Raw genomic sequence first — 144,179 nt, 5'->3', positions numbered from 1 at the left:
AGGGACCTGAGATTCTGTGGCTGAGAAATGTGATGCAGTTGGCTGTTTTCAGTAACTTGCGGGGGGAGGGGGGACTGGTTTCTCCATCATTTTTAGGACTATCAGGATGAAACCTGCTACACTTGTAGAACACATTAACTATCGTAACACCCCATCCCAAGTTTCAGAATGTTTTACTCACCCACTGATTTTTTGGAATCTCTTAAAGTTTTTACTAATAACAAAATACTTTTTAAAAACCTTCATACAACAGGGATTTCTAACTATTTCTGGAATTTTGGGAGGTGCCTGTTTAGTTCTATCTAGATTTGGGGGCCCTCAAATTCAGGTTCATAAGTCATGTCATAAAGACAAATTTTGCCAAAATTACAAGGGTTGAATGAAAAGTAATGCCTCCACCTTCGTTACTCCTCAACAGATGGCAGTACTGGTATGCGACAGATACTGGCTTGTTCAGTAGACTCTCCTCTACAGTTCCATTTGGCAGGAAGCCTTAGCATTGAACAGTTGTGTTGTTAAAATACAAAATATGGAACCCTGCGCAGTCGGCCAATGCGACTTAAGCAATGTGCAGTTATTGAATTCTAGACAGCAGAAGGTGTCACCCCAAAGGAGATTCATGAGAGAATGCAGGCTGTTTATGATGATTGTGTTGATGTGAGTACTGTGCGTCATTGGGTAAGTAAGTTTAAAGATGTTGAGGTGGGAACATCTGACTTGCATGACAAACAAAGAGTTGGACGTCCAGTGACAGCAACCACCGAGTTTTACAAGCAAAAGGTTGACAGATTGATTCAGGATGATTGTCGTATCAATCAGAGAAAAATTTCAAGCATAATCGGCATTTCACAAGAACATGTGGGTCACATTATTGCTTTGCTTGGCTATTGGAAGATCTCTCACGATGGGTACTGTGAGAAGCTGGTTGCGGAAACAGAATGTCGACTTCTTCTGTGACGGCTTCAGAAAATTTGTTCATTATTGGCAGAAAGTATCCAATTGTCTGGTGAGTATGTGGAAAAGTGAATAGTGGTAGTTAACGAGCACATTCTAAGGATTATTTCTGCATTTGATTTATTAAAATATTTTCATCCAAGTAATGAAGGTGGATGCATTACTTTTCATTCAACCCTCATATTATGACTTACAAACCCTGTCCAAAAATTTGCACAGCTCTAATGGAAAACCTCTGTGAGACCTTAGCTAATCAGGCTCTCTCAGAGGAAGGCACAGCAAACCCAGTTTAAACAAATGTTTCCAAGAAAACCCTGTAATAAGTTTACCTTAGGGTCTCCATAAGTCAGAAATTAATTGCAGATACATAGCTTTTTTTGGAAAAATCTTTCTGACAGTACTTATTGGGTGCTTTCGAGTCTTATGGTGGAAGCAGCCAATGAGAAGGTGTCCTCACCAGGTGAACTTGTCATGGTGGTGGGATTGATAGAATTATTATTTTTATTTTTATGTTTATTTATACCCCACTTTTTCTGAGTGGGGGTAATCTGAGTATATTCGGTTTACTCCAAGTTTAAGAGGATTAGCCTGTAATGTCATCTGGACGCCTCAGGCTAATCCATTTTTTATCCCGAATTTTAGGGCTGTGTAAAAGGTCCCTAAATGGTGTGTTTACAATATTGCCTTTAACATTGAAACATAAAATATAAATACAGTAGAATCTCGCTTATCCAGCCTTCACTTATCCAATGTTCTGTATTATCCAACGCAGTCTGCCTTTTAGTAGTCAATTTTTTTGTAGTCAATGTTTCCAATACATTGTGATGTTTTGGTGCTAAATTCATAAATACAGTAATTACTACATAACGTTACCATGTATTGAACTGCTTTTCTGTCCATTTGTTTTAAAACATGATGTTTTGGTGCTTAGTTTGTAAAATCATAACGTGATTTGACATTTAATAGGCTTTTCCTTAATCCCTCCTTATTATCCAACACTTTCGCTTATCCAACGTTCTGCCGTCCCATTTATGTTGGATAAGTGAGACTCTACTGTAGATACATTCCAAAGTAAGGTTTGTTTGTTTTTTAACAAAATGGATAGATCTTACTGCCTATTCTGTTTTGCATTTATCCTGATTTAATTCTACTAGCTTCTGTTTTCCATGCCTACAGAAAACCAGTAACCCTCCCCTACAATTGTTTCTCTCCAAATTTGCTATATTTTTATGTATTAAAATGGTTTATGTAATATAGGCTAAATACTTTCTTTCTTCCTTTTGGGGAGGGGGCATCAGGTTTTGTAACTTGTTATTCCTAATCCATAAGGATATGATGACTAGGAAAAGCTCTGTGAACAAATGAATTCTATTACTCATGCCTTTTTGGGCCCAAATGTTAAATTGTTTTCTTTCTTTTATTGAAATGCTAAAACAAACTAAAGGAAAGAGACCCAGAATTTAAAAGTCATAATTATAACTGATGCCAACTTTACCATGGGAAGTACATTGTTTATTAAAATAATGTAAGGTTTTGCTTTAGTGGTGCAGCTATTAAAGACTTCAAGACAATTCTTTATTATACCTTGCGATGGGTGGTCATTTGGAGGCAATTTAAGTATTAATGTCCAACTGATCTTAAGGCATATCTTGAGAATGGATGCATTCCCCCAGTGCTATTTTGAATCAAGTGTGGACAACAATGTAAGACTTATTCAAACAATTTTCAGAACGTTGTGTTTCCACCCAGTGTGAAAGAAAAAAGAGAAAGTGGGGAAATTGTCATCAATTGCCCAATTGCTTTGGGAATAATTTTACATTGAAAAGCAGGCTACTAACATAGATAAGATAGCACCTATGAGCTAAGTCTATAGGCTTAGCTCATATCTGCCTTCTCCTGTGTCTTTCTAAGAGTTTGCTTACTGCTCTAGCATTTAATGACAACAATTTGGATCACTAAAACTCAAACTGGGTGCTTTTCCTGATGAAATTAAGAATGCAAATGTGAGGACTTCCTCAGTTAGTAATCCCATTTTTCACATATGTTCCCAAAATAGGTTTGAATTGCATGAAATGTGTAATCTTTTGTTACTGTGTGTATAATTAATTATCTGTCTGTTATCTGTGGATTTTGATAAGAAATAAATAGCTGGATAGCTAGACAGACAGACAGACACATAGACAAATGGGCAGACAGACATTATTCATCCTCTTCCATTCTTTGTAAAATGCAATATACATTAACAATACAATTTCACAAATATTAAGACATTTATAGAAATTTGTTATTATAATTCATTAGATGAATTTGAATGCACCCTTTTTCCATTTTGAATTGGATTGACTGGAAGACATTCAGAACTAAATCCATCAAAGAAGTAGTCCCCTGAAGTGGACTGAATCAGCATCCAAGCATCTCTAAGTTGAAATTTGAAAGCACTGGGAAGACAAAAACAGTATGTTTGCAGAATTTGATACTGGAAGGAAAATAACAATTTGGCATGAGGTGGGAAGAGAAGAGAGCTGTAGTGTTGTGACTGGCATGTCCAACTTTAGTAACAGTTAATAGTTTTACTAGAACTATAGTTTTCTGACTGACAGTTTTAGCTTCCAGTCACACTAAATATTTTTAACCCAGTCTTTCCAATCTGAATTTAGTGTGTTTTGTTATTTATCTTATACAAGAGCAGGATTTTTTTTTTTAAAAAAAAATGTTGACACCTATTTGGCAAGACGTAGAAGTGGAAAATATTCAGTTGCATCAACCTCTGCCACCATGTGCTCCACCTTCTGCGACTTTGATGCTAAACTGTCAGAAAGCAAAACCAAATAAGAATTCATAATTTGTTTTGTATTCATTATAACATCAACACTTCCTATTATTATTTTTTTTATCAGGAGCGACTTGAGAAACTGCAAGTCACTTCTGGTGTAAGAGAATTAGCCATCTTCAAGGACATTGCCCAGGGGACACCTGGATGTTCTGATGTTGTTTTTTTACCATCCTTGTGGGAGGCTTCTCTCATGTCCCCACATGGAGCTGGAGCTGATAGAGGAAGCTCATCCATACTCTCCCTGGGTTGGATTCGAACTGGCAACCTTCAGGTCAGCAACCCAACCTTCAAGTCACAAGGCTTTAACCCACTGCACCACCAGGGGATCCTCTGAAGCTACAATTTCTTTCTTGTGGACACCTCTATTCAATAGGCCATTTTCATGCAAATCATCCCCAAACTCATATAATGAGTCAGGCAATGTGTCTCATATATCTGAATTTGAGCACTCCCCTTCCACCCCAAATTCAACACTTTCTGAAATCTTGCATGATTCCTACTTAGACCACATCTGTGCTTCCTGACATTGTCATAACATTGCCCACAACAAGCCTAGAATGAGAAATATGATGGGTTTTTTGGGGGGTTTTTTTTTTTTGAAATCTCCAGATGGTAAGGGATGAACTTACACAAAATCCTGTATAGCTATTCTTAATCTTATTAGGCTTGGCCCACCCAGAAAAAGGCAATTGTCTTTGCAAATTGAATTCATTTGTTAATTAAGAAATAATAAGTTAATGGTAGCACCTTTAAAATCTTCAATCCATGAGGAGATAAGAAATAATTATCACCATCATTATCATAGACACCATAAACAAACCTAGTGCAATGTATTTGAAATGTTACAGTCCTTTCTTGAGGGACCCCTCGCCTGCGCCATCAAATTATGACAAATTAAGAAAATAATAACTTTTTGTTGATTTTCAATGGCAATGAACAGAAGGCATGAGTAATTAAATTTTAAAATCAAGTACTAGATTTGGAGCCAACTGAGTTGTTTCTGAACTCAACTGGCTAAATTCAAGCTATTTTCTCAATTGCTAGAATGAGGTTTGAACAGAATCTTCAAGTCTTCTCTTTCAAAAACCTTTTAATGTTTTAAACCATTTTTAAATAGGTAAAACAAAAGTCTTTGTCTACCTTTTCAACTCAAGATGCTTGATTACATGTCATTTCCTGAGTCTTAACATAAGGCTCCCAGCCTCCATTACATGAGGGAATTGTGCATTTAAACACATGTACCAGTGCCATATAATGATTCCAACTTTCCAAATTTCCTCATGCTTTAAAGAAAATTGCCCTCTTGACTCAGCAGGCTGAAACAATGTCAACCTGAATCTGTGTCATACCCTGTGTGATCCCCTGAAAATGCGGGGGAATGCGGTGAATAAAATATGATGTGAAGCAGAGGGAAGGGGAGAGTACTACTTTAAGAAATGATCTCATCCCAATTTGGGAATACATCTCCTTTTTATCAAATCATTGACAAGCATTAATGTGTCACTTTTTCCCTGCTAAGACTTTAGGTCAAACCTTCCAACCTTCCCAGACAGTCCATAGAAACCCTGAGGTGCATCATCTCATTCTCTATTTGGTCTGGGACATTCTAACAAGTCAACTGGGAGTAAGGAATGGATATGCTGCAAGGATTTATAATGGAGTACTGCTGTGAAGCAAAACGTTCCCCTGAGGCCTCTTCTACACTCCAGATAAAATCCGGATTATCTGATTTGAACTGGATTGTGTGAGTCTACACTGCCATATAATCCAGTTCAAAGCAGATAATCCGGATTTTATCGGGCAGTGTAGATGGGGCCTGAGAAATGGTGAAGGATTAAAATTGTTGATGCAAAACATTGCTTGTAAATTAGTCTGGCATGGGTTTTTTTGTTTATGTGTTGTATGTGTGTGTTTCATTTTGGCTGCTTCTTATGGTGACTTCAGTAATGTAATGGTGGGAAGAAGGAGATTTAATACAACTGAACTTTATAGGACACAGGCCCTTGGCAAATGTCAAAGGATGCTGAACCAATGGTAGCCATCAGTTTGCTGGTCTCGAATTATGCAGAGCTGTTATAAATATGTACACATCACACACATATACATATATATTATTGCTCAATTACATATGATACCCAATACATGCTTCTAGTTTCCCAACAGACTACATCCAACCATCCTCCAACTCTGTTGTAAGGATTTTTCAGCTGTAATTCATATTTTATGAGATTTTGCTTGTTTATTTTTGTTGATGGTAGTGGTAGCATTTTTTAAAGAAATGGTTTGATTGAAAAAATAAAAAACAGTTTCTTTTTCTTTTGAATCAGTAAAGATAAACTGTAAGAGAAATATTCAGCACAGTAAAGGGAGAAGGAATTAAAACAGATGGCATTCTTGGACAACATAAAATAAGGTTTCAAACTAGGCTTGACACTCAAAGCCTAGCCACAGACAGTTATAAAAATAAAATGGCTGTGAAGAACAGAACAGTTTCTCACTTTCATTTTGTGATGATATGGTGTGCTGGTCCTTTAAACCTAGGACTGGAAGTTAAGAAAAAGTAGAGAAGGTTTTTAAGCAGAAACTTGGCTGTGGAATAAAGAGTGATAGAAACTTTTATACTCACCTTGTCAGCACTACACAGGAAATTCAATATAAGCACCAAAATCTTTGAAAAGTAAGGAGATATTTCAGAAGACAAGCACCATTATGACTGCTATGTATTGGGTTATCATGACTACTTGCAACAGAGTGGCTCCTTAAAAATCCACCAAAAATGTGCCTCGTTGAAAGAGAAGACAAAAGAGGGTACAAGTGTGTATAAAATTTGCACATGCTTATTGATACAGATGAATGCATATTTAGAAAATTAGTATAATTCAAATAGAAATGCAAGGCATTTCACTGCTCAGTATGCTATCCAAGTACTTATTGTTGGTTGCTTCAAAGCCCCTTGTCTCCCTACTAACAAACCTTTATCTTCAAGTTAGGGTGGGTCTACACTGATCCATAACCCAGAGTCAATACATCATAGCAAATGCTGGATTGGCCTTGAGTATGGTCCAGACAGATATTCCCCCAGCTGCAGTGAAGTTGGGGAAGGAGTCCCCACTACATAACTGCACCAAACATGGTTCACCACCACTGAAGGGCCACCTTAACTGTCTTCCTACCCTCTGTGTAGCCAGCTCTGATAGCGAGGGTGGGGACAAAGAGCAGTTGGAAGGGCCAGCATCTGAGTTGGAGTCCAGCAGTGCCCAGTAGCTTCCACAGCTGAGCATGGGAGGGGAACCTTTGGAGAAAGCTACAACTTCCCACCCTGCAGATCAAGAACAAGCAAGTGCATCTGGGTAGGTGGAAGATGGGTTAAGTGCTCTGGCTCTTTTAGAGTTGTGAAGGGAAAAGGCTTAGGTTTGCAAGTCTATCCAATTTGCTGAAAAACAAGGTATCAGCAGGCAACAGTCTGAGCTGTAGCCCCGGACTGTTGATGATCTTTGGACTATCTCTTGGACTTTGGTATTTGGATTTTTGATTGACCTTTGTTATCTGTGGAAATCAGCTTTTGAATCTCAAAATGGATTATTGGCTCACCTTGTTATTTCCTTCAATTTGTGTCTCTTCATCAGATTTATCAGTTTGCTTGCTGTTTTGACCAATCTCCTGTTTTGGTTTCATGACACCCTCCATACCACAGTCCTACCTGTCCACTGTTGACATCAGACAAAATAATAGGATGCCTAAGAAGGGGTAATGAGAGAGAGGGAATCCCTGTCTATGATGGTGGACAGGTAGGATCCGTGTCATGGCCAGAACATGGAGCAGGGCATGGAAACATAGGGACAGCATCCTGTGTCCCTGGCTTGTCTAAACCCAGTAAACACAGGATGACAATGGAGACAGTTGCAACTGGTTTCATTTGGGAATCAGCCCAAATGTTCCCACAGATCCTAAGTCAGGGGGCCCTGTGCTTGTAGCAGAACTTGGATTTTCCTTAACTTTGGCCAGTATAGGAAAAGCTTGCATGAAGGTGGCCTTGCACTTCCTTACTTTGGATCAATTATATGTGGCAATTAGCAACTGTGGAGCTTTTCTGCCTTTACATTGACCTAGATTATCAGTATAGATGGGGCTTCAGATTGGGCAGTCCTTCAAGTAGAGAATTGTATTCTGTAAAACAGAACACATGGCCACCAATTGTGGAATATTGGATGATGATGAGGGCCAAGGATTTTAATAAAATAGATTATTGTATTGTTAGTATTGACTTTGTTAAAGTGATGGCTTGGAATCTAGCCCCACAGGTGAAGAAGACTGGAACAAAGAATATGCAGTTAATTTTTAAAGGATTAGAATGGGATGATAGGTATTACTTTTGATGACTTATTTTTCTTGGCTTTGTAGGCCCAAAGCCACAGCTTTTGTTCAGGCACATATTCAGTTTACAAGGGCTGCAGGTGAACAGGCCCTTGGTTTTTGGATTACTATAATGTTGTTTAGTGGCTGCTTTGTCACAAGTGGTATTGTTGTGTTATTTATTTATTGACTTTATATCCTGTATTTCTTTTGAGATGAGATTCAAGGGTATGGACGGGTATGGGCAGAATGTGAACCATGAATAATCAGTGGGGAAGCCCTATTGTAAGAGTGTAAGGACAGCTAACATCTCTGTTCTAGAACATGTCTAATCAAATAGAATCTCAGAAAGCATTTGATATCTGTGATGTCTTACTTGGTTTTCCCTCTCCTGCTTATTTCCTGGTTTGCTGCTTTTGGGTGGAATGTTCCATTGGCTCTTGTTTTGGGGGTGGAGCTTGGGACTCCCCTGTAGGGAAGAGATAAATTACAATGTGCTAGGTAATCTGTCCATACAAGCAGGGAAGGTAGCAAAGAGAATCTGATAAAGGATATTGTGAAGGCACGATAGGGAATTAACTATCTATATATATCTGGCTACCCAAGCAGCTTTTGGTTTACCCTTTATTTTACCTCAAACTTTAAAGTAAACACTCCTGCAGCTGGTTACAGATAACCAAAAATATGTTTATTGAACACAGGAAATGGTATTTTCAAGTAGGAATCTTGAATGTTGAATCAGAAACATATACTAGAAAACAAAGATTGTAGATTGAGTTTAATTACACAGAAAATAAACCTTTTGCTGTATTAGAAATAATATGAGGTAAAATCACTGAAATTATAAAGAAATAAAATTATATTGATTAAGAATGAAGGCTATAAAGTCTAGGTGAGGTAAGCACACAAGCTATGTGTCGCGCTTACTTCAAACGACCAGCATGAACACAGACCAAAGGTAGCTGCTATCAAACAGGATCTTTATTGAAGAACACACACGACTTGGCAAAGTCGAGAATGACATAATGTTTACATGCAACCTTCTTTATTACCTTTGTTACAACGTCACACCACACGTAAATATCATCACCAAAACCCTACCCCACGTGTCACTATCGTCACTACAAAACCAACTACTCATTAAAATTGTTTTGGTTTCTTCTCCTGAGTTTCCCATGCTTCGTTGCCAGGTGTCCGTTGGGGCTGTAGAGGAGTGTAACTTGTTATGGCTCCGATTCAAGAGCTTGTAAACTCAGCTCTTTGAATCGGTCCCATGACATGGTGCCCCCCCTTCTGTTGACCGTTTCTTCTGCATCTCGGTCGCTTTGATCCTGAAACAGAATAAACATCGACACTATGTATCCATTTTATCCAAAGTACCCATATACTTTTTTAATAGACTACGATGGAACACAGGGTGTATTTTCCCTAGGCTTTTTGGCAATTGTAATTGGAAGGTTACTTCGTTTATGATTTCCTGTATTCTGAAGGGCCCAATGAACTTAGGGCTCAGCTTTTTTGAAGGCAAACCTAATTTTATGTTTTTGGTACTTAGCCATACCAAGTCCCCCTTTTCCAATTTATCGCCCTCCATTCTTTTACGATCTGCAAAGCTTTTGTATTTTTTGTGTGCTTCTTTTAAAGCCGCAGTCACTTGGTCCCAACATTCTTGCATCTGAGCTTTCCATTTTCCCGCCCCTGCTTCACCATTCTCTGGCCACTTCGGCAATTGGGGTAACGGCTGAATTTCATGCCCATAAATCACTTCAAATGGGGATTTGTTTGTCGCGGAGTGGATTGTAGAATTAAACGCTAATTCAGCAAAAGCTAACCACCTAGACCAATCGTTTTGTCTTTTGTTTGAATATATGCGAAGGAACTGCCCAAGCGTTTGTTGGGTTCGTTCCACCGCTCCATTTGTCATAGGGTGGAAAGCAGAACTCATGCTCCTTTCTGTGTCAGGACCCAGGCTACAGAGCACCAATAACCATACGCAGAGGCCAGATTCAATCTAATATCTTTATTAAGGAAATATATAAGATTAATAAAAATAAATGTAAAAGTTAGTTCAGAAGCAGACCTTTCAGGAAAGGTCAAAATTAGTCCAAAAAAGCAATGTCCAATATGAAATATTATGATCCAAAGTTGTAATCCAATAACCGAAACACTCACTTTGCCAGGCAAAGTGAGGGGAGATGACAAGGTCCTTTAGTCCATAAACTTGAGCAAGGCTAGGAAATAACTTGATACTTGAAGCAAGGCTTAAAACGTGGAACAAGGTAACAAGGAACAAGAACAAGGTCCGTGGAATAACTTGGTAAAATCCGTGATACAAGGCAAGGTATAGTCCCGGGAAACAAGCAAGGTCCGTAGGTAAACAAAGGCTGGAAACTGGAGCGAAGGCTGGAAGGCAGGCAAAGGCTTGAGCGGGAACGAGGCTTGAAACGGAGCGCGCTGTCCAGACACAACTCGCTCCGGAGGCTGACGAATTGACTCCGCGAAGTTACTACGCGGGTAAAACACCTATATAGAGTCTAACTTTCCCGCCGAAGCAGTTCTCTGGGAACCAGAAACGAAAGCTAAACTCTGGGACCAGATGTTTGACTCCCTAAAGGTTCTCACGGAAAGCAGTCTTAATTGGCTACATTCTTAGCTGCAATTCTAGCACTCCTGCGCGAAGCTGCTTCCAAACCCCTCTGTTGTTTACAAAACTCACGGCGCAAGAACACGGGAGATGTGGGCTCTGGGTTTGTTTGACATACTTCTGGGACACAACTTTCTTGCAGGTGCAAGGTTCCCAGATCTGCCTGGGAAAGATCTGGCTGAGAAGATTCCAGTTCTGACTGGGAAGGTAAAAAACCCAAGTTTTCTTCTTCATCAGGGATTACAATGTCCTGAGCAGGACTACAAGGCCCATGGGTCATCACATTCTGCTCCTAACATTTCCAAAAACTTTCCCCAAAATTTTGCTGTGAATTGGACACCCCTGTCACTGACCACCCGGCTGGGACATCCGTGTAGCTTGTAAATATGATTTATGTATAACTCAGCTAGTTTTTCTGCTGAAGGTAGCTTTGCAAGCGCTATGAAGTGAGCCTGTTTGGAAAACAAATCTAATACAGTCCATATATACCGATAACCCTTGCTGACAGGCAATTCCCCCACAAAGTCCATAGCTACACATTCCCAAGGTCTGGTAGGTTCCGCCACCGATTGCAATAGTCCCATCGGTCTCCCCCCCCGGCGGTTTATTCATGGCACAACTGTTACATTGAGTAACATAATTCTTTATGTCTTTTCTCATCCCTGGCCACCAACATTGCTTCGCTACGGTCTTGGTAGTTTTTGTAATTCCCATGTGTCCCGCGCTCTGGTTGTCATGAAAACGATGCAATATTTTGGCCCTTAGTGCTGCAGGGATGTACAATTTTCTTTTCACAAACCATAATCCCCCCTTTTGTTCCCCTTTGTCCGGGTTGGACAAAATCCATTGGTCCCTTTCATACGATTGTGCAAGTTCCTTTTCCCAAATACCGCCTTCGGTAATTTTGATTGCGGCCAAGTTCTCTTTTTCCGTTTGTGCCCTCATGGTGACTGCTAATCCCCATTGTTTTCCAGAGAATAAAGTTCCTTCTTTTGCTGCGGTCATGCTCTCATGTTGGGGCATGCGGGAGAGCGCATCGGCCAGAATGTTTTGTTTCCCTTGGAAAAATTTCAATTGGAAATTAAATCTACTGAAGTACTGCGCCCATCTGATTTGTTTGGGAGATAGTTTTCGTGGGGATTTCAGATACTGGAGATTTTTATGATCAGTCCAGACTTCAAATGGAATTTCACTCCCTTCGAGGAAGTGCCTCCAGCATTCTAACGCTTTCAGTATTGCTAACGCCTCCTTCTCCCATATGGGCCAACATTTTTCAGTTTCGCTAAATTTTCGTGATAAATACCCACATGGCTTCAAATTCCCGTTTTGATCCTTTTGTAATAATACTGCCCCATAAGCACAGTCTGAAGCATCACAATGTATTATGAAAGGACTCTGCATATCTGGGTGCTTTAAGATGGGGTCCTCTGTAAAGCGTTCTTTTAGAATTTCGAAAGCTTTTTGGCATTCTGGTGTCTAAATTAGTTTCGCGCCAGGGGCTTTTACTTTTGCTGTTTCCCCCTTTCCTTTCGTCTTCAAAAGTTCGGTAAGGGGTGCCGCCAGCTGAGCAAAGCCTTTTATGAACGACCTATAGAAATTTGTGAATCCCAGGAACGATTGCAATTGTCTCCTTGTTTGAGGGACTCCCCATTCCCTTACGTCCGATACTTTGGCCGGGTCCATAGCTAATCCATCTGAAGATATCCGATACCCCAAAAAGTCAATTTGTGTTTTGTTGAACTCACATTTGGAAAATTTTGCATACAGTTTAGCTTCCCTTAGCTTTTGTAAGACTTCCCGGACCAATTTAGTGTGCTGCTTCCTATCCTCACTCATGTCACGACCCAGGCTGCAGAGCACCAATAACCATACACAGAGGCCAGAATCTATCTAATATCTTTATTAAGGAAATAAGTAAAGGCAATAAAAATAAGTGTAGAATATAGTTCAGAAGATGACCTTTCAGGAAAGGTCAAATATAGTCCAGGAAAACAATGTCCAATATGAAATAGTAAGGTCCAAAGTTGTAATCCAGTAACCGAAACACTCACTTTGCCAAGCAAGGTGAGGGGAGATGACAAGGTCCTTTAGTCCATGAAACTTAGGCAAGGCAAGGAAATAGCTTGATTCTTGGTACACAAAGCTTGATTCAAGGCAACAAGGAACGAGGAACAGGGACAAGATCCGTGGTAAACACTTGGCAAGGTCCGGGAAGCAAGGCAAGGTCCTGGAAAGCAAGGCTGAGTCCTAGGTAGCAAGGCAAGGTCCGCGAAGCAAAACAAGGCTGGAAACAGGAACGAAGGCTTGGAAACGGGAGTAGCGCTGTCCACACACAACCTACTCCGGTAGCTGACGAATTGACTCCGCAAGATTCCTACGGGGCAAGGAACCTAAATAGGGTCTCGTTTTCCCACCAAAGAACACTTCTCTGGGGAACCAGAACCGAAAGTCAATCTCTGTGTCCAGATGCATGACTCCCTAAAGGTTCTCATGAAAGCAGTCTTAATCAGCTGAATGCCTGGCTGCGATTCTCAGGCTTCTGCGATTAGCCTGTTGAACTCCTTTTTGTTGTTGATAATAACTACGGCGAGAAAATGGGGGAGATTCTGACTCAGGGCTTGTTTGGCAGATTTCTGGAAGGCAAACCTCCTGCAGGTGCAAGGGCTCCAATTCTGGCTGGGAAAGTTCCAATTCTGGCTGAAACGGTGGAAAGACCAAGTTTTCCTCTTCATCTGTCTCAACAGCGCTAGGAACGGGACTACATGGCCCATGAGTCATCACACTATCCCCCTCCTCAAGCCCCCTCTCAAATTGGGACTCTCTCCCCGAGGCGCGAGGCCGCGGCTTGGCAGGATAGGTCTGATGGAAGCGGCGGGTTAAATCGGGGGCATGGACAGTGGAAGCGTCTTCCCAAGAGCGTTCCTCGGGACCAAAACCCACCCAGTCAATGAGATATTGCAGGCGGCGGCGGTGAAAGCGAGAATCCAAAATGTCCTGAACCTCGAACTCCTCCTCTCCGTCCACCAAAACAGGGGCGGGGGCCGGCCGGTCTACATCAGGGCGCACACCATCCGCCGGAAGGAGCAGAGAGCGATGAAACACTGGATGTATGCGCATAGAGCGTGGGAGTTGAAGTTTGAAAGTCACGGGGTTAAGTTGCGCCACCACTGGATAGGGGCCAATGAAACGGGCATCTAACTTCCGGCAAGGGCGATGGGAGGGCAAAAAACGAGTGGACAGAAGAACCCGGTCTCCTACCTTGATTTCGGGGCCCGGCTGGCGATGATTGTCAGCGTGGCGTTTATAGTCCTCCTTGGCTTGGTCTAGTTGCTGGAGTAAAAGTTGTTGCACCGCTGTGAGTTCCTGCAGCCAGTCCTCTGCTGCGGGAACTTCTGAGGTTTCAATGACAGAAGGAAAGAAACGTGGATGGAAGCCGTAGTTTGCAAAGAACGGGGTTTCTTTAGTTGAAGCCTGGACACCATTGTTATAGGCAAACTCCGACAGCGGTAACAGGGAAGCCCAATTGTCCTGCTGGTAGTTCACATAACAGCGAAGGTATTGTTCCAAAGTGGCATTGGTGCGCTCAGTTTGCCCATCCGTTTGGGGATGGTGCGCTGAAGATAAACGAGAGTCTATGCCCAATAGTTTTTTTATTGCTTTCCAGAAACGAGAGGTGAATTGGGACCCACGGTCTGTGACCAAACTCTTGGGCAACCCATGCAATCTGAAAATATGTTGAAGGAATAAATCTGCAGTCTCTTTGGCCGTGGGGAGGCCATCGCAGGGAATGAAATGGGCTAACTTGGTAAAAAGGTCCACCACCACTAGGATCGTGGTGAATCCACAGGTAGGTGGTAGATCAGTGATAAAATCTGCAGAGATTATTTCCCACGGGCGAGATGGGGTAGGAAGGGGATGCAGAAGCCCTGAGGGCTTTTCCCTTCTTGTCTTGGAGCGCTGGCATACTGGGCAGGTATTGACATATTTTTCCACATCTTTGCGGATCTTGGGCCACCAGAAATCTCTTAGGATCAAATGCATGGTTTTAAATAGTCCGAAATGCCCTGCTGGCTTGCAGTCATGACACAGACTAAGTGCTTTTTCCCTGCCCGGTCCTGGAGGGATGTAGACATGATTTCTATAGCAAAGTAACCCATCCTTAAGCGAAAAGGGGAAATGTAGTCCTTGGCGAAGTTGGTCCTGAGCCCAGGCATCTGCTTGCTGACTAGCCCTGATTTCCTGAGCACAAAGGGGTCCTGGAGTAGAGGGAGTTGATTCAATTGGAGTGGATTTGGTGTTTCCCACTGTGAGCGTGGCAAAGTTCTCGGGCTGCAGCAGTTGGGACTCAAAGGTCTCTTTGCGCCCTGCAGCATATTCCGGTTTCCGTGACAGAGCATCTGCTTGCTTGGTCTGGGCTGGGGTTACATAATGGATTTGGAAGTTAAAACGTTCAAAGAATAAAGCCCAGCGTTGTTGCCTCTGATTTAGCTTGCGGGCAGTTCTTAGATGCTCTAGATTCCGATGATCAGTATGGACCTCAATGGGAAATTTGGCCCCTTCTAACCAATGTCTCCAAGTTTCAAAGGCTGCCTTTATGGCCAAAAGTTCCTTTTCCCAAATAGTGTAATTTCTCTCTGGTGCGGTCAGTTGACGGGAGTAGAAGGCACAAGGGTGAAGGTGATCTCCCACTGGTTGTAGGAGTACAGCCCCAATCGCCACATCTGAGGCGTCCGCCTGCACGACAAAAGGGGTTTCAGGATCTGGGTGCTGAAGGATTGGCTGGGACGTGAATAATTTCTTTAGTTGCTGGAATCCTTTCTCTGCTTGTTCTGTCCAGCGGAAAGGCTGTTTCCCACGGATGCAGCTGGTGATTGGATCAGACCAGCGGGCAAAGTCTGGAATGAACTTGCGGTAGTAGTTCGCGAACCCCAAGAAACGTTGCACCTCTTTCTTGTTGGTTGGCGCCCGCCATTCCAATACTGCTGAAACCTTCGCCGGGTCCATGGTGAGCCCTAGTGGCGAGACACAGTATCCCAGGAAGTCTACCTCTTGTAGATCAAAAGCGCATTTTTCCAGCTTGGCATAAAGTCCGTGATCCCGCAATCGTTGTAACACCATTCTGACGTGGTTCTCATGTTCTGATTGTGATCTAGAAAACACCAAAAAATCGTCCAAGTAGATAATCAAGAACCGGTCTAGATAATCCTGAAAGATGTCATTGACAAAATGCTGGAACGTTGCGGGAGCTCCACATAAACCGTAATTCATGACCTGGGACTCGAATAAACCGAATTTAGTCTGGAAGGCGGTCTTCCACTCGTCCCCTTCCCTGATGCGAACTAGATTGTAAGCTCCTCGAAGATCCAGTTTGGTATAAACCTTGGCCCCTCGAAGCCGGTCTAAGAGATCCGAGATCAAAGGCAGGGGATATCGGTTTCGCTTAGTGATATTGTTCAATGTCCTATAGTCCACCACCAAGCGTAGGTCCCCTGACTTCTTTTTCACAAACATCACTGGGGAAGCGGCTGGGGATTGAGAGGATCTGATGAACCCCTTGCGGAGGTTTGTCTCTAAGAACTCCCTGAGAGCTTCTTGCTCTGGTTCAGTCAGGGAGTAGAGGTGTCCTCGCGGGATCGGGGCCCCCTCCACCAAGTCAATGGCACAGTCATAAGGTCTATGCGGGGGTAGTCTCTCGGCTTCTTTTTCACTGAATACATCCCAAAAGTCTGAGTATTTCTTGGGCAAAGTGATGATGGGTTCAGCGTCTGTGGTATGGCAGACCTTGGCTACAAGACAATGGTTTTGGCAATATTTTGAAGCAAACTGCAGTTCTCTGTTGGACCAGGAGATGTTTGGGCCGTGAAGGGTCAGCCATGGAATTCCCAAAATCACTGGGAAATGGGGAACCTCGGTAACAAAGAAGGAAATCTCTTCCATGTGTTCCCTTATCCACATTCTGGTGGGTTCTGACCATTGGCTTACTGGACCTGTCTTGAGGGGGCGGCCATCTATGGCCTGCACCACACGGGCGTTCTTGAAGTCGTGATATTGTAATCCCAGAGAGTCGGCATACTCTCTATCAATGAAATTGTTTGTGGCTCCTGAGTCTATCATGGCATGGATCATGACGGGTCCTTTTTTCGCTGACCACAAGGTGACCACTAGGAGAAATAGGACCCCGGTTGGCGGCTCTTGAGTGGGGTTTTTGACCGGGTTGGTGAGCCTCTCTACGCCCGGTTGCTGGCTTCCCCCGCCGGCTTCGCGCCAGCCGCCTCAGACGTCTTCGTCTCCGTGGAGGACGCCGCCGCCAGGCGGGCGGCGGGCTTTCCTTTGGCTGGGCACTCTCTGGCAAAGTGGCCCCCGTTTCCGCAGTACCAACAGAGATTCAGGCATTGGCGGCGGGCCTTCTCGGCAGTATCCAACCTGGGACGCACATTGCCCAGCTGCATCGGCACCTCCTCGCTTCCTCTGAGGTATGGGGCTGGTGGCGGGGGTCTCCACACTGGACGCGGCTGGATGCCGGTGGGAGCGGGAGGTTTCGCTCCAGCCCTACCGCTCTGGCCTCGGATCCATTGCTTTCTGTTGGCCAGCATGACTTCAGCTCGTAAACATTGATCAATGAGTCCTTCAAGAGATTGTGGAGGATCCACCTTGGAGATTTCCTCCAGCATCTCGATGTTGAGACCCTCCCGAAATTGTCCTCTGAGGGCTATGTCGTTCCAGCCGGTGTTATGGGCCAGCACTCGGAACTCGGCTATGTACTGGGATAAAGGTCTGTCCCCTTGGGAGAGGCGCCGGAGTTTGTGGCCGGCCGCCTCCAAATTGTCCTCGATTCCCCAAGTCGCCTTAAGGTGATCCAGGAAGTGTTGCACTGACCTCAGATGTGGGGAGACTTGGTCGAACAGTGCCGTCGCCCAGTTGGCCGCTGGCCCGTCTAGGAGACTGTAAATCCACGCCACCTTGATGTCTTCTTGGGGAAACTCGGCATTACGGGCCTCTAGATAAGCCTGGCATTGGCGACGGAAAACATGAACCTTAGAAGCTTCTCCAGAAAACTTGGTTGGCAACGCCATGGCCGGGAGACGGACCCCGCGTTCCTTCAATCCCCTTATTTCTCCGTCCTGCGCATTGAGCTTATCTCGGATGCGGTCCACTTCATCCTTGTCGATGGTGTAACTGAGTGGCTGGTCACCCGGTCCGGCTCCGGTAGACATTCTGGCCTAGGTTAATTGGTGCTTAGGGTGGCGGAGTCAAACTGTCACGAACCAGGCTGCAGAGCACCAATAACCATACACAGAGGCCAGAATCTATCTAATATCTTTATTAAGGAAATAAGTAAAGGCAATAAAAATAAGTGTAGAATATAGTTCAGAAGATGACCTTTCAGGAAAGGTCAAATATAGTCCAGGAAAACAATGTCCAATATGAAATAGTAAGGTCCAAAGTTGTAATCCAGTAACCGAAACACTCACTTTGCCAAGCAAGGTGAGGGGAGATGACAAGGTCCTTTAGTCCATGAAACTTAGGCAAGGCAAGGAAATAGCTTGATTCTTGGTACACAAAGCTTGATTCAAGGCAACAAGGAACGAGGAACAGGGACAAGATCCGTGGTAAACACTTGGCAAGGTCCGGAAAGCAAGGCAAGGTCCTGGAAAGCAAGGCTGAGTCCTAGGTAGCAAGGCAAGGTCCGCGAAGCAAAACAAGGCTGGAAACAGGAACGAAGGCTTGGAAACGGGAGTAGCGCTGTCCACACACAACCTACTCCGGTAGCTGACGAATTGACTCCGCAAGATTCCTACGGGGCAAGGAACCTAAATAGGGTCTCGTTTTCCCACCAAAGAACACTTCTCTGGGGAACCAGAACCGAAAGTCAATCTCTGTGTCCAGATGCATGACTCCCTAAAGGTTCTCATGAAAGCAGTCTTAATCAGCTGAATGCCTGGCTGCGATTCTCAGGCTTCTGCGATTAGCCTGTTGAACTCCTTTTTGTTGTTGATAATAACTACGGCGAGAAAATGGGGGAGATTCTGACTCAGGGCTTGTTTGGCAGATTTCTGGAAGGCAAACCTCCTGCAGGTGCAAGGGCTCCAATTCTGGCTGGGAAAGTTCCAATTCTGGCTGAAACGGTGGAAAGACCAAGTTTTCCTCTTCATCTGTCTCAACAGCGCTAGGAACGGGACTACATGGCCCATGAGTCATCACAACTCACAATAAGGATATCATCTAAAAATACAAATACCCCTTGATATAACAGGGGGCGTAGGATTTCGTTTATGAGTTGCATAAAACATGAGCCCCCATTTTTTAATCCGAAAGGTAAAACTAAATATTCAAAAAGTCCGAAAGCGCAGGAAAATGCAGTTTTCCAAGTATCCCCGGGTTTGATTCTTAATTTATGATAAGCTTCGATTAAATCCAGCTTCGTAAATATGCTCCCTTTCTTCAATACGGTAATTAGGTCTTTTACTAAGGGCATGGGGTATTTGTTATCTTTTGTTATGGCATTCAAATTTCGATAATCAATGCATAGTCTTAACGAATTGTCCTTCTTCCTCCTGAATAAAACGGGGGCCCCCAAAGGGGAGTTAGAAGGCTTGATGAATCCTCTTGCCAAATTTTTATCAATATATTTCCTCAGTTCTTCTTTTTCCTGAACAGACATGGGATAAACTTTGGGTTTTGGTAAGTTTGCCCCTGGGGTTATTTCGATTCCCACCTCTAAATTCCTTTTGGGAGGTAATTTGCTTGCTTCTTTTTGGTTAAACACATCTACGAAGTCTCTGTATTCCGGGGGCAATAGTTCTTTTGTTATTTCTTCTGACTCATCCCCCTCGCTCTCTTCCTCTGCTATCTTGCCTATCTCCCATTCCGCTTGTTGTTCTCTGAAAGACATGCTTTTTCCCCTCCAATCCACTTCGGGGTTTGCCTGCTCTAGCCACGGGATTCCCAGTATTACATTATACGTGGCGATAGGGAATATCACAAAGGGTATTCTTCCCTCCCATTTGCCTATTTTACATGGAATTCCCTGTATTTCCTTCTTTGACACTTCCCCAGCAGCAACCGACCCATCCAACTGCGAGAACGCAATTGGAACTTTTAGCACAGTCTGCTGGCATTTTAGCGCTTCTGCTAATTCCGGAGTTATAATGTTCCTAGAGCAACCACAATCTACAAATGCTCTACAGGTGGCTCGATTCTCTAGTCCCGATAAGCAAATTGGCACTACCATCATGCGTCTGTCTTGACTCACCAGCTTCTCCGGAGGTTCTGGGGCTTGTATCTCCTCCTCAGCTCGTCTCCCCGCGCGGGCGTGGGTTTCGGGGCTTTTGGCGGTTCTCCCTTCCGGGCCCAACACTCCGCCGCCCGATGGCCCGTCTTCCCACACACAAAACATCCTTGTTTGGCTCTGTAGTCGTCGCCTTTGGAGGGGATTCCGGGCCGCCCCCGGGTCGCTCTTGCTTCCTCGTCTCTCCTCGGCCCCTCGCTGGCGGTCGCTGCTGGGCGCTGCCGCTCCGGTAGCGCTTTATTTGGGACAGAGTAGACTCAACGCGCCCTGCCAGCTGAATCCATCCCTGTAAAGTCTCTGGATCATCTCTGTGCGCCGCCCAGCTAAATATCTCAGGGCGCAGTCCTTCCTTAAATATCTCAACTTTGGTGACTTCGGACCACTCTGGTACCTTTTCCGCAAGATGAAGGAATTCCTCTGCATATTCAGGCACCGTCTTGTCCCTTTGCTTTATGACTTTTAACTGGTCGCGAGCTCTTAATTGCTCCAGCGGGTCTCTGAAACGGTTCTCCAGGGCAGCTAGGAATCGGGGCACCGATCTCAAGCACGGGTCGTGCCTGGCGTGTAATTGTACATACCAACTGGCTGCCCCTCTTTTGAGAGTATTTCCGATGGCTCGAACCTTACTTCCTTCGGAGGGGAATGTATGCGTGTTGTCTTCCATGTATCCCCTAATACAAATTAGGAAAAAGTTCAGTTCGGATGACTCCCCTCCGTACTCCAATTTGAGCTCCTCTCTCCTGGGTGTCCATTCTGCGATAGGTGGCCTTTGAACGGGTGGCATGGGGAGGGGTTGCATCAGGTTCCTCTGAATTGATCCCTTAACCATGCCGCGCCCCAGTCCTGCGGTTGACTTCCGCGGTCCTCGGAATCCCGATGCTTCCGTAGGCCCTTCCATCCATCTAAATGTAGGCCCTACTATAGCCTCTTCGTCTTGCCTTCCGATTCTCTCCTCGTCTCCGTCGTCGGATGGCGCCTCCTCTCCATCTCCGTGGGCCTCTGGTTCCTCTCCGTCCTCCTCCACCAACCCACTGGACCCGATCCCAGGTCCTAGTGGTATTTCGACTCCGACACCAGTTCGGGGGGTTGGAATTCTCGTTGGGGTTGGCGGCCTCAGAGTTCCCAAGGCTCGCTGGCGATTCGCCTCCCGCTCCATCCTTTCCCGAAACTCCAGCTCCTGCCAATACTCCTCGTCCCCGTCACAGCCTACTGCCGTTGGGCTCTGCGTTGACGCGCGTTGGCCCCTTTGGCTCCAGGCTTCGTCCTTGCCTAGTCCTCTTTCGGTGCCGTTTTGGGTGGGTTCCCTCTGAAGATTCTCTTCCAACAACGGTACCAATCTTCCCACAGTCTCCGATAGCCGTGATAAGTTGGTTTCTAGGATGGACAACCGTAGCGCCACGGTCTCCGGCATACTTCCCCCAGACCCCCAACTGGTCTCCGCAGTTGCTGAAACTCCTCTCCCTCCTCTGGGTCACTCCATTAGGTCTAGGGTAGCCGGTAGAGGAAGCGATGGCCTGTGGCGTTTCCCCTCCCTCCGGACGGACATCTGGTAAGGGGCCCTCTGTCCCCTTCGGGCTCCGATCGCCCCCTCCGCTCATTTTCACTTCACTGCTGCTCTGCAGGAGGGTGAGAATGGGATTCTCGACTTAATGTCGCACTTACTTCAAACGACCAGCATGAACATAGACCAGAGGTAGCTGCTATCAAACAGGATCTTTATTGAAGAACACACATGACTTGGCAAAGTCGAGAATGACATAATGTTTACATGCAACCTTCTTTATTACCTTTGTTACAACGTCACACCACACGTAAATATCATCACCAAAACCCTACCCCACGTGTCACTATCGTCACTACAAAACCAACTACTCATTAAAATTGTTTTGGTTTCTTCTCCTGAGTTTCCCATGCTTCGTTGCCAGGTGTCCGTTGGGGCTGTAGAGGAGTGTAACTTGTTATGGCTCCGATTCAAGAGCTTGTAAACTCAGCTCTTGCAATCGGTCCCATGACACTATGAGGTAAACTATCAGCTGTGCTTTTGGTAAATACACAAAACTATGAGGAATCTATAAGCTGAGAGATAGCTATGTGGTAAGTACTAGCTATGGCGTGTGGTAAATACTAGCTATGATAAGTACCTAAAGCTATGAAGAAACTATAAGCTAAACTTTGACTATAAGGTAAGTACTTCACTATGAGGTAAATACTAGCTGTGCCGTCCTACTTGGCTTTTCCTCTCCTGCTTATTTCCTGGTTGCTGTTCTTGGGAGGACTGTTCCATTGGCTCTCATTTTGGGGGTGGAGCTTGGGACTCCCCTGTAGGTTTGGATGGGATGGTTCAGCCTGGGAGCTAATCTCTAGAGGCATTTTTCCCTTCATTTGGCATTCCAGAGAAAAACCTCTTAGAGATAGGTCTTAGAATTTGGTCTGGGTTCTTTGACCTGGCAAATTCAAACAGGCAACATAAATCACGTATTTACCACTTAAGTCATTATAGCTAGAGCTTATAGTTTACCTCAGACTCATAGATAGCAAAGCTGTTACTCACCTCATAGCCTTATGTACTTATCATTATAGATAGAGCTTATAGTTTACCTCAGAGTCATTATAGTGCTTATAGTTTCTTCATAGTTAGAACTTATAGTCTCCTCATAGTTTAGGTACTTACCTCACATACTTACTTTATAGTTCACCATAGCTTATGTACTTATCAAGAGCATAGCTAATAGTTTACCTCAGAGTCATAGATAGTGCTTATCATAGCCTTGTACGTACCCTATAGTCCTTACCTTATAGTTTCCTCATAGCTTGTGTGCTTATCCTTTATAGTCTTTATAGCCTTTATTCTCTATCCATATAGTTTTATTTCTGTATAATTTCAGTGATTTTACCTTATATTATTTCTAATACAATAAAAGGACTGTTTCCTGTGTTCAATAAATATATTTTTGGTTATCTTTAACCATCTTCAAGAGTGTTTACTTTGGGGTTTGAGGTATAATTAAACCGAATGCCACTTGGGTAGCCAGACCAAATTCTAAGACCTATCTCTAAGAGGTTTTTCTCTGGAATGCCAAATGAAGGGAAAAATGCCTCTAGAGATTAGCTCCCAGGCTGAACCATCCCATCCAAGCCTACAGGGGAGTCCCAAGCTCCACCCCCAAAATGAGAGCCAATGGAACAGTCCTCCCAAGAACAGCAACCAGGAAATAAGCAGGAGAGGAAAAGCCAAGTAGGACAGCACACAAGCTATGAGGAAACTATAAGGTAAGGACTATAGGGTACGTACAAGGCTATGATAAGCACTATCTATGACTCTAAGGTAAACTATTAGCTATTCTCTTGGTAAGTACATAAGCTATGGTGAACTATAAAGTAAGTATGTGAGGTAAGTACCTAAACTATGAGGAGACTATAAGTTCTAACTATGAAGAAACTATAAGCACTATAATGACACTGAGGTAAACTATAAGCTCTATCTATAATGGTAAGTACATAAGGCTATGAGGTGAGTACCAGCTTTGCTATCTATGAGTCTGAGGTAAACTATAAGCTCTAGCTATAATGACTTAAGTGGTAAACCCAGACCAAATTCTAAGACCTATCTCTAAGAGGTTTTTCTCTGGAATGCCAAATGAAGGGAAAAAATGCCACTAGAGATTAGCTCCCAGGCTGAACCATCCCATCTAAACCTACAGGGGAGTCCCAAGCTCCACCCCCAAAATGAGAGCCAATGGAACAGTCCTCCCAAGAACAGCAACCAGGAAATAAGCAGGAGAGGAAAAGCCAAGTAGGACAGCACACTAGCTATGATAAACACTATCTATAATAGTAAATACCTAAAGCTACGATCTTTGTGATAAGTACAAGCTATAGGTAAGTACCAGCTATGAAATGTGCTATTTAAGCTATAGGTAAATATGTGATTTAGGTTGCCTATTTGAATTTGCCAGGTTAAAGAACCCAGACCAATTCTAAAACCTATCTCTAAGAACTTTTTCTCTGGAATGCAAAAAGAGGGGAAAAAGCCTCTAGAGCAGGGGTCCCCAAACTAAGGCCCAGGGGCCGGATGTGGCCCTCCAAGGTCATTGACCTGGCCCCCTTTTATTCAGTAAAAGGTGAATGTCTGACTTCTCTCCCACTGTCATAAGGAACCAGAACATTTGGTAGTACATTTCTGTCTCTTCTATTTTGACAGCTTGTTTTTTTTCTATTTCTGAAAACCGCTGAGAAAAAACTCAATATATCTCAACATGAATGGCTACTTTTAAATTGGTGACCTATCTCTAAGAGGTTTTTCTCTGGAATGCCAAATGAAGGGAAAAAATGCCACTAGAGATTAGCTCCCAGGCTGAACCATCCCATCTAAACCTACAGGGGAGTCCCAAGCTCCACCCCCAAAATGAGAGCCAATGGAACAGTCCTCCCAAGAACAGCAACCAGGAAATAAGCAGGAGAGGAAAAGCCAAGTAGGACAGCACACTAGCTATGATAAACACTATCTATAATAGTAAATACCTAAAGCTACGATCTTTGTGATAAGTACAAGCTATAGGTAAGTACCAGCTATGAAATGTGCTATTTAAGCTATAGGTAAATATGTGATTTAGGTTGCCTATTTGAATTTGCCAGGTTAAAGAACCCAGACCAATTCTAAAACCTATCTCTAAGAACTTTTTCTCTGGAATGCAAAAAGAGGGGAAAAAGCCTCTAGAGCAGGGGTCCCCAAACTAAGGCCCAGGGGCCGGATGTGGCCCTCCAAGGTCATTGACCTGGCCCCCTTTTATTCAGTAAAAGGTGAATGTCTGACTTCTCTCCCACTGTCATAAGGAACCAGAACATTTGGTAGTACATTTCTGTCTCTTCTATTTTGACAGCTTGTTTTTTTTCTATTTCTGAAAACCGCTGAGAAAAAACTCAATATATCTCAACATGAATGGCTACTTTTAAATTGGTGTTTATTCACCTTTCTCTCTTGCACCTCTGTTTTATACGCTTTTTGTTAATAATTTTATTACTTGCATTCAATGTGCTTGACTTTGCTATCATGCTAGGATACTCTGAATTAATCAGATTGTTCTGAGCACAGTAAGGCATCTCTGGTCTGAATGTTATGGGGAATCAACAGTATAATGGTTCCATTTATAATCTGATGTTAAAATTTTCAACAATTGGAATTATCAGGCTGTCCACATTCCTGTTCTGAGATGTTGAGAACATAATACATTGGTTTCAGCAACCTAAATATTTGTGGATTGGACATGCTTACTGATTTAGAGTAGTTTACTGAGTACTATGATTCTGAAAACTTTACCTTTTCATAAGTTGCATCTTGTTCAGTCCCCATGAAAGATTCAGCATAAACTGATATTTCTTATTAGATATACTATCTCTTTAGAAGGAAATTGCCCACTTCAGCTGAATCTTGCTGATTTATGATACAGATAACTCTTGCTTGTTTTTATTTATTTATTTATTTATTATTCAAACTTGTATGCCGCCATTCCTCTAGGACTCGGGGCGGCACATGATGTGAATGTGTTCAATGTTCTGCCTTGTATTCATTTTGTATTAGTATATAAACAAACTCATATTTGCAGACACATACTGTATGTATTTTCAAACTATATGTTTATAGCTTGGAACTTAAATTATGATCAATATGGTTGGATCCAATGTAATGCAATGGTAACTAAAATACAGTAGAGTCTCACTTATCCAACATAAACGGGCTGGCAGAATATTGGATAAGCGAATATGTTGGATAATAAGGAGAGATTAAGGAGAAGCCTATTAAACATCAAATTACGTTATGATTTTACAAATTAAGCACCAAAACATCATGTTATACAACAAATTTGACAGAAAAAGTATTTCAATATGTAGTAATGCTACATAGTAATTACTGTATTTACGAATTTAGCACCAAAATATCACTATGTATTGAAAACATTGACTACAAAAATGCGTTAGATAATCCAGAACGTTGGATAAGCGAATGTTAGATAAGTGAGACTCTACAGTACCTGTACTCCTAGGATGAGAATATATTTTTTGCTATTTACTATTTAATAGTCAGAAGTCTTACTGCTGTAGCCATACATAAAGATATATTTTACAGGCAGTCTGTCAAATTAGGTTTTTGGACATACAGTCAGCTTAAATTAATGTTTATGCCTAGTTCATGATCATATCCTATGCATATCTTCTCTTGTCCTTTATCTCTTTTTCTTCTCATCTTCCTTTTTCTTTACAGATTAAATTAAAAATGTATGCCTCTCAGGAAAAAATACTTTGATGACTATTGGCAGAATATCAGAGAGGAAGTCAGGGTTTTTTATGAGCTATTTCTTGGAACAATGTGAATTAAAGATCGTCAGTACAGGGTTTCAGCATTTCATTGGTGCACATGTTGTTCTTTGAAAACAAGTATCCAATTTACTTACTGTTCCACACTGGTCATAAAACATCATGTGAGCAAAGACATAGAAGTGCAGATGTACAGATGGCAGCTTGTGGCACATTATTATGCATTTGTTGATTTATTTATGATTGTGTTTTTTTCAACTGCAGTGAGGAAATGTCATGATACATTGTATGCAGTAGATGGCACTGAACTTATATGTTCTTTGTTGAAGTCCAGACTTCCCTGTTTCTACTTACTATTTATTTATTCATTTATTTTCCACCTACTTTCCTATTGCACCCTTTAAGCCTTCCATGATACCAACATTGTTTTAAAAATAGACTTGAAGGAAACTCCAAATGTTCTCTATTTATACAGATAAATATGCCCTGGGTGAAGGAAAGGTACTTTACGCACTAGCCAAGATCTCTTAGCCTTGATCTTCATGAGATTATGGGTAGTGTAATAATAATAATAATAATAATAATAATAATAATAATAATAATAATAATAATAATAATACATGCACCATTCGAAAATACATCACACAGTCCTAGACACTTGGGAAGTGTTCGACTTGTGATTTTGTGATACAAAATCCAGCATATCTATCTTGTTTGCTGTGACATAATAAAATGATGATGATGATGATGCCTTTATTTTTCTATCCCACCACCTTCTCCCGGGGGGGGGGGCTAACAACAGGGCAAGGCCCGAGAACAATAAGACATAGTAAAACAGATTGAACATATTCAAATAAGTAAAACAATAAATTGAGCATGAAGACAAGTACAATGCAAAAATAATAAAAACAATTCAAAACATGCAATAAGGAAATAAAAGACCACCAATTTAGAGAAAGGAGTAACATGAGAGGGAAAAGGAACTAAAGTGCAATAATAAAGTATATTCTAAGGTGCGTATGGGGCAAAGAGGTCAAGTACAAACATTCTCCGCATAGGAGCGAGGCAGGACAGCTAGTTAAATCTAGGAGAGGATGAAATAAAGTGTGAGTTTTGCTGCATTTATGTAGATAAGATTTGGGTCATAGGGACTGGGTTATTTAAAAGTGCACCAGAAGAACCAAGTTTTTAATTGCTTTTAAAAGGATGTTAGGGTGGGTGCTTGCCTGATCTCCCTGGGAAGGGAGTTCTAGGTCTTGGGGGGGGGCACTACCGAGAAGACCCGCTCCCTCATTCCAGCAAGCCGAACTTGTGATGGAGATGGGAGTAAGAGAAGGGCCTCCTCAAGTGAACAAAGAGATCGAGCAGGTTCATAGGGGGAAACAGGTCATGAGGGTAGACGGGTCCTGGACCGTTTAGGGCTTTATAGGTAAGAACCTGCACCTTGAATTGGGACTGGAAAAGAATTGGCATCCAGTGGAGCTCCTTAAACAGCGGGGATGACCACTCCCTGTAATTCTCTCCTATTAGCATTCTGGCTGCCGATCATTGGACCAGTTGTAGTCTTCAAGGGCAACCCATGTAGAGTGCATTGCAATAGTCCAATCTGGAGGTGACTAGGGCATGGACCACCGAGGCCAAGTCAGACTTCAGAGGTATGGTCGCAGCTGGCACACAAGTTTAATTGTGCAAAGGCCCTCCTGGCCACCGCTGACACCTGAGCGTCAAGTGTCAGCGCTGAATCCAGGAGGACCCCCAGACTGTGGACCTGTGTCTTCAGGGGGTGTGCGACCCCGTCGAGCACAGGTTGCCACCCTATACCACGATCAGAGGTACAACAGACCTGGAGGACCTCTGTCTTGTCAGGATTGAGCTTCAGCTTGTTCGCCCTCATCCAGACCATCACAGCGGCCAGGCACTGGTCCAGTATCCAAGGGGCTTCCTTGGAGTTGGGTGGAAAAGAGTAGTAGAGTTCGGTGTCATCTGTGTAGAGATGGCACTGAACTCCAAAACTCTGGATTACCTCACCCAGAGGTTTCATGTAGATGTTAAAAAGCATAGGGGGCAGAATAGAACCTTGTGGGACCCCACAGGACAATGGCCAGAGGTCCGAGCAGGTGTCCCCCAGTTTCACTGACTGAAAATTGACCTCCAAGAAAGACTGTAGAGAAGTGCCCCCAAGGCCCATCCTGGAATGCCATCTCAGAAGGATACCATGGTCGATGGTATCGAAAGCCACTGAGATGTCCAAGAAAACCAGCAGGGACACACTCCCCCTATCCAGCTCTCTGTGGAAGTCATGCACCAAGGCGACCAAAGCCGTCTCGGTACAGTGTAATCCAAGAAGTCACTTTCTAAACACTGATGTGCTTCATAAGAATATGGGGCAATTAGTTCCATCTCCCAAAGTAGATCTCTATGCATGTTCTACGTTGTTAAGCAATTATTAAAATACTCTTTATTTTACATTTTTATTTGATGATTATTGATTTATTCTATCTTCTAAAGCTATTAGGGTGGAGGCCAACAGACTCCACAAAAATAACATCATTTTAAAATGTTACAATCACAATAAAACACTAAACATCATTAGTGTTAATATATTTCCTTCCACATTACTGTGCTTGTAGGTTTTAGCTGCAAAACCTTTTAATAATAATAACAAATTTGGGACTTCCGGTGAGCCAAGATGGTGGTAGGACGGACCTGCTGAGTGCTCTCAGCAAGCCACCGAGTGCGAAGGTCTGGTAGAGCATTTTTGCTCCCTCTCTACCCGCGGAGAGAGTCGGGTGGAGAAGCAAGACCTCTAGAGTACTCCGAAGACCCCAAAACCCACTCTTCCCTCAAGGAGGAGTGGGCGAGAGGGCCCGGAGAAACCGAGGTTTGCGGACCACGCACCGGGAAGTGGTGGAAACACTGCAAGGACTACCACTATTACTCACTGCAAAACTCAAGAAATAATAACAAGAACGCTGAGGGGAACCCAGCAACGGAGAACGTAAGTCTCCAAGGGGAATTCTTCTTTTTTGACTCTGTGGTATTCCTCTAATGGGCTCATAGAAGATAGACGCGAGAGATACTGAAAAGAACTGACTAATGTAAAATGCCTAAAGGAACGGATTGAAAACGAGACACCATTTAGCAAACATCAGAAAGGCGGCTGGAAACAGATAACCACTGTAACAACACCTGGTAAGGGAGGACGGACGGACTCGACGGAGGAGAGGAGAGAGGTGCGGCGTGAAGGCTCTCTTTTTTCGAGCAGGGAGTGAGTTCTCTCCCTTCTTTGTGTGGAGGAGCCTTGGCGGATGAGCCCGGTGGACTAGCTTCGATCGCAAGCTGCCAGCGCGGGAGGGTTGTGAGACAGTCTCCCACCCACGCTGCCCCAGCCCGGAGGGAAAAGAAGGTGACACTAGCCATAGAAAGCTCAGAATATAGAGGAAACATTAGACCGAGAAGAGGAAAACAGGAAATATCCGGGGGGAAGTATACTGGGAACGGACTTGGCGGAGTAAAACCATAGAAAATAAACGACCCAGAGAGGAAAATACTGTACGGAGCGGACTGTGGGAAATGGAGCGAAGCGAAGAAGGAGAAGGAGATCCGGAGCGGACTAAGGGGGGATTATCTGGATTAGAGGAGTGAAGGAAGCGAGGAGGCGACGCGGAACGAAAAGACTCTGGAAAGGGGAGGGTAAGAGATGAATTAGGAAAGAAAAATGAGAACCTTCACAATTAACTTCCAAGTAATTATAGACTAATTTTTTGTAGGCAATTTACTAGCTAGCTTGCGATTTGAGCAAATAAGTAATTATTAATTAAACAAAACTACAATAAATCAAATAAATAATAGCAACACTAATTAATAAATAAATATATAAATTAACAATAATAAAAGTAATTAATAAGAGAATAGAACCCCCCCCCCCCGCCGCCACCACTACAGCAACCTGGAAAGAGTAAATAGACGGAGTGTAAATATAAATCACATATGAAATAAACCTATACAAATAGAGACAGGGAAAAATACGTTGGGGGAAAAAAAATAAGAAGAAGAATAAAACAATTATAATATCAAATTAAAAAAAATCAAAGATGGCTAACTTAAAAGGTAAGCTAGATACAAAAGAACTTAAAGGCCCAGTTAGGAGGGGCTCCTTAGCGGAAGAAATCAGCATGAAAGATATATGGTTGGATATCCAGAGACTATCTGAGAAACAAGACAATTTCCAAAACACTCTACAGAGAGAACTCCAGGCACTAACAATAAAACAGGAGCTACAACAAAAAGCTATACATGAAGAAATGTTGCAATTGAAAAAAGATATTAAAGAAGACTTAGGCACTATGAAAGTGGAACTAAATAAAGCATTAAATGACATAAAAGACCTAAAGATGGAAGAAGGAAAACTTGAAAAAACTCAAACAAAGATGCTGAAGAAAGTAGAAAACCTGGGAAATAAAAACGAAAAAAATGAAAAAGCACAAGAAAGGTTAGAATACAACGAGATGGAGTACCAACTAAGAATTAGAAATATAGCGGAGGACTTGAAAGAAAACACAAGAGAATTAATGGTGGAGTTAATGGCTAAAATATTAGAGATTCCAAACCAGGAGATGGATAGAGAGATAGATCGGGCATTTAGAATACACACGCAGTATGCTGTAAAAAATAAGGTCCCAAGGGATATTATAGTAAACTTCGTAAGGAAATAAACAAGGGATGAGGTCCTAAAAAATAATAGTAAAAATCTAACCTTGTACAGAGACAGCAGGGTAATCATTATGAAAGAATACCCCCTATCAGTTTTGAATAGAAGAAGAAAATACTCTTTCCTTACGGAAGAGCTGAAACGCAAACATATAAAGTTTAGATGGGAAAAATACGAGGGAATAATGGTAACCCACAAGGGTGAAAAAATATGGATTACGTCCGAAGACAAAGCAAAGGACTTCTACAAAAAACTAAAGATAGATAAAGAAGTTAAAGAGACACAAGACTCCCTGGAGAAAAAGAAAAAAATAAAAAGGAAAAGATTCCACTCCCCATCAGAAATCGGAGCGACCTCGGACTTACAAGCGACAAATGAAGAAGAAGGAGAGAAAGAAGAGCAGGAAGAGTTGGAAGAAGAAGGAATAGATGAGCAAAATGTTTGAATTAACACAACAAATAAAGTTTTTTTCAAATAATGTGAATGGTCTTAACTCTCCAATTAAACGAAGGCGGGTATATAACCAGATAATTAGAGGGAAATACAATGTAATTGCCCTACAGGAAACGCACATTAACCAAAAGAAGGTAGCACATCTAACTCAAAAGAAATTAGGTAAAGAATACTACTCATCAGCAAAAGAAAAAAAGAGAGGAGTGATCCTATACATCGATGAAAAAATACACTCAGAATTACAATTTAAATACCAAGAGGGGCGGATGGTGGCAGTTAAGTTAAATGTTGAGGGAGTAAGCATACTGGTGTGCAATATATATGCACCAAACGGCCCAAAAGCAAAATTTGCTAAAACATTAAGAGAAAAACTATCAGAAGAAAAATTCGACCATATTGTCATCCTTGGAGATTTTAACGGAGTAGTGGACCAAAAAATAGATAAGAAAAAGACGTGGAAAAGAGGGGGAAAAAGATGACACAGGAGTACTACCAAGAAATTTTCTTACACTAATGGACGAATTCGATCTAAATGATACCTGGAGAATACTAAATCATTGACTTCAAAAGTGGAAAAGGTGAATATACTCCCTAGGGATATTTCTGATCATAACCCACTAGAAATGACAATAAATTATAAAAAGACAGCAAGAAAATGGAGACTTAATGACAACCTCTTAAAAGCAGAAGCAGACATAAACAAAAATAAGGCCCTGACAAGAGAATTCTTTGTAAATAATGACCAACCTGGGATGAAAGTACAAACGGTGTGGGATGCGTATAAGGTGACAATGAGAGGATACCTAATTCAACAAAACTCAATAAGAAATAGGAAAAAAATCAAGAAATGAATGTGATTAAAATGGAGATAGAGAAAAAAGAAAAAGAGCTAAAGGAAAAACCAGATAATAATACAACTAGAAGGGATTTAGACCTCCTGAAACATAAAAAGCACAATCTAGAGATGGAGCAAATGGCAAAACAAAATATATAAAACAGGACTTTTTCGAGAATGCAAACAAAATAGGAAAATGGCTAGCAAGGAAGATAAGAAAGAAGAAGCAAGCCCAACAGATAGTGAAGATCAAACAGGGTCCCAATACATTTACAAAGGAAAATGAAATTATGGAGGAATTTATGAAATTCTATAAACAATTGTATAAGAAGGAGAATATAGACAAAGGAAATATTGGGAAATTTCTGAGTAAGTTAAAATTCGAGAAAATAAATGACGAACAAAGACTTAGTCTGAACAAAGAAATAACAACGGAAGAAATTTAAAAAAGCTATTAAAAACCTACATAACAACAAAGCGCCTGGCCCAGATGGGCATACGGCCGTATTCTACAAAACAATGCAGGAGGAACTACTCCCTGTTCTTAGAAGAATAATGAATAAAGCACTAATGAACGAAGAAATACCGGAATCTTGGAAACTAGGGGAGATCATATTAATCCACAAAGAGAACACAAACTCAGAAGAGATTAAGAACTACCGCCCAATTACACTATTAAATACTGATTACAAAATCTTCGCAAGTATCTTGGCAAATAGGTTTAAAGGCTTCCTAAAAGATTGGGTAAAAGATGACCAAAATGGCTTCTTACCAAATAGAAGCATTAAAGATAACATGAGGGTGGTCCTAGATACGCTGGAATTTTATGAGACCCATCATCAGAGGGAATTAGCTCTTTTATCAATCGACGCGGAGAAGGCTTTCGATAAGGTAAATTGGGAATTTTTCAAAGCACTCTTCAAAGAAATAGACATTGGTCACCAGTTCCAGAACGCAATAAATGCTATCTACGGAAACCAGAGAGCAAGATTAACAATCAACAATAACCCATCACAAGAAATAACTATTGAGAAAGGAACATGGCAGGGATGCCCCCTGTCACCATTAATTTTCATTTTTGCCCTAGAAACTTTGTTAAAAAATATAAGAGAAGATCCTGAGTTAGTGGGCCTAAAAATTAACAAACAAGAATACAAGATAAAAGCATACGCGGATGATGTCATATGCATTGTTGAAAACCCGAGGAAAAACATAACTAAATGGCTCTCCAAAATTGAGGAATATGGAGAAATAGCGGGATTTAAAATAAATAAAACAAAAAGCAAGATATTGACCAAAAATATATCAAAGAAAAATCAAGAAAGCTTGGAAGAAATGTCAAACATAAAGATTGTAGGGAAAATTAAATATCTGGGCATCTGGATTACATCAAGGAATATGCATTTGTTAAGGAACAACTATGTGGAAAGATGGAAAGGAATAAGCAAAGACTTAAAAAATTGGAGACATCTAAATCTATCCTTATTAGGGCGGATAGCGGCAGTAAAAATGAATATTCTTCCCAAAATGCTTTTTCTTTTCCAAAATCTACCAATAATAAGAAACGAAAAAATCTTTAATGATTGGAAAAAAGAAATAATGAAATTTATTTGGAATGATAAAAGGCCTAGAATTAAATACACAATAATGATAGACTCAAAAAAGAGGGGTGGATTTGGCCTCCCTGACTTGAAATTATACTATGAGTCGAGTGCTTTGACGTGGATTAAAGACTGGGCGAATCTTAAAAATGAGAAAATATTATTATTGGAAGGGTTCGACCTCCACAAAGGTTGGCACTCATACCTATGGTATGACAGGGCAAAGCTGGAGAAGAATTTTGGAAACCATTTCATTCGCTCCTCACTCCTTAAAGTTTGGACGAAATACAAAAGACTACTACACATTAAAACACCTATGTGGGTTTCCCCTCTGGAAGCAAACCAAAGGCGGTTGCTGGGGTGGAATAAATGGCCAACCTATAATGATATCTTGATTAAAAAGGAGGAATCTCTCCAGATAAAAACACAAGAGGAAATAAGACAACACTTCAGCAACGTGTCTTGGTACCAATATAGACAAATTAAAGAATACTTCAATATAGATAAACGGGATTTTCAGATAAAAGAGAATTTTGGGACGCGATTTTAACATCTGAAAGGAAGGTGATCACCAGAGTGTATGAAAAATTGAATGAATGGGCTACACAAACAGAGCAGATTTAAAACACAATGATCAGTTGGGCAAGGAATATCGGACGGCCGATCTATTTGAAAGAATGGGAGCAAATTTGGATCAAACGCTTAAAATATACATACACAATAGATTTAAAAGAGAACTGGCTTAAGATGCTACACCGCTGGTACATTACCCCCCAAAAAATAGGTATAATGTATAAAAACGCAGACCAGAAATGTTGGAAATGTAAGCTACAGGAAGGCACCTTCTTCCACATGTGGTGGTCGTGCGAAAAAACCGCCGCATTTTGGAGATTAGTACATATTGAGTGTAAAAAAATGCTTAAAACAGATTTTCCAATGAGACCTGAAATTTACTTATTAGGTATGTTCGATTTGGACTTTTTCAAGGACACAAATATAGATAAGTTATTCACCTTTTTAGTGACAGCGGCCAGAATGGTATTTGCCAAATTCTGGAAACAAGAGATAATCCCCACTAAGGAAAATTGGCTTGACAAAGTCATGGAAATAAGGAATATGGACAAATTGACTTACCTGATGAGGCAGAGTAACGGAAAAGGAATTAAAAAGACGGACTGGAGAATGGTTGACAACTACTTAAAAGAGGGAAATAAAGCAAGATGTAGTATTGCAGACAGATAGAGGAAACTGTAAGCGCTATATAAAAATTAAGATATACGAATAAGAATATGACTTGGAGGAAAGAAAGAAGAATGGAAGTCAACAAATATATATGTTTTATTTTTATTTTTATTATTTTTTTTGTTTTTTTCCCTATTTTCGCTGTTTACCTTTTCTCTCTTCTCTACTTTCATGTATATTATGTTCTCACACTTTCGCTGTAAAGTTTCGAAAATCACAATAAAAATTTATATATATATATATATATATATATATATATATATATATATAAATAACAAATTTATTTATTTATTTATTTATTACATGCATTTATACCCCGCCCTTCTCCCCGAGGGGACTCAGAGCAACTTACATTCTGCCACGAGGGCCAGCAACAAATATACTATAAAACAAAACAATTGAAACATGATAAAAACATGATAAAAACGTGATAAAAAGTATATAAAAATTAAAACGCTGCAAGGCAGCGATATTGCACCATCCTCGGTCATTCACTACTGCTACAATTACAGATTTGCGACCCGATTATATCAACCAGTGAGCTTATTCGCTGAATGCCTGGGCGCAGAGCCAAGTTTTTAGTTTTCTTCTAAATCCCAGGAGGGAAGGGGTTTGCCGGATATCGCTGGGGAGGGAGTTCCACAGCCGGGCAGCCACCACCAAGTAGGCCCTGTCCCTCGTCCCCACCAGCCGCACCTGCGAGGCAGGTGGGATCGAGAGCAGGGCCTCCCCGGAAGATCTTAAGGTTCTAACGGGCTCATAGGAGGAGATACGTTCGGATAGATAGGCAGGACCAGAACCGTTTAGGGCTTTGTACATCAAAACCAGCACTTTGAATTGGGCTCGGTAGCATATCGGCAGCCAGTGGAGCTGGCTTAGCAGGGGGGTTGTACGCTCCCTGTAAGCCACTCCCGTTATTAACCTGGCTGCCGCCCGCTGCACCAGCTGGAGCTTCCGGGCCGTCTTCAAAGGCAGCCCCACGTAGAGTGCGTTGCAGTAATCCAGCCGGGATGTGACCAGAGCGTGGACCACCATGGCCAAGTCAGACCTCCCAAGGAACGGGCGCACCTGGTGCACGAGGCGGAGTTGTGCGAAGGCTCTCCCGGCCACCGCCGAAACCTGAGGCTCCAGGCTCAGCGATGAGTCCAGGATCACCCCCAGACTGCGAACCTGCGTCTTTAGGGGGAGTACGACCCCGTCCAACACAGGCTGTAACCCTATTCCCTGTTCGGCCCTTCGACTGACCAGGAGGACCTCCATCTTGTCTAGATTCAGTTTCAATTTATTGGCCCCAATCCAGTCCGACACAGCGGCCAGACACCGGTTCAGGACCTGGACAGCCTCCTTAGTGACAGGTGGGAAGGAGTGACAGAGCTGGACATCATCTGCGTACAGATGACACCGGACCCCGAAACTCCGGATGATCTCTCCCAGCGGCTTCATGTAGATGTTAAACAACATGGGGGATAATATCGACCCCTGCGGGACCCCACAGGACAATGGCTGTGGAGCCGAGCAGGTGTCCCCCAGTGACACCATCTGGGATCGTCCCTCCAGGAAGGACCGGAGCCACTGCAGAGCAGTGCCTCCAATGCCCAACCCGGTGGTCAACGGTATCGAAGGCTGCTGAGAGGTCCAGCAGAACCAGCAAGGACACACTCCCCTTGTCCAGTTCCCGGCGAAGATCATCGACTAAGGCAACCAAGGCTGTCTCGGTGCCATGCCCCGGCCTGAAGCCAGACTGTGCCGGATCTAGAATATCAGCATCTACCAAGAATGCCTGGAGTTGCGCTGCCGCCACCCGTTCCACGACCTTGCCCAAAAAGGGGAGATTGGAAATCGGCCGATAGTTATCCAATTGAGTGGGGTCCAGTGATGGCTTTTTCAACAGCGGTTTTATCACAGCCAATTTGAAGCTCGCTGGAACAATGCCGTCCCTAAGGGAGGCATTCACCATCACCTTCACCCACTCGGCCAATCCCCCTCTGGCTTCTCTCACCAGGCAGGATGGGCAGGGGTCTAGGATGCAGGTAGTGGCCCTCAGCTCTCCAAGCACCTTGTCCGCATCCTCGAGCTCAATTAATTGAAATGAATCCATCAAAATAGGACAAGAAGTGTTACATCCCCGGAGACTGCCGTTAATATGGCATCGAAGCCAGAGCGGATCAGAGCGACTTTATCCGCGAAGAACCGAGCAAATGCTTCACAGCGAGCTGCCGAGCTGTCAGGGATCCCATCTTGAGTGGTGGGATTTAACAAACCTCTGACAACTCGAAACAGCTCCGCCGGACGGTTCTTCGCGGACGCAATATTAGCTGCAAAGAAGGCGTTCTTTGCAGCATCTATTGCCGCGGCATACGCCTTCAGAAAGAGGTGCAGCCGTGTTCGGTCTGATTCGTTCCACTTCGAGCGCTCTAGACCCCTCTTCTTTCGCTTCATCGCTGCCAACTCCTCAGTGAACCAAGGAGATGGTTGAGCTCCGCTACTCGAGAGGGGGCGTTCTGGAGCGATCGTGTCAATTGCCCTGGTTAACTCCCTATTCCAGAGAGAAACCAAGGCATCGGCAGAATCGCCAGCCAAAGTGGCGGGAAACTCCCCAAGAGCCGTCAGGAATCCATCAGGATCCATAAGCCTCCTGGGGCGGACCATTTTAGTAGGTCCTCCACCCCTGCAGAGGTTGGGGGCGCAGCCAGTCTAAACCTGAGCAGGTGATGGTCGGTCCATGGCAAGGGAGCGATGGTCAGCTCCTCCACACCTCCATCATCTTCCCATCCCTGACAGAAAACCAAGTCCAAAGTATGTCCTGCACTGTGTGTGGGGCCAGATACCACTTGGGACAGCCCCATGGCTGCCATGGTGGCCATGAAGTCCTGAGCCGCTCCTGAAAGGGTGGCCTCCGCATGGACATTGAAGTCACCCAGCACCAAAAGTCGCTGGGACTCCAACGCCAGACCCGAGACCACCCCCGCTAGCTCAGGCAGGGAGACTGTAGTGCAGTGGGGTGGACGGTACACTAACAGAATCCCTAACCTGTCCCGGTCACCCACTCTCAGGTAGAGACATTCGAACGAGGTTGACTGTGGGATAGGGCACCTGGTCAGGGGGATGGAATCCTTATAGACCACTGCGACCCCGCCTCCCCGTCCTCCAGATCTTGGCTGATGCTGCACGGAGTACCCGGGAGGACAGAACTGGGTGAGATTAACCCCCCCCCCCGCTTCGTCCAACCAGGTCTCCGTTATGCACGCCAGGTCTGCTTTTTCATCCAGGATCAAATCCTGGATAATAGCCGATTTTCCGTTGATAGACCTGGCGTTCAGCAGCACCACCCTTAATCCAGAGGATCCGCCGACTTGGGCATCCAACTTTATCGTATCAGGAGACTGTTTTAATTCTACCAAAAATCTCGCTTTAGGCCGAATTAGTTCCCTAGTCTGAATTTGTTTTGGTCTCCCTTTCCTGTATCTCCCCCGCCCCAGAATTACTTCAATGGGGGCTCCTTGGCTGGACAACTCCCCCCCATCAGTCTGAACACCCTCCCTTCTAACCGACATCCGACTTAGGTTGGTCACCATAGCACTGGCTTCCTGTACCAAGGTAGCCTTCCTCCACCTACACAACTAGAATAACGTAAATTTTAAAAGGGATAGGAAGAAAACAAAAATGGAAAAAAAGCCAAGTGGCAACAGCACCAAATAGTCTAATAAGGGACAGTTTTTTAGTCAAGAACAACAGTCTCCATAAACAAAGTCAACAAGAATTTCCAATGGAGAACATCTGGTCGGATGAAGGTTTTCCAAATAGACCTTGTGGGTGGGAAAGGTGATAGCTCCACTGGAAGCCGTCTCCTGGTCCGGCGGGGTGGCCACCAAAGGCAGCGGCTGCCCAGTTCAGTGAAGCCTTCGATGGCAAGGAGGATGGTAAAGGAGGCCGCCCAGTTCGACAAAAAAGCAACTTTAAATCGCGGAGAGAGCCGCAGGCCTCCTCTTCCACCCTCTTCCTTCCCTCCTTAAAGCAGCAGCAGGAGCAGGGCTGAGGATGGGGCTGCAAACTCACTTCTTGTATGCTGGCAAGCAGCAGATGGAACAACAAGAAGCGTCCAGCAGATGTTATAAGGCCTCTCCTTCCACCCTCTTCCTTCCCTCCTTAAAGCAGCAGCAGGAGCAGGGCTGAGGATGGGCTGCAAACTCACTTCTTGTATGCTGGCAAGCAGCAGATGGAACAACAAGAAGCGTCCAGCAGATGTTATAAGGCCTCCTCTTCCACCCTCTTCCTTCCCTCCTTAAAGCAGCAGCAGGAGCAGGGCTGAGGATGGGGCTGCAAACTCACTTCTTGTATGCTGGCAAGCAGCAGATGGAACAACAAGAAGCGTCCAGCAGATGTTATAAGGCCTCCTCTTCCACCCTCTTCTTTCCCTCCTTAAAGCAGCAGCAGGAGCAGGGCTGAGGATGGGCTGCAAACTCACTTCTTGTATGCTGGCAAGCAGCAGATGAAACAACAAGAAGCGTCCAGCAGATGTTATAAGGCCTCCTCTTCCACCCTCTTCCTTCCCTCCTTAAAGCAGCAGCAGGAGCAGGGCTGAGGATGGGCTGCAAACTCACTTCTTGTATGCTAGCAAGCAGCAGATGAAACAACAAGAAGCGTCCAGCAGATGTTATAAGGCCTCCTCTTCCACCCTCTTCCTTCCCTCCTTAAAGCAGCAGCAGGAGCAGGGCTGAGGATGGGCTGCAAACACTTCTTGTCTGCTGGCAAGCAGCAGATGGAACAACAAGAAGCGTCCAGCAGATGTTATAAGGCCTCCTCTTCCACCCTCTTCCTTCCTTCCAAATGGACAATTTCCATCAGCATTCCCCAACCTAGAACTGTTCACAGCTGCTGGATTACAATCCTTATAATCAATATTATCAGTTGGTTGTTCTGTGCCATTACTGATAGATTTTCCTGAAACTTTTCACCCAAATCTTTGAAATACTTGGAAGTAAGACTACTTAACCCATATAGTCTTACTGCTTATGTCAATATTTCTGAAGAGGTTCAAAGGTGACCCTCAGTCACCACCGTATTACCTGAATCTTTCTGTACATACTACAGTCAAGTCAAACAGGGCATTAGTCCCAATTGACTCCAATAGCCCTCCAGGTGTTTTGGACTTCAACTCCCAGAAATCCCAGCCAGCTTACTGACTGTTAGGAATTGTAGGAGTTGAAGTCTAAAACACCCAAAAAGCTGAAGTTCTCCCATGCCTGATTTAGAGAGACATAATTTGGCTTTGTTTTCTCCTATTCTCCTCCTATGTTGTCAGCCTGACTGCATTAAACAGATGCTTGATATGTGTGTCAGCTGAAGAATCATCTCCCCTTCTGTGCTGGAGAGCCGGATGTCTGTCATCTGGATCTCAATGGACAAGGAGTTTTGGCTCCGCCGTTTCTATCTCAGTCCCCAGATGGACAGCCTAGTGTAGCTGCCTCTCCTTGCTTGACAGCTTAGCTAGATGATTCTATCATCAGATCACATCCTATTTTGCCACTTGGGGCGAGATGCCATTCTTTAGGGAAGAAAGCTGAAATTCTTTGCTGGTGTGTTTTTGGACGGTATATTTTTCTTGTTTCACTTAACACCGATTCACCTTTTGGTATTTAACAGAAAAGGAGGGGCCCCCTACTGATAAGACTATTCCTAGATATAGTGGGCTGTGTCTCTCTCTGTGTGTGTGTACTATTCAAAAACTGTCTCTGTGGTTGCACAGTTCCTTCAATAATCTGTCAAAAGCTGCCATCGCTGAGTAAAAAAGAGCCATTCATTTCTATATCTCATTTTGGATTGATGTATGTGCCACTTTTTATCCTTTAGCTCAGGATAACATTTGCCCTTTCATGTTCTCAGTTTAAGCCACTGGGAATTGAGAGTATTTCAAAGGATAATTATACCAATCTGCATATAAAAGGCTGGATGTCCTACAGAGGGTTCAGTTGAAAAGCAAACTCTTCCCAAGGATGAAAATGAGAAATGAGAAGTAAATCCCAAAACTAAAGATTCAATAAAGTTAATGCATTTTTCATCTGATGGGGGTGAACGTGGGTTTGTAAAGTGACTTGAAGATTTGCTAAGCCATTGCCTTGAGTCAGTTTCCTGACATAAAAAGGAAGCTGCTATGGGGGCCCCTTCAGCTTTGGAACTAACTCTCTCCCTTGGCTTTTAGAAAACTGTTAGTTTATTGACCTGCAGGGCATGCTGCAAGGCTGGTTCGCTTGCATTAGATGAGGAGAATGGAAGCCTCAGTTAGATATCCTAACTTGATTTTTTGCTGTTATCATTGAGTGTTGTGAAGAGGGGTTACAACTTTAAAGTGATACAGCTGTTCTCAAGCACTGATGGCCTGCACTGTCAGCCCGTTTGAGGTGGTGGGGGAATTGTAATCCCCAAAAAGCTTGATTTGGCCCAGCAGTAGGTCAACTGGGAGCTGAAATTTGCCATGGGGCAAACTGGGAGATTTAATGGTATTGCCTTAATGATATTTTTGTTCACAGGTGGTTCCAGAAGTTATAAATAAATAGGTCAGGAAATAGCTCTTAAGATCCATTTTCTGTGTCTGGTGTCTTTATTTCACACTGGGAGTTCAAAATTCTCAAAATCACACTCTTAGATTGTGTTTAAACGGCTAGAGTTGTATAAGGCCAATGGAGTACACCTCTTGGGGAGGTGGGATGTATTATTTGTTAATGACTTAAAAGAGGGGATAAATTGCTTGTTAGCCAGCTTGGTAGGAAAAAGGGACTAAATTTTTGGTAGCATTGAAGAGGTGAGATAATCAGCACCATGACACATCTCTACACCTTTTTTTTGTATGGCTTGTAGGCATTTCCTAAAGTTGGACGGAGAGGATGTCTTCTGTGTATCGAGGCGGGCGCTGCTGCCACCCCTTCTCAATGAGCCCCCTGGTTTCTGTGCCTGACTGCCCTGGCCATCCTCTTTCACTGGTAGGCATGCGCAGACCCTGAACAAAGACATGTGGGGGCTGATGTTAAAGAGTCTGTGAGGCCCCAGTTCATCCTCCTGCTCTGGAGTAGAGGGGGCATGACCTACTGCTTTGGAAATGTGCCCTGAATGCACCTGGAGGCCTGCAAGCAGTGCTTCATGTCCCATAAGGGGTGCCTGAACGTGGTGCCCTTGGCTGAGATGGCTCTGCAAGTGCACCTGCACCCTAGGGGGGACAACTCGACTTCCTCCACCACACAGAACCCTAAAGCCCCTCTCCTAGAGAGAATGGGAATGAGTAGTCCCAAGTGCAGAGCCTCCCACCCCACATCGCCCTCTGCACCTCCCACTTCCTCTCCATCCTCAGTCTATTTTTTTGGGGGGGGGGGGGTGGATTGGAGGGAGGGGCCCTTCTCCTGGGGCCCCTTCTCTGACTCTCCTCCTTCTCCATCATCACGGAATTACCTGTGCTGAGGAGGAGGGCCACATTGTGTTCTCCCTGCCTAGTAGAAAGGGGTTGAGCCAGATGGCCTCTTGGGGTTGCTATTATTATTATTATTATTATTATTATTATTATTATTATTACAAAGGCTGGTTGGCCATCTTTTGGGTGTGTTTTAATTGTTTTTTTCTATATGGCAAAAGAGGGCAGGACTTGCTCTTCATTTTAAATATTGTATTTTATTATTATTTTCACTGTACGAATTACTGAATTCGTTCACACAAACAATCTCTATCCATCTGCCACTGGCCTGGCCCATGTCTGATATAAATATAATAATATAATATAATATGTTATAAATAAACATTTCTTGGGACTCTGTGGGAAATTTTTGCTTCAAAAAGGTTTCCACGGCTGAAAAAGTTTGAGAACCCCTGCTCTAGAAGGTTGAAAAGATATTCCAGAGCCAAAACATAGGACTCTGAAGTCAAGCAGCCCCATGCAAGTAGTAAATGTTGTCTGGGCCTGATCTTCTGGGACCATTGGTACTTGCAAGTCCTTCACTACTTTTTTGTCAAGCCATCCATCTGAGACACTGAGTAAGCATAGTCCACACAGGAAAAAAAATGTTGTGATCTGGATCCTCAGTCAGAACCACAGGGGATGGCCAAGGATTATCTGATGGTGTTATCACCCTGGCTTTCTGCATTGTAGCATCGTACAATTCATCACATTGACCTGTCTGCATTTTATCCTCTGTGCCAGTGACCTGGCTTTTGGGGTATGTTTTAGGAGTGGTCTTCTCATTCCACTTGATTCTCCTTTGCTGAAATGGCTGGCAGTACACTTTTGGTGGCCATCAGAGAAATACCAGGAATAAAGCCAGAAATGCTTTCTGCTTTCCCATATTTGTTTCCTTTTTTTAAAAAAAAGTATTGTTTTGAAAAGAATCAGAGCTCTCTATCTCTTTAGGAACAAAAATACGTTTTTACATTTCGCCATTGGGGTGGAGGCCATGAGCTTCCCTAGTAGCACAAGATCTACCCTCCCCCCACTTTTTAAAGAGGAAGACAGTGATGTAGGGGAACATGACATGGACTGGGAGTTATCTTGCAGCTGTGTGATAAGTCTGGCACACATTGTTTCATTAGATATATTAAGAAAATCGCTCTGAGTCCCTTCAGGGAGATAGGGTAGGATATAAATAAAGGGTTTTTTTTTAAATTATTAACAAGTGTGTAAGTTGGGGTGATTGGCATCCAGTTTTCATCTGGCATTCTTAAATGACAGGTTGCCTAATAATGCATTTTCTGAGGTTTGTGTGATATAGACCTATATCCCATTTCTTTTATTTGAAGTAAATGCTTTCTATTTGGAGATAGCTAAAAATAACTACCACTCTGTAAAGTTCAGATCTTTCCAAGTGTGGGCCTGTGGGGATTGACTCCCTGGACTGCTTTCTACGAACCTGGGGGTCAATCCCCATTGTCATCCTGGTTATTTGGTCTCTGGGTGCCTGAAGGAGCAGGATGGCACCCTACCCTCCCAACCCTGTTTTTTCCTAAAAACTTACCAGAGGGGCCCGGCTACATGTGCAACCCCCTTTGAAGACAGCATCTGACATGTCCAAATTATGCATTTGGAGGTTGAGGAGGGGAGGAGAGGAGGAGAACGGATTTCAGAATGTGTTTTCAAAGGGTCTGCACATGCAGCCAGGCCCCTACAGTAAGTTTTTGGGCAAAATAGAGGGCTAGTTACATGTAGGCCCCTCCCAGGGAAAGCACAGGGTTTGGGAAAGGTGTGGATACTGAATCCCAGGAGGAACTGTCTGGAAAGGCCCATTGTTATCTATAAGGAGTAACTTTGAAATTGTGTTAATGAAAGTGTAACTAAGTTATACTTCAAGGGTAATATGATGATCAAGCAGAAAACTGTTAGTGGTATCATAAACATCATTTTTAATGACTTTCCAAACACTAGAAGGCATTTCAAGGTATTTTTCTAATTAATACTGAAACAGAGATTTATCTAACTCTCTTAGCAATCCTACTTTTCCCCAAAGGCAATGCAATGAGAACCAGTGACCAAAGTAACAAAAAAGTAGTGAGAATATAAAGAGAAAATGAATTACCTTTCCTAGATTGTAGCAAACATTTTCTAATGGGTACTGGGAATTTGAAATGTAATTTTCCAAACTCTGATCTTGAAAGAGATATCCTAGAGTCAGCATGACAATGGAAATAGTAAAAATGTCTTCTAAAACTTCGGGGTGAGAAGGGCGGAATATAAATACTGTAAATAATAAGGACATTCTGACCATCTTTTGTAGTTGACGTAGACTTTATACAGTCCTAAGAATGGATATTTGATGGTGATTACATAAGAAAGAAGGGAGGGAAGAGGGGAAGTTATAACAAGCTAATGGTGTCTGTTGGTTGTGATGAATTGTAGGATGCTACAATGTAGAATGTTTTAACTGAAAACTGGGTATATTTCTGGCACCAAACATAATTTGTCACATTGGGCATCCAATATTAATTAAGCCTTTGGGGTAGATCATCATTTGAAGCTATTAACCTTTAAATAAACTTTAAAATGCTAAGTTGAGCAAAATCTAAAACAAGCAAAAAGCAATCCGTGGCTTGGAAATGTTTATGAGAGTTTCATTACTCATGGGATGCTTAAAATAGTTTAGTCTGACTTTCCAAAAGAGAGAGTCTTTGCAAATTTAATGTGTTTATATTTCACAAAACTTGTATATCCTAGGAAATATATAACAAAAGGTTGTTAGCACAAAAATAAAGCAGCACATGGTGATCCTGGTCTCCAACATGAAAATATGCCCGTCTGTGCCAGCTCTTAATTACTAGCTCATTAACACTCAGGTGTCAATTGCTGGTGGCAAAGGCAATACCCAAATGGCATGGTTGCTGTCATGCACAATGTAATTAAATTGACCTCAGCAAAAGGAGCCCAGCAGTTTCCTGATATCACTTGGACACTGGTTTCAGGCACTATTCACAATAGTGTAATCTGGTGAATCACAAAGTGTAATGAGGAAATTACTCTGGAGAGTAGAAAAATGTACTTGCATATGTAATAATGACTTTAAGCACAATTAAAATAATATAATCACCGCTCTGTTTTGTTCCAAGCTAATAAGTGCAGTAACTAGTTGATTTTGTGTTGTTGATTTAAAACTCTAGATGCTGTTGGGGACTGACATTGTGAAGTAATGATAAACCCTGAGGATTAACATTAAATGTTCTGATGCTAATTGAAAAAGTCTCATAGTAGCTCCACTATGGTTCTCAGCTTTGGGTGGGTTTTTATGAAGCAATTCAATTTGCATATCACCTCCTAATTGAGAGGAGTTGTTATTTTCCTGAACAGTGTCTGATTACAGTGCCTACTCAGGAAGATTTTAAAACTTCTTGCACCATTACATGACTGTATCTGCAAGGATTTTTTGTATGGTAAAACTCAGCTCCAATTTATGCAGGAAAAGTACTAGACTAGGAATCAATTTCAATCATATTCCAGCTAGATTAATGAAAAGTATTGCAATTTATTCACCATGTGCCACAATAAACATTTGGTTGAAGATGAGATTATTACATCATCTTGTCATGTACCATAGGAAATAACTTTCCACCTGGCTGAGTCACATTCATTTCCACTTAAATTCCTGGATCCAGTTCTTACTTGAGTTGTGGCATAAGAGAAAAATGATGTCTGTAGGGCTGACCAAGAAAGCAAGAGTTCTTCAGCTAATGATATACAAGCTATAATTCTGACCTTGAGAATGTAAGATGTGTACAAAGACATATCTTCTACTAAATTATTTCCCTTATTTTTGTGATGCATTTTTGGGGCCTGTGTTCAGGATGTCATCTAGCCAGAAAGCGGAACAATTTTTTCACCACACCAAATAGAGAACTGCATGCACACTGGTTGTTTTTGCTTGTTTATTGCTACAAATTGTATTGGCTTGAATATTCTCTCACATGCTCATTTAAAACAAATGTAGCAACAAGTTAATGCAGTGAGGGATGCATATGTCTTTTTTATTTGGCTTTCTACATGGCTCTCTGCAGCCTTTTGGTTTCACCTATTGGCCACTGCTTCAGAAACCTCTATCTTGTATATGATACCAGCCACACAGATGTTTAAAACTCAATTTTAATTGCTGTGAGAGTCAGAAATCCATGACTCTACCAAATGATCTTGGACTATCTTCTACCTTTCCTTTGTACTATAAAATACATTCTTAAGACCTAAAATATTGTGCTGGTTCGAAAATTTGTTTGTTCATATTATTACACATCCAAGCATTTCCAACACTAATTTAAAATCTGGTTCTACATTCTTCTCTATTGTTTTTCATAGTAACTCTGGATTATGACCAGTTTCAAAAACTTCTAATCTGAGGAAGAATTCTATCTTTGAATGGAATGATAAATGATATAATTGACAATTTATGGTGAAATAGTGGGGGCTAGTGGGAATAAAAGTGGAGGAATGAATACTTTCAGGGCCCTATAGGAGCGAATGAAGTCTCACAGGACCTCATCACATAGATGGTTTTTTCAGTCTCTGCATGCTTCTGGTACACTGCCAACACGGAGTCTGCCGGATCCCAATAAACGATTTAGGGCTTATAGAAGAAGCCAGGGACAGCGGGGAAATGCTGTGAGATGGCAGCCAACAACCAACCACAGTAAGCGGATGAAGTGGTCCCCCAGCTTTGCAACCTCCATGTGATGAGGTCCGCAGTCTTTAAAAGTAATCTAGGGCCATGGCCAGAGCTTGGAAAAGTAAATTGGAGCTCTTTGACATGTATTTGATGTCCCTAACTGGTCAAACTGAATACTGGGTTGCTGTGAGTTTTCCAAGTTCTTTCTCCCACCCTGGCCCTTCCAAAGATATGTAAACCTCCCTTGTCTAGTTTCCAATATACCTCAAAAACTCTGAGGATGCCTGCCATAGATGTGGGTGAAACCAGGAGAGAATGCTTCTGGAACATTGCCATACAGCCCAGAAAACTCACAGTAACCCAGTGATTCCAGCCATGAAAGTCTTTGACAACAAACTGAATACTGTCAGCTTTCCACATTCGCTGGGGCAGGGGTGCAAGATATTCATGAATGTGGGAAAAAACCAAGAAAAATGAAGTTATTTTTATCTCTTCTGGAATCTCTAGGTCCTCTTGCATGACTTTCTGGTCAAGTTTAACTGGAGGACCTAGAGAATCCTACAGAGATGTTCTTTTTAAAAAATTCTAGGTCTTCTAATATGACTCCATGGACATTGCACTGGATGACTAAAAGATTCCAAGAGAGAACATTTTAATGAAATCTGCAAATAATCAAATCTACAAAAGTTAAAGACCATACATGTGGAAGGTTTATAGTACATGCAGAAGTAGAGAATGGCATCTTAAAAGGAGTTACTGAACAGTTAAAGGAACAAAGGTTTGGGTTCCCCCCTTCTCTTGTGAAAGATGTAAACAGATTTGCTGACAAGTTTATGTAGAGAGAAAAGTCATTTCTGGAAGCACTATGAAAATCTAATGAATAGATGAAAGTGTTTTGTTGATTATGTATTTATTAAAGATTGAGAATTCTGGGGGAAATGATCTAAAAGCAAGAAAGCAGTGAACAAAAGGAAAAGCGTTCCCTTGAAGAGTGACAAGCAGTCACACAGAGATGGTTTCAATTGAAGTGCTAACAGCTCCTGCAGGTGGGAATGAGCAAACAGAGAGGTACCCAGGCTGAAAACAGGAGGAAATCAACACCTTTTGGTTTCTCTCTTGAGAAAAAAAAAACCACTCTGGTTAACTTGAATAAACAATGTTAAGTGAGACAAATGGAAATGAGAACAAGGGGTGCAGAACACTAAATATTTCAAACTTATACTATGCAAAAGGAACTTGTGTTTTGAATTTTAAGAAGAGCTCTAATATAATAATCTCTCTCTCATGCCAAACAATATTTAAATGCCATGTTTTCCAACAGACAGGATTAAAGGGTGAGGGGAAATTACAAAGCAAATGTATCTACATATAAAAGGAAAGTTAATGTTAGATTGAAAACACCACAACATTACAAAAATGGACACAATTTGTAAGGCATGATTTTCAAATTTGTAATAAAGAAAATTAATGATTATAAACTTTTTGCAAAGATGTTTTTTATTCTATTGAATGTCTGTAAATGGCAAACCTGTAACTGATTTATATTTAATAAAAGGGACCAAGATGACCTTAGTGGATATTTATTGACATTGAAATTATACTGTTTGAGGAATCTAGTGTGCACTACAGATAGACTATGATGCACTCACTATGTCTCAGTGTGTTTAGTGGTTCTTATTCCCTAGTAGGATTGTTTAGGATTGGATGCTTTCCAGTAGGCCTGTGCGATAAATGAAAAAAAAAGTTTCAATACTCATTATGAAATTAAGGGGGGAATCATTTCTAAAGTGTTTCTGAAATTGGATTTGGTCTGTATCATAACTAAAACGAGTCAACTACTTTTTCGTTACTTTTCGTTAAGTAACTAATGCCAATGGGGAAACTTCAGGGGCTCTTTTCTCCCTCATTGTTAGAGCTATTGGCATGAAACTTGCTACAACTATAGAAAACATTTACCACTGTTAGTCCATCAAGTTTCAGAATGTTTCACTCATCCATGGATTTTTTTGGGAATTTTCAATATTTTTACAAATAACATTTTTAAAAAAACAAAAACAAAAGTGATCTCCTTGAATTTTTTGAAAAATGACACAAGATAACAGGGGATCATTCCCCCCAAGTTTTAGAAAAATGTATACATCTACTGATTTTTGGGAATCTTTAAAAGTTAAAAAAGCTGCGACAGGTATCTTGTTGAATGTCTTTAAACAACAGAACTTCAATTTAAGGATTTCTTCCCAGCCCAACACAGATTTACTTACTAATATTGAGGTCTACTTGCAGATTCAACAATTTATTGGAACTCTGACTGCTGCTCAGAAGAACTAATCTCTCCCTTATTCTTATTGGGGCTTTCTGATGCTGAGCTGAATTCTGGGAAATATAGTTTAGGGCAGGGCTTTTTGAATTCTCTGCCACGGGGCTCCTCACCTTCTGAAACTACAGTTCCCAGATTCCTGTGCTTTCTTAGGTTCTTTCACAGCTCACTCAGCTCGTCCTGACCTACTGTTTTCCTTTCCTCTTGGTGAGAGGCAGCCTATCTCTTCTTAATTTAAAGAGGAATGGAAACCCTTTTGGCTTCACCTTGTTTGCACTGAAAGTGAAACTGACTTCTGAGCATTACAGAATTCAAACAAAAAATGGGTGAACTTTGATTGTTAAGTTTTAAGTGGGTGCTCTCCCCGTGTTTCTTAATATCTGTTTGTATATACAAAATGCCTCATTTCACTTTCATTTTCAGCTGCTTCAGTTGCTGAAAACTGAATTTGCACTAAGTTAACTCAACAGGAAATTTGCACTAAGTTAACTCAACAGAGTGGGGTGGAATATTGCTCTTCCCAGGCAAAAGCAAACTGCAGCAGCATTTCTTATCTTATGTGTTCATCCTCATTAACAGCTTCTAATATTTCAACCACATCTTGATTTTGTTTGGTTATGTATTCTCCAGCGTTTATCTGGGAAATGTGGACAAGTCATACAGTTTCAGTCTTTGATGAAGGCAAAGGTAAATCTGTGAATAAATCTTGAGAAGAAGACTCTGTGATAAGATCACCATAAAGTCTACTTGAATATGTATAGCAACAACAAGATCTATGCAGTTTACTTTCTATAGAATAGTTTGTTATTGGGTTTGTCTTAAAATACTTTATTGCTTTTCTTAAAGGTATTCAGTTTACACTACTACTGTGTCTATATGTTCTAAAAGCTTAAAGTAATTGCAGCTTCATTTTCAAGATAGACAAAAATATGATAGGCAGGTAGATAGTTTGAAATAACATGGGAAATTCTTTATAAGTACCCTGTTTCCCTGAAAATAAGACATCCCCAAAAAATAAGACCTAGCAGAGGTTTTGCTGAATTGCTAAATATAAGGCCTCCCCCAAAAGTAAGACCTAGCAAAGTTTTTGTTTGGAAGCATGCCTGGTGCCCACCAAACAAAACACCAGAGCATGCAGGATTGATAAATGTACATACCAGTTGTACATGGAAATAATGGTAGTAACAAGAAATTCTTGACAGGAGTCACAGTTTGTCTGGTTTGGTTATGTTGGTTTGTGATGACAACTACTGTACCGTATATAATAAATGTTCAATTTTTTGTTCAACAATAAATGTGAATTCTTCTTCATGGAAAAATAAGACATCCCCTGAAAATAAGACCTAGCACATCTTTGGGAGCAAAAAATAATATAAGACACTGTCTTATTTTCGGGGAAACACGGTAGACACAAAACATTCTTTTTAAAAGGATATTTTTCTTTTTCCTATGCTGCATTGAAAATGTGGGTTAAGGTTGGTAGTCTTTCATTCTAAACATCTCTTATCACTCCTACTAGTGTTTTACTGATTCTAGGTACAATTATATTTAACACCATGGGTGGGCTGTTTTTGAAGTGTTGAACTCCTTCAGAGTTCCTAGATGACTTCTTTTCTGGCCCCCAAAGAAAACAGAAATATAAACTGCCATTTCTCAAAGCTTCCAGAATTGGCAAGACACTTTTTAATAAAATTTGCAGTCCTTCTCTCTGCGCTGTTTCATGTTTTAAAAGTTCTGCTCCTCAAAAACAGAGGTGAATTTCTGGCTACTTCTATTCCCCCTCTCTTTTCAGCCTTTCTAACATTCTGTGCAGACCCTGGAGGGTTTAATGGATAGAAAATGAGCCCCTGACCCATACCAGTTTAGAATATTACGTATTTGATTTTAAAAAGATAAAAGGACAAAACACTTCTTAATATTCTCTAATATTTTACATTTGCATCAAACTCACCAAACACATTTGTTAGGCTGCCAACTTTCCCCCTGATATGTATACTGATAAGTGCTGTTTATGTAATAATTAATTTTATCCTGAGAAAGGTCCAAATGGTCTTATTCATTTTTCCTCTATAGTTTGATATTTTATGGCACAATACTATTATCTGTGGCAATTCTCATCTTTCTATGGTGGTGGGTTTGTATGTTTCTGTGAAGCAAGAAGATATGCTGACAATAACAGTTGTACTGGAAGAAACTCTAGGCTTTTCATCAAGATCCAAAGCCCTTAACACAGTGATCAGGAAGCCATGGTAGCATGTATGGAGATGTTTGTATAGGATCTCTCAGGGACAATGGCAGTTGCACTTTAGCCAATGCTGGTTAGATCTGTGCAGAAGGGGGCAATGGTAAACCATTTCTGAATGTATGAAAGGAGTTCTATACAATGAAGCAAGAGATAGTGGTAGAAGATGGCACTCCCAGTTCAGAAGGATCTTAACCAGATACTGGGAGAGAGAGAAAGGGACAAGTACAAATAATTATTGTGACTAAAACTTTAAAACAGGACTTGATAATCATAAGAAACTGGGATGCAAAAACAGAAAACCGTAGAATTGTTGGACATCATTGGAGAACTTGACCTAAAGGTGAATACATGAAAGGGAGACTACTTACCAAATGTTGTGCAGCTGTTTCTTTTTCATTGCAAATGTGTTCTTCAGGCAACCGAATGGATGATTATACACATGAACATCTTTCATTATACACAGGAATATATCTTGAATATCTGGAACACATTGAACTGCTCTTCTTCTTTTTTTAGTGATGTGATGTGACTTCACTAACTGAGGTATACTTGTACATCTTAGTCATAAATCCATTACAATGGCCAGTAATATCTGTGTTTCAGAAATGATTAGCACTTTATTTCTGTAGTACCTTAAGAGTTAGTCAGCCGCATACAGTAGGCATAATCAAAAGTAGACATTCATTGAAACAAAAACACTGCATTTTGAATGTATGAACGAAGAGATTTGCCATTACACAGAATCAGGGGTGACCGAGGAAGTCGAATTTTCACAGTGACTATATATTGGACTAGCCCTCCTAAATGTGTTACTCGTGGTTCCTGTTGCTGTGTACTTTCAAGTTGTGTCTGCTTAAAGCAAACATATGATGAGAGTTTCTTGGCATGATGTGGGTAGATGTATGTTGTAACACTGGGTATGACTGGGTTTCAATGATTGTGCAAGGTTCAGTCCAACACTCCAACTGCTACACAATGCTAACTCTCTATATGTGAAAGGGGAACTATAAAAATTACTCAGACAGATGAATCCTCAATTTCTTTTGGCCTCATCCATCTATTTCCACCCCTTGTCAGTGTATTTTTCCAATTTGTTCATTCTTCTGCCTAGAGGAGTTCAGGGCAGATGTCTTGCCCACAGCTTAACAAAAAACAATCCAAATGCATTTCTTGTACAGGTCTTGAACTTGCCAACCAGATGGATGGATAACTTGGATTTGATCTATAGCCTGAATCCATATTTCATCTTTGGCTTACTGCAAGAATCCTGACAATATCATCATACTAATTTATGTTATCCATTAACTGTTAACAAAGTAAAGCCAGCCACAAAGCTTTCTGCAACTTGTTCTTACTGTTCCAAGGCTGAAAAGCATAGAAGAAAGATAATACTCAATTTTCAGTAAGTGAGCACATATTATATACGTTATATTTTAATTCTACCTCAGGTAAAGGAATAGAATCTGAATTGCAAACTGAAATTTCATACTGATATTTGGAAATAGAAATTCAATTTACACCTAGATCCCAATGTGTTCATTTGTGTTATTTGTCTGGAAAATTGGGGAATGTATTCCTATGTCAGGTTAATGTCATTATTTAGTGACATTGTTCTGATATAATGGTCAATAGACCACAATTTCTTATTTACTATCATTGTAAAAACCTTTGACTGATTTGAACCTGCTATATTTTTTGCACAGATGTTACTTTTGCAATAAAATAAATAAATAAATAAATAGGTGGTTAAATTAGAAAAAAAAAACACGTAGAGGAGTTCCATTTTCTAATGTGGATGGATATTTGTTTTACATGTAATAACATTGACCGGTATATGCAGTACAACTATCAGTCTGTCTTCATACTCTACTAGAATTGTTTAATGACACAGAAGAAAAACCTGTGTAGAAAACATTCTTAATATAAAAATCCTACATAGGATAACAAAGACATTTTCTATATTAAAGTATGTAAAAACATTGAAAGTAGTTTAGTATGCTTACAGTGTTTAAAGTAGTTTATGTATAGAGAGCACATACTGGGATTTTAAAGAACTTGTCTATAGTCCTTAGAAAGTAATTCATTACTGCATACCACAAGCACTAAAAATAATGCAGCATAGTGGATCTGGACATGAAGAATTTGAAATGAAATGTCTATTCCACCTGCAAGGTACTGGATGACCTCAATCAACCCTCTATCTTTCACAGCCTGAGAAAAATCCTCATATATAAGCAATAACTGATTGAAAGATGTGCTCTCACACTGCAATACTTTCAGACAAGGCTTTTATCGAGCAGGGGAAGGCGGGGGAGATAATGTGAGGCATTGCATTTGGCACACCATATTGCCTTCCCTTTGGCTTCAGGTGCAGGATTATTGTCATATTCTACTACATTTCAGTATTTTGCAGCTGATCCTCCTCCTCATTATGGAGGATGCAAAAACTTTAATTCACACAAAAAAGAAAAACATAGTGAAAATCACTCCTTAGTTCCACAATTCATACACACCCCTTTCACATACATGACTGTGGGAGAAATCTGGTTGACCATGTAGCCATCATTGTTATTCGGTGTCTTTCATGGACAAAGCATACCTGGTAGCCAACATAGGTAGCATGAAACTATAGGTCAAAATACAGTTGTTAGACCCAACCTGAGAAGACCCACTGACTCAAAGGATAATAAAATCAAGATATATATAAATATATTGCTTTACTGGGACTACTGTAGTCAGGATTAGCAATTAGATTTAGAGTTTAAATTGGAATGTCAAGACAATTTCATTAAAATTGGTATTTCTGAAACTATTTTATAGGATGGATCAGGATTTCTTGATTAGTATTTTACAAATATCTTTTTAAAAGACTGGCTTTACTGAAGGTCTATTAATGAATCTGAAAACAACATTTAATGGTAAGAGTGTTATGAAACTGCTTCCTATAAATGTGATGGAGTAAGCACGAAATGACTATTTAAGTTTCACACAGTTAAATGCTTTGGGGTTAAAAAGAAAAGAAAAGAAAGAAAAAGGCACACACATCCCAATTTGTTAAGATAAAATGTATTTCCCTTCCCAGCATGGGATGCTTTGAACTGAATGTATTTTCTTTTGAGAAAACTATAAACACAGAACTTTGCTTTGTTTTTCTAGTCAGCTCAAGTCTAATGATTGAACTTTATTTGACAAATTCTCACACAATTTCAGTTCATGAAAGCTGTCCAAATTTGTTCTCGCCTATGACCCAGAATAGTATCTACAAAGGCACAGATACCCAGCAATGGATCTGAACTGTGTCTGTGGGACAAAGCCAGTATCTATAGTTGAGTATATCAGTTTTATACCAATACTTAATTCCAAATTAGTAAAGAAGAAAAATAAGATGGAAGAGGTCTTGAAGAGATTTCCCAGCCTTACTTGTATGGGATCTTTGAGGTCTTTTTTGGGCTGTTTACATTGGGCAAACAGATTAAACAATTTCCTTCTTCTTTTAATCTTCTGCTGGCAATACTTTCTGGTGCAAGTGTAAATACTTATGTTTAGACATTAGTTATGACTTTCAGGATTGTAAAATGCATACTAAGAAGTGGGAGAGCTCTTGACCAAAGCACAATGAAATTAATGGGGATAGTCTAATAGGCTGCAGAATCTAATCACATTTAAGGCCAACTGATTTATTTTAGCATGAAATGCCATGGATTTAAATCTACTTCAGATGCAATTGTGGAGATTAATATTGCAGCCACAGTCATTTAAGCAGTTACATGGCTGGGGAGATGAGAATAACGCTCAACAAAGAATTGTGCTCGGAAGCCATTTATTTTAGTTTATTATAGAACCTATCTCTGCAACCAACCCCAAATTCTTCTGGTTGTTTTGATTAAATAAAAACAATTCCTTGTGCATACTTCTTTTGTACTTTAATAGGAGTGGCAGTGCATGCATGTCCCTTTCCATTTAGGAACTTCGGGCACACATACATACTTATGTCTGGTTCAGTTTCTGGCTTCTCTGCGTTGGAATAGTAAAGACTCTTCCATAAAATCTAGCCAGTTACTTTTGTCTCAATCTGCTTGGAGTAAAGATCTAACTTTGCAGTTCTCCAGCTCATGATAGTGAGTTTTCTTAGCATTCAAACTGATGAAGCAAGCAAAAATAGCAAGAATCAGTTGAACCAATTTAACTGTCAAAGCTGGAACTTCATAAAATCTAGACAGCCACTTTTGTCAGTCAGTTCTCATCTTAGTTGGATATCCAACTTGATATCAGACAGCTCCATTACATGTGATAGTGCATTTATTTTAGTGTCCCTACTGATGAAGCAAGCAAAAATAGTTACTATTTAACTATGCTGGCAAGAATGAGATAAACCAGTAACTGTCAAAATTGTGGCTTCTCCATCATTCATAGCTGGAGACAAAGAAAGTGTTTATTTTTGCATGATTAAGTACTTTGGAAAGCTTACTCAGCTGAGTAAAAGAGAGCAGAATTTGTACCACATGCATTGCTCATATTGTGACCTGATTGCGATAATACATTTCTGGTTGTATATATGGTTGCAAAACTGAGAAATGTGGTTTTATCTTTATGAATATAACCCAGAAAAGAAATAAAGTAATTATTTTATTGTTTACCTCTAAGGAACTTTAAAAAAAAACCATTCACACACACACACACACACACACACACACACACACACATCTTTAGCTTCTTTAAAAAGAAAACAACTTATATTGCCTGATTTTGTTATGCATGTATACAAATGTGGTGAAAATTCAAAGCAATGTGCTTGAATTATCTAATATGTACATGAAAATCATTTTAAAAATACATGTTAAATGCAAACTACCAATTCTAAAAGTTATCCTACCAAATTTCAATTTGTGTGGAAACATATGGCATTAAGAAATATGTACAACATTGTTTTCTTTTAAGTAGATGCTGCCTGATATCAAGACTGCCATGGTTTTACCTGGGGCTTTTAAATGTCAATCAGAATTTTTTCATATAATTTTGTAAGCTATGTGAAAGCTTCCTTAAATGGTTTCAGTTGTAATATAAGGAATTAACAATCTTGGAATAAACCTAATTCTGTTCTAAATGGTTACCACAAGTAAATGAGAATATTTTGTTTTCCTTTATCCTGACAATTCATGAATTGAGAATGAACTCAACAATTAATTTACTTTGGACTAATTTTTGCCTGTGTAGTAGCTGTAGGTGTATACTTGATGTCTTGAACAGTAAAAAAGAAGGCATGGTTCATATGTTTTTGTTTTGACCTGGTTATTTGATTGTGATTTTTTTTTACCATATACATTTCATTTGGTGAATAATTTCATTTGCATCATGTTCTATCAGATTAAAATCTAGGTTTTAAAATAATATTTTCCAGCCAGCAAATGCCAGAAATTGTAGAGGGAAAAAATTCAAATGAAATATTCATGATGGTAATATTGATGCCACAAGTCACTTTCCAGTAATTTTATCACATTAAAAGACAATTGTTAGCTTTTCTTTCCACTAGCAAATAGGAGAGAACCAAACAGATTGTGAATGGTTTCCCCTTGTAGTAATGAAAAAGAATGATGACAGGTCAATCTTGTTTCCACATGTAAGGGTCCCACTGACCTCACTTGTACTGCTCACATACATAAATAGAAGAAGGAATGGCTAAAGCATGAAATGAATACACATACAGGCCTATTTCTCCTAGTCCATTGTACAGAGAAAGGAATGAAATAAATGCACTAGAGACAGGTTAAAATCTTACTTATCATAAATATTTTTCTCCAAAAAGTGCATGCAAAATGTGAGGGAGATTTTCAGTAGATAAAGACACTTTAATAGTCTATAAAAGAACAAAATGTGATCCCCTCTTCTCAACAGGACAAGAAACAACCTTAAGTTACAATATTCACCTCTGTATATAGAGGTTGTAAAAATAAAGCAAAACAATTTCCCAAATGAGCATTCAGTTTCCTCTTTTAAACGCAGCAACAACTTGACAGACTTTACCCAATGATATATCATCTACACATTTCATTACTAAAATAGCCAATTTCCCCCCCTCCTCCTGTGAAACTAACAAGGCATAGAGGTGACTAATACTCCTGTTACCTAAAGCTAAAGAAGACTTTACGGCTGTGTTTGCTCCAATTGATGAATATTTTTCTGTGCTTTTTCCTATGATTTATATATATCATACACATTTTTAAAAGGATCCCAAGAAATAGCTGTTAATTTTAAAATAGTTTAGAAATAATCACTGACAAATTATTTCCTTTTCCTGATTAAACCTTGGTAAGTAACATCACACAGACACACACACACAACTTAACTCTTGATGAAATATACACACAAAATTCCCAGTCAATCAGTGGGTATTTGGGAGAAAAGTATTGAAAGAGTAAACTCTACTTTTTATTCTAGAGTTAGTCTGATCTGGAACATATACTAAGCATTAGGGCTGTGATGCATACACTGGAAGTTGGATGCTCTGAAAGCTGCAAAACTGTGAATCTGCCAGAAGTTTTAGTTCAAACAAATTTTAAGAAATTGATTCACAATGCTGAATGTATTTAGGAGAGCTGTGAATCTGCCAGAAGTTTGGTTCAAACAAACTTAACAGAACTATTCATAATGTTGAACCTGTTTAGGATATAGGATTCAGCACCCTGGATAGCTATTTTCAAGGGGGAACGAAGATTTGGACTGGATTCATGGCCCCACTGGATACATAATCTCCATATGCATACATGTGAAAGTCCAAAGATATGCATACAAAGAACTCTCCACTCTATTGAGGTTACTAGGGAATCCTGCACATATGGGATTTTAATGTATCCTTTCCCACAGACATGGAGTCCTACATCAACTGTATTTTCACTTTTTAAGAAGCTTATGGAACATTTTTCCCATTCTGAATTACACTGAGTCATGCGATACCCTGTGAGCAATATTCAGTGTAAAAATGCACTTTGATGCTCCTTGCGTTTGACTCCAAAGTGTCCAAAACAAAATCAATTCTTTTCAACTGATACAAAAGGGAAGTGTGTCCACTAATTATCTCCAACTAAAGTAAATGTTGTTATCAGACATGATTTTATCATTTCTTTTGAAAACAGTCGTCATGACAAAACACAGCAGTGTATGGGAGTAAATAAGGACAGAAGAAATTATTCTTACTACATTTCACTTTCCCTCAATGATACTTATAATTAGAGAACATGAAAGTAAAGGTGACCTTTACTTCGCAACATTTTCAGATTTTGTCAATTTATTTTTTCTAATAAAAATATCTTTCTGAGATACTCCAAAACACAAAATTACTATAAAACAACACATGCGGGATTAACCTGGTTACCAGTGAAAAGATATATAGGCTACTTCTAATTTCAAATTGCTTTTATATTGAAGGGATAAATTCAAATAAAAGGATGCAGCTATGATGAGCCTTTCTCCAGTAATATTTCTGAACCAGCATGGAAAGATACGTTGGTATAAAACTATGTCACAAAATGATATAAGTCAGGTGTGTGTGTGTGTAGGGAGATTTCCTTAAAATAGTTATCCTCACTTACATCATATACATTGCAAAATGCACAGACACCAAGTGTACTTTTTAACAACATATACATGTGAGTTTATAGAGCCTTTATAAAAAGATTTCTTGACTCCAAATTAAAAACCATAGAAATAGAATCAAAATGGTGGTGGTTGAAATATATATACTTTGATAGTACATAGTCAGTGCTAAATTTCATAATTATTGACAGCTGTATCTTTGGCATTGAAAATTCAGTACAACTTTCAGAAAAAAATGTTGTTGCTTACAGCTCATTTTTCTTTTCTTTTCTTTTTTTTAACAAGGACAAACAGGATTGACCAAAGTACAAAAACGGGGGAAGTATTATTAAAGATTTCTTTTATTTTTAGGCAAGGATAATTTAAGGACCCTGAATTACCTTCTCACTTTAGTGTATGGTGCGCACTGTATGAATTCATTTAAAAATCAACTAAATGGTACCACATTTCCCGGAAAATTATATGTAATATAATATATATTTTATATTTATTTAGAAGCTTTGAAATAGTACAGTAAACACTTTGCAACACGGTGTATAAACTACAGAATGTCTTTGATATTTTGTGGGCCTGCAGATTAACAACATTTTCATGACCCACAGGTGAAAAGAACATGATTCACAATTTCTTTTGTAAAGTTGGAATAGTTTGGGAGACACTTGATCACACAAAAATAATATAAAACAGTCAAGTTTAAAACAGTGATATTGCATTTATAATGCATGTTTCCATTTTTAAAATCTGTACGATTGGCTTCTTGTGGCGAATATAAACATCTAAAGGGCTCAGTGACATTTTGGAGAGAGAAACAGAAAGAGAGAGCTATATAGTGCTGTAAACAGGCACACACTGATCAGAGAGGCAAAAAATCAGTTGCCCCTTGAAGTTTCTACAGTTCCATACATTTCAACTCATTTCTCAGGCCTGCTGAGAGCAGTTAGGTCCTATTATTGGCCAGGATGTCTCCAACAGCACAGTAATTCTTTCTGTTAACACAGATGGCCAAGATAATGAAGTTGAAAAGTTGATGCTTTTGTTGGTCGACTTTTGTGCAAATCATGCTGCTTCAGGTAAGTCCCGTAGAATTGACTAGCATATCCTTTTCCGTGCTGTGGGGGAAAAGAAAGAAACTTCTAAGATATCAAGCAATAATTTTATGTCACATTCAACACATTGATGGTGCTCAGTACTAATCGGTATTCAGTGCTCTATTTAAATAGTTTTGAATAGATAGAGCTTAATAAATGATATTTCAACATTCCATTGTAAAAAAAGATTGATAGAACTATCTCACACAATTTGGGAAGAAATCAGCATTTCAAGGTTCTATTCATTCAAATGGAAATAATTAAACTCATGCTTAATTCTTCCTTGGTGAAATTAATAGAGCATACTCACAATGTTATATAAATATTCCTCAATATTAGTTTTACTGGTTACAATAGCATGCAATAAAAAGCAATGTAAGCATTACAATTTTAATTTTTTAGGATGGGTTTGATTGTGTCCATTTATACGTATATTCATAAGGGACCAAGGGACCATAAAGGTTTTTAGTTAGTGAAAACTCCAGGTATGTTTTGTTATTTTTACAAAAAAGCGGCCTTTTTACATCATCCTATATTTTATTAGCTGGCATGACCAACCTCAAAAATCACAGTTTATGCACAAAATGAAGATGTATATCTGCATGCTTATTACGCTAGACATTTTCTGTCTTCTGTAGATTGCCATATTGATTATAAGCTGGCAGAGATGTGAGTATATACAGTATACCAAACAACCACACCAAATTCCAGATCAGAAAGAACAAGGTTTTATAAAATTATTAATACTAATTTTAAAAACAATGCTTTTCCATTGAGTTAGTTAAGAGGCATTGTCACAATTGAACAAAATGTGGCTTTAGGGATGAATATGGCCATTGGGAGCCCAATTCATGTCTCCTAAAGCCACCTAGTAGGCTCCAAAAGCCCCCAAATCCTTAAATATATTTTGTGCCATATTTTGATTGATTTATTTACAATTTTTATCGTATCAGAAGCAAACATACTGCAAGTCACTTCTGGTGAGAGAAAATAGTCCATCTACAAAGACGTTGGCCAGGGTGGGTTACCATCCTGCTGGGAGGATTCTCTCATGCCCCCCACAAGCTAGGGTTGACAGGAGCTCATCCCGTCTTGCAGATTCAAACCGCCAACCTTCAGATCAGCAGTTCAGCCGATACAAGAGTTTAATTCATTGTGTCATTGCGGCTCCGTATTTTTTTTACATGAAAACTGCACACTCCACAAATTTCAATCAAAATAGTGATCGGAAGTGTCATAATGTGTCATAATTTCCAGCATGCTGAAACCCGACTATGTGGGATGCTGGTTGGTAGAGAGTTAATTGAGTCCCACCCTTCTACAGCTGCCCATCCCAGTATCAAGTGATGCTTGGTATATAGATATGAGAAACAATTTGTATTGGACCAAGACTGACTAGAAGAAGCCCTCTAGAATAATGGCTCGAAGTCTTCCATATCCGACACACTTGGGGATGCCCAAGTACTGACACTGGTCATATAATTTGTTCTAATGGATATTTTGGTGGGGTCCATCTTGTCCCCGATTCCTGAAATGTCTAAACATTGATGAATGACTTCAAAAGACTCCCCTCCACCCAAGTATATTTAAAAATGAGCATTGAAAAATGCACATATTATAAAAATGTACTCCAAAAATGCTATACACATCTTTTAGTTAGGAGAGAGATGGCATTCAAATAATTTGTTCAATGCACATAATATTGCACACACCTGAATAAATAAATAAATAAAATCCAACGTTTGAAACAGGACAGATTCCATCCCTTAAACACATATACAAAAGACACAGTCAGGCATGGACTAGATGTGGAACTCAGAAAGTGGGAGGAAGTCTCCAGGCAGAGGCGGTCCAACCATAAGGCGAAATAGGCATTTGCCTGTGGCGCCATCGTCCCGGGGGCACCATCGTCCTGGGAGGAGGGCACCACTCTCCACCTCCTTCTCTTTCGGGCCTTCCAGCGGCCGCGCTGGGCCTTCCGGCCAGCGCAGACCCACCTTCGCACCATGCAAGCCCACCTTTGGGGCCTTCAGAGATTGTGAGGTCTGTAGGAACTTGGAAGCTAGGTATGTGGGGTTTATATATCTGTAGAAGGTCCAGGGTGGGAGAAAGAACTTTTCTTTGAAGCAGGTGTGAATGTTGTAATTAATCACCTTGATTAGCATTTAATGGCCCTGTGGCTTCAAGGCCTGACTTCTTCTTGCCTGGGAGAATCTTTTTTTGGGAGGAGTTAGCTGTCCCTGATTGTTTACTGTCTGGATTTCTTCTGTTTTCAGAGTGTTGTTCTTTATTTATTGTCCTGATTTTAGAGTGTTTTTTTAATACTGAGGGCTATTTGGGTTATCTAAGTCCACACTGCCCTATATCCCTGTTCAATGTTTAGTGCTAAATTTGCAAATATAGTAATTCCTACATAACATTACCATGTATTGAACTGCTTTTTCTATTGATTTGTTGTAAAACATGATGTTTTGGTGCTTAATTTTTAAAATCATAATGTAATTTGATGTTTTATAGGCTTTTCCTTTATACTTCCTTATTATCCAACATTTTCGCTTATCCAACGCTTTTATTTTTCAGTGATTGGTTTGGGGGGGGCGCCAAAATTCTGTTCGCCTACACTTGAAAAATACCTAGGGCCGGCTCTGTCTCCAGGTGCACCTTATAGAACAGGCATGGGCAAATTCGGCCCTCCAGGTGTTTTGGACTTGAGCTCCCATTATTCCTAACACCTGGTAAGCTGGTTGGGATCTTTGGGAGTTGAAGTTCAAAACACATGGATGGCCAAAGTTTGTCCATGTCTGTTGTAGATGTGTGCAATCCTAATTTTAAATGGCTAGTGACAGGATATCTAACAAAACTACCTCTACTGCCAGGGTCATCTGCACATAATTTCTAACATTCTCTTTAATTGGATGTGGGTTAAAGTAAGAATACTAATGGACCCTACAGGTCTGAAGCAAATATTTGAATTATTGTGTGTTGTGTATCATTCTAACTCTCTTCCAATATAAAATAAGATTACTGCTTTAGTGGCATTTGGATGCAGAAAGATCATTCTGTGATTATATATAATATAAATAAATAAGGAGCCCCCCGTGGCGTAGTGGATTAAAAGCCTTGTGACTTGAATAAATAAATACTGTTTCCAAACTAATAGATTTCACCTTTATCTTGTTATCTGAAGCTAAATTTAAGTTTTCTACAAGAATATAGAACTTGTTTTCACATTGAACCATTACACAATCACCAATAGATGTATCTGGGAGGATAGGAGAACTGATTGAAATATATATACATGCATATGTGTGGATAAACTTTTCAGAGAGCTCTCTTATATTTTGCATTAATCTCAGCATTCAGATACAAGAATATGAAGGAATGCTGAAAAATAATTTTTTTAAAATAAGTATAAGAGACCAACTCATTAGACAAACGGGTATCTACATCTGACAGTTTGTTATGAATGTACTGTATTATCACTTGAGAAATCAGCTATTTTGACTGTGATCAAGAGCAGATGTAACAAATTGGTACTAGAATTCAGAAAAGACACCAGATCACCCTAACTGGATTCTGTGGTTGCAACTAAGAAAAAAATCAACTATCTTTGCTGAACTATTTTCTTGAAAATATTATAGTTATATTAATACTTTGGATGCTTGTAAATAGAGGCTGGATGGCCATCTGTCAGAGGTAGTTTGTACTTTTCCTGCATGGCACGAGGTTGAACTAGATGGCCCATGTGGTCTCTTCCAACTCTATGATTCTATAATTCTAATACTGTACAAGGTCCATCATCAAACAAACTAAATGAATAAGGACAATTCAGCATTTTCATGTTTATGGTATCTTCAAATACATAGCACGATTTGTGTTCCCTAGGAAGGAAATAAGTAGAAAAACATAAAACTATTCCAACCAAATATTGTTAGCTGGAATCAAATTATGTAGGCTAGTTTATGTAGGATATAAAGCTAAATTAAGCATTCTGTAATTAAACCTAATCTTCAAAATTAATGTAAAGAGAATATGAAAAATATAGGGGCTTTAGGATCTTCAGTGTTTCTGTGTGATAGATTGAAGAAGAAGAATAACTGCATTTATTCACTTTATTTACAACTGTTTTTGTAACATATTTTTATGCAAACCATCTGGGCTATTACTACTGAAGGATAATATCAATGTTTTGTTGTGGTTTTCAACGAAGTGTCAGCTCTTTCCACCTAAAGGAAAGTATTTGAAAATAGTTTACAATCAAAACAATAAAAACATACAGCAAAATTAAAGCAAGCAATAATGACCAATGAACAGCTACTTTTAGACTGCAATTTGTGTCCACCTCCATAGGCATAAGTGCATTCCACTGTCTTGGGCTTACTTGGATTGTACTATTAGGAAGCAATCCTATGCGCATTGAAAGTACCCTTATAACAGTTAAATGCTAGCTTCTACAAGCAGAAAATCGGATAACGAAGAAGGCCTTCATTTGGTGGCCTTCTTGATACTGTAGTGCAGGGATCCAATGCTGTCACTAATGTAGGCCAGAAAACATTAGAGAACATCGATATAGAATTATAGAATCATAGAGTTGGAAGAGACAACATGGGCCTAGATAGTCCAACCATCACTATGCAGGAAAAGTAAGATCAAAGTACGTACCCTTGAGAGATGACCATCCAGCCTCTGTTTAAAAGCCTCCAAGAAAGGAGCTTCCACTACAATCCAAAGCAGTGAGTTCCACTGTTGAACAGCTCTTTATAGTCAGGAGATTTTTCCTAACGCTCAAATTGAATCTCCTTTCCTGTAATTTGAATCCATTGTTCTGAGTTCTAGTCTCTAGGGAAGCAGAAAACAAGCCTGCTTCCCTCCCTATGACTTCCCCTCACATTTTGATACATGGCCCTCATCATATCTCCTCTCAGCCTTCTCTTCTGCCCAGCTCTTTAAGCCTTCTTTTTAAGCTGCTCCTCATAGGGCTTGTTCTCCAGACCCATGATCATCCTCTGGACACCTTTTTGATGCAGCCCAAAATCCCATTGGCTTTTTAAGCTGCTGCATCACATTGTCAGCTCAAACATGAGCCAACAATGTGATGTTCACTACATACCCACTAAGACTCCAAGATCTTTTTCACATGGATTGTTGTCAAGTCAGGCATCACTCATTTTGTCTCTTTGTATTTCATTTTTTCTGCCTAAGTATAGTATCTTACATTTGTCCTTGAGGTGCAGTTCACCTCATGCTGAAAGCCTATCTTCCTGAAAAACCAGACCATGGTCCAGGAAGCCAAATCATTCTTCCTGACACCATCTACAGAGCCAGTCATTCACCTTTACTATTATTCTCACCCTTCCTGGGCTGCATCATGCAACTGGGAAGAGAGATGAAAAGGTAACCTGTACATTATGATCTTTTAGCTTTCTTCCAAGAGTTTCAAAATTCTTTCTGATCTTTTGAAGACTATGACTTGCAGTATCATTGGCTACTACATGAACCAACAGGAAAGGGTGGTGGTCAGTGAGCTTGATGAGTCTCATCAACCAGTCAGTTACACGGTGGATTTTTGCCTCAGGGAGATAGCATACTTCTCAAGACATCCTATCACATTTGCAAAACACCACATATGTTCTCCTCTGGAGGAAGTCCCCTACTAACAGCACATGTCTCCTGTGATGAATGGCTGGGTCACTTTCCTGTAAGGTGTTCTGTAGGTCTCTTGAGACCTGACCCTGTTGCTCTTGTTTCTGTTCGTTTTCAATTGGATTCTGTAACTCTAAACTGGCCTCCTCCTCAAAGACACTCATGCATCAATCAAGTCAGATATGTCTAAGACCCCCTCTTCATCCCCAGTATGTTCTTGTTCTACACTGTCTATGATTTGTGGAAAGAGCCTCTACTTCATTCTGTAATGCCAGATAATGTGTTTGTGAACTATCCTCCTCCCAGAGACATCCCATATACATTCATCAAGGACAGTCCACTCAGCTGTATCTAAGAAGCTCTCATCCTCCCCAACCTGTTCTACTTCCTCATCATCTGTTACTGGGTAGATAACTTCGGGTCAATTGTGTACCTCCAGATTCACAGAACGATGCCTGGTCCTCCTCCTCCTTGTAAGTGTGACATTCCTCTAGGCATCAGCTTTCTCCACATTTGAAGTGACCTCCTCATAGTCATATCCTGCATGTTCATCTGACTTGTGTTGTGCATCGAGAACAGACTGCTGGGCTGTGTTCCCTAATGTCTTTAAGTGTAACAAGTCGGGCCTCTATATATAGGATCCTAAATCCCTTTGCTCTCCTAAACAAGGCCTGACTCTGTGCCAGACCTGAGACTGGAATAATTCCTTCCTTGCCACTGAAATCAACAGACCAATACACGGATTTAAAAAATAAGCTGATGACAATTTGTTGGGAGTACTTTCATTGTTTGTACCAACGTGATAGGGAGTTATATAAAGAGAGGTGGAATTCAACCATCTGTTCATACGCCAAAGACTCTGCAGAGGCTGAGGGCCCATAAAAGACTGAGTGATATTTATAAAGAACATCTTTTTTTAAAAGCTAGACAACATTGAAAGTTTAGGTTTTGACAGTATTTTTCATCCATTGTGGTCACTTTCAACTCTATAATTTTAAGACAACTTTTTTTTAAAAAAAGGAAGTCACCATAGAAAGTAGTCTTGTACTAATTACTGTAAGCTGTTAGATGTCCCCCCCCCCCCCCAAGATACTTAAGATTGCTCTATTGACATTATATAACACTCAGAGCTGAGGCTTATATATAACGTCTATTGCTCAAATATTCAATATTAAATGTATGTAATATCTCCTTTAAAAAGAAGTACTATTCTTTTTATATGAAATCTAATAGGGTTGAGATAAAGGTGAGTCAAATTCCAATTTTAGACTGCCAACATGGGGATGGGGAAGCTAAGGCCCAGTGAACTCTGCAGAATATATTTCTAAAAAGGCCATGTCTAGGCTTTATGTTTTACTTAATTGCAATTCAGTCTCTATTGAAGTCAGTAGAATCAGTTATTAAATCCCCTTGATTAAAATGGAAATAAGTTCAAATAGCTAGATGTAGATTGAATTATCGTTTTTATAAATGAAGCCATTTGAAAGCCAACATGGTATAGTGGTTTACTATTGGACTACAATCCATACTTTGTCATGAAAACCCATTAAGAGACCAAGTCATATTATCTGAGGGAGACAAACCCCATTTGAACAAATCTTTCCAAGAAAACTCTATGAAGGAACATGACAAGAGCAAACATATACTATTTTATCTCTTTTCAATTAGGTATCAAAGTGTATTGTTCATTTAAAAAAATACTGAGCTTTAATAGGAGAGAGGTCCCTAATAATGCAGCACATGCTTTAGAAGGCCTAGAATGAAACTCAGAATGGAGCAAGGAAAAAAAGCTACCTGAAACTCTCAAAAGCCACTATTAACACTACTAAATTAGATGGAAAATAAGATGTACCAAACACATAGAATTGTCTTATTATTGATGATGATGATTATTAACCACAATTAATGGAAGCATAATGACTAGAATCCAAATTACTATGAAACTAGTTCCACAATCTTTGGCTTGTTTGTTAGTAGCAGTTCTCCCTCCCTCAAGGCATGTAGTTTTGGAACTCTGGGAACTTTCAAAAGAATTTGTTATATGGTATGCGGGTCATTTGTTCAAAGAAAGAAAACCCACTGAACTTCTTGTGAGAACCTAAACTACCATACAGAGCAAATTACTGGAATAGAAAAACTGAAGGAAGATGAAAGATGGATAGCTTTAAAAAGAAATAGTCTCCTTTCATTATTTATTGGAACACAAAGTACAAAGTGAATTCTGGATTGTCTTTGGTATTGCAGTGCTATTTAATGTATTAAAAGATAGAGAAAAGAGGCTATTTTCTTGAGTTGTTCTTTTTCCAATGATTTTGACAGCAAAGTAACAAAATCCATGAAAATGGTGTTTAGGTGGATTGTGAGATTTAAGTTTTAGGGTCCAAGTAAGTGAGTGTTTCTTAACTGACTGCTGAGTTAATACATGTAAATAATAGTTGAGATGGTTGTTACTGCTATTGTTTAAATCAACTCACTGTTAGGTTTTTCAAGCACAAAATTGGTAGTTTTAAGCAGTACTTACAGTAAGCTGGGTTTTAACAAAAGAGAACTTTTCCCCAGTAAAGAATAATAAGGCATGGACTATAGCCCACTTCAATTATGTTAAAATTAATGGTGGTGATGGAATAATTATACACACCATTCATGATCAAATATGGATGATAATCCAAATATCCTAGCATTATTCAGGCAATTGATGTGTAATGAATAAAAATCCATTATCTTCAATCAGGTGACAAATGGCAAGGTTTTTTGATAAGGTGTTTGAAGTGTCTTTGTTCTAGCAGCCATTTTAAAGTCAGTTGCACATTGTCTTGGCTGGCTTAAGTGCTTCCTGCTCTGAAATATCAGAAGTTCCTTTGTTGGTTTCTAAAAGAACATGGCTACTTCTCTAGAAACTGCAACCCTGAACTTATTCACCAACTTGGCCTTTTTAAAGCTTAATAATAACATAAAACAAGGACAATTCACTCATGAGCTTCCCACTATACAATCTAATATGGCTTCAGTAAAAGTTCTGCCTTACAGATTACAGATTCTATTAAATACATAACATGAGCACATTGATAATGAAAGTCAACTATAAAGGATATAAATACACAAAAGAGAGAGGAAAAGAGGAATGGAAAGAGAGAGAGAGAGAGGGGGGGGGAACAGAGGGGAAGAGAGCAGGGCAAAGAGAGAGAGGTCATTGAAATAGAAGACAGAGAGAATACATAATCCCCCTATTATAAAAGGTTCACCAGGTACCAGTCACAATTCAAAGTGCTGGATATGACCTAAAAATCCATATAAAGCTCCAATACAAACCCAGCCAAACTTTGACTCTACAGGAGAAACCTTTCTTTTGGTCCTGTCCTTTTCAGAGTGATATTTGGTGTGGACATAAGATATGGCTTTCTTCCAAGACTTAAGAACTTATTTTTGAAGAAAGTTAAACTAACCGTCTCCTTGTTCTTTTGCTCACTGACAAAGATTTTCTACTCAGGCAGGATTCCATCAACTGACTGACTGAAATAAAAAGTTGCTCTAAATGGATGAGTACAGTTTTCTAATATTTTAATACTATGCATCATTGTTGGGGGATTTTTATTAATGTTTTAAATGATGTAGTCTATTATTTGGATACGTATCATTCACTGTGTTTGTGATTGTAGATTTTATAAAATACATTAGAAACTATCTTGGCTCCCCACCAGGTTAAAAAAAAGACAAAATATAGATTGATCAAGCAAGTAAGGAAACATATAAAAAGGAAGCAAGTAAATGATAAAAATAAGTGGCATCTTCATGCAGAAAATGTTTTTGCGTGGAGCACTGTCAATTAAAAGAATCCTCTCTGTCATGAAAATGATATTGAAATGGTCAAAAACAACAACAAGCCTGATAGAGGATTCATGTTGTACAGAGATTTCTAACAGATTAGTTTAGTCACTAAAGACATAGGACCTTATCCCTTGTAAGTTACCCCCCGTTTTCTCTCCGTTTTCACATGCTGACCATCCTATGATGCACAGCCACTTCTGGTGACCATCTGTGAGAATCCATCTTGCCAGTGTGGGAAAATGGAGAGAAGACTCCTGATTGAAGAGAGGGGGAAAGTGGGAAAAAGACAGGGAAAGGACCTGGGAAGGCTGGCCATCTGTGAAGACAGATCTTGCTGGGGTAAGACAAGTCCCCACTCTTCCCGGTGCTTTCCCTCACTTTCTTCCTGCCCATGGGATAACATCCTTAAACTTCTGGAGTCTTAGTTAATGTAGATAGGGGTGACTATGTCTTCATGATTATGTCGTCCATGGAGGACTGCTTATCCCTTGTGGCCAAGCCCATTTTAGAAATAGAACTAACCCAGAAAGGAAGGGTTGTCAGTTCAAATTATAGATTCACACAGTTTGATCATGCCCAAATAGTTGGTTCATTTCGATGCAATCTTTTCCACCTTGAACAGTAGAACTCATAATATAATTGAAATAAATTTTCTTTTCAGTAAAAGTTGTTAGCATGCTACATAATGTGGAAAAACTAATTTGGAAGTCTTCACCATATAATAGCCACACCCTCATTTTTTGGGCTGGCAAAATTGGTATTTAGTATTCGTCACATAATAGTCACACTCTTAGTTCACTCTCTCACACTTACTTTCTTAGAGATACTGGGCTTCACTAAGTTGGCAGCCAAATGAAGTCCCATAGCTCCAAGGAGGCAAGTGTGCAGGCAAGTTAAGCTTCACTCATATTTCACCATGTAATCGTTGCATGTCACTTTATTTCAGCCAGAGAAAAGGGATAAAATGCAATTATTATGCAGTGAAATATAGGTTCCTCACAGGAAGGAAATCTCTGAATGGAATCAGAAATCATGACAATGTGTTAACTAGGATTCCCTGAAACATGGATTTGTTAATTGTACAAGAGAAAACATATATTTCTATATTCTATATTGCAGTGAAATGTAGTGCATTTCATTCATCTTCTGTTTTGTGTATTTTAAAGTGAGCATTCCAACATATTATAATTGGTCTGCCGCAGCCACAGAAATCTTACTGAAAATGATAGATGCTGAGATGAGGTAAAATCTTCATACACTGAGGGTAATGCTGCTCAGATGTAAGGGTTTTGTAACTGATGTATCCCAGTTTAGAAGCACCAGATCCATTACAAGCAAAAACAGGTCAAGCAAAGTTGAAACATCTCTGCCTTGTAATAATATTTGCAACTTTCCAAAGTTCTCAGAGCTTAGTTAGGGTTCCATAGGAAAATACATTCCTTCAAATAGCCTGACCTGAACCATATAGGGCTGGAGGAGGGAGTGAAATGAATTGAGATATTTATTTGGTCAACATTAGGTTTTAAGTGGGAGAATGCAGAACCTATAAATCTTACAAATTATGGAAGATGTGCCAACTATTGCCTCTGCTATTCTTAGTTCAGATGAAAGCAAAACATTTTCCAAACCAATTCCAATACAGGTTTTTTTCCAGATCTTGGAACCTTGGAACTAGGACTCTAAAGACCAGGGTATGAATCCTTGTTCAGCTAGAAAAATCTCTGGATGACCTTGATAAAGTCATACTCTTTCAGTCTCTGAGCAAATGTTACTAACGAAACCTTTGGTCAGAAATCATTTGAAGACATACCACAAAAACAATGAGATATTTCTGAAATGGGACCCAAGTTTAAATATGAAAATCATTTTCAAATATAATAATAATAATAATAATAATAATAATAATAATAATAATAATAATAATAATAATAATAATTTATATCTCTCCACAAGGGGACTCAGGGCAGATTCCAATAAAAATAGCAAACATTCAATGCCAAATACATACATAAATAAAAATACAAAAACAAACTAATCATATATCAAAAAGGAAACAACAGCTACATGTCTTATACACATAGGGTAAACTTATTTCATACACAATATTTTAAATAATTTTGTGCATGAAACAAAATTTGTGTACACTGAACCACCAGAAACCAAAAGTGTCACTATGTCAGCCACCTTTATGGGTGATTTTGGAGCATTTGGGATTTCTGAATAAGTGATACTCAACCTGTTGTTGTTGATGCCATTGATCACTCAATAAATGACAAGACATTAATTATTTTTCTATAATGTGTTTAAAAATAATACAAATATTTATTTATTTATTTTTTAAAAATCCATTTTTCTCCAAACAAATATGGAAATCAATACGTTCTTTCTTTAAAAGACAATCAATACTCACATCAATACCAGGCAAGATTCTGGAAAAGATCATTAAGGAAGTGGTCTGCAAACACTTAGAAACAAATGCGGTCATTGCTAATAGTCAACACGGATTTACCAAAAACAAGTCATGCCAGACTAATCTGATCTCTTTTTTCGATAGAGTTACGAGTTGGGTCGATACAGGGAATGCCGTGGATGTAGCATATCTAGATTTCAGTAAGGCCTTCGACAAAGTCCCCCACGACCTTCTGGCAAACAAACTAGTAAAATGTGGGCTAGACAAAACTACGGTTAGGTGGATCTGTAATTGGCTAAGCGGACGAACCCAAAGGGTGCTCACCAATGCGTCGTCTTCATCATGGAAAGAAGTGACAAGTGGAGTGCCGCAGGGCTCCGTCCTGGGCCCGGTTCTGTTCAACATCTTTATTAACGACTTAGACGAAGGGTTAGAAGGCACGATCATCAAGTTTGCAGATGACACCAAACTCGGAGGGATAGCTAACACTCCAGAAGACAGGAGCAGAATTCAAAACGATCTTGACAGACTAGAGAGATGGGCCGAAACTAACAAAATGAAGTTCAACAGGGACAAATGCAAGATACTTCACTTCGGCAGAAAAAATGGAAATCAAAGATACAGAATGGGGGACGCCTGGCTTGACAGCAGTGTGTGCGAAAAAGATCTTGGAGTCCTCGTGGACAACAAGTTAAACATGAGCCTACAATGTGATGCGGCAGCTAAAAAAGCCAATGGGATTTTGGCCTGCATCAATAGGGGAATAACGTCTAGATCCAGGGAAGTCATGCTCCCCCTCTATTCTGCCTTGGTCAGACCACACCTGGAATACTGTGTCCAGTTTTGGGCACCGCAGATGAAGGGAGATGCTGACAAGCTGGAAAGCGTCCAGAAGAGGGCAACTAAAATGATTAAGGGTCTGGAGAACAAGCCCTATGAGGAGAGGCTTAAAGAGCTGGGCATGTTTAGCCTGCAGAAGAGAAGGCTGAGAGGAGACATGATAGCCATGTACAAATATGTGAGGGGAAGTCATAGGGAGGAGGGAGCAAGCTTATTTTCTGCTGCCCTGCAGACTAGGACACGGAACAATGGCTTCAAACTACAGGAAAGGAGATTCCACCTGAACATCAGGAAGAACTTCCTCACTGTGAGGGCTGTTCGGCAGTGGAACTCTCTCCCCCGGACTGTGGTGGAGGCTCCTTCTTTGGAGGCTTTTAAGCAGAGGCTGGATGGCCATCTGTCGGGGGTGCTTTGAATGCGATTTCCTGCTTCTTAGCGGGGGGTTGGACTAGATGGCCCTTGAGGTCTCTTCCAACTCTACTATTCTATGATTCTATGATTCTATGATTCTATGAAAAATGGAAGAAAAGAGTCCCGATGAAATGAATAATGCATATAAAATTAATGTTATTACTCTCTTATAACCTAGAGTAAAATAATGTTTCCTTTCCACATTCATTTAAATGCTTAATGCACCTATGGACATAAGATAGCAAATTGCTGGACTATTTTGGCAGCTAAATCTATACACCCAAAGCAACCAAGTCATGGTGAAAACAAGGAAGAATTATTAGTGGGAACGAAATAATAATTGAACCAAAACATGTGCATTGAAGTCTATTTATGTAACCAGGCCTAAACTCTTTAAATATAAAGGAGTTGGGCATAACAAATACCAGATTTGGGGATTCATGGAGAAGACATAAGTCTTTAATTGTTGTGTCACAAATCAATATTGCATATTTAACACCAAACTTCCACTAGGTTCTTTGCTTTTGGCTTATTTACATGAAACTGCAATGCCACATGCAGCATAAATAAACTTTTCACTGCTTAATTAATTTAGATACTCTTGGGAAAATTCTGAGCCCCCCCCCCCCCCCCCGGTCAGAAATTTGTAATATGTAAGTCACACTGAGATCTTTGGATATAGAGTGGGATAAAAATATTTTAATAAATAAAATAAAAATAATCAAATTTAACAATTTCTATTGAAAAAAGTCAGTAGGTTTAAAAAGTGATCTCTGTAACATTCCAAACTTACCCTACCTTATATATATATATATATCATCTCGAGCACAGTTTCATAATTTAGAATTTAATCAATAAATTTTGCTGAATTCATTCCTTTCCACAGAATGTAGTTTTCTCTCTCTTCAAACTCCAAAAAATAGATCAAGATTACTCTCTAATGTCAGGTCAGCATTAACTTTCTCATTTTTTCTGCAGGCTGAAAAAAAGTGGTTGCAAAGAAATTGGTAAGGACCGTTATTATTATCCTTGCTTTACAGTTGGGGATATGGAGTCAGAGAGGTTCTATGGAAAGAAGGATGATCATGTGGTTAAAGCAGAATATATGAAGAAAATGCATCTGAGCTGTTTGTAACTCTGCCTTGCAGGTGACATAAGGAGAAAGAAAAAAAAGGAGAGACTCACTAAACCTCTCTGTCCATGATTCCCTTGTCTGTAAAATGAGAATAATAATGCTTTGCTTACCTATCTCACAGAGGATCTGCAGGTCTTAAAATCACTATTCTTTTATAATCCACTTTGAGATCCACAAATGGCAAGGCCTAGAGAGGTGGAAAGCATCATGGTCATTACAAGAGTTTATGACTGAATAAATAATTGTATGTCTTGTGCTCACACTACAGATATTTTTAGCCATATCGCCTCAAGTTTTTTTTACAGTCTCCTCATTATGATTTGCTAAAATTTATTAAAGAAGATAACTTCATATTGATCCTTTCTGCATGATGGCTTAATGCATATATTATTTTTTTTTAAAAAAATATAATTACTGAATTGTATCATACAAACACACACATACATTAAATAAACATCTATAACAAAAAGGATTAAGAATAAACACAAAGGAGGGACACAGTTATAAAAATTTACCTTAGCATGTTTGTTTGAAATATAACATAGTCACTTTTTAAAAAGGGATGAACTATGATATGGTATCAAAAACGTGTACTGTCTTTTACTATCTATCCAAGAGTTTATTCAAAGGAACAAGAAGTTTTTAAAAATATAGTGAGAGGACATTAAAGAATATATAACACTGTAGGAGCTGTAACCATAATGCTGAGCACTATTTTGATATTTATTTCTTATTAAAATTTCTGTCCTACTTTCCTTCTTAAATGCAGGTGCCCAAAGTGATTTAAAAACCACAAAATCAAATAGAAATGTTGTGAATTTCAGAAAGTGAAATTTAGCTATGTATACAAAATAGTAACCTCATCTTGGCAGTAATACAGAAAAGAAGATGCCAAATGAAAACCATCATCATTAGTTTGCAGGAAGAGAAGTAATATATTTGCGGAGCACAGTTTCTATGGTTGGATATTTACAAAGCCATATACAAACACCAGTGTCATACAATACGTTTGAATGCATAAAATGTTTCCATGGCATGAAATGTTTGGGGAAAAAAACCCACAAAATGACATGTATATTAAAATTATCCACTCATAGATTATGGATATTCATAACCAGAAAAAATGTTCTGCCTATGGGCCTCATCAGAAAGGCCAGCTGAAGTATCCTGCATCACTTGGCCTTCCAAGACAAAAGAGAGAAGCAGTGGTGTAACTCCATTGCCCTGTGCACAGCTCCTTTCTCTATCACATGGGGGAAGCATCACCCTCCCAGAGAGGCCCTGTGCTGGCTTATACTTACTGAAATCAGCATCCTAGGATACTTCCACACCATCTTCAGGATGGAGCCCCACACCGACCATCACACGATGTTGTGTGAATTCCAGCTGAGGATCCGCCTCCATCTGGGGTAGAAGTATCATTGGATGTTTTCTCCAGAACATGGGAGGCTTCCCATGTTGTGGTGGCTCCAATGAGGTTGTATGATAAAGGGCTAAATCATAGTTTACACCAAACATGTAACTTGGCAGAGGAAGATACTAAGGACCTCATCACATTGAGGTCCAAAAAGCAGGCGACAACAAGGGGTTTAGCTGGGCAGCGTAATGAATCTGGTGGGCAACGAGGAAAATTGTAACCCCACATTGCCCACATCACCACTTTCCCCATCACATGGGAGAAAGTATCAATGCCCAACTTCCCCCTACCTTCAATCAATGAAAACATGGGAAGCCTTCTACCTAAAGCCCCTCCATTATATCAAGACCAATCATCATGAACTTATTGTTCTTCATTCAGCCAATGATCAATTCAGCACTTCTATAGCCTATCCTGAATCAGGTGCTAAAGTGAAGTAGAGCTGGATGTCATCGCAATGCTCCACCCTAGGACACTTCCAGATTGGAGCCAGGACAGAGCCCCACCGGAAGTAGCCCTGCATCATGTGATGGGCTCTGTCGGGCTCCATCCTGCCTCTGTCCTGGAAGCATCCTAGGATGGAGCCCAAGTCCAATGTGATGAGGTCCTAATTTCCCCCTGCATGATATGAGACTGGACTAAATAGCACTTGTGATCTTTTTCAACTCTATGATTCTATTATTCCTCTTGCTTTTTTCTATTTTATTTTCTTATTTTTGAGCATTCATGGTCCAAGTACTGCTGTAATCAATGTAGACAAGAATGCAACCACTGTCGATGATTATAGCTCTTTAGGATCTATCATCTAAAATTAAGTTACTTTTTCTGGCACTGCTTTCGAGTATGCATTTCTGTCAATCTTCAAGGGGCTCCAGCAAAATGCTAGCAGGAGGAAAGATCACAACCATCTCCCCAAACACTGCAGCAGATAACTGGTTCTTGTATCGAGCCTACAGCCCACAAGGAATAGAAGCAGCCACCTACACACAATCTTTAGTATTAAACCAAGTGTGTTAAAAATGCTGAGCATGTAAGGAAGAAAAGAGGGAAAGCGGAGGTCTTTTTGTGTGATGAAGAGCTCTTGGGGACTTGTACTCAGGCTGGGGAGAAGCATATTTAATCATGAATCCAAGGGAATATGTGTTTTTCAGTGTATAGAAAGCTCAGGGAGTTTGCAATCAATGTCAAGAAGTCATCTGGTCAATCTTCACTAGAAATGAGATGAAATTTCAGCTATATGTGTTCAGTATATGGCCTGAGAAGGATACTTACATAAATGAAGAAAGAAATCCAACACAAGCAGGAAGCTGTAGCACTTAAAAGGGAAGTGTGGTGACATGGAGGCCCCTTCCACACAGCTGAATAAGATCCCACATTTTTTGCTTTGAACTGGAATGGCAACGGTGGACTCAGATAACCCAATTAAAGCACATATTGTGGGATTTTCTGTCTTGATATTCTGGGTTATATGGCTCTGTGGCCCGGAGTCTCTCCAGGAAGAATATGAGTGTCTTATGGAATGGCTTTTTTTTTTGGTGTTGCAATGATAAATGGGTCAGTGTAAAAAGAAGGGAGGAAGAGAACTACCATTCAAACTGTTTGCTTCAATTCATTGTTTTCACTGACACTATATTTGTGGTTGCTAGAAGACCAAAATGAAGTGACACTTCCTCCCGAGTTCTCCACTGTGATTATATATCTACCAGTGTGGGCCTGAGGCATTTTGTTCTGTGAAACAGAGCTCAAACAGTGCTAGTGCCGACACTATAAGAAGCCTTGCTATACTATTCAGACACTGATTCCTGCCTTTGTCTATGCCAAAGGTGAATAAATTGAAGCCCTTGGGCTGCATATCACCCAAGGCAGCCCAACTGTTTACTCTGGACTGCCCCTTTTCTGGTAAAATAGTCAGTTTCCTTTCCCAGCTTATCAAGATTGGTGAAATACACACAGACTCCCACCACTCATGTATATCACACCAGAAATTAATTTCTAGGCCTGTCCAATTTGGGATAGCCCCTGGAGGATTCACATAACATAACATTCCCCTCTGGACAGAGGCGGTCTAACAATGAGGTGAATTAGGCAGTCGCCTGTGGCGCAGACCATGTGGAGGCACTGTCGAGGCGGAGGAAGGCCCAGTCACCCGTCCGCGCGGCCGCCCTCCTGCTCTCCCTCACTGCCCGAGGACTCCTCACCCGCCGCCCACCTGTCGATGGGCCTGTGTGTGTGCACAGGCCTTCCAATTGACCACGCGGTCGATTGGAAGGCCTGTGCACATGCACAGGCCCATCGACAGATGGGCAGTGGGTGAGGAGTCCTTGGACAGCAAAGAAGAGCAGGAGGGTGGCCGCACGGATGGGTGGTTGGGCCTTCCGCCGCCACTGCCGGTATTTATCAGCAATTTGTTTGGGGGGCGCCAAAATTCGGGAGGGGCGCCAAAATTCCAGTCGCCTACTCCCGAAAATTACCTCGGGACAGCACTGCCTCTGGACCAACCAGTGATGTAAAAAAAGCAGATAGTAATTTTTCCAATTTTCTTCTTGCTGTGAAAAATAATTAAATACTATTCATGTTTTGAGTTTGTTCTCAATTTTTGAATATTTAAAAAAATGTTCTGTCCCTTCCACAGTGGTGTCACCTAATACTGGGCACTACTTCTGGAGAGATTACTCTTAGCTACAATTATAAGATTCTTCCACAAGCACATTTATGCAGCTGTATCATTTTCATTAATATAATACAGCAGAATTAACTCTTGAACCAACAAAAGATGGCCATACAATTGTGCCACCAAAGCTGGCATATCACCTTTTTGTGTGACAGCATAATATTGTATCTGTGCCTGAATTTGTGTCTACCTTTTTCTTGATGGAGAGATATAGGACCACGAAAGACAGGTGCAACTATTATGTGTAATAGTATTTTAAAAATGGTATTTTTATTCAAATAAAAAACGAGAATATTACCCTTTATATGCTTCAACAAGCAATTATTTAGTAGGTACATTATTGTTTCTGCAGCATCCCAGCTGTCTAGTGTCTTTCCACCCTATAACAACTCATACATAATTTTCAAAGCTGAAGAGTCTTTAAATCAGCTACATCCAATGTCATAGACAGAAAAAAGTACACACCTGGAAATATAATGAAAGAAATAAACACTCCTTTTAAAAAGTGTGTGGGACAGGGTGGATGTGGATGTGTGTGTTCTATTTTTCTTAGGAATGTCATGACCTGACAAACATGGGGAATGTATATGAAAATATAAGATAGCTTCGTATGCCACATGAATTGTAATGCTATAGACAGACTTCTTAGATGCAAGACAGGGTTCCACTGCAATTATTGATATTTGTTCTTCTGCTTGTTTGACTAAGACAGGCTACTGCTTTTCCAAAAAATTAAATCTAACTATGCTAGCACACCATGTCAAAAAGGAACAAGCATACCCACACACATCTAGTGTGCTGTGGAGGCTGTGATATTGCCTAGGAATTTGGGAGATGAATAATTAGGTTCTAACTAAGTTATGAAACCCACTAGGTAACTATGGTCCTGTCACTCTCTTAGCACGATAAATCTTAAAATGCTGTAAGTATAAAATGGAGAGGGAATGAGCAAAGGTAAGCACCCAAACTCAATAAGGAAAAAGCAGGAAAGAAATGTAATGAATTGCTTATTATATCCAAGGATAAATTAAATACATACTTAAAAGGCATATCCACCTGAAGTCCATTAGTTTTCTTATTATAGGACACACTCCCAATAGCTATATGTGATGTTGGTGATTTAATATTACATTTCCATGTTACAATTTAAATGAATACCACTAAAATTGTGGTTTTGGATTATACTTTGTGTTTTGTGTATTTTGATACATATTTTATGGAGGTATGTTTTAATATGTGTATTTTACAAGTATTTTAAAATGATTATGTGTTTGTTTTAGTAATGCTGTAATCTGCCTCAAGACAGAAGGAGAGGTGGGCAAGAAATAAAACTGTTATTATTATTGACAAAAAGGCAGAGTATGACACAGCAAACCAGATATATGTGTTGGATTTCTTATCACAGAATCACAATTCGAACACTTCCCAAGTGTTTAGGACTGTGCACCAATTACTACTGGGACCACCTGTACTGCTTTATGCCAGAGCCTTTGCAGTTCAATTTTTTGTCAGTGCAACTGTCACCTGGTATGGCAACATCAATAATCTAAACTTTTTCTTTTCCACTATCATGAAGCTTGGTGTTTTGGAACACAATACACCAAATAATAATAATAATAATAATAATAATAATAATAATAATAATAATAATAATAATAATACCTTAACTTTAAAGTATATTGCTGCAATATATATATATATATATATATATATATATATATATATATGCAGATAACCATACATTGCATAATTTGTTGCATATGCTGTGAAATTCATCTTGATGAATAATCTTTGCTGTGTGCTTTCTCTGTTTCTTTCTCCACCCTCTCTCAGGGCCCTCCTACACATGTTGTTAAACCTGGAAGTAACTGGGCTAAAAAAGGGGTGTGTGTGGATAAATTACATTTACCCAAAGTACAGGAGGCATTGGGTTAATAGCTAAAAGGCACATGTCTAAAAAGAGTGCTTGCTGATAACCTGATTCAGCCTGAAAAAAAGCTGAATATCTCTGCAGTTATGCAAAACACATGCTTTCTCTCCCCTCTGTAGAATGCTCCAATGCCTATGCAGCTTTAAAAATCCCGAAATAGCTGATCAACTGATTGGACTGTTAAACGGACAAACAGGTGGTTTGCACAAATGGAGAGCAATTAAAACTCTCTGAATATCTTTATTTTACATTTTATAATCTTAAACAGAAGTTGAATTAAGAATTAGGGGAAGAGAGAGAAAAAAATTCCTTCAGTTATGTGCTGGACTTCATATGTGCACATGTGAATCGGCTTGTGTTTATATATAAGATATTACATGTGCACAAATATGGTCCAGCGCATAATGGAGGGAATTTTTAAAAAACCTTTCAGGATATCCCCCATCTGCCCTGCATCTTGATCCGCCACAGAAGAAAGCTGTGAGTATGATGGGAGATCATATCCTGGGACTGACAGATCTGCATGTGAACCTGCTGTCAGGTCCCAGGATTTTTTGTCTTAGATTTAAAATGCAGATTTTGGCACTGTCTTGAAGCACCCTCAGACAAAGCAAATTATTTTGATTTCAAAAAATATCACTGCTCTGTAGGACTATTTTTTCTGAGAAAAGAAATTGTTTTTATTGAGGGCTCTTAGCATATTATACATGTGTGGAGAGAGAGAGAATATAGTGTGTGTGTCTAGAACCCTACCCCCCTTTCTCAAACTGAATAAAAAAATCTAACAGGACTTAGGACATTATTCCACAGTGAGGCAAAGAGTGTCATATATCTGTGGAGTTATTTCCCATTGCATTAGAAAGCAAATCATATCATTTTGTTCATTCTTGCCTTTTCTCCCAAAATCATCCATTTTTTTATTTATCACACAAGCGAGAGTAGTTCCTGCTGACTTATTAAAAAAAATCCTTGGGGAAAAAACTTGGGGGATACTACACTTTTCCTTTTCAATTCTGAGACAGGAGGCATTGATCTGAGAAGAGAGATGCCACTTTGGGGATTTAGACTTTCCCTTCCAATCATACGACTCCTGAGGAGATAGGATACATTGATCTGGGAAGAGAGATGCCACTTCGGGGATTAATACTTTCCCTTTCAATCCTGCAACTCCCGAGGAGAGATGAGGCATTGATCTGGGAATAAAAGTACCACTTTGGTGATTTAGACCTTCTCTTCCAATCCTGCGACTCCTGGGTAGAATGAAGGCATTGATATGGGGAGAGACACATCACTTTGGGGATTTAGACTTTCCCTTCCAATCCTTCAACTTCCTAGGAGAGAGGAGACATTGATCAAGGAAGAGAGACACCACCATGGGGGTATAGACTTTCCCTTCCAATCCTGCAGTTCCTGAATAGACAGGAGGCATTGATCTGCAGCCTTCCCCTTTCCGGGCTCCTCCTTCCTCCCAAGGAAGGAGAAAGAGAAATGACAAGAAAAACCAAGTGGTGATATTTTGAAATGTCAGTATTTTTAATGATTGAATTGCTTTTTAAAAATTACCATGCCAAGTTCATGAAGCAGGATTTTGGGAGAGACAAGTGAATGCTTGGTAGGCCACCCATAAGAACACCCCTTACATGACACTGAAGAGATTCACCATGGGCAAATCTGACATCCCACGTGTGTTTTCCCATTTTCTTTAGTTGTATAGCAATTCCTGAACTCAGAAGATGATCTCTGCCCTTCTCTCCCCCCTCCCCCAGATACTTCAGAAGCACTCCCCTTATGAGATATGATGGATGCAGGGAAGAAGTTGTCCTACGCCATCTAATGAGCTCCGTTATAGAATATTTCCTTTCTGTATCACAAATGTTTATAGAGCGGGGTGGGGTGTCCTGCATGGGATAGCATCTTTAGAGAAACAGTGAGGATGTCTTTACCCTCACCCCACCCCAGGTATGTTCCTGAAATGACCTTAGTAGCAAAGCTACATTAGTAGCAGTACAAGTCCATGCTATTTGGCTGACCGTCCCTTTGTATGAACCTGCCTGGGCCCTGAAATCTTCAGGAGAGACCCTTCTCTCAGTCCCACCTCCATCTCAAGCTTGGTTGGTGGGAACGAGAGAGCGTGCCTTCTCGGTGGCTATCCCATGACTCTGGAATGTCCTGTTTAGGAAAGCCAGAATGGCTCCTCCCTAGTGTCTTTCTGGCAGCAGTGGCAGAAGACTGGAACCTTTTTATTCAGGCAGACTTTTAAAGATGAATGTGTTTAAGACCATGTGATGTGATTTTATATGCTTTTATAGTTTTAATTTGGATTGTTTTAATATTAATGTTGTTTAATACTGTTTTTATATTTGTATATTTTAAGTTGTATCAAAATGCTTTTAGTAGTGAGCCGCTTTGAGTCTATGTATGGAGAGAAACGTGGGATATAAATAAACATGTTGATGATGATGATGATGATGTAATGTCATTTCTGGGACCATTCTTGGGTAACAAAAAAATCCCAATTACTAAACTATATAGGTCATAATCCCCCATACCCCATTTCACTATCAGAGATCTTCTTGCAACTACTATCTTCAGCTCCCGCCCCATAAATGCATGAAATAAAAAAGCGTATGAATAAATATTCCAGAAATTTGGAAAATATTTTTAACCAGCCAAAAAGAACACATCTGGCATCATAAACAGAAGCAGAAAGATCTTTAAGACAATTAAGATGGCTCCAATTTTTAAAAAACCTTGTTATGCTATGTCTGATTGTATTATATAGCCGCTATGTAAAAACACAATTAATTGTCAGACTAGGACTGGGCAGACCAATGTTCAAATGTTCACTCAGTTAAGAAGTCAATTGGGCTAGGTGCTCTTTCTATCTAGCAGGGGGGTTGTATGGGAGAAATATGCAGCCCCTCTTCTTGAGCAAAACAGAAAATTATATATATATATATATATATATATATATATATATAGAGAGAGAGAGAGAGAGAGAGAGAGAGATTGAGATTTTTTAAAACAACAACAACAACAACAACAATTATATAGACAAATTCCTCAAATTGACCTCAAGTGTGTTAAGGCATATTTGTATGAAATACCAATTTATGAAACATTACATTATGGGAGAAGAACGTTGAAGTGCTTTCTCATAAGGCAAATCTAGACCCTCGGCCATTTCTGATGCCCAGCATTATTGTTTCCCAAATAGTTTATCTAGGAGAACTTCCAATAACAGCAAATAAACCACTATTTTGACCTGATTGGATATATAGACTTTCCCACACTGAAGGAGACCTCCACAACATGCCAAGTATTGACACTATTTATAGGAAACATCTTATCTTTCCTAGAGGTAGAATAGTTTCCATATTCATAAAATCATAGAGCTGGAAGAGATCATAAGAGCCATTCAATCTAACGCCCTGCCATGCAGGAAAACACAGGCAGTGGAGTCTCATATAATCAATTTCAAAGCAGGTCATGTGGATTATCTGCTTTGATAATCTGGGTTATATGGCAGTGTAGAAGGGGCCATAATCAAAGCACCCCCAACAGATGGACATCCAGCCTATGTATAAAGGCCTCTATTGATTCTACAGCCTCTATGCTCATCTCTTCCATCAGCACTGGTAAAAAAAAGTGCTACTTCACAGTTCAAAATGTTTTTTTTTTCCACATGCAACCACTAGCTCTGTCAGTGTCATTTCCTTCACAATACTGCCTGCTGTAATGGACCTAAATTAAAAAGCTTCAAGGGCACATTTCTAGAGGAGAAACAGCTCCGAGAAAGCATTCTTATTCTCCACTCCCACAATCACCACCCCAAATGAAGATGTTTCTGAATTTGAACTTGAAGAGAAAGAGAAGTCCTGGAATGTAAACCCTCAAATCAGAAATGCATTTTAGGGTCCTTTGGTCATTTCAATAGGTGGATTTCACTACTAAGCAGAGAAACTGAACTTTGCCTACAAATTACAGACTGATACAGCAAAAACAAAAGTCTATGCTACGTTCCAGTTATATGGAACAGGCCCTTCTCCGAACTCAGGGAAGAGGAAATATTCAACCCAATTTCATATTGACTTACAGCCTTCTGCGTAGGAGTGTTCAATGTCTTAGCCAATAACAGAAGGTCAATCTAAAATACAATATTTGGTTTTTCCAATACCTAAACTCAAATTCATATGCAACTGCCCCAGTCTATTTATCCATCCATCCATCCAATCACATACTCCAGAATAACAATGTTCAAGATGGGAAACAGAGGAGGAATCTAGGGCACCTGAGACTCCAAAGCAGAGACATCCAAGAATATTAACAGATAAACCAACCTCTAAGGCTGGATCTACACTGCCATATAATCCAGTTTCAGAATGCAGATTAACTATTTTAAACTGGATAATAATAATAATAATAATAATAATAATAATAATAATAATAATAATAAAAAAAAATTATTTATAACCCGCCCTATCTCCCCGGGGGGATTCAAGGCGATTTCCAATAAAAGAAGCAAACATTCAATGTCAATAAGAAACAAACAACAAATAAACTCGAAAACAATAAATAAGAACAATCACTATATAAAATTTATAACAACGAATCTGATAAGTAACAAAAAATAATGAAAAGTAACAAGTCTACACTGACATATAATCCAGTTCAATGCAGTTAATCTGATTTCAGAAAATGGATTACATGGAAGTGTTGATGGAGCCTAGAAGGCATATGACCTCTGCATTCTTACAATCTAGCCTTGGATTATGGGTCTATTCCATTAGTTAGAGTTAGCCCCATTTTAACCTTTTGCACCTCCAGTTACACAATTACACAATACAACAAAATGCTCCAATCAGAGTAAAATTTTAATGTCATAATTCAACTATTATCCTTCCTGTGAAGAAAAACTAGTAAGACAGCATGCTGCATAGTTTCACTCATACTAGGTAGAGACAACAACTTGAAATATACCTTAAATGCTAATCAGAGTAGATTCATGAAATAAATGTGATTTACATACGCATTAACTCAAAGTTCAACAGTTGATTCAATGGATGTACTTTAGATAGAACCCTGATGTTATATGGTATTTTATAGCTATGTAACATTGTTATTTTATTGTGAGCTATTTTGTACATCTTGTATTGAAAGGAGAGGAATACAATTGAGAAGTGACACAAAAATATATAAATAAGAATGTCTTATAATGTGACATTCTTTAAGTATATTTTAAATGTGTCCTTTAACATTTATTTTCCTGTTCAAATATTTCAGTGCAACTACTTTGTACTGTTGGAACACTTTTGAAATATTTATGGAAGACGTAAAATTAACATGATATTTTGTTTTGCTTTAGTTTCAATTTCTAAATATAAGTCAACCATATTAAATCAGATCTTGAATGATTTAGAACAATTGGGACTGGAATCTGAAATGTTTTCTGATTAAAACTTTACAGAAAATCCACATCGGCAGTAACAGCAAAGCAAAAACTGTAGTCAAGCCTGACCACATGTGCAGCGAGTACATAGAAAATATCACACCTCATTAACAACCCTGAGTGTATACAAAAGATTGATTGGATGCTGGTAATGAGCAATTAATTCATGCATCTTGTATCTAAAAAAAGACAGACATACTGCAGTTGCCTTCAATTTGGGAAAACAGGAGAAATCTAAGCTTTCTTCTGTTCTTATTTCCACACAAAACATATCTGTGTTTTTAATGGTCATATGTATTAATGTCATATTAATTTATAGTCACTGAAAGCTATAATCTGAATGCATTTCTGTGTGGCTCTTCCCTTTGAAAAGAATTACTCATCTTTGTGTTTGGAGGATGCCCTTCCTCCTGTCCTTGTAGGTGATTTGTTCTCCTTTAGAAAAGGGAAGAAAAAAAAGCTTTGGCTCAGTGACAAACATGCTTTGTGAACAAAAAAGTCACAGGTTGCTCTGGCATCTGCAGGTCTTGCCGTGAAAGACTCTTATTTCAAACCCTGGAAAATTAGTGCTAGTCAGTATAGGCAATGCTTGTGTTCAGTGGATCATTCAACAGCATTTATAGAAAAATCCTATTGTGTCCTATTGTATTTTGCCTTTAGCTATTGTGCTACCTACTGTGGATGATGGCTAAATTTGGCCAATAAAATTGTCAACTGGGAATTGAAACCTATTGAAATCTAAAATCCAGAGCACAGCCCCATTGGTTCCCATATTCCACTAAATTCATGAGCCATTCCTTGCCATTCTTCCATGATCATTTGAGAGCCTAAACCACAGAATTATTAAACCACAACAAAATTTTGGAGGTGCATACACAATAAATTAAAATAACAATATATATGAAAGTCACAAGGAAAAGTATTAATATGACTGAAATTTATCAGTTAGAAAAGGCTAGTGTGTAAAAGAAGAGATCCCAGCATGGACCAAACACTAAGGTAGTGTAAGAACAAATTTGTAAATCAGGCCCTGTCTAAACTGACACATAGGTAAAGGTAAAGGCTTCCCCTTGACAGTAAGTCTAGTTGTGTCTGACTCTAGGGTGTGGTGCTCATCTCTATTTCTAAGCCGTCATGTGGCTGGCATGGAGAGCTGTTACCTTCCCGCCAGAGTGGTACCTATTGATCTACCCATATTTGCATGTTTTTGAACAGCTAGGTTGACAGAAGCTGGGGCTAACAGTGGAAGCTCACCCTATTCCCCAAATTCGAATCACTGACCTATTGGTCAGCAAGTTCAGTAGCTCAGCAATTTAACCCGCTGCACAAACAGGGGCTCCTAAACGAACATAAAAACCAGATAATCTGCTTTGAACTGGATTACATGGCAGTGTGGAATCATATAATCCAGTTCAAAGCAGATAATATAGATTATTTGCTTTGATAATCTGGACTATATGGCAATGTAGATCAATACTCAGGCTGGACCTACACTGTCCTATATCCCAGGATCTAATCCAAGATTACCTGTTTATCCCAGATTATCTGACAGTGTAGGCTCATAGAATCCAGTTCAAAGCAGATAATCTGGTATCAGATCCTGGGATACAGGGTAATAGAGATCCAGCCTCATTCATCATAGATAAAGTACTAGTCCTGCTAATTTCCTAATGAAGCATGGGCCATCCAGTCCAACCCCCTGCCAAGAAGTAGGAAGATGACATTCAAAGCACCCCCGACAGATGGCTATCCAGTGTCTGCTTAAAAACCTCCAAAGGAGGAGCCTCAACCACATCCCAGGACAGAGAGTTCCACTGCCAAACAGCTCTCACAGTGAGGAAGTTCTTCCTAATGTTCAGGTGGAATCTCCTTTCCTGTAGTTTGAAGCCATTGTTCCGTGTCCTAGTCTCCAGGGCAGCAGAAAACAGGCTTTCTCCCTCCTCCCTGTGACCAACTCAAATATTTATACATGGCTATCATGTCTCCTCTCAGCCTTCTCTTCTGCAGGCTAAATATGCCCAGCACTTTAAGCTACTCCTCATAGGGCTTGTTCTCCAGACCCTTGATCATTTTAGTCGCCCTCCTCTGGACGCTTTCTAGCTTGTCAACATCTCCCTTCAATTGCGGTGCCCAGAATTGGACACAGTATTCCAGGTGTGGTCTGACCAAGGCAGAATAGAGGGGTAGCATGACTTCCATAGATCTAGACACTATACTCCTATTGATGCAGGCCAAAATCGCATTGGCTTTTTTTGTTGCCACATCAAATTGTAGGCTCATATTTAACTTGTTGTCCACAAGGACTCCAAGGCCTTTTTCACACGTACTGCTGTCGAGCCAGGCATCCCCCATTCTGTATCTTTGCATTTCATTTTTTCTGCCTAAGTGGAGTATCTTGCATTTGTCCCTGTTGAACTTCACTTTACTAGTTTTGGCCCATCTTTCTAATCTGTTGAGATTGTTTTGAATTCTGCTCCTGTCTTCTGGAGTGTTAGCTATCCCTCCCAGTTTGGTGTCATCTGCAAACTTGATGATCGTGCCTTCTAACCATTCGTCTAAGTCGTTAATGAAGATGTTGAACAGAACCGGGCCCAGGACGGAGCCCTGCGGCACTCCACTTGTCACTTCTTTCCATGATGAAGACGACGCATTGGTGTGCACCCTTTGGGTTCGTTCGCTTAGCCAATTACAGATCTACCTAACTGTAGTTTTGCCTAGCCCATATTTGACTAGCTTGTTTGCCAGAAGGTCATAGGGGACATTGTTGAAGGCCTTACTGAAATCCAGATAGGCTACATCCATTGCTCATCCTTCTTTCATCTACTGCTATTACCTGAGTGTTTTTATAATGCAGTTAGTTTATTAAATAAAGAGAAAACATTTTAAATATAACTACAAACCTTTATTTTGGTACAAAAAAAATATTGGATTCACACCTAATGGGATGAATAAAATTGTTTCATTTTGTATTCAAAATCGTTCTGAAATAGGCTTTATGTCCAACAGTTGAATACGTAAATTTGGGACAGCATTCAACTAACTTTTAAATTTGATTTTGGTGCAAGCATAAGATGAAAAGGTATTTGGAGATAACCCATGCTCCCCCTTTCTTTGCATTAGAGACAAATGAATAGTTGATTTCGTGTGGTTTTAGACTTGATTTTAAAGATTTTTTGCACCACCTCTATGATGTTTTTTTAAAATAATTTTTATTAAAGAGAAAATAGATTTCTTTTACATAAAAGTGTGGGAACAATCCAAGAGGATAAGAAAGTAGGAAATATAAAAATAATGAAAAAAGAAAAAACAAAGAAAAAAAGTATATAAAATATATAAAGGGGGTAATGAGTCCTTTCCAATCTTCTATGTGGTATAAAAATTATTTCTTTCTTCTTCTATTTATTCCTTAATAATCTAGTTTTTATGTCCAAAAGCGGTAGTAATCTATTTGCATTGTCCATTTTAATTATTCGGTCCTCTCCTGTTTCTATATTGCCCATTTTACTTTGTTGATTTTTAACAACTCAATGAAGGGGGAGCAGTCTGTCTCTTTTATAAACCTCCCTTGTGATCTTGAGAGTATCCCTGTCAGTTTGTCCATGTTCATGATATCTACTACTTTCCCTATCCATTCTTCTTTCTCCTATGATGTTCTTGTAGAACTGTAGGCTTTCATGGAACACAGTTTGTGAAGCACTATCCTGGTGGATCTCACATCCATCTGGAGCATTTGTGAGAAAAATGTTGGTGGTAAGGGATAGATATGGTTTCTGTTGCCACTTCGACTCCATTTTGTGGGTTACAAAGCACCTACACAGCGCCATTTTTCACTACACCAGCATATCTTTTACAGTATCTGAGAATACATTATCGGCTTGCTCACATTAAAGGGCTGTGATTTTTCCTTAACTTCTGCAAAATAACTTTCAATTGGGAAGAAACAGCAGGCTTCCTCCCACGAAGACTTCAAATCAAGTTTAAATGAGATCTGGAGCTTCAACACTAATAAATCTGTGCTGTTCTTTCTACAATACTCAGAACCCACATGCAGATTTCTAAGGCTGAATGTACACATGTATCCCAGGATATGATTCTAGATTATCTGCTTATCTCAGGTTATCTGGTAGTGTAGACTCATATAATCCAGTTGAAAACAGATAAAGTGGGATGAGATCTTAGGATATAAGGCAGTATAAATCCAGTCTTAGGTGGGACAACAAAATTCAACCTGCAATGTACAATTATTTAGAGGCCATGTAAAATGGGAGGGGGAGAATGAATTGTGACAAGAGGTCTCTAGGCTATGGATGAAATAATGAATATAGCAATTATTCTGTTCTCTGCCTTTGTGACAAACGGTCTTGCTTTTATCTAGATAAATAAATATATCCAGCAGATAATTAAATCTCTATGCCCTATATTAATGGCCTTGGCCATACTTTGAGGTCAAAAAATGAGCAAGTATGACCAAAAGCTTTCTTCCCCACAGCTGGCATAAAATTGCCATGTGTTCTTAGGCTTTAATGTTGCTTCATGTAATTGCATGTGTAATGCCACTGCTGGAATCGACTCATATCTATTTTGACAACCCTGATTCTGAGGCAAACTAGGTTGGATATGGCACTAATGGATGGAGTACTAACTATTCAGAGCTTACCCGCCATTCAGAGTGACTTTGACACTGATGTTGTTACCTCCACCATCAAAAGGGGACAGATGGCTCATCTAAATGGAAATAGGTCATTTTTTCTGTCACAGCATATTTGTGGATACTGGACCAACACTGAAATGAATTTGCTTAAAAGGTTTATGAACCAAATTTTGTACACATACACATTAGTTTCATTAGTTTCAGCCTGAAATATGATTGTGTGTTTCTTGCCACCTAACAGTCTTTGTTTTGAGGGGGGGGAAACTGTGTGTGATACGTGGGCAAGACTACAGCAAGACTCCTCCATATCTATGGATTGAACATCCCCAAATTCAACTAGTCATAGCTTGAGAAAAACATTTTTTTTAATGAAAAAGCAAACCAGGATTTTGACATTTTACCTAAGAGATACTATTTCAGTACTACACCTTTGCATATAATAAGACTTCAGCATTCATGGATTTTTATATCCATGGGAAGAGGGCGGGGGGGGGGGGGTCCTATACATTTCATCTGTCTTATTGGAGGTAAACTGAGTACACATTCAAGTAAATCCATCTTCTTCTGCTACAATCCTATGCACATGTAATGGAGGTTGTGCTTACTGAAATGATGAAACTTAATATAGTATAAACATATAAATGACCTACAAACTTTTAAACTGTTAGATGCTGCATAAAATCCAATAGCATGTAAGTAGTTTTATACAGTGATATTTCTGTTTATAAGAATATCAGGATATAGCGTAGAATAATGACTTTCTTGCAATTTTTTTTAAAAAATTCAAAGAGCTTGGCTATTTGCTTAAGGGTACACATCTAATGTTTGGGATGATACTGGGTCAGTGCTTTCAACACAGTAGTTACCTACCCAGAAGCTCAGCATCAAAAATAGCATTAATCACACGTGTATGAATTAAGCCTTCAAGGTCTAAGGTCCAAATTCCTCTTTTCTGTGGGGCCTTCCACACAGCCATATAACCCAGAATATCAAGGCAGATAATCCACAATATCTGCTTTGATTTGAGTTATCTGAGGGCACTTCCAGACAGCAATTTATTGCAGGCGGAAATGGGTTAAAGTAACCTGTTTTTGCCTGCATTGCTGTCCCCATAGGCACCCAAAAAAGCATGCATTCTCGAGAGTTGTTCCCATACCAGCGTGGTAACGTCTGCGCTGGCATGGGACCTCCCCCCAAAAGCCTTAAAAATATGGGCCCTGTCTTGAAAGGCCCTGAGTCCACAGTGGCTTGTAATCCAGTTCAATGTGGATTTTATACAGCTGTGTGGAAGGGGCATGTTTTTCAGAGCAAACAGAGAAATCTCAGAGGAAAGACCTTACCTTAGAACTTTGTGTTTTCTTTTTACTATGTCTGCTTGGTCCAAGTGCTGCTATTTGTTTCGAAGAAGCTGCGATAGACATTACTTATCCTTCCTCTTCTGTCTCACTTGTTAATTTACTACAATATGCTCTATAGAATTATGTTTGATGTTTATGCTTACTGATACTGATGTTGTCAGCCCCCATCCACTGTGATAACATCAGGTTTTGGCTATGAAATGTCAGGACCTTGAATGTGCCAGATTCTACAGCCTTACAATGATTTGTCCTAACAATCAGTTCAAATAAAAAGATGTTACCATATTTGATAAAAATAGAAGTGAGATCAGTGATTGTAATTTGCTACATCTGCAAACCACTTAAATGAGAATATAATCCACTAAGCTCAGAGGAACTTGTTTTTGAATATGTATGAACTGTATACCATTGTGTTATATTCACTCTTCCTTTGATAAGTGATTTTTATCTGTCTGACACCAACTTACATTTGGCGTAGGAAATATGCCATCTTTACAAATATGCCATCTTATTTTTATGTTATTTTGTAACAGAATCCAGACGCAATTATGCTTAGAGTAGACCCACTAAAATTAATGAAATATAAATTAGTCACAACTAACTCAAATGTCAATGATTTTGAAGAGTCTGCTGTAAGGACAATTAAATATTGCGTCATTGTAATTACAAGAAAAATTCATAAAACTGTTGTGATAACTATCAAGATACCTATCAAGACATATTGATCTTCCATTTGGTGCTGGCAATTGAAAAATGCCATGTTGTCTCAAAACTAGTCGACATAGTTACATTTTGCTAAGGAAATGTGTTGGAGAGGAAAAGTAGTCCTTTAAAGTAGCAAGATATTGGGTTCAAGATAACCTTGGGAACATCTGGAAGAGGATTATCTTAATTGTATGTGCAAGATGATATTTTTTGTCCTTTCCTGTGCAATATTAGTTACAAGAAATAGCATTTATTTCTAACATAAAAATCCATATGAGAATTTCTGGTATGAAGTACAGAAGAAAAAGCAGATTTTAGCTGATCCTTTCTTCAAAGGCCCACCCAGAATTCATTTGTCAAAGGCCCAGGTAGTTCCAGTAATAAGTCTGGGAGCGTTCAGACAGCACACAAATCTGGGTTTGAAATGGGGGTAAAAATCCTGGGACCCACACAGAGCTGTCAGTCCTGGGATTGGGTCCCCTGCTGTCCTCATAGGCTTCTTCTATATCAGAACAAGATGGAGAGCAGACATAGGACATCTTGTGGAAGGTTTTTAAAAAATAATTCCGTTAACCATAACCACTGGACTGTATATGCACACATGAGAATATCTTATTATAAATATAAGAAGATTGCACATATTCCTTGAGTGCAGGGATTTACAGTGCTGTGAATATGCATTTTCCGGCCACAATGGGAATAAAAGGTGATCCGGTTAAGTCGTGTTTTTCGTCTGTTGTAGTGAATCAGCTTGAATTTACTGCTAGCATCATGTAGCCACCCATTTTAATCTGGTAATTTCTGCATTTTAGGTGCTGTGCAGAAGAGCCCTCAGAAGCTAAGAGTCTTGTTCCAAGTCTTTAAATATGTAGAAATTCAAAGGAATGAATTACTATATTTAAAATGTATTGCAAATCTTTCCTTAAACTAAATTCCTGAAATAGTCAAATTTTAAAAAATTCAGTTTTAAATAATCAAACACTTAAACCTTTGGTGAATGAAAGGTGCAGCCTGAGCAGATGTACATTTCTGGAAGAGATCACATTCTTGTAGAAGTGATGGCAGTTGATGCCTACTTGGGCTAGTAAGGTAGAAGGAGGGATTGTCAGAAGTGAAGCCAATGATGTCTAATTGGCTAAGCAACCTCATCCCCTAACAATATCTAAGTATACCTTGAACACATCCCTACTGACTAAGACAGGTTTTGAGGAATAGATAGACTATCCCTACTTAAAAGTATATCACTTTAAAATTCTGATGTGCATGGCCATTTCAGGAAAGGGCTTTGGTATCACTGGTATCCCAGTGTTCCATAAGCAGAAAAAAGATTATACTTCAATGTGATTGAAACATTGCAATTGAAAGTGATATATTTTGGTTCCCCAAGATGCATGTTTTTTTCCTACTGTGCAGATCAGCTCTTAGCTCATTATTTGTGAAGCACAAATGTAGAAAATAAATGGATGATTTTGCATATTTTTTGTACAATGTTGTCTTCAGCCTTTCTTACTATTATTAACTTTAGTACAAATAATCAGATATTCACTGTAATCTAGCTGTCATTTCCTATGACTTCTTCAAACCATATTTATTTTTCCTTTAGTCATATGATTCTTTATCTACTTCATTCTTTTGTGTGTAAAAGCAAGCCAATTATATGTTGCTTTGAAGTGCTATCCTATCACTTTTCAGTCTGTTCTTCCAATTTATCAAGATTACAGAGTACTTAATTGCATTCTGCATAACATTCACTATCCTTTTCAAGGTTGTATTGTTTAAATATATGGTTAGCATATTCTTCACTGCAATTTCCATGTAAGTGATGGGTCATATTATGCCTGAAATAAGTCACTTGTTATCCTCTTCATCACTGACATTAGACCATCATAACAACAATTATAGAGCATTATTACCTAGCATATGAGCTATGTTTCTGGGCTGTTCTGTCATTTAACTGCAAAAAAGTTAATGGCACAACGTATTTATTTAATCTAAATTGAATAAACCAGATGTTATACAATTTTGTCCCTTATAGGTAGATCTAAAGGAAATATTTTATCACGATCTCACTTTAAAGATGGTAAAAGAGGCATCATAATTTGGGATTGCAAACTAAAGCCATGGCTACAGCAAAACCAAACTCATATATTAGCTTTATTTACTGAAAAATTAATTACATAATGAAATTACTGGCTGGCATCATGTATTCCCATTACAGAGTTACAGACCAAAAACTTCTCCATAATCAGTAACACTGTGTATTCATGATTGTCACAATTGTAAATGTCCTGGAGCCTACCCTAACAGCCAGCTGCTACATTAAGGTCTGTTTAATGGATAATTGAGGCACTATAGAATGACATTATCAGACCCTTTCTAGTAGACAGAAAGGCTGTAATAATTAGAAGGAGGACCCCATCACAATCTATCACCTTGCTCACTGGAAATGTCAATCTGCTGAACCTCAAACACTAGCTAATTAGATCTCCATTGCTTGATTTGGCTGTTGGTTGTTAAGGAAGGCTTGGGTGGGTTCAAGGTAGGATTATGCATTTATAACTGAGGGCCCATCCACACAGGACCCAAAACATGCGAGCTCATGCATTTTTACAGGAGATGTCCAAATGATACCTCCGGTAAAAGTGACAAACCAGGAAAATCCAGCTTTGTCCCAAATTAATTAGGTACTGGATTAGACCCAGGTCTTCCTGAAAGACCTGGGTCTAATCCAGTATGGGCCCTGTGTGAAGTGCCCCCTGGAAAGACTTGGAACTTCTATGGGGGCAGTCCACACAGCCCTGGGTTTTCCAGGATGAATCAGTCTGGAAAACCCAGAGAGTTGTACCCCCTCCCCCAAACCTCTTAAAATTAAAAATAACTTACTCGGCCACCATTACCATGGTGGTGGAGCTCTCCTGGTGCATCATTTCTATGCACCAGGAGGAATCTGCCACTAGGGTAATGGTGGCTGGGTAAGTTATTTTAAATTTCAAGGCTTTTCTTGGGGGGGGGGGTTCCTTTGGTGTCTGGGTGCCCTGTGAGAAGTTCTGGCAGGGCATCTAGATACCCCTCCAGGAAAGTCCCAGCTCCATAGGGAGGTGTGTGGACTTTAACTCATGCCCAATCGGGCACAGGTTAAATGCCTGTGTGGAACCCGCCTTTAAGCAATCTTAAATCTTTGTTTATTTCTTCTTTTGCCTTTTCTTCAAACAGTCAGAAAAAGAAAAATGATAACGATGAAGCAATATCAAGCCATCTATAATCACGTTATGTCCACTTGTTCCATGGGATTTAAACAATTTTGTCCCAACTTAAAGAAATGATGGTGTGAATTATACTGAAGCTGCACCTGTCACTATAGGCATCTTATTTTCTACCATTTAATCTGTTATGTTGGCACAATGTTAGTTCATGATTTGAGATAGTCCAGAAAATGTGTCAGAGATGGAATTCACCAAAGTATTAGAACCCAGGTTAAAGACAAGAAAAATATTTCTTTATTTAGAAAACCTGCCAAGCTGAAATGACAACAAGAATGAATATTGTAAGTTAAAGGATTCAATAGGTTTTGCACAAACATTACTGGTCTCGTTATTTTAAAAAGACATAGACCCACTACTAGCAAAGATGTTATTTTAATATGAATAAAATTTCCACTTCTCATGGAAAATAATTTGAATGGCACTAGGCATCCCACTATTGGCATTACCTTGCCATAGTGGTTCTATTGAAGAAATAGGGTAGAAGTGATAATGAGCAAAAATGCAGAAAAAGTAGTTAAAAGATATGAACCTCATGGAAAATCGATCAATATAATCATAACCCAAGTTAAATCTTCAATTACAGAGGCAGAAAAGGAAGAAATCTGAATATTTTGTGTTGAAATTCAGGAGAAAACCCAAATCTTATTAGTCATAGACAACTGGACATCTAAAGTAGGAAACAGTACAGAATGAAAGGATATAGCAAAACTTGGCCTAGGACCAAGTGACTGACTCAATTTTGTGCAGTGAAGACTTTGTTCATCACTAACACATTCTTCAAGCATCCAAGGCAGAAACTGTATATGTGGGCATGAGAGCCAATATAGAAATCAAATAGACTTTAAAAAAAAATGACATTAAGTAGTAAGTACTGTAAACCTGACCAAAAGCAAGGACTCCTATAGTCATTTGGGTTGATTAAAAATCAGATTGAGAATGCTGTTCTTCATCAAACAAACTAATAACTGAATTAATAAATTAATTCTGGAATTAAGTTAGAGCTGATATTCCAACAGTATCAATCAAGTTAAAAATAAATCTAATTAAGTTGCACATAGCCATTAGAAAATTTCTAACATAAATGATAACTTCATTTGAAATAATTTGTTCCAATCATTAACCTGGAGTCTGTATTTCCATTCAAAATCAAGATTTAAGCAGATGCTAACACTAACGTGCAACATATTTCTCTGTATGTTATAAACTTCATATTTTAGTTTCTGCCTTGCAAAATTGAATACATTTCCCTTATTAAGTCAAGGCCTGAAACTTAAATTACGCTTATTTTCTTATCATAGAAAGAGCATTTCTCACTTACACTAGCACATCTTTGGTTTGATAAAAATGTAATGTTTGGAAAAATGTTTACATATGGAGGAACCCATCAAAATTACACTAGTCGAGTTATCCTATTTCTTTGTCTGGAGGAAAACGTAATATCTTTATCAATCCATACTCAGTAGCATATCTTAAGTGCTCAGAACAGCAGTGATTCACTGTTCCAATATCTTGGGAAAATTACCAAAGCCTTGCTGGGAGACTTTGTGAGCCTTTAGAACTCAATCGTAAATTTAAACTCTGTTCTTTCTTCTCTATTAACAGTTACAAGTGCTATGCTCTGAACAAACTGTCAACTTCACAACTTCTTAGCTGTTGCTATACAGCAAAAAAAGAAAAGAAAAAAACAGATCCTTCACAACAATAGATTCATGCCACAGATATGCTTTAGCCAAGTTTGGATGTACGAGTCACTGATCTCTTCCAGTGATGGACATGTAAGTCATGGGAAAGGTAACAAAGCTGTACAGATCATCACAAGTCATTACCAGAAGAACTTATTACAACATTATTACACACCAGGGCTTTAAAATGGGTAGTCCCACATTTTTGCCACCAGTAGAATTCTGGGAAACGTAGTTTGGGAAGGCGAGGACCTCTGTAGCTGAGAATTCAAAATGACCTGCCCTAAACTACATTTCTCAGAATTCTGCAGGTGACAGAAATGTGGGGCTGCCTGCTATAAAGACCTGGTGTGATAACATGGTTAGATGCAAACTTTTACTAAGTATAATGAACAATTTTTCTATGTTCTCAAGGAATGCACAGAATTAAAGCTTGATATCTAAGCTGCGAAAAAACTAAGCTAAGAAAAAAATGCTACTGGGATTTGTAAGTGATGGCAATGACCAGCTGAAGTTCCTCCATGAAGGTCCATGAATGTGGCAACCACTGGCAAAGAAACCAGGGTTGGCCACATGTATTTCCAACCAGATTAAAGGGAGAATGGGAGATCACCTACAAAATCTGAAGAATATCACTCCTGCACTGTGACAACAGAAACAAAGTAGTCAGATGCAAATGAGATATGAGTAGGATGAGTATGGCTATTACCCCAAAAGCAAGTCTATAAGGACCGCGAATCCTGCCACCACATTTTCTTCAATTATATTTTTGCTCAATACCTGAACTTTATTTATTACGATTAAAATATCAACTCTACAGTGAGTTGATAGCATTACTAACCCTTCATTGGCTATTGGTACAAAATAAGTAGATATTTACATTAAAAATGATTACTTGTAAATGTTATAGAAAGGAAGATAGTAGCTACAAGATAAGAGAGGTATACATTGATTATATATTTAAATAAATACTAGAAAGATGAGAAGTCACCTTTTTCAGCATTTTCTCTCTATTCTTTGTTTTGCTTTTTTATCCTATTCTTGCTCTTTCTGTTTTGTTTTTCTTTGTTCTACATATACTTTTTAATGTATCTGCTATGAATTTTAATGTATCTGAAAATCTCAATTTATTAAACAAGGAAATAATTTTTACTTATTTTACAGTATAATACAAGAGCTCAAAACAGCCTTGGGAAGGGTCTGCAAATTATTTCACTTCTTTTGAAAAGATCACTGGATTACATTGCTTTCGGTGTACTGAATATTTTGACCTCTTCAGCAATGCATGCAGAATACATCCTTTAGCCTAAAAACTTATGTATTCTAGAGAAAAAGAAGACTCTAGAAAGAGCTATTGTATTTTTTATTTGAAAAGAATCATGTTATTGATTAAACGTGAGGGTATATATAAAAATATTCATGGAGGCTTTTAGTCAGGGAAATCTTGGTCTGAATGAGATGCAACTGCTGCCGGCTGTATTTTCCTCCTGCAGACATTTTTGTCTGGTTGCTTTGAGAAGGAGGGGAGAGACATTAAAAAGAGCTGACTGGAAACCTTTGCATCTATTCTAGAGGAGTGGAAAAAAGAAAAGATTGTTTTGAAGAAGTAAAATCTTGCCTTGGCAACATAAGACTTAACTACATCAGGACTAGATCACTACAATGCACACTATGTGAAGCCATTTGAGAAGTGCCAAAGAGCTGCAGTTGATCCAGAATGTGGAAGAATATTCAGAGTTCTATCCAAAGCTAACTTTGTGAACAATGAAACAATTACATTAGTTCTGGGTCCGGTTCTCATCCCCATTTTCAGTAGTACTGAAAGGGCCATGGGAACTTTTACACTTATCAAGTTATGCTAAATAACCCTAAATTGTAGCTGTTATCATCAGTAGTAAAGCGATGCCTGGTGCTTGCATGTGCACAAGGTACAAGTGAAGTACATGGGTTATAGACTTCTTGTGATGCTTTGATTGAGTATTCCTGCATGGCAGAGGGTTGGACTGAATGGTCCTCATGGTCTTTCCAATTCTAAGATACTTTGGTGGTATAGGCCAGGGATTCTTAAACCTTTCCACTCACAACCCTTTTCAATCTAATAAATGTTTACGTGACCCCACTTATATAGATTTATAAAATAATGATAAAAACCATACATTTACTGACAAAAAACATCGGCATTTGCAAGGCTTGCTAAACAGGCTGGTTTTCCTTTTTATAAAGTGCAAATGAAGCATCTTCTGCAAAGTCTACAGTAAATATTGTACAACAAATCAATGTAAATGTCTTAAGCAGCCATTAGGTGATATTCAGAAAGGTTTTACTGTTGCAAATTTTTTCAGGACCCCAATATTAACTAAAGGGATCCCATTTGGGGTTGGGACCCACAGTTTAAGAAGCAGTGATATGAACCATATACTGTGAGACATATACAGTTCATATGCACAGATGCTGCATTGATGGACTGAACCATCATGTCTTGATTTTTTTTAAAAGATATTCCAACAAGCAAACCTTAGAATCAAAGTTGGAAGAGACAACACAGAACATCCAGTCCAACCCCTTATCATGAATAAAAGGACAAAGTACCCCTGACAGATGGCCATCTAGCTCCTGCTTAAAAGCCTCCAAAGAAGGAGTTCCACCACACTCTGAGGCAGTGTTCCATTGCTGAACAGCTCTTACCTTGATTTTTGCCATTCTATATTAAGGACAATTTTACTACACCATGGTATATAATGAGACTTCAACAACCTTGGATTTTGATATCTACAGGGGGTCCTGAGACCAAATCCCAGCAGATACCAAGGACTAATTGTATTCATTGCCAAAGTACAGTACAAATCTTTCAGGAACATGGCAGATAAGTCTGAAACAGTTTAGATAGACACAACATTCAGTACGATACACTTGTTACACTGGTTTACATATTAGTGTTGTATGAAGGTTTAATGTACATCAGAATCAAGCTAAAAACAGTAAGCACATGGTGGATGTGTGCAGACTATAATAGATAATACTTCTAACAATTGTGTTACAGAGTCGCATTTAAGAAGTATGTTCTTCATTACAAAATGCAGTACTGTGTTAAATTCTTATTAAAATAATTCTAGTTGTTTGTTGGATAACCTTCATTCGCTTCTCTTCAATACTGATACATACATTCTTTTCATTTTGTGAGAAGTACATACATATGAATAAGAAATGTTTGTGGTGAAATCAATGCTATTTCCATTTATATTTTCATCTTACGTAATAAGTCTTCATTTGTACTGATACATTAACATTTATCTCATCCCTTCTTCCTTCCACTCTTCTAATGTGCTACCTTGATGTAACAAGACACTGTATCATTGATCACATGACATTGACAACCATTGTCATAAATATTTGTATTTTCATGAACATTGTATGCTGCTCTACACCATCTCACGCTATTTGTCCATTTAATCCCATATTATTATAAATTTTGATTATCAACAACTTTCTGTGGTCTTTTACATTGTCTGTGACCTGATCCTTACTAAAAAGGAAATACTACTTAGTTAAACTAGGTCGTATGTGGAATGACAATAGGCATCTTTAAATATCTGAAGGTATGTCATGTAAAATATAGAATGATCTTGCTTTCTCCTGCTCCGAGACCCAATCTGATGGATTCAAATTCCATCTAAACATTAGGAAAAACAGTTTTGAAGTTGAATAGACTGTCTCAGAGAGTGGTAAACTCTTCTTCTTTGGTGGTCTTTAAACAGAGGTTGGAAGGTCTTCTTTTAGGAGTGCTTCATTGTGAAGTCCTGCATGGCAAGAGGTTGAACAAGATGGCCCTTCTAGACCTGAACTAAAGTGTCTTATCCAGACAGACAAACTTTATACTGCTGTTACTGCTGCAATTATTATAATCATAATCACCATCACGATCACCATCTTCATTAAAAGAAATTGAACTTTAAAAACAAGGGAATAACGATGAATACCTTCATTGTGGGCACTACAAATTTCTACAAAAACACAACAGAAATCAGTTATGTAATATAGTTATCAGTTGCTTTTGTTTCTGTATATGTCTAGTAGCTGATGTAGAAGTAGACAGGGCTTCTCAGAGATCTGGTTTAATTTGCTGGTCTTCATATCATTTCTTCTTGTGGAGAATGAAGGCACTTGAAAGAAAGTCTTCGTAAGTCAAGATGGATGTTTTGGAACCAGGGACCTTGAGATAGCAGTATTAGAGTAGAAGCAAAAATATAAGCAAGTTGCAGTAGACTACCCAGAAAAATATTAACGAGAAACATATTTCATCTCCACTAAAAATGGCAAAGATGTCATGTGGGGTGATTATGAAACTAACAATGAAAACATTTAAAAATGTTGTACAGTCTATGACAGAATTCTCAAAACTTTCTAAAAGCCCCTTTGTGTCTTCTGTATGTTGAAGACAAGAGCTCTGCTCTATGAGTTCTAGTAAATGACATATATCTGATGTTTAATGAACCTCAAGATGCAGTTGAACTTCAACTTCAAGATGGTAGGTAGAATGAAGAAGAATGCTGGGAACTATAGCTCAACAACATCTAGAGGGCCATATCATTCCCATCCATGTTTCATGATTTAGATGCCACATTCCATATCCAAAATCAATGAGATTATGATGCTGTTTTTTCAATCAAGAAAAAAATCCTACAAATCAACCTATAAAATTCCATAACAGTTTAAAATCACGTTCAGAAGCTGGCACTTAAGTCAAGCTGCAAATCATCAGCTTCTCAGTGCGACAAAATCTAGCCCTGGGCTGTTAGCAACATATAGCATTTATCTTTAGAAGTGATGTTCATACAGTAATAAGCTAATGTTACCTATTCTTAGTTTTGTTAAGAGGTTTCTAATCATTCTCGATGGAAAGTACTGTGCAAATGTAAATCAATGGCACTGAATCATCTGTGTCGTTATTATATATTATTGAGGCATATTGCCAAGCTCTCTCCACTGCCTTTACCATACAAAGAATTAGAGTCAATTACTGTACACAATAGTTGTATGGCTAAAATTACAAATGTAGGGTGATATCTTTCCCAATTTTTCTTGATATTTTATTTTATTATTAAAGCACAATTCAGACTTTTATCAGATAATATTGAAAATTGCATGAAAAATTCTTCTGGTTTTAACCCCCTAAGAACAAGTAACTAATTCATGCTCCTTCTACACAGCTGTATGAAATCCACATTGAACTGGATTATCTGGCAGTATGGACTCAGATAGTCCAGTTCAAAGCACATATTGTGGATTACCTGCCTTGATATTCTAGGTTATATGGCTGTATGGAAGGACCCACAGATCCAGAAGACAACCAGAAGACATGAATATGAAATGGAGAATCACTTTATAATTCCTACAAATCGATTAAAGTGATTTGCATGAGATTGCATTGCTAACCATTATTTAAACAAATAAAAAATATACCCGGAATAGAATTATCTGCACTAATTAAAATGCTGATTATAAAGAAAGCATTATATTAATAGCACACATTATAGTATACATAGTTGGTTCAATAAAGCTTACTTTAAGGTATATGCATTTAACATCATAACTTGGCAGTGCAAATCACGTGCATGACTATTAATACAGCTCAATGAAATGAGATCAATTGGAAAATACAATTTTCATTGTATTTTTAAGTGGGATAACTGTTAATTTTCTTCCTGGTACAGGCAGTAGCAAATATGTAGCCAAACAGTTGAGTGACTTGTCTAAGAGTACCAGTTTACATGGTCTTTCTAAACATATTACTTTGCATTAAGATAAATACATAAATAAAACACAGGCTTCAGTTATCAATTGTGAATAACATGACTAAATTTGTGAATAACATCATATTCTGTTGTGATCATTGGGGTCTAGCCAGCATATATTGTACAACAGGGATGAGTAACAGCCAGAGGATTAGAAGCTGCCCCCCTCCCCCAATGAGACTTTGGAGGATCTGGACTCCTCTCCTGAGCCCGCTAATTCCTACTTTTAATTTTTATTTTGAATGTTAAATTTTAAAATACAAAATAGCTACTTCCTCCAGTGGCAATAATAATAGTTTTTTCTCTCTACTTGTCGCATAATGGAGTAAATTTTTCTAACAGAAGAGGAGTAAGATTGGGAAGCAGGCAGATACTATACTGGTGGTATAGAATTCTGATCACCTCCATCCATCCCTATCAAGTCACAAAAGATTTTCCCACCCAATTTCCATTCAACACTGGCAGCTTTTTGATTCGAAGCACCTGAGAAGACTGTTTATTACAACTTCATGGCTTCTGAATTTACTTCCTCTTAAGCATCAATTTTTAAAGGAAGTGGATTTGGGGCTACTGTTGTTATTATCTGGAGGGGGAAGAGGAAATGGGAAGTTGGCAAGGAGTTCTGCAGATGCTGGTTCTTGGAGTGTAAAAAGGATAGGAATGTTTGACAATGATTTTACAGATAGGGTTGTTGCAAATATTCTGCTACTCATACAAAATATAGATCCAGAACCCACTCTTGATGGGCAAATATATAAGGGTTGCTTGCAGAGCACAGAAAACATGGGTCCCTTCCACACACCTGTATAAAGTCCATATTGAATTGGATTATCTGATAGTGTGGACTCAGATAATCCAGTTCAAAGATGATATTGTGGATTATCTGCCTTGATATTCTGGGTTATATGGTTGTGTGGAAGGGCCCATGGAGTCCGAGATCTGTGTTTCAGTCCCTTTTTGACTCCAGATAGAGTTGATTTTGTTTTGAGCATGTCAGAATTTGTTTGGTTTTGAGCACATCACAGGAGCAGCTTTAGGATCAGCTTTTGTTTATTCCCACCAGTGCTGCCAGCACTGCCATTAAAGGAGATAGAAATCTTTTTATAGCCTTGGAATGATATAATTCCAGTTCCCTGCTTCTCCCTGGAAGCTTTTAGCCTCCCCATTTCCTCCAGCAGGTGCTACCTTTAAAAGGAAAGACGACAGAGTAAATATAGAAGTAATGAAGCTGTATTTCCTGAAACACAGGGAAATATTTCTATAATCTATAGCTGCAGGTTACACAGAATTTTGGTGGTAGCTTTGGTTTAATCTCTGCTGTATTATGGGGCTCTGGGGACTTCAGGATGGGACTGGGGTCACATCGAACCCATAAGACACATTTTCTTCACCTCTGACATAAGATCAAACTGCCCCTATTAGACTAACACAAATGCTAAATGATGTTCTTCAATTTTACTTTTAGCTGCTGCCTATTGTGCTGAATCGTACTCTTGAGGGTTTTCTGACCTCATTAATGAATTTTTAAAAATCAAGTTGTGTGGAAGACAGCTATGGGACAGAGAAGGCTCGGTGTATTGGCGTTTCACTAAACTTGGTTAGCATTGAAGAATCTTTTCTCTCTTTTCTCATTGAAATTCTGTTCAATGTGTAGTTGAATTTTAACTGGTTTGTAAACATGAGCGCCAGGGTTATATATAAAGATGGTAACTACTCCTTACTTAAACATTAAAGATACCAAGTTGTGTTTAATAAAATACTATAAGTAATTATTTGGTTACCAAAAGCTAGCCAAGCACTTTAAGGAAACCAATTGTGCTTTCCCCCTACACAGCAATATCTTACAATGATTTATGACTGAAATTGTTCTATGAATTTCCTAATCTATAAAGTCCAATCTAGTGGGTTTGCCCATTAAGAAAACTCTAAGGACTGGGTTATTGTTCTTGTGGTTCAACATTCTTAGAACCCACTTATTTCAATTCTTTATTGATAGTGAACTAGAGAAATGAAATAGAAAGAATATCACATTTCTACTTTAAAGAACTGCTTCAATATGCTTTCAATATGCTGTATGATTCTGTTGTCTAGAATTCTTCAGACTGAAATTAAAATTGTGATACAGTGTTTGGCATCCTGTTAGCTATATATGCAAATATAAACCCATTTTACATTTTTTACACAATTCTGACAAGAGGTCAGAATTTTATTCCTCTATCAATAGTGAAGAGCAAACAGGGTTGGAAAAACACATGGGTATGTTCCCATGGTTCCCATAGCCATCATCTACGGAGATGCCAGTTAGTTTATGGTAAAAGAGATACCAAATCTTCTTTGATCCCTCCACTTTCCATCAGCAATAGAATGGCTGCGGAGGGAGCTATCATATCACAAATGGTAATCCTGAGGCTGATAACAGAAAAGGCATAATGCATTTCCATATGCAGAACTAATGCTACACCCAGCCATATAAGATCTCAGTCAGTGTGTGATCCCATTTATCTATTTGCTATTATTTTAAATTCCTCTCATACTTCTGCCCACAAACATAATGGGGGGTTTTCACTGATAAGAAACAGATATTCTTTTGTCCAGAACCTCCTCTATGTAGATAGAATTGTAATCCACACCAGTCAAGGGACTGTGCCTTAATAACACATATATATACTCTTCTCATATTTTGTCTTGACAGCTAGGGCTAGAAAGAACACTCTCTGTTCTTCTCTCTAGCATTCGCCTGTATTTTTAAACTGGTTGCATTAAGCTTGTTGCATTTGCTATGGATTAAAGTGTTTTTTTCCTAAATTTAATTTTAGCTATAGCTTGGATGTGGTACACTTTAGAATGGGTTTACTTGGAAACCAAGTCAACTTTTCTGATGAACATTCTTTCATCTGTTGGATGAACACCATCTGTCGTAAGCAGCAACTTATTTTTATTTAATGTGTCAATTTGTTTCAGCAATTTGTCACTTGACTTCTCGTTCTCAGATACAGACTCCTCATTCTATAAAATGAATGACCCTATAATATGAATAAATAACCCTATAAAATGAATAAAATATATGCATCTGTCCTATCAACTTCTTCAGAAGGTATTTAATCCTCTGATCGGATCTGTAGTAAACCAGAATATTTGTGTAAAAAAAATATTCATTTTTCAGATGATAACAAATTATATTAGAAATATGTTCATCTGTACTTTCTTCAATTAATGGTCATTTTACCAATTTACTTTATATTTCCTATTTACTTAGTAAAGTTATTCATCTGCTATATATCCTGCAGCCTTGCTATGCGGAATACATATTGTTATCCGTATATTTTGTGGCTAACATGATGAGATTAAACCAGCATGATAGCAGAGCAGTCAACCACTTATCTTCTTCCCAGATTTTGGAAGCAAAATACAGTTGGCCCTTTACATTCACAGATTCGATATCCATAGATTCATCCATAGCTTGAAAATATTCCTTCCTCGCCAAAAATAAACCCCCCCCCCAAAAAAAAAACCTTTGATTTAGCCATTTTTTTTTTATAAGGGACAACGTTTTACTACATCATTGTATATAATGGGCCTTTTTGTTTGCTTCCAGAAGATCCCGGAAGCAGACTCCAGCAAATACCCAAGGTGGAGTTGTTATGTGTCTTCAAATGCTTTCTGACTTATAGTGATCCTAATCCAGACTTATCATGGAATTTCCTGGCAAGATTTGTTCAGAGGAGGTCTCAGGTTGAGAAAGAGTGATCTGCTGAAGATCACACAATGTGTTTTCATGTGATTCAAACCTTGACCTCCCAGTTTAACATTCAAACCACCACAACAGACTGGTACTAGTAACAAATTGTCTGTACACATTACTTTGAGGTGACAAGGAAAAAAAACAATATTTTAAAAGTAATATAATAGCTATCTTTTTCCCCTTGTCGGCATTCTGAGAAAAAAATCACACATTATGAGGTAGAAATTACTGCATGCTGTGTGTGTGTGTGTGTGTGTGCATAGATAGATAGATAGATAGATAGATAGATAGAGAGAGAGAGAGAGAGAGAGAGAGATAGGAATAGTCTACTTTTGCAGTGTTGTCAACATATTTCTTTTCCAAAAGAAATAAACTAAAACAACTTACTTATTTTAAACAAAATCTAAAATTAACTTGCCTTTTTAAATGCAGTAAATTTCTTTTAAAAATAACTTCCAGTGCCTACTTCTTTCTCACACCTTCCCACCAGTGCTTGCTTCTTATACTGAATACATATTTAATATGTCGCTTGTGCTTATGCATTGTAGCTTTTTCAGTGCTCCTTTCCAGTGCTATGAAATGTGTTTCTGAAACCTACCTCTCTATGCAACACAAAAAGAACTGGCTTATTTGAGAACAAATCAGATCAAAAGATTTGATATGAACACAAGAATTAGGTTTAAGGCAAATTCTAGATTTACTTCACCCCATCGTTAGCATTTTTTTAAAATGAGAGGGGAGACTATAATTATGTTTCCATAGTAATAACATATTTGTTCTGATAAATAAAGCAAATGTGTTACTCATTCTTCCATAAATTAAAAACAAAACAAAGACTGAAATAAAAAGTATTTTGTTTTTAAACTCAAATACAACAGTTCTCTGTCTCTCCCACAGTTTTCCCATGAACCTAGTCAGTGGAGTGATTAATGCTTTAACTGCAGATTTCACTCTTTTAGCATATTCTCAATTATGGACTTGCTTCATTCCTTTTGTACCTTTCAATGTTTCTTAAACCATTTTTCCTGCAATCTGCCCCAAGGGATGGAAACTTAATCATATTGTGGTCACTATTACTCAGCTGCTAGCTCTGCTATGGTTACCACTTGTATGAATTCTGCTGTACTGAACTGAGAATGGTCTCTACCCTTGTTGCATTCAGTCACCAGCCTATTCACTGTGAAATATTTTCTCAGCTCTGCAAAATACTGTACTCTTTTCTACTTTTAAAAAAATATGAAAGCCAAGGTTATAAAAACTGCAAGTACAGTAAATATAATAAAACCAACTATCTAATACTAGATTAGATATAGATCTAAACTAGAGGACAGAATGCAGTGTAAACCCATTATCACAACCCAAACTGACCTCTACTTGACACAATCCACACCATACATACACACACTACCAATACCACTAAGATGTGTTTAAATGCTTCAAAGGCACAAGACACAGGTTGTTAAGTGAATAAACTAGAAGGAGCTGATTTGCAATGTGCTGCATATGAAAAAAATACTAAGCTATATGAAAGTGATGGATTATGAACTCCTTTTAAAATACACTCTGATATCAATTTGTCAGTGTAAAAATACCTCTTCAACTGAGATACTGCTCAAGAGAAATATTTGATTGTTCCATAAAACAAACAAGTATAAGTGCCATCACATGAAAACAATTCAACACAATGGGACTGAAACATTTGAATTCAAGTTGTGAAAAGGACACTTGGCTTAAAAATAGCTTCAGAGTCAAGGATGTACTTGGGATGGTTCATGAGCTGAACATTTTCAAAATGCCTTTCTCCTCTAGATCATTAAGTTACAAAGGCAGCCCAGATGGCAGTTTTGTAACTAGTTACGTGTTTCAACATTAGGAGGTGGTAACTATATATATAGATCACAAAGTTGAAATTAGAAACTTCTGCTCTACTCAACCTTTCAGTCTAAAAGCTGAAATAGACTGAAACAGACTAGGCAACTAAACTACTTTGCAATAGTTAGTCTCCAAGAAAGAACACTGAGGGTCATGAAAAGAAAACCCTAAAAAGCAAAATGAAGTCTGGAACATGTGAATATAGACTTGAGTAATGCTATAACCACTACTTTCATTTTGACTTCAGAAGGATCCCTTCAACATTTGCAGCCACTGCAATGTTCTAAATGAAGGTATTGGTTTGGCTGATGCTAGGTAAAGGTTTTCCCCCGACGGTAAGTCCAGTCATGTCTGACTCTGGGGGTTGGGATGCTACGTAGCTGTCCAAAAATCCAGTCACACAGATTATAAGAATCACCACACACGCTTGTAATCAAAAGAAGGCTTTTTATAATTTTGCAATAAAATTAATGTGCTGGTAAGGATAATGATATATCATTTTGGGCCAAAGAATGACTTCAACTGACTCCACTTGGCAAAGAATCTGAAATGAATAATGAAATAACTTTCCCAAACTTCTTCCCTTGGTCACACATAAACACCACCATACCATACCGATCACGGTCAACAAGCATTAAAACAGAATATTCAGGTCCATCTTTTGAAGGATGGGCAAGGGAACAAAAGGTAGATGGAAGAGCAGGAAAATATGACTCACATAGGATGATCTCCAAGCCTTGTTCAATGGGAACAAACCATCCGTGGTATAAAACAGTTTGGTGTAGCAAGAAGTTTCAATCAAGAGGCACCACAGATAGCTACAAATATGAAGAAATACTTGTCTTGCTAATTATTTACTTGGAAAAAAATCACTAAGGCATCAGTTCCAGGAAAAATCAGCACAGGCATTTCGTTTTTACAGATCCATCTTCAACAAGGTCCTAGAAGTGATAAATTTAAAACGCCATAGGTGTTTGTTTGTTTTTTTTTTAAAAAAAAAAATCAACATTGCTCTCTTCAGTGATTCTCAATCCAAAGGGATTCAGGGTTTCCCCCCTATTGCCTCTGGCATACTTCTCTACTCCTAGCAAGCACACTGGGGAATGGAGCTCGATTCCCATCAACGGAATACACTTTAGCAGCCTTTGGAACAGTACTTACTCAAATATGGTGGTTTGTAAGGCGCTCGTGTATTAGACAGCAGTCCATCCAGTTCCTTCCTCTCCAAAGTGCCGTGAAGGGCCTTCTCTTTGCCAAAGGTGGAGAAGGACCTCTCTGCCCCTGGCTGGGCTTCTGGTGTTTCAAACACTTCAGTGTCTGGAACAGAGTCCATACCGGGTACATGAAGATTACTGCGATAATCCGCAGCCTGGCGTCCATCGGAAGGGACAAAAGAGGGCATCCAGCACCGATCCGAGTGGCCCAAAGCTTTACATTCCTCCGTGCAATTAGAGAAGAGATCCATGCCTGCAAGCAGGAAAGAGAAAAAAAAACTGCAGATATAATCTTCAGCATCATCACTAGCTGCTGATAGATTTATATGAGCATGGTGGGCAAAAGTATTTTATTTTCCAATCACCAGCCTATCAATAAAGAAATTTGATCATTTAGTCTTCCAAAAAAAAGGAGAGGAAAAGTGGCAGCAGCCTCATTCAAAAAAAGATGTGCTAGTGACCTCCACAGCTAGCAAAATAATAGTAAGATGACAAGTTAAAAATGTTCTTGTGAACATCCTCCATGAAGGAACAAGTCATAGTAGGAATTGCCACATCCGTTGAGGCCCAATCATTGTTAACAAGGGCTTACTATGACAGGAAGGGGGAGACACAATGTGGAAAAAAATCTTATTATGAAAGAAATGTCTATAATTAAGTCTTCTTCTTCACCCAGATTTTACCAGTGGGGGGAATGTAAAAAGGTCCCTAAAAATTGTCTTATATAGACAGACTACAAAGCAAGAATTTGTAGCAAGGACCAGCCCCTGACATTTATTTCAAGTTGATTTTTGCCACCATCTGTCTATCATCCTTGTAACCCACATTTGGAGCTTCAGAAAAGCCTATGGTGTAATTAGTGGCACTGGGGATAGCTCAAGTCCGATGTGACACAGATCCAGATACTATTGACAAATGTGTTAATGTTTACTCTATACCAACAAACACAGGTTCTTTTCAGTATGAAACAGCTTGCTTACAAATACTTTAAACTATTAAGTTTTCAAATGACAGACAAGACCTGTATTGACTACCTTCCAATTGACATTTCGATAGCCTGACTGAATATTTAAACCACCGAGTCAGATTTCTTGAAGAAGAAGCAATGTCTGGAAATCTTTAAAGAAGAATAGAATGGCCAGTGTTTAGTCACATGATGTTAGGAAGAATAAATTAAGAATTCTGTGGTAGGAAAGATCTTCCTCATGGCTTTGCTGGTAGGAAACATTTTAGAGTGGAATATGAAATTCAGAAGATGAAGAATATATTGATCTAGCCTAACAATAATGACTTTCAGTTTATTTCCACATATGCCTATTATCTGAGCTCCAAACACTGAGCCCTATATGACCAAGCCGCCATCAGTTGTTCATCACCATAAGCCTGGGTTTCTTAACGAAGAAGTCACCAAGCGTTCCACAAGAGATATTTTTATGGAGGAGTTCCTTCAAAACTATTTCAGTAACTCTTCTAGGGGAAAAATAAAATAAAAACTGCCACAAACTATATTTTGCCAATGTATAAAACTATGAGCCAAGCCTCACTGGTAATGCCCTATGGAAGTCTTGCCACTCAATTGGGACAGCACTAATTGTAAGGATTAGGAGTTATTTGCCACACTTTCTTTAAGTTACGTGGTTTTTCTCTGTGAGGATTATAAAATGGAAGATGGCTACATTTTCTGGTCAGTCATTAGATATATCCCTGAAGCAAATATTACTGTTCTGCATGACTTTCAATTTTAATTTGGTACATATAAGAAGAAGCACGTAAGTAAATTTTCTGGAGATAAGAAATTTTCTTTCTGATTTCTAACAAGTGCTTGAGAACTAGGATAAACAATGGGATTTGTCTCAGATTAATCTCATGCTATACTAACAATTTTATTTTAAATTAAGTTATATGAAATATAAAGTGTCACTTTGATTGTAACTTTCTATTGATAACTAGTAGGCCTGTGTGATCAATTAAAATAATGTCTCAATACTCATTACAAAATTAGGGGGTGGGGGAAAATTGTTTCTGAAGTGTTTCCAAAATTGGATGGGGTCCATATCAGAACTATAACAAGTTAACTATTTTTTCGTTACTTTTCATTAAGTAATTGTGCCAATGGGCACACTTCAGGGGCTTCTTTCTCCCTCACTGTTAGAGTTATTGGCATGAAACTTGCTATGATGATAGAACACATTTATCACTGTTAGCCCATCAGGTTTCAAAATGTTTCACTCATCCACAGATTTCACAAACAACATTTTTTTAAAAAAAAAACTACAAGAGATATCACCTTGAATTTTCTATACAATGACACAAGATGAGAGGAGATAATTCCCAACTTTCAGAAATATTCATACATCTACTGATTTTTGGGAATTCTTTAAAGTTTTGACAAAAACATTTTTTTAAAAGACAAACCAGCTATTTCATGTCTCTCATATTAACCAACAAAACTTCCATTTAGGGATTTCTGCCCAGCCCAGCTCAGAGATTTATTTACTAGAAAGTATCATTCAGTCCTTCTCTTTGCAGATTCAACTCTTTATTGGAACTCTGGCTGCTACTACGGAAGGACAAATCTCTCCCTTATCCTGATAGAGGCTTTCTGATACTGAGCAGAATCCTGGGAAATGTAGTTTAGGGCAGGACCTTTTGAATTCTCTGTCATAGGGTTCCTTGCCTTCCCAAACTACATTTCCCAGAATTCTATGCTCTCTCAGTCTTTTTCCCAGCTTACTCAGCTTGTACCGCCCTACTGCTTTCTTCTCCTTAAGGTGAGAGCCAGTTCTTCTTAATTTAAAGAGGAATGGCAGCCTTTTTGTCTTTATGCTGAAAATAAAACTGACTTCCTAGCATTACAGAATTCAAACAAAAAAGTATTGGATGAGTTTTGATTCTTATGTTTTTGCATGAGTGCCTCCCTCCTCCCATGTTTCTTAATATCTGTTCATATATACAAAACGTATGAATTAGATATGACTTACAATTTAAAAATGAAGATTTGCACACCCTTAATAGCTAGCATTCAGAAGTCTGGAAATAAATTACAGCTGGGATTAAAGATTTAGGGAAAGAATGTAATGGAATAGTTGGGAAAATAAAATGTCAATTTAATGTTTACTGATGGAACAGGAGAGGTCTTTTAAAAAATAAAAAGAATTCTAGAATCATTTCAATATTTCTTTGTCTATACATTTTCCTAGTCAATTTTTCAGCACATATTACAGTTCAAAATATTTTAATATTGCAGCATTAACATTGCTGCCTCAGAAGAATTAGTCAAATGTAAAGAAAAAAAATCATATTTAGAAGGATTCAAAGTTTTGCTAAAGCCTCAGTAAAAATGAAATCCATTTTCTGAAATGGATGCCAAAACATTAGGAATAGAAAACAAGGATATTTTTCTCTTCCATAGAATTTTTTTTATTATGCAAGAACAAAGCTTTATTTCCCAATGGAACTTTTTTAGTTGAAACTACCTGCTGTTTACAAGTTCATATCAGGTTTCAAACTGCAGAGTCTTTTGATTTTTGCTGCCAACTGCAGTGAACCAAACAAATGAAATAACAGTGTAATTCAATATATGTAAATATACAAATGTATTTCTATAAATTAAAGGTATGATTCAGCTCCAGTTAATCACTTTAATGCTGTATTCTACACCTTCACCTGGGAGGAAAGTAATACTGAAAACAATGTGCCTTATGTCTTATTAGACATGTATGGAATTGTAGTGATAAATTACATATGTTGAACTCTAGGATAAAACAAATACCAGATCAGAATGCTATACATGTCTTCTCAGAATTAAGCCTCATTTAATTCAATGGAATTTAGTCCCAAGTGATTGCATTTAGAGTTAAGGCCCACGCATCAAATTCCTTATGCCAGAATCATTGGGCCCACCAACACTGCCATATAATCCAGTTTGAAACTGGATTATATGACAGTTAAATACAGTTAAACTGCATCATTTGAGTCTACACTGACTATATAATGCCATTTCAAATGGCATTAATGGCAGTGTAGATGGGGCTATAAATTTCCACCACCCTCTTGTACCTTCACTATCCAGTATATGCCAAAATCCTGTTTGGAATGACTTGGAAATCATCTCACGTTTGGTGCCACAGAGACTGTAGTGGGAACAGAAGGTGAAGAAAGTCCTGATTCTGGGCCTTGAATACTGACTCTCATACAAAGTGCTGAATTATTTTGAATGCCATCTTAGCAACTTTTTAAATGAAATAATGTATGAAGGGACTTATATATGATAATTTTCATATTCAGTCTAGTTTCTGTCAAAATAATAGGAAAGCTCTGAAACCTGGATTTCTAAAAACTTCATTGTATCGCCTGGAATAAAAGTCTAGATATGTAAAGCAAATTTCCCAGGGAGGTGGTGAGGGGAAAAACAGAATAAATCTACAATTCTGTTTCTACTGACTAACCTTGGTGTTAGCTCCCTAGGACTCAAGCAATTTTACTTTTGAGAAGACATGTTCTGGATTGCACTCTTAGGAGATGGTGGCAAAATACTTCTAGAATCTGGGGAGCAATTTGCCACCTGACTTAGGCTTAGAACAATTGTCTCTGTCTGTTCACTTCACTTTTTCCATCTGTGAAGGACAAATATCAAAATATTCTTTCATAGAAGTGAAGAGAAGGCAAACAAAGAGATCTTTGGAAGGAACATAGAATTTCTGAGCAATTTTGGAAATTGTTTCTGTTAATTTGCCATGTCTGCAGATTCTGGTTATCAGACTGTTATATCTCATAATACAATAAACAGAAATTGAGAATCTGGTTTGAAAATTGCACTTGTACATATGCAGACTTTAATTCCATTTTTGCATTCTCTGTGTTCTGAAGAGTCTATAATACTGTGACATTTCACCAAATGGTTTCTAACAGGTGTTTCTTGATGGCGTCATAATGGCTTAAAATTGAAGCAGTAGAAGCACAGCTGGTGATGCATAGATTCAGTAAACAGACTGTGCATGGCTTAACGGCTGGGAATTAAATTGGTTCCAAATTTTTGGAGATCTCACTGCTCTATTGCCACAAGATTTAGGTAGCAATCCCACTCATTTTACCTGGATTGATGTTCATTCTTATAACATCAAATGAAAGTCCTCGGTTTGGAGGAATCAGGGATTTTTTTCCTTTTTATTGTTGCTGTTGACTATTGTTTTGCTCTTCAATTGCTTTAAAAGTCAATAAAGTAAAAATAAACACTTAAATTATCAGTGTCTATTAATTTATCCCTCATCCAGGCAGAAAGGGCATTTCAGTCCCCCAGAATCACATTTTACAGCAAAACTAATGCAAAATGAGACCTATACAATAGACATTATGACACTGTGACATGAAATGTTGTAAACAACGTCTCCAAGTGTCAGCCTCTCTCCCTCTCCCTCTCCCTCTCCCTCTCCCTCTCCCTCTGTCTCTGTCTCTGTCTCTCTCTCACACACACAGTTTTTGGACAAAAACTGATGTATTTTTAAAATGCTCAAAAATGCTACTATATGTACAAGGTATTCAAGTTCCTTGTAACAAACACAATTTCTCACTGAGTTCAGAAAATATTCCAAATTACTCACAGTATTTGTTTCTCATCTGCTGGGTTACCAATTAATGCAAGCAAACATCATGTGCTTATTTACAGCTTTGCATACCAAAATATATATTTAGAGTAGAATATGGTCATCAGTATCTGCAGAATTTAGTTTCAAAGGCTATTTATTTAGGAGTTTCATTCCAAACATCCAAACGCTATAGGCAGTAAATTAACCCCACCTCTTCTAAAACACATTCGTATAAAGAATAGCAAAAGAAAATAAATTCATGTGTGGTATGGTACAGAGCCATTGCTCACTGTGGCAAGTCTCTTGATCTTGTGGTCCTAAATATTTTTATTTGGCAAGCCCTTTGGCCAACAAGGATTGTGAGAAAATGGCTGCTCACTTCATTTTGTTGATGGGTGCCTGGAAAGTGATGGTGATCCTAAAGCAAATCTATCACAGTGTTTTCTTGGCAAGATTTGTTAAGAGAGATTTTGACTTTGTTTTCTTCTGGGGCTAAAAGAGTGTCACTAGCCCAAAGCCACCGAACTAGTTTCCCTGGCAGAAGTGGGATTTGAACCCTGATCTCCAGAGTCAAAATCCAACATTTAAAACACTACACCACACTGGCTCACTCAACCAGCTGTCCCATTCCCTATCTGTCCCTTCACTCTTTCATACATATGATATGATATGCATGCTCTCAGCTAATTAATCTATCATTCTTTCTGATTGCCAATAGTGGTTGGAAATTAAAAACTCTAATAGAACTTGAAATTTGAATTTGAAACTTTTAAAAAGCCCCTATGATATCAAAATGAAGGTGATGTATGGCATTATAAATCATTAAAAAATACAATTTCCCCATTTTCAGCCTAGCACAGCTTCTACTAACTATTCATTGAAGAATCTTTACTGTCATAGGCCACATTATGCATTTGAAGAAAGTTATAAATTAAATATAATAATGAATAATAATAGTTGCAATACAAAAGTTATGAAAAAAAGTTAATAACAGCTCTCGTCTATCCTGACATTTCTGCAAGAATAAAACACAGAAATTGGAAGCAATCGTATGAAAAAAGAAAGGTATGAAAATTTGTTTATCTATTTATTTCTCATACTTGTACCCCGCCCTTCTCACCCCGAAGGGGGACTAAGAGCAGCCTCACAACTGCCAGCAATTTGATGCCCGACATACAAATTCCAAAAATAACAATTACAATTAAAACCAAATATTAAAATAGAAATTAAAATCACTCAAGTTCAAAATCATAGTCCAGTTATCAATTCAGTTCTCAATTATTTCACTGCTATAGTTACTGCTCGAATGCTTGGTCCCATAAGCATGTCAAGTTTCTTCCTGAAAGACAGGATGGAGGGGGCTGCTCTGATTTCATTGGAAAGGGAATTCCACAGATGAGGGCACACCACTGAAAAGGCCCTGTCTCTCATTCCCACCAGTCATGCTTGCAAGGGTGGTGGGACCAAGAGCAGTGCCTCCTACAACGATGTTAACCTCAGAGGTGGGTCATACATTCAGACAGGTAAGCTTGGCCAGAACCATTTAGGGCTCTATAGGCTAATGCCAGCACTTTTAATTGTGCTCGGTAGCAGACTAGCAGCCAGTGGAGCTGACATAACAGGGGGGTGGTATGCTCTCTGTATGCCACTCTGGTGAGCAATCTGACTGTTGCCTGTTGGACTATTTGAAGCTTCCGAACAGTATCAAAGGCAACCCCATGCAGAGCGCATTACAGTAATCTATTTGGGATGTAACCGGAGCACGGAACACCATGGCCAAGTCAGACGTCCCAGGGTATGGGCATAACTGGTACACAAGTTTTAATTGTTCAAAATCTCCCCTAGCCATTGCCAAGACCTGGGGTTCCAGGCTCTGCAATTAATCTAAAATCACTCCCAAATGTTGAACCTGCGTCTCCAGGGGGAGTGTAACCCCATCCAGCACAGGCTGTAACCCTATGCCCTGATTGGCCTTACAACTGACCAGGAGTGCCTCTGTCTTGTGCAGAAGATTAAAGCGAGGTGAGAAAAGTGCACACTGGGACCACATGTAGGTACCTGAGGATATCACAGCATCCCATTTCCATCCCAGTTGCCAGGAATTACTATTTTTATACAGGTCGCAGAGTCCTCCTTCACTGTTTAAGAGAAAGATGCATTTTCACCCAACTGGAAGTGGGGTTTTCACTGTTTAGGACCTCATCAGACACAGGTCCTCTCCCATTTCCACACACTTCTAAGGCATTTCAGGGATGAAATGCTGTGGAGCACTTCACATGATGTAAAAGTACTTCCATTTGTCATTTGTTGCCTTTCATCCTGAAATATAATAGAAGTGTAGAGAAATGGGGGGAGGGGGAGAAATTGTCTTCTGAGCTCCTGATGAGGGTGGAAAAGGGAGAAAGAGGGGGGAACACATGGAACTGGATCTGTCATTTTCTTGGGTCATTTCGGTTCCGTGACGTGGAGCAATGGGTGGGCGGTCTGCTAATACTCCTTCAGATGGTGTGGATCTCACTGAAATAAGTATTTTAACTCTACTTTAGTGGAAGGATCTTGAGGGGAAAGAGCCTCAGGGGAAATGATGCCTTAACCCTGCTTCAGTGGAAGGATCTTGAGGGAAAAGGACCCCAGGGACAGTGGTGCCTCAGAAAGGATGCCTGTTTTAAAAAAGTGTGCTAGTATCCTTGAAATGGATGTGATGAGAATTAAGCGGATGGTTCAGTTAGAAGCTGGAGGAGGCAATCTTGTGTAATGGGGTGAGTAAACTCTTAGTCTTCTTTCAAGACAGAACCCCAATGAAATGCCATGCAAAGAAGATGATTTCCTCCACTTCCCCCATTTTCCCCAGCTCCATCTGACAAAGTCCCAGATGTTCTCTTCCACAATTTTTGGCAGTACATGTAACCTCTAGCAGGTCCCAGAAGCACAAAATAAATCCCTAGACCCACCTAAATGTACCCAATCCTGGACTAAAGCACCATAAATGTCAGAGGGTTTGGCTTTTATGATGTATCAGAGTTTACACAAAAATCACATATTTTCCTCATTTGAGATTTATTAATTCTTGATTAAATTAAGCAGAAGAAGGAGAAGGCTTATACGTAAAGACCTCTAGAGGTTTTGAATAATCTTCAAAGTATCATTCTCTAATTATCCAATTAAAATTGCAGTTGTAAGTAATAAGTCTATCAGATTTATTTTCCAATTGTAACCATTTCCTGAAACAGGTTACATTTTATAGCTTCAATTGTAAAAGTGGTCTTAACAAGTTAGCTTTCAGCAGTCTATAGGTGTGTCATTCCCATCCACCCTTTTCTCCCCATACATTTTCCAAAAATGAATTTTATGTAAGATACCAGAATTGTGAAGAAAGTCAGGGATAGCAACTAGTAACAAAAACAAATAAATGCTTGGATGCTTTCAAAGGACTGCCTGAAATGGTTCCCACCTGTGAAATTTCATCCCCCACCCCCACAGCCCACTTTAATTATATGATATTTAAAGCAGAGCTCCAGGAGAGCATAAGCTCTGTCCCTTTGGAAATTATCTCTACATTTGCCTCTTTTCTGCCAGGAACTACAATGTAGAAAACTCCTATTATCTATAACTAAACCACACTATCTCATTTTAGAGGCACTGCCAGTTTTCACAACTGTTTTTAGCAAGAAACATACATACATACATACAGACACACACACATTTTTTAAAAAACTTCTATGTGATGTGTTGATAATGATTATTTCTATAGATGCTCAAACATAAACAAAAAGTATCAAACACCCATTCATATATGAGAAAAATGTGTATGGCAGTGTATCACTATTATTTGCATTCCTAAGGAAACCAACCAATCTAGAATCATAGAATCATAAAATTGGAAGAGACCTTGTGGGCCATTGAGTCCAACCCCCTGCCAAGAAGCAGGAAAATCATATTCAAATCATCCCCGAGAGATGGCCATCCACCCTCCGTTTTAAAGCCTCCAAAGAAGGAGCCTTCACCACACTCCAGGCAGAGAGTTCCACTGCTGAACAGCTCTCAGAGTTAGGAAGTTCTTCCTAATGTTCAGGTGTAATTTCCTTTCCTGAAGTTTGAAGCCATTGTTCTGCATCCTGGTTTCCAAGGCATCAGAAAACAAACTTGCTCCCTCCTCCCTATGACTTCCCCTCACATATTTATATATGCTATCATGTATATCTAGCCATTTATTCTGAACTGTAAGTATGTCTTAGATTAAAAAGAGTCCTTCCTATTTCTGTCTTGTAGAAATTTAGTATTTTCGCACCATCGTTGTCTTTAAGTTCTTAATTCATGAAGGCCTAGAATTCATCTACTCTGCGGATCTTGAGATATGTAGTGTGTAATCCTAAAATATGTGAGGCACCAACACTCTTTGGCAGAGAAAGCTAATAACCTCGCAAAACTGCAACTTCCATGTCTGCATAGCATTGAGCCATGGCAGTTGAAGTGGTATTGAACTGCATTAATTCTACAGTATAGATGAAATGAGCTAATGGCTTAGTCCTGGAAGACAGGTGTTCACATCATACAGCATGAATCACAGCTAAACACACAAAGAGATACTTAGCACCTATGCTGGATGCCTCAGAAGAGAAGACAAAGCTTTTACTACCTTGCCCCCACTTAAACCTTACCTTAAGGGAATAATTAATTTTAATTTTAATCTTTTTATTCTGTATTTGCACAACTACCTAGGAGTGGGTTGGTAGGCTAGTAGGCCGGGATGCTTTGTATCTATACATGGTTTTACATGGTTTTACATGGTTTTACTGTATGTATTGGTAAGTGTGTACCTTTTGTATGTGTCACATGTTTTGATATGGTCAAAATTGACTAATCAATAAAGAGTTGTTGTTGCTGGATAAAGCATACTCACATGCAAGCTTATTTGAGAATTCCATTTGAGAACTGATTTACTGATTTTGCTTTTCATCTTTTCTAGATGTTTACTTTTCCTCTCTTTTCCTTCTTGAAATATTCTTCTCAAATCCTAACAATTCAATGAACTGGATTCTTAAACTGAGCTGTAATTCAGCTAAAAAAAATGTCTACCTGACCATTTGAGGGACTGAATCAATTTGGGATCAAGCTTGTAGCTGCCCATCCCAAGGAAGGTTCATATCTTGTGACTTTGAGGCATATATTTCATTTTTCTATTTTAAATAGAGTTTTGTGGCTCTTATGCTTTTTACTTGTACTCTTGTTGTCATTGGCTGCTGGCATTGCATTAATTTTTAAATAACTATATAAATTTATTTGATTTTATTTAAATTTCATTTCATGAAGAAGGTTAGTTTTCAATATAAGTCCAGGATAGCTATAGAATGATCCCATCTCCATTTGTTTTGAAGTGCTATTACATTCAATGAGTCTTACTCCAGTACAGTAAATATAGGATCACATCCTTAGAGTAATTTTGAAATGGTGACTTCACCTATTGATAATTTTGGAGCATTAACAGAGTCCGATTATGGAAAAATTCTGAACTGAAACACAAAAGTATTTGGTGACAATCAGCAAGACTGACCAAACCTAAGTTAAAATAGATAGAAAAACATTAAAGGACAAGATATAATAATGTCCTCCTACAAATAAAGTAGCTTATTTTAAGGAGAAGAATGGCTGGAAAATTGGAAAGAAGTACTGTGGTCATTTGTTGTGACTGTAAAATTAGCGATACACCTTAATAATACACAAACATGTACATATGGAACTGAATAATTGAGAAAGCAGAGGTATGCTTAAAAATACTATTTAAAGTACTTAGGTCCCTTCAGCAGTAACAGAATTAAGACTACTGATGAAGCTAGAAGCTGAACTAACTAAATTAACGGATGAGAATTTATTTGAGCATCATATAGCATCCCACTTGAATATAGTGTTTCCCAGTCATTTTTCAAATTATCTCTCTGTGTTCAAATATACATCCATATATCTGAGTATATATTTATGTCTGTATGTTAAGGATTGTGCATGAAAATGTGTGTGTGTGTGTAGAGAGGGGGGGGATGCCCTTGAATATCTTCTACACTGTTCTAAGCTACTCAGATTCAAAGAACACTAGCTCCTACATTTTCTGTAAAAAAAAAACAAGAACAAGAATAAATATGATTATAGAGAAAGAGAGGAAGGGAGAGGAAGTGCCACTTATGTATCCCAATATCACAGATATCCTACAGTACTGACCATGAATAGATATTCACACCATGCAAAAACCTTTATGTAAAATGATTGTTCTGAATGTTCAGTAGTAATTTATCAAAACTGGATACCACATTTATTAATTTAAGTTGAAGTTTCAATTCGAAATGTTAATTCTCATTAGAGTAAAATGCAATTGTCTAACGTAATTTTCTCATCTCTGTTTTATTTGCAGAAATCTGTAATTCAGCATAATTGGCAACCTGTCATGCCACAAACCATGTATATAAAGCAAGTGGGTCCCAGCTAGCTTTCTAGACTTGTTCAAAAAGGAAATAACTACAGTCGAGCAAAAGAAAGCTGTGTTTCTATGTTGTGAAATGAAATGTATCCACAAATTAGCCCAATGTGAGCATAGCCACCAAACTTGAGAATATCACCAATAACCTCATTTCAGACAAACCATAAAAACCCCACACGAGAACCCTAAATTTAGTAACATTTGTAGAAGCAAATGGGTTTTTGCTTGATGTGCGTCACAATGATTATATTCCTGCATTTTGCTTTTCCATTTCAGGCCCCTGTACAGATGTTTATTCTTTCTCTCCTATTTGGTTATTATGGTTCATTATGCTGACGGAATAAGCTGATTGAAACATTCATGGAGATGAGTATAGCAATAAAATGTGTTAAAAAAAAACAAGTTGAAAAGAGGTGGGGGAGGAAAAGACAGACAGGGACACGAGGCAAACGATTTTATAATCTTCTGAGTATTGACTGCCGTCTCAGGAATGGTGCAAAGGAACTGAGAAGAGAATCAGGGATGGGGGGAAGCTAAATGCACATATCTGGAAGACAACTATAAATCATACATCAAATATAGGGCAGAAACAAATAAATAAAGTGGTACCATCTCCTGATGCAAACGTCTGGCAAGAGCTGGTCTCTTGTCAGGTTCCCAGACACAAAATAAATGCTGTGTTCACTAAGCATGAAGCCCTGCAAAGAACAGGGGGAAGCTCAAAGGCTCTTGGCACTCCTCAAGTCTCATTAGGTCTGCATATTAATGACTTGCAGTAACATAAAGCAGCCCTTCAATGGACTTCCCGCTCCTTCACCCCCCACCAAACACCCTGAAACGTGCCTAGGCTTCCTACAGCAAAGAAAACAACATATTTAGGTGGCCTTCACTTTGTCTCTCAGTAGTCCTGGGCATGTTCAAGTCGTATTTTAGAGCATGCTTTAAGAGAAGAAGAATCAAAATGTGGGGGAGGAAGAGCATTCACCTTTGAGCAGCCATTTAGGAGGCACTCTTACAGGAACAAGAAGTGCCTGGAATGGGCATGTGGTGGAGAAGGAGAAAGGCTTTTACAGCTAATAGTGGATTTCAAAATTGGGCAACAATCATCATGAACACCTGTTTACCTGCAGGGTGCATTACAGCCAAATAAACATTAAATAAAAGGCATCAATGGCCCTCTCAAATAGGTATAGCAGAAACAATTCTTTTCCATTTTTAGAAAACAAAGGTCAAATAATCAAATGCATACTTTCATTAAGCATAAGCATCCCCTCCATTATAAACAATTCCCTTCATAGTATAAAAATGCTAAGTCTCCAACTAGGAAGTAGAATCCCTGAGCAACAAGGCAATACAAGACCCGTCTGTAATCTCCACCAAAAAATACACTGGAAAAGAGCTGCCCTGCAGGAAGCTTTCACCATCCAGCTGTCACTCAATCATGACTCTCCCTTCTTCCTCCCCTAGGGGCACACCTCTTAAGCATCACTTTTCTCAGCCAGCTCTCCAGCAGCAGCTGCAAAATGCTCTCAACTCTTCTCAACAGTTTTTACAGTGGGACCTTCAGCCAGACATCCAAACTTGACAGTGTCTTTGTACCTCAAACACGCAAGGAGAAGCAATCCTGCAGGCTTCACACAGTGAACTTCTAGCTTTCAAAAACAAGCCAAATTTCTTTTAAAAAATCAAAAATAAATGAATAAATAAAGAGAAAAAAACACTCTCTGTATACTACGCACTAGATCACTCTGAGCCCATCCAGTTTTATATGCATGTAAGAGGATAAACACTCAGTATCTCATTACTTCTGGCCTATTATTTATTTATCTATCTGTAATTGCCCTTGCTGCCTCTCTTATTAAAAGATCAAATATTTAGATTTCCCCTTATCAGACTTACCAGAGGATTGACCTCGATTAGTGGCGTCATGATCACTGTCTCCTTGCTCGCTGTCTCCATGACCACTGTCCTTAGAGCTTACTATGTCTGCTTCCTGGAATGCAGAACTAGAAACGTTTAAAAAAAAGAAAAAGAAAAAGAAGGGGGTTAATATTTGAGCACCCAGGAACAGAGATACTCATAAAACATTCTTCTGCCATCACATGGCTACACACGGTGCTGCACACAGCTAGACCTGCTCACAACACTGCTTCTGTTCAGCTCTTATTTCCATCACAAACAGGTCTTGCACTTTTTAGCATTCACAAGTCAACCAGAACAGACACCAGCCCTTATTACACTCTCCTGTGTTACGCACAATTGTTCTAAACAACTGGACTGAATTTGCTTAACCTGGGAAGCTGGATTTTCATAGAAAAGTCAATATTATCTGCTTATTCTCGCAGAGGGGCTTATGAGTATGTAAGGCACGTTTCAGACCAGCACAAAATGAGATTCCACTCTCTTTTCAGGTAATTTCAGAGAGCTTCACCAAAAGCCATAATTCAAAGATGTTCATTCAGCGCCGATTTATTTTGCTTAATGGTACTGTCTGAACAAATTCATTTTTATATTCCTCAGCTATTATTCGACTTCTGCGGTAAACACATTTCCATATTCTCCTTCATGCTTGCTGAAATATATCTGTTTATTCAAAATTAGGGTCATCACTTAGAAACAGAGGAGGTCCTACCTGTTTACTCGCCGTGGTCTATCAACTAGATAACTGAGCTCAGCACGCTGGTGTTTAGTCTAGAAAAATGATGCAAAAAAGAAAAATTAACTCCCAATGATTTATTTTGAAGGCAACTAGTTTGTATATCTGTAGTTGTTGCAATGGATGTGAGAGCATTTATAGCTAAGGCATCAAACATGATGTAAGGGATATTGTTCGGCTTCCTTATCTACCTCTCCCCACACCTTTACTCATAAAAATAAGGACTAGTGTATTGGCTCTGAGGCCAATAAACAGGAATTGCTGTCATTGGATTAAAATGTTTATTTACTAATGGCAATTTATATGTTACAATGTAATTTAATTGCATACTAGAATGGAAAATATGAAGTCAGTGCTATTTCTTCTGAATAGCAGATCTACAACCTGGGGGGGGGGGGACTCTGTATTTCAATGCAATGAATTGAAAAAGGGAAAATGACTTAAAAATGAGATAAAGAAGACACATTTCCAGAGTTCTCAGTGTGGCAGTGCTTAAAAATTCTTTTCAAAACCAACATAAGGGGGAAATCAAAAGACTGGAACCCTATATACACTTACATAGAAATAAATACAAATGAATTTAACAGGACTTGCTCTACTGGAAATTGACTTAATAGGGCTCAAATCAGTATTTTCCACTAGCAAGGTATGTGGAGAGTGTAGACACAATTTAAATTCCAACAACCCACATTTTCACAGAAGAAAGTTTAATCCAGTTTATATGATCTGAAATCATTCTTTACACACCAAGGTAACAAGATATACGTAATGGGGCAAAGTGTAAAGAGGCTATATATGTATTCTTTTGAATTGCTTCATGTGGAACAACTCGGCTAGAGTTGTTAAAAGTTAATTAATAAATCCTTAATTTGCAAATTAATTAAAAGTTCTGCCTGATAGTTAAGATGTTCACAAATACCACAAGAGAATTTCTCCACCACCTTAATCGTCAATGCAGGGATTCCTAGATGTATTTAAAAATACTGTACTTAATAGAGCAAGTATTTAAAAAGACACATTCGGGTTTGCTGTGTTTGTTCCTGGAAGCAGCAATAAAATAGCATGAAGGCTTTTGGGGTGGTGCTTTTTTTTGGGTCTTATTTGAAGTGGCATTCAGATTCCCAGGCATCAACTGGTTTGAACAATATGAAGATAAATGCTGGCACCTCGCCCAAGGCTATGCTATAAAAGAAGCTAGGTTAGCTGTGTGTGTGTATGTGCCTTCAAGTCGCCTGTGGACTTATGGCGACAACATGAATTTCATAGGGTTTTCTCAAGCAAGGAATATTCAGAGGTGGTTCCCGCCTCTGAAATATAAGCCTACAGCAGCTGATATTCATTGGTACTCTCTCCTCCTAGTATGGATGGTCATTTGGCTGCAACAATTGTGAAAATGCTCTGCCATGCACAAATCATTCTATTTTCGACAAGAAGCTACTGAGTGTATTGAACCAAAAGGTAGCTTAGGTTCAACTAGCCTGCAGGTTCTGCATCATAATTAAATAGAGGAAGAGAATGATAAGGAATGAGTTATTGGCCTGTGTCTGCATTAAAAAGATGGGCAATGCAATCCTATGCATATTCACCCAGAAGTCTCAATGTTCAATGGAGCTTGGAAAGAACAGCAATGCAGTGCTATTTGGCTGTGTTATTAAGAGCATGTGCTGCTAAGAGGGATAACAAAGATGAGTAATGTGCTCATCTGCTACTACTTTTAGTAACATAGTAGTAGCAATCAACCGTTTCAATGTATAGATAATATCGGAAAAGACAGATTCAAGCTAGAAATCAAAAGGATATTCAGAAGGCAAAATTTTAAGGCAGCTGGCCTACTACCTATTCTCTTCTGCGTTCAGGTACATCTACTATTGGTAGTGGCTTTACCATAAGTAGTAAATTACAGCTTAGTACACAGCCACCATGCCAATTCTATGTGATCAAATCAACTCTGCTTCCTTTAATCTTTGAATGAACACCCCTGTGATTGGCCTATTGGGCTGAAATTGATAGTTGAACCTAGGGTGAATCTACACTGTTAAATTAAGGCAGTTTACTGCCACCTTATCCACCACAGCTAAATGCTATGGAATCTTGGGGGTTGTAGTTTTACAAGGTTTTTAGCTTTCTCTGCCAAAGAGTGTTGGTGCATCTCCAAACTACAATTCCCATGATTCCATGGAATTGAACCAAGGCAGCTAAAGTGCAATTGCAATAATTCTACAGTGTGTAGATGCACTCTAGGACGGTTACAATTCTGTGTGATTAAATCAACTCTACTCCTTTTGATGCAGTGGTTCTCAACCCAGGTGTTTTGGCCTACAACTCTCAGAAATCCCAGCCAGTTTGCCAGTTTAGGATTTCTGGGAGTTGAAGGCCAAGACATCTGAGGACCCACAGCTTGAGAACCATTGCTGTAATATAATTACTTTGAATAAACTCCTCTATGATTGGCCTGTCAAGCTGAAATGTATAGTTGAACCCCCATGGAACTTTCTCCATTAGAGATGGGAGGTCATTTTAAAGAAAAATAGAGCCAGGGTGCAGCTACATCAGGCATGGGTAAACTTTGGCCCTCCGAACTTCAACTCTCACAATTCCTAACAGCCTCAGGCCCCTTCCTTTTCCTCCTCAGCCGCTTAAGCGGCTGAGGAGGGAAAGGAAAGGGCCTGAGGCTGTTAGGAATTGTGGGAGTTGAAGTCCAAAACACCCGGAGGGCCCAAGTTTGCCCATGCCTGATCTACACTGTAGAATTAGTGCAGCTTGATGCAGGCCACTTAAACTGCCATGGTTCACTCAGTGTGATGGAATCATAGGGACAGTAGTTTGGCGAGGCACCAACACTCTTTGGCAGGGGAGGCAAAAGACCTTGTAAAACTACAACTGCCAGGATCCTATACCACAGAACCATGGCAGTCAAAGAGGTGCCCAATTGTATTAATCCTACAGTGTAGATGTGCCCCATTACAGTCAATCCCACTCCCTTTGATGCCATTCCTTAGAACATACACCTCTAGGATTGGCCTGTTGGGCTGAAATTGACAGCTGAATCCAGTGGAATTTTCTCCATCTAGGATGGGACATCATTTCAAAGGAAAAACAAAACAGAAAATCACTGAAAGCAGGACAGCAAATAAAGAACAATGCTCTGAAAACAGGGGAATTCCATGCATGAATCAATCAGGGCCAGCTAACACCTTCCAACAAAGGATTCCCTCAGGCAGTAAGCAGCCAGACCTTGAAGCTAAAAGGGTTTTTCAATACTAATCAAGGTGGCCAATTCCAACATTCACACCTGCCTCAAACAGGAGTTGGGTTGCTGTGAGTTTTCCGGGCTGTATGACCATGTTCCAGAAGCATTCTCTCCTGACGTTTCACCTACATCTATGGCAGCCATCCTCAGAGGTTGTGAGGTCTGCTGAAAACTAGGCAAATGGGGTTTATATATCTGTGGAAGGTCCAGAGTGGGAGAAAGAACTCTTGTCTGTTGAAAGCAAGTGTGAATGTGCAACTGATCACCTTGATTAGCATTGAAAAGTCTTGCAGCTTCAAGGCCTGGCTGATTCCTGCCTGGGGGAATCCTTTAGTAGGAGGGGTTTGCTGGCCCTGATTGATTCATGTCTGGAATTCCCCTGTTTTCAGAATGTTGTTCTTTATTTACTGTCCTGCTTTAAGAGTTTTTTTTAATATTGGTTGCCAGATTTTGTTCATTTCCATAGTTTCTATCTTTCTGCTGAAATTGTCCACATGCTTGTGGATTTCAATGGCTTTTCTGTGTAGTCTGACATGGTGGTTGTTAGAGTGGTTCACAGCATTTCTGTGTTCTCAAATAATATACCATGCTGTGTCCATGTTGGTTCATCCAGTGCTCTGCTATGGCTGACTTCTCTGGTTGAGTTAGTCAGCAGTGCCTTTCATGTCACTTAATTCGTGTTTGGGCAATGCTGCTGTGTTTGGTGGTCCCTTTGTACAAGAGTTCTTTCTCCCACCCTGGACCTTCCATAGATATATAAACCCCACTTGGCTAGTTTCCAACAGACCTCATAACCTCTGAGAATGCCTGCCACAGATGTGGGTAAAAGGTCAGGAGAGAATGCTTCTGGAACATGGCCATACAGCCACCTCTTGTCTGTTTGAGGCAGGTGTGAATGTTTCAATTGGGCACCTTGATTAGTCTTGAATAGCCCTTTTAGCTTCAAGGTCTGGATGCTTACTGCCTGGGGGAATCCTTTGTTGGGAGGTGTTAGCTGACCCTGATTGATTCATGTCTGGAATTCCACTTTTTTGTTTTGTTTTGAGACCTCACAAGCTCTGAGGATGCCTGCCATAGATGAGGGTGAAAGGTCAGGAAAGAATGCTTCTGGAACATGGCCAGGCAGCCTGGAAAACTCACAGCAACCCAGAGTCCCTTCTTCTGGAGGAGAACAGACCCGGGCGAGGGGGGAGGGCCGGGACAGGGGCCAACCTTACCTCGCTGGACAAGATGCTGCCGTTGGAGATGATGTCGGGCTGCTGGTCAGCGTAGCCGGTGACGATGGCCCCGCAGGGGTTGTGCTCGGCGTCGGTGCTCCGGGAGGGGCTGCAGGGCTTGAGGAACATCAGGTCGGTCTTGGCCGACTCGGGCGTGAGGCAGACCTGATAGCAGTAGTTCTGGTTGTGGTGGTGGGACCCGAAGCCGGCCGGCTCCTCGGCGGGGACGCCCTGCACCGGGTTGCTGGGCACGTTGGAGCTCTGCACCAGCATGATGTCGGACTTGCTGAGCTTCTTCTTGCGGGCGCGGGCCTGGCGGCTGCAGCAGGGGCAGCAGCAGCAGCAGGCGAGGCAGCAGTCGCTGGCCAGGCAGGTGTAGATGTTGAGCTTCTTCTCCTTCTGGCAGCGCACGGCCAGGACGATCATGGCGAGCAGGAAGATGAAGGAGACGGAGCCCAGGGCGATGATGAGGATGAGCGTGAGGTCCAGCGAGCTTTCGCCCGCGGAGGCGCCCCCGGCGCGGCTGGGCCGGTGCTCTCCCCCGGGGCCCGCTCCTCCCGCTCCGGAGGCCCCGGGGCCCGGGACTCCGACCCCGCTCCCGCCGCCGCCCGCCCCCTGCCGCTCCACGGCGCCGTCCACCAAGACCACGTGGAGCGCCGCGGTGGAGGAGAGCGGCGGCTGCCCGTGGTCGCGGACCTCAATGACGAGCTCGTAGGGGCGCTGCGGGTCGCGCTTGGCGGGCACTTTGCGGGCGGTGCGCAGCTCCCCGGTGCGCCAGTCCATGCGGAAGAGGCTGGCCTCGTTGCCCCGTGCGATGCTGTAGGTCAGGCGCGCGTTCTCGCCGTCGTCCGCGTCCACGGCGGCCACGCGAGTCACCAAATAGCCCGGCTCGGCGCCGCGGGGCAGGACCTCCCTGGCCGGGGTGCCGTTGCGGCCGGGCAGCGGGCTGACGATGGCGGGGGCGTTGTCGTTCTGGTCCACCACCACGATGTGGACTGTGGCGTTGCCGGAGAGCGCGGCCTCCTCCTCCTCCTCCTCCTGCTCCTCCTCCGCGCCCGGCGGCTTTTCCTCGCCTCGCCGTCGCGGGGCGTCCCGGGCCTCCACCTGGAAGCTGAACTCCTTGAGCTGCTCGTAGTCGAAGGAGCGGAGCGCGTAGAGGAAGCCGTTCTCGGCGTTGATGGAGACATAGGTGAAGACCGACATGCCCTGGATCTGGCTCTCCAGGATGGCGTAGGCCAGCTGCGCGTTGGCGCCCTGGTCGCGGTCGGCGGCGCTGACGGCGTAGATGTAGGCGCCGGGCACGTTGTTCTCGCTCACATAGACCTGGTAGAGGGGCTGCGAGAAGCGGGGCGCATTGTCGTTGACGTCGCTGACGCGCACCTGGATGGACTTGCTGGCGCTGAGCGAGGGGCGGCCCATGTCGCGCGCCACCACCGTCAGCGTGTAGGCCTCCCCGCCGGGCTGCTCGCGGTCCAGCGGCGCCTCGGTGACGATGGTGTAGTAGTTCTTGAAGGAGCTCTTGAGCCGGAACGGGGCGTCCCCTTGGAGCAGCTCGCACTGCACCTGCCCGTTCTCCTCGGAGTCGCGGTCCGAGACGCTGAAGAGCGCCACCACGGTGCCCGGCGCCGCCGCCTCGCTGACGGCCTCCTTGACGGTGGAGAAGCTGATCTCGGGCGCGTTGTCGTTGGCGTCCAGGACGCGCACCAGCACCTTGCAGTGGGCCGGGACGGCGTTGGGGCCCAGGTCCTTGGCCTGCACGTACACCTGGTAGACGGCGCTCTCCTCGTAGTCCAGCTCGCCGCTCACCTCCAGCCGGCCCGTCCGCGGGGAGATGCCGAAGAGCTCGCGGGCGCGGGCCGAGATGTGGCTGCTGAAGGAGTAGATGATCTCGCCGTTCTGGCCCTCGTCCGGGTCGCTGGCGTTGAGCTGCAGCACCAGCGTGCCCGGCGGGGAGTTCTCGGGCAGCGCCACCGTGTAGACGGGCTGCTCGAAGGCCGGCACGTTGTCGTTGGAGTCGAGGACGCGGACGGTGAGCAGCGCGGTCCCGGTGCGCTGCGCGGGCTGCCCGCCGTCCACCGCCGTCAGCACGTAGCGGTGCAGCGCCTGCTGCTCGCGGTCCAGCGGCTTGGAGAGCACCAGCTCGGCGAAGCGGTTGCCGTCGGGCTGCGTCTGCACGTCGAGCGAGAAGAAGGCGTTGGGGGTGATCTCGTAGGTGCGGAGCGCGTTGGTGCCCACGTCGGGGTCGAAGGCGCTCTCCAGCGGGAAGCGCGTGCCCGGCGTGGCGCTCTCGGAGATCTCCACCGTCAGGTCGGGCTCCGGGAAGGCGGGCGGGTTGTCGTTGAGGTCCAGCACCTCCACCTCCACGCGGAAGAGCTCCAGCGGGTTCTCCAGGAAGACCTCCAGGTGGAGCTGGCAGGAGGGGCTCTGCCGGCAGATCTGCTCGCGGTCGATCTTCTCGCTCACGTACAGCACCCCGGTCTCCAGGTTGAGGTCCAGGTACGGGCTGCGCGAGTTGGGCACCGTCTGGAAGCGCCGCGCGGAAAGTTTGGTGATGTCCAAGCCCAGGTCCTCGGCGATGTTGCCCACGAAAGCGCCATGCTCCTGCTCCTCCTGCACGGTGTAGTGAAGCTGCGCCAGGACCCCCGACACCATCCAGATGAAGGCCAAGGGCAGGAATAGCACCACCATCTCCAGGCGGGGAAAGAGATCCCCCTCCTTCCCGGCGGCCGGCACGGCCTCTTCCCGCCCCCACCCCGGAGCCCCCCGCAACCGCAGCCGCCCCCTCCTTCCCCCGCCTCCTGCGAGGAGAAGCACCGTGTCGGGCGGGCGGGAGGAAGAGAGGGAGGGAGGGAGGGGGGAGGGAGGGAGAGCCGGGCGAGCGGGGAGGGAGGCGGGCGAGCGGGGAAGAAGCAAGATCGAGGGCTATTCCTTTTCCTTCATGTTCTCTTCCCTCCCTCGTCCGTCGCCTTTCTTTCAGAAATAAAAGAAAATACACACAAACACACACAGAGAGGAAGAGGAGGAGGTTGGCGAGGGTCTACTGAGCAGTCGGTCAGGAGGGCGGCAGGCAGAGCTCCCACCTCATCGGTGATCTTCTTCTTCGCAAGCAATGGCCAACTCTCTAGGCAAAGAGGTAGGTGGCTTAATTTATTCCCAGCGTCCTGGCACTGCACCGCGGCAGCTGGAGAGGAGGAGGAGGAGGAAGAAGAGGCAGCGGTGGCAGCAGCAGAAATCCCGGGGCAGGAGGCAGTGGTCTCTTTCAAGATTGTCCTCGGTTTGGCTTTCTGGTCGGGAGCAATTGGGGGGAAAGGCTGCCGGAAGAATCTCCTCCGGATGGGAAAAAAAGCACCGTTTTCTTCTCTGTATCCTTCCAATATTAGTATATGCTGCAGATGCAAAAAGAGCACCTTTTAAAAAAGGAATGAAAAAGCTCTTATTGAAAATCAAATGCAACCAGCCACCGAAGCTGACAGCCAACGAAAGGCAGAGAAGGACTGGACAGCTCCAAACTTTAATTTCCCTGCATTTCTCGGAGATTCCCTGAAATCTCCTTCCTTGCCGTATCTTCTTTGAATGCCGGGAGCACCCTCATTATTATTGTTTCCCTGGCTCATGAAGGGTCCATGTTTCAGTTATCTTCCAGCCCTCCTCTCTCTCTCTCTCTCCTTTCCTCTCTCTTCTGCCTTTCAAACACATTCACTGCCTGACTGAGTCGCCTGCTTGGCTTGCTTGGCTCGCTTAGCTCGCTCGCTTGCCGGCTTCTCGTCCCAGCTCCGCTCCTGTGATCTCTGCTGGCAGTTTCTGAGCTCGGAGCGCTCGGCTTTTCTGTTTTTGCGCAGCGACCTGCTCCTGCCAACCAATCCGCTCCGAGGGACAGCCCCAGGGCGGCGGCCCATTGGATGCGCAGCACGTCCGGCAGCCTGCGTCATGGAGATGGGGGAAAAGGAGGGGGGAGGAGAGGAGGAGGAGGGAAGGGAGAACCCGCTCTCTCTCAGCGCGAGTGTGTGCTTCTCTGTATGTGTGTGTTGCTGTGTCTCTGGCGGAGAGAATAACCCTGCCACTCCCGAAGCGCTTGCCGGGGAAATCTCTGCCGAGGAAAGTTGCTATTCCCCTGTTGCCGTTCCTGAGAGAGAGAGAGAGAGAGGAGATCACCTCCCGTCATCAATGCAAACCGTGACGCTAATAAACAAACTGCTCCGTGGAGATGGAATTTCCACCTGCTCACGGCTTTCCCTTCCCTTTTTAGTTGTTTGCCTGCATACTCCTTTTATTTTTACCCTTTCTCCAAAAGGGAGGCAGCGCTATCTATAAAAATCGTAAACATAACAGGTCACAAACAAGGGAAAACTTGAGGTAGATGTTCCTACGGATTTTCCTTAGGCCTATGGAACACGGAAAGATAAAAAAAATGGACTAACTGCATGATCCCCCCCCCCCTCCTCCTCTACGCAGGGCCTGGAGTTCAATGTTTTTGAGTGCTTGTCTTCTCAGTTATAAACGCTTGGCTCACTTGATTTCCACACTAAACAAACACCTGGGCAGAGAAGGGAAAGGAAACGGGCTGACAATGAAGATGGAGGGTGGTGTTCTCCACTTAAGCCGCTCTCGACGACCACGAACCTTGGCCATGGCCAATGTGCTCTCTCACCGCTTCGTGAATCACAGCCGATCTCATCGGATGGAAAGCAGGATGCTGAGGTTCAAAGGGCTGGACTGTAGCTGAGTTCAAATGTGCATACCTCGGGCATGTCCAGCAGTCAGCCCTTGAATCACAAATCGGGGCGAGGGGATATTTTACAACAGTTCCCTTGGATGGGAATAATGGCATTATTTGGCTCAAACTGGGGAGGAAAAGGCCGGGCTTGTGGATATCCTTCCTTGCCTCGTTTTCCCATTCAGAGCACTGTCTACACCAGGCATGGGCAAACTTCGGCCCTCCAGGTGTTTTGGACTTCAACTCCCACAATCCCTAACAGCCGATAGGCTGTTAGGGATTGTGGGAGTTGAAGTCCAAAACCCCTGGAGGGCCGAAGTTTGCCCATGCCTGATCTACACAATTATTTCCCAAACACGTTTACTCAGGAATTAATGAGTACAGGACCAGCAGTGTGAAGTGGTTGTGAGTAAGGCACTTTTTTGGTGGGATAATAGCATTGGGTTGCTGTGAGTTTTCCAGCTGTATGGCTATGTTCCAGAAGCATTTTCTCCTGACGTTTGGCCAGCATCTATGGCAGGCATCCTCAGAGGTTGTGAGGTGTCTTGGAAACTAAGAAAGTGGGGTTTATATATCTCTGGAATGTTCAGGGTGGAAGAAAAAAACTCTGGTCTGTTTGAGGCAGGTGTGACTGTTTCAATTGGTCACCTTGATTAGCACTGAATAGCCTTTCAGCTTCAAGGTCTGGCCCTTTGTTGGGAGGTGTTAGCTGGCCGTGATCGATTCATGTTTGCAGTTCCTCTGCAGTGCCCAAACTTGAATCAAAGAACATGAAAGGCCTGCAGACTAATCCAATCAGAGAAGTCGGCCATAGCAGAGCACTTGGACACAGCATATTATATTATTTGAGCACATAGAAATGCTGGATCACTCTAACAACCACCATGTCAGACTACACAGAGAAGCCATTGAAATCTACAAGCATGTGGACAATTTCAACAGAAAGTATTAAAAAACACTAAAATCAGAACAGCAAATAAAGAAGACCACACAGATAACAGAGGAATTCCAGACATGAATCAATCAGGGCCAGCTAACCCCTCCCAACAAAAGATTCCCCCAGGTAGTAAATAGCCAGGCCTTGAAGCTGAAAGGCTATTCAATGCTAATCAAAGTAAAACATTCACATCTGCCTGCAACAGACAAGAGTTCTTTCTTCCACCCTGGACATTATTCCACAGATATATAAACCCCACTTGCCTAGTTTCCAACAGACCTCACAACGTCTGAGGATGCCTGCCATAGATGCAGGCGAAACGTCAGGAGAGTATGCTTCTGGAACACGGCCATACAGCCCAGAAAACCCACAACAACCCAGTGATTCCGGCCAGGAAGTCTTTAACGATAATGGCTTTTCTTGACTCAAACCAGCTTTGTGGATAGGATACCATTCCTTGCCTTTTCCCGACTCAAAGCACTGCCTACATGGCTCTTTCGCAAATAAGCGAATGAGTAGAAAACCGGCGTGGTGTGGTAGTTAGTGTTTGACTCCAGAGACCAGGGTTGGAACCACCTGGGCCATGAAACCCACTGGGTGGCCTGGAGTGAGTCACACACTCTCAGTACCTCGGGAATGACTTGAAGGCTCCCAAAATTAAAACGAATGCCAGGCCTCCACTCCCAGATGCGTTGTGTTTTCATCCCTAGGGAGGAGAGGGGGGGAGGGAAGCGAGGACCAGTTCGGCTGGTGAAAGCCTGCTTTGGAAACCCACCCTCGGATGCCTTCGCCTCCCTCTCTCCCTCCGGTGACTCCAAGCGCCGGTCTTCTGAGAAAAGGCGCTATGGCAACTGAGGGAGGCGCTCCCTGGGCGAAGGCGCGACTTCAGATCTATTCCTTTCCATCCTCAACTTCCTGGAGATGCGAGACACCTGAGGACGGAAGGCTCCCTCCCTTTCCCCTGATAATGGCGACAGTGGGAAGGGGGTGCACCTTCCCAGGCCGTCTTTTCGGGTCCCCAAATCCCCCATAGAGGGTCATAATCGAGGAGGGCGATGTCCTGATTGTCAAAGTTTGGGGGGCTATAGTGCGGCTCCGCGTTCAGATCCTCCCCAAGGCGTGGCGCAGTGCCTGCCTGCCCATTCAATAGGCACTCTCTGCGGGAAGGGGTGACACAGAGGGTCGCGGAAAGATCCTTTCCCAAGCCAGCGCGATGCTGCGCGGGTCTCCTCCTTCCTCAGGAGGTCAAACGTGCCTAGCATGGCAAGCCGGGCATGGTCTCATTTTGCACTGGAGAGAGAGAGAGAGAGAGAGACAACGGGAGGTGAGGAGCGGTCGCCGGTCACTCACTCCCGAGCTCAATAGCTCCTTACACGGCAGGCTGGGCGACCATTCCATCTCTAAGCACAGGCAGGGAGGCTTCAAGGTCTGGCTGTTTCCTGCCTGGGGGAATCCGCTGCTTTAGGAGAGCTCCGGTGCCATCCTCTAGTCTATGGGTCTACTCAGAAGCAAACCCCACGTAGGATGGATGGCAGCCTTGCCTCTCAGGCGCCCAACCCGCCAAGGGTCTCTCATTCACCCCCCCCCCCCCCCGCGCGCGCCTTTCCCTATTGATTCATTCAGCGCTGATCGCTTAAACCTCTTCAGCCAAGCGCAGCGCTCCTGTTCGGATCGCTTGTCTTCCTTGGAGCGTCGCTTAAATAAATAATCTCAATCCCTTTATTGTCTTGACTCGAATCCCATTCATTTTTTTCCCGGGGCAGCTGGGCTTTCCATTCGCCCAGCGTACACCAAGATTCCTGCAGAGGCTATTTATGTGGGAAATTCACAAGGCGGGTCTTTGCGTGTGCAAAAAAATAAAATGGAGAGGAGGGGAGGGCCACGCTTCGTGCAGCGGAGCCTCCTAAAAGAAGCCTCGGCATCCCTCTTGAGTGGGTTGCTAGTATTTAGGCTCCTTCCCTCGCCAGGCGGGAGAGAGAAGGCGCTTCTTTGAGCCCCACTGCCTGCCTCTCTCTCTCTCTCTCAATCTCTCTCAGCCTCTTTCCCCGCCCTCCCCAGTGCCTCCTTCGCCTCAGTTACGGGCGTCTGTCCTCCTCCTCCTCCTCCTCCTCCTCCTGTGAATGGGTCCTGTCTTGAACGGAGGAGGAGGAGAGGAGGAAGAAGCGGCTGTTAGAGACACGGGAGGGAACTGGGAAGAGAGCGGGCGAGCGGGGAAGGGGAAATGGCTAGTCTTCTCCCAGCTGCAGGCCATTCACGGGCAGCCGGAGCGGAGAAGCGGCAAGCGAAAGGGGAGAGGACGAGGCGGCGGAAGAGAGAGACGAGAGACCTGTGGAGGCGGAGGCATCAAGAGCCTCCCGAAAACACCGCCGCATCTTTTCCGCCCATTGAGGCTGCACTGGTTTCATTTCCCCCCTTTTTAATAATCATAAAACACTCCATTCCAACAACTTGTGTGTGTGCCTGTGTGCGCGAGGGAGGGCGAAGCCTTCCTGACCAATCCTCTCCCATTTGATCTGTGTCGCTCTCCAACGCCGTCTGGATGACTGAACAGATTGTCTGGTGGTGGAGAGAGCAACCTGAGGCCATTTCGCTCTCTGTCTTTTCTCCACCCCTCCTTTTTCTCTTTCCCTTTTAAAATAATTCCTAGAAAGGAAACTTTATCCTTACGTGGACAGATTCACACTGAAAATGAGAGAGGGAAGGAGGGAGGGAGGGGCGCAGGGCTGGCTACTTGGAAAGACGGACGGCTCGGCTAGTAAATAACCCACTGTATCCATCCCAACGTCAAGCCGCCTCCTCCTCCTCCTCCTCCGCCTCCTCCTCCGCTGCCCAAAGCCTGAGGACGGAGAAAGAGAGAGTCGGGAGCAAATGTAGGCAGCAGGCTCCTCCTGGCGGCGATGCAGAGCCACTGCGAGGGACGTGCCGTTTTGGAGAAAGCGTGTGTGTGTGTGTGTCACGACTCTCCATCTCTCTCCGTCCTCCGAGGACGAGCCAGGACTCAAAGACCGGCCCCGGAGCCTCCTTCTATTTCCGAAAAACGTTCCCAATTGTGAACCATTTTCTGCCATCTCTGCCAACTGCCAAGCCTCCTTTTCTTCTTCTTCGTCTTCATCTTCCGCGGCTGGTCCTGTTGAAGCGTCCCCAAACTGCAGCAAAGCCTCCCTTGTCGCGGGATGGTATTGATTCGTTCAGGGGAGTGAGCTCGTAAACAAACAAGCAAGCAAGCAAACAACCCAGTCCTTCCAGCTCGGGGTTTAAGCCGCGCTCTTTTCTGTCACGGCTTCCTCCCCGTTTCCCACCACAGTCGAAGTCTTCCTCCCCGCCATTCTTTCCTCAAATCTCCCTCAAAAGCTCCTGCCTTACATCTTCCTCAGAAGCCGCGGTCGCCTCCCTCCCTTCCTCCTCTTCTCAGGCAACGTCCACACCGCCGCCGTTGTTGTTGGTTTATGATGAAGTCGCATTACATAAACAACTGGCTTGAGGGGGAGAAAGGCTCTCACGAAGCGCCAGGGACAAAATAAACAGCGCGTTGCTTTGGAAGGCAACAGATGAAATTGTAGCACTCTTCCCAACGCCCATCACTCCCCGCAGTTGTCATCGTTGGAGTATCTGGGATGGGTAAAAGCTTCCCAATAAAACATGTGTCCTTGCTCCCCCCACACTTACATTTTTCTTCAGTCCCCAAATTCCTCTCATTGCAGAGAGTGAGAGGTTGAAAATCAGCTACACCCAGTACTTTTAACCTTGGCATGTTTGTGCCACCTTGGGTACCTTTGGATGCGTAAACCTGTGTTTCTTATTGATCAATTGGAGTTCTAACCTACTGCACACATGATATTTGAGACCCAAGGAAAATGTCACAGAGGTGGAGGAGAGAATTCCTATGTGGGGAGCAACACACTCATTTTGCTCCCATATAAGCAACACCTGCATTACATTCCACGAAGGCACCTACAAAAACAGAGGTGGCTCTGTCTTCCACCCTTCTGGTGATGAAGGTTTCAGATCAGGGCCACAGGTTGGCCTAAATCCGATTGTTAATTCCCAAGCATAGAATCATAGAGTTGGAAGAGACCTCATGGGCCATCCAGTCTAACCCCCTGCCAAGAAGCAGGAAAATTGCATTCAAATCACCCCGATAAATGGCCATCCAGCCTCTGTTTAAAAGCCTCCAAAGAAGGAGCCTCCACCACACTCCAGGGCAGAGAGTTCCACTGCTGAACAGCTCTCACAGCGAGGAAGTTCTTTCTAATGTTCAGTTAGAATCTCCTTTCCTGTAGTTTGAAGCCATTGTTCTGTGTCTTAGTCTCTAGGGCAGCTGAAAACAAGATTGCTCCCTCTTCCCAATGACTTCCCCTCACATATTTATACATGGCTATCATGTCTCCCCTCAGCCTTCTCTTCTGTAGGCTAAACATGCCCAACCAATGTATATTAGCATTGTCTTCCCAATTCACTCATTTCAGTGCCACAAGTAGTTGGGTTTATATCACAGGTGGGACTCAGGTGGGACTCAGATGGCTTTCCAGATATTGAGGGATTGCTTCCTGTGGTGGCAAAGATTGATGGGATATTCAGTCCAACACTGGACAACCAAATTGGGATGCTTCAAATGTTAGACCTGTTTCTGGGTATATTTGACCTACTGATTCCAAAAATAGCACCTGTTTTTCTCCTATAAGCTCTAGATTTTGAGATACAGAACATATGCCATCTAGTACCAGATGCCATCTGCTTGGTCATAGAAATTCATGGTAACCATATCTAAAAATCTAGAGCTGATGTGGTCTACCCAACCAAGTTTCTCAATTCGTGCCCAAAATAACCCCTGGAACAGGCCTAAAAACCAAGACACCAAGATTTTTCCCTCTTTGGTTGGACTGTCATATAATCTAATGATTTCCATTGTTGTTTTAACTCATTGCTTTCTTCATGCATTTGCAGTTCTCTAGCAGCTGTATTCTTGCTTGGAAAATGGCTTTTTCCAACCTGATGCTCCACTGACTGTGCTGATTGTGGATGACTGGGATGGTAGGTCAACCATCACATCTCAAAGGCTTGAGAATAAGAAATAAACTATGTTAGAAATCTCCTTTTCATTTAAAAAAAACAATTGCCCATAGTCTCCTTTTCAAAAACTCAATAAAGGAAAAGTGTGTGTGGGAGAGGGGATCTTTCTACCCCTGGGGGAAAAAGGAAAGGATGGTTGTTTGTTAACATCTGGATAAATGACTGCTTGTGGTGATTTAATATGACTTGAAAGCAATCTGTTTCTAAATCCTCTTATTATTGTGGCATGCTTGGAGCTTGGCGAGAGGCATTTTTCCTAGTAATTGAGGAGAAAAAGGAAATCCAGATGGGGTAATAAAAAGGCATCCTAAAGAAGAAGAAGAAAACACAAAGGCCACCCAGCTAGGATAATTAACCAATAAACAATGGAGGACAGGGGTGCAAAGGACACAAAAATGTTACTTCAGGAAAAAAATCACTGATAGGAGGGAGAAGGAAGACTCAAGTAAAATAGGAAAAGAATTAGAAAACATTCTGTCATTTAAACAGAATGGGGCTCATCACTTCACAACAGCTTTGAGAATGAAGAGGACTTTATCATTTGTTCAGCTTCTAAGTATCTGGCATACTTGTCAGCAGTAGGAAGAATAGAATAATGTGGCATGAGCATTGCTAGACTTTCTCCCACTTTCTCAGATCTATGGAGTGCTGTGAGGAAATCCTAGATACCATTTAGTGCACTTGATGATGCTCTGATAAACATGGTTACCAATCAGTTCAGGCAAATTCCTCAAGTAAAATGGGCCAATTTGTAATACCTCTGGATAAGATAAATTCAGTCCAATTTAATTCTGGTGTGGCTGGGTGCAATCTGAAACCATTTGGGCTGATCTGGGGATTTAGGCTTCAAAAAGAAGGAGAGAAAAACCAACCCATATGTTTCCTCCCTGAGCATATAGGAAAGGAGTGTTTTAGAAAGGGAAGAAAGAAACTGCGCTTCCTCACTGATAGCTCTAATGTGCAATCTCTCTAATTACAGGACTGGATTATGAAATGCCATAGAAATGATATATAGTCAATTATCTTTTACATCTTTTGTTTGTTGCTAGATTTAGCTGTTAGTAGCAGAATGTTCAAAGAGCTGTGGTGATGATCAGTTGTTAATTATTATCTAAATTTGATTTCCAAGTCTTTTTCAGTTTAGACTTGTTGAATACCTTTTCTAAGTCTTCTGTCATATTTCTTTTGTGAACTTAAACAACAAACTGCTTTGGAGTTTCTGCATGTTTTAGGTAGGAATATTTAATCTTTCTCCTACACTGCCATTTTCCAGTGTCTGATTGCTTTCTCAATGTGATTAATTATTTTTAAAACTTCACAGCTCTCCTTTCTCTGTGTTTGCATGTGTTCAAACACACATGTATTAAAAAAATGTGCATTTTATTCACACACCCTTTTTTATTTTTCTTGTTCCTCTTCTTCATCATCCCTCTATTGAGAATGGTCCATTTGATTTACCAAACAAACAATTTCCATTAATTTCTCAATTCTTTAAATCAGGGGTCCCCAAACTAAAGCTCGTGGGCCGGATGTGGCCCCCCGCCCTCAGTTTTAGACTTAGGCTATTGGTTAAAATTGTTTTTATTTTTAAATATTGTATTACTCTTTCATTGTTTTGTTGGGGGGTTTTTTGCACTACAAATAAGACATGTGCAGTGTGCACAGGAAATTGTTCATTTTTTAAAAATGATAATTCAGCCTCTCAACAGGAAGGATTGTGGACCGACCCTCTGCTTTAAAAGTTTGAGGACCCCTGCTTTAAACTTACACATAATTTATAATTTTTGAAATGAAAATGACAGCAAGAGCAACAACAACTATTAAAATGTATCAATGTAACTTAACCAGCCATGAGACATCTGCACAGCAGTAATATAAATACAGGCAGTCCCCAAGTTAAAAATAAGATAGATTCTGTTCTTAAGCTGAATATGTTTGTAAATCAGATCAGGCACATTTTAAAGTGTAACTCCAGACAAGTATATACATTGTTTAGCTTGGGATAGTACAGGGAAGGGTGAACACCCCTGTGGTGTTTGTTTTTGTTGGGTTTCATCCCTGGGCTACACAAGTCTTTGTGTCATGATGTTTCTAGTCCTCAGTGAGTAGCTAGACTAGAGACGGGGCTAAGCTCAGGGATTCCTGTGCATGTTTCCTAAAGGGTTTTATCTTTGTCTTTACTGCTAGCCACTGTCTCCTCCCCCCTTTGATGACGTAGCCATGGTATTCTGTGGGGGAACTTCCTCTTAAATTTAAAATGCCCTGAGAAGGCCATGTGGTCTCCACCATGTTTTTAGTGTTCTTCATTTCTTCCTGCCAGTAAGGATGCATTTTGCCTCTCTCTAGTTGCATTGTAGTTTTTACCTTTTACCTTCTTTAGAAGATGAGATTTAGCAAGATAGTTAGCTCCAAGACTTTTCTATCAAGGATGTATTTCTTTTTACTTTAATAAATATTTTTGAACCTGAAGTTCAGACTCTGCAATCCTAAGCCACCCTAAAGAATAGAAGGCTTTTCCTACTCACCACACATAAGTTTCTGCTGGTTATGGAGTTTACTCTGGGTATTCTGCTATATTTTAGTGGAATTGCCCTAACTGAGGATTATTTTTGAGTCTAACAGCTCAGATTCCCCAACAGTTTTGCTGTATGTGCTCCTGTTCAGAAGATTTCGCCTCCCTTTTTGTCCCTGTGAAACATTTGGCTTGTTGTAGAAACAAAGGTTAGTGATAAAACTTTAGTTGAGACACCTTTTCACTGTGATAACTTGATAACTCTTTCAGGAGTTAAATTCCCTTCCTAAGGATAGCTTTCCCTCACTTCCTGTTGTCTCACCCTATTTGCAACTATGAGTTATTTGTAAGTCAGATGTTTGTAATTTGGGGACTGCCTGCACATCGATACTCTTGGGAGAAAAATAAAGAGGCTGGCTTGATTCACCCAGAAAAGGTCCAGTAGTTTGAATGATAGAAATTTCATCTCTACTCTTATTTGTAAGGGCTTCGGGTGGTGGTAAAAAGAACTAGTTTTCTGTAGCCAAGAAGGTTCTCTTGAGCTGGAAAGCTGGATCAGATTTGGTGAATCTGATCCAGACCCAGATTTGGTGAATCTGATCCAGACCCAGATTTGAATTATTGTATTGGCTCTGACAGAAATGAGAGGTTCTGCATTTGTTGGTTTTTAGGATGGCACATAACTTTCTTATAAAGCTGTTAAAGTTATAAAACTTCTCTTCAAGATGATATGGCCCCATGTAAGCCGCCCCGAGTCCCTTCGGGGAGATGGGGCGGGGTATAAAAATAAAGTTATTATTATATTATAAAAGAAAACTCTAAACATTTTTTTCCAAACATTTGGATGCAGACTCCAAGAAAGGATATACCTATTTTGTATGAGTCTGCAGAAATAGACCAGCCATTCCATATGAAAGAGATGAACTTTATGCTCGTAGAGTTATACAGTTATGGCACAGTGCCATCTCATTAGTGGACTGTGATATTATGTAATTGAATATGCAAGCAAATCTGTAAAGTGCAATGTGCATTGGCATGTGCACTCTATATGCACAATGTGCACCAAAAGCAAAACATCACCTCTGCAACCTGAAACTGATTTGTTCAGTCAGTGCCAACTGCTTCTATAGGGGAACTTTCACTTGTACAAGACCCCAGCAGAATTCTAGCCACAATAATTGT

The 144,179-nt window shown here is 40.5% G+C and overlaps 1 protein-coding gene across 8 annotated transcripts; it reads right to left on the bottom strand.

Annotated features, from left to right (window-relative positions):
- Nucleotides 1–52,493: 52,493 nt before the first annotated feature.
- On the bottom strand, nucleotides 52,494–132,536 carry pcdh10 (protocadherin 10). 8 transcript variants are annotated; one of them, XR_010006252.1, is made up of 6 exons: nucleotides 129,765–132,533; nucleotides 125,274–125,332; nucleotides 124,541–124,647; nucleotides 110,095–110,843; nucleotides 74,955–75,031; nucleotides 52,494–60,601 (listed from the first exon to the last, which is right to left on the bottom strand). XR_010006252.1 is itself a non-coding variant. In XM_008111886.2 (6 exons), the coding sequence occupies exons 1-5, from the start codon at nucleotides 132,450–132,452 to the stop codon at nucleotides 74,997–74,999; spliced, it is 3,195 nt and encodes a 1,064-aa protein (XP_008110093.2). In that variant the 5' UTR covers nucleotides 132,453–132,533; the 3' UTR covers nucleotides 52,494–60,601; nucleotides 74,955–74,996. The 8 variants fall into 8 exon arrangements, 6 of the variants coding, with proteins under 6 accessions (XP_008110093.2, XP_062836920.1, XP_008110095.2 ...); XM_008111886.2 differs by having other exon boundaries at nucleotides 110,538–110,843; XR_506484.3 differs by lacking the exon at nucleotides 74,955–75,031.
- Between the last annotated feature and the right edge of the window lie 11,643 nt (nucleotides 132,537–144,179).

The sequence above is a fragment of the Anolis carolinensis genome, chromosome 5, assembly GCF_035594765.1.
Source record: "Anolis carolinensis isolate JA03-04 chromosome 5, rAnoCar3.1.pri, whole genome shotgun sequence".
Classification (NCBI taxonomy): Eukaryota; Metazoa; Chordata; class Lepidosauria; order Squamata; family Dactyloidae; genus Anolis; species Anolis carolinensis.
This window is presented reverse-complemented; position numbering and strand designations above follow the sequence as displayed.

Excerpts from the sequence above, each read along its gene's own strand:
- pcdh10 (XM_003221661.3), bottom strand. The coding sequence starts at position 132,452 with ATGGTGGTGCTATTCCTGCCCTTGGCCTTCATCTGGATGGTGTCGGGG. Across the intron at positions 124,648-125,273 it reads AGACCACGGCGAGTAAACAG|TTCTGCATTCCAGGAAGCAG; the intron begins GTAGGACCTCCT and ends AAACGTTTCTAG. Across the intron at positions 102,181-110,537 it reads TTACAAACCACCATATTTGA|GTCCCTGGTTCCAAAACATC; the intron begins GTAAGTACTGTT and ends TGCTATCTCAAG.